General features: G+C 42.2%; 1 protein-coding gene and 1 long non-coding RNA gene across 3 annotated transcripts; both read left to right on the top strand.

Moving 5' to 3' along the window:
- Positions 1 to 35592: 35592 nt before the first annotated feature.
- Positions 35593 to 96619, top strand: LOC117443940 (C-Jun-amino-terminal kinase-interacting protein 1-like). 2 transcript variants are annotated; one of them, XM_071206332.1, is made up of 13 exons: positions 35593 to 35725; positions 42392 to 42448; positions 51488 to 51599; positions 71933 to 72190; positions 78797 to 78878; positions 80397 to 81518; positions 84406 to 84481; positions 88807 to 88979; positions 89217 to 89326; positions 89804 to 89920; positions 93431 to 93501; positions 93759 to 93857; positions 94063 to 96619. In XM_071206332.1, exons 1-13 carry the CDS (start codon positions 35646 to 35648, stop codon positions 94133 to 94135), a joined length of 2430 nt encoding a protein of 809 aa, XP_071062433.1. In that variant the 5' UTR covers positions 35593 to 35645; the 3' UTR covers positions 94136 to 96619. The 2 variants fall into 2 exon arrangements, with proteins under 2 accessions (XP_071062433.1, XP_033935618.1); XM_034079727.2 differs by lacking the exon at positions 42392 to 42448.
- A 9178-nt stretch (positions 96620 to 105797) lies between these two features.
- LOC117461749 (uncharacterized) lies at positions 105798 to 106407 on the top strand. Its single transcript, XR_004553748.2, has 2 exons — positions 105798 to 106071; positions 106219 to 106407. It is a non-coding gene; the product is annotated as an uncharacterized lncRNA (long non-coding RNA).
- Positions 106408 to 144179: the final 37772 nt, after the last annotated feature.

Below are 144179 nucleotides of genomic sequence, written 5' to 3'. Positions count from 1 at the left end.
GTCCAGATTGATTCCCCAAATCAGACTGTCCGATGGCAACCTTACTTCTAACCCAGCTGATATTAACAGGTCTTTCTCTGAATTTGACACCAATCTCTACACTTCGGATTGTCCCCCAATCCCTGCCACGACCCCCAATCCTCTTGACTCCTTAATTTACCCCAAAATTAACGAGAACATCACTAGCGAATTGGGTGGCCCCATCTCCACCCTTGAGATACATGAAGCAATACAATCTATGCAAAGTGGGAAGTCTCCTGGACCCGACGGCTATACAGTTGAATTCTATAAGGCATATTCTTCCAAGTTAGCCCCGATTTTGGCTAGGATGTACAATGACTCTCTCCAGACAGGCCGATTGCCAGAAACGTTGTCCATTGCGTCTATCTCCTTGCTTCTCAAGAAAGACAAAGATCCTACTTCGTGTGGCAGTTACAGACCAATCTCACTGTTAAATGTGGACTGTAAGATACTGGCCAAAATACTGGCTATCCACCTCCAACGTGTATTGCCAGATATCATTTCGCTCGACCAAACAGGCTTTATGGTGGGGAGACACTCTTTTCTTAACACAAGGAGGTTGCTCAATATAATTTTCTCTCCTTCCTCTAACACCCCCGAAGTCATAGTGACACTTGACGCAGAGAAGGCCTTCGATAGGGTTGAGTGGGGTTTCCTATTTTCTAGTCTTGATACATTTGGTTTCGATTCCCAATGTATTTCCTGGATTAAACTCCTATATGCCTCTCCTTCTGCCTCTGTACACACTAATGGCATTCGATCTCCCCCTTTCTCTCTCCAACGTGGTACTCGCCAGGGGTGTCCTCTTTCGCCGCTGTTGTTCAATATAGCCATTGAACCTCTCGCTATCTGGCTCAGAAGCCATGATAGGTTTGAGGGCATTACGCGTCATGGCATGGTTCATAAACTATCTCTATATGCTGATGACCTTCTTCTTATGATCTCAAACCCCTTATCCTCTCTCCCCCCATACTGTCGATTTTAGATCAATTTGGCCGTGTATCAGGTTACAAACTAAACATTCAAAAGAGCGAAGTATGTTTTGTAAAGAAAATGGCAGAGGCACTTCCCCAATCCCTATTCCCCTTTAAAAGGGCTGTGGAGGGGTTCAAATACTTGGGGGTGTTTGTTGCAAACTCTTTTAAAGACCTGTTCCCTAAAAACTTTCAGCCTCTACTAGATAAATGCAAAGCCGATATGTCTAGGTGGGCCTCCCTTCCCCTGTCTCTTGCGGGTCGCGTCAACCTTATAAAGATGGTCATCCTGCCAAACTTTCTTTACCTTTTCCAACACATCCCAGTGCGCATCAATACATATTTGTTCACTGATCTTGATAAGTAGTTGAATGCGTTCATCTGGAACAACAAGCCTGCGCGTATTAGAAGGTTGTGTCTGCAACTCCCTAAATCAGAAGGGGGCCTGGCGCTCCCCAACCTTCGCCACTATTACTGGGCCTCTAATATTAACAAACTCCTCTATTGGGCTAAATATAAACTTTCAGACCCCTGCCCACCTTGGGTACATATCGAGCTGTCATCTTCTGCTCCTTTGCACTCTATAATCTGCTCTCAGCTCCCTGTAGCGACCCATAAACATTTGAGTAACCCAATTGTTACTAGCACCTTAAGCATTTTGCTCCAATTCAGGAAACAGCACGGGTTACAGAGCTTCGGTTCACGCCCCAATTTCAAACAATCACCTATTCTCCCCATCGTGTACTGACCCGGCCTTCCGCGTTTGGTCGAACAATGGTCTCGCAACGCTTAATGACCTTTACGAGGATGGAGTCTTTTCATCCTTTGAGTCCCTTTCAGTCAAATTCAACCTGCCCAACAGTCATCTCTTCCGTTTTTTCCAAATCAGGCACTTCTTCCAAAAGCAATTTCCCCATTTCCCTAACCGCCCCCCCCGAATCGCCAATTGATACATTTCTCATACTCGACCCTGATCAAAAGCGCTTGGTTTCAGTTCTCTATGGTTAGATTGGTTCCCTGAGTCCGGACCCTATGGTGCCTCTTAAGGAGCTCTGGTAGCGTGATCTAGGTAGCAACATGTCCGATGATCAATGGAGTGACATTCTCAACCTAGTCCATACATCATCTATCTGTGCTAGAAATTGCCTACTTGGTGCAAGGTGCTCCACAGAGCTCACTTTACTAATGCTTAGCGGGCTAAAATATTCCCAGATTGGAGTGATGCCTGCAACAGATCCAATCAATCCCCAGCTGACCATCTGCACATGCTCTGGACTTGCCCGAGGTTGGACACATTTTGGTCTGACATATTTGGAACCATTGAACGGGCCTTTAACACAGAGATAGACCCTAATCCTATGACTGCACTATTCGGCCTTCCTCCATCTGAGAATATCCCCATTACTATACGCCGTGTCATTGTCTTCACCACTCTATTAGCTAGACGCTCTATTCTCTTAAAATGGATACATGCTTCCCCACCAACACATGATCAGTGGATACGTGATGTCTTAAAATGCCTTCAGATGGAGAAGTTAAGATTCTCACTAAAAGGATCTCTGAAATCCTTCCATACTACCGGGACCCACTATTAGGCCTTATCAAAGAACTCCCTATCACTTCTGACGCTGAGTCGCAGGTAGCTCTCTGAAAGGAAATAAATTAAATAAAAGTGACCATTCATATTACTGCTCTTCCGCCATGACCCTTTGTCTTTTGCCCAAGACTACTCTTCTATATTTCCTTTTCCCTCTTAATGAAACCCTTTTTCCTCACCAAGACGACAATGTTTACTATTATTTTCTTCCCTTATACCGGATTCTTACAGACTGTTTTCGCTCTTGACTTTCTTTTTATTTATTTGTATTAGTATGATTATTATTATTATTATTTATGTTTTACTTATGATTTTATCTGACTTATTCAGTTATTTTACTATTTGGGGCCAACCAGCCAGGAGAGCAGAGACAGTTGCACAGTTAGCTGCAAAGAGAGCTGAAATTGATATGGAAGCTGCTATTGAAGCTCAACGGCAACAACTGAAGTACATTGAAAATCAAAGAGACCTTGATGTCATTCAGGCAAATTTAAATGTGTATACCGAAGAAGAGAGAAAGGAAAGGAGTGAGAGGTGTAGTCCTGTACACAGCCAATTGAATGATGCTAACCCATCTTCTCCTCACTCTGGAAGTCAAGAAATGACAAAAAATGAGGCACATTTAGTACAGGCGTTGCAAGAAGCAATGGCTCTCACCCGACTTCCAGTCCCAGAACCCACTGTATTCTTTGGTGATCTATTGAAGTTCACTGAGTGAGTGGAGCGCAAGCTTTAAAGCTCTAATAGAGAGGCGATGCGCTAACCCTGCAGATGTAGCAGGGGGGGCGAAATCTGCCCTTGAAGGTAGCTTCTACAGAAAAGATGAGGAGGCCTATGAACCATAGCCGCGGGAAATCATTTTGCTCAGGGGGTGCTGCCAAAAGTGGGGAGGAGGCCGCTTAAAAAAGAAAGAAAAAAGGCGGTGCCGGGCCGGGCCCGGCTATCAGCGGTACGAGCCGCATAAATTGTTTGTTAAAGGTGAGACACCGCAGGCAAAAACATCGTTTTTCATGCACTGGTCAATTTTGAGATGTTGTGCTATTTTGATTCCATAACATGTTTTCTTTCAGGCTTTTGGAAGGAAAACGTACAAAATACACATTTAAGTGTTTATTTTACTATAGTTTGTCTATTTGCGTCTGTAGATTTCTCCTAAATTCACCAAAAGTTAGCATTATAACGTAACATAAAGTACCGCGACCGCTGTGTGCACCATGTCATCAGAGATATCGTTGGAAAGCTCCGTCTCTCCTGCACAATCTCATCAGATCCAAATATGGTCATATCCTTTGTATCAGCAACCAATTGTGAAAGTACAAAAGGGTCTTAAACCAATAAACGAAATCTCATTGGCTGGTGTCAATTTCTGACAACGTGATTCGTTCAGAAGCGTCACGTGGTGTGACACTTCCTGGTTAGCTTTCCGCTAGAAATTGAAATCTCAAAATGGCAAAAGAACGGTGAAAAAAACGTTCACAGAGAAGACGACAACAATTGTCACTTGCACGAAGCAAGATTATACAAAAAACAAATGACCCCGAACATGAAATACCTTCACGGAGTGTGTCGAGGCGCAAGCTGTCATCCAAAGAACAGGAGGGTTTAGCTAGCGCCTCACTGCAATCTTTAAAGGTCGTTTTCTCAAAATGAGTTTTTTCTCCTACTTTGAGTTCGAAATGTCAACTTCAGTAGCACGTAGATACACCAAACCTTCCAGTTATATTCTTATCAATATTATGAAGGCTTTTACAGAAGGGTTTGTTCATATGTCATTCATAGCCTGAATTACCCTGGTAAAAAAATAATATACTTTAGTGTAGCCTATTAGAAATATAATGTAAGTATACAAAAGTGTATACAAGTATACTTCTACTTTTTGTGCTTAATTTAAAGTATGTTTAAAATGTACTTTTAAAAAGTATAATTCAAAATAGATGTAATTTAGTTCAATATTAATGTACTAAATATAAATATACTATTTCTGAAATACTTAAAGTGGTATTTCAGTGTGCTTATTAAAAGTGTACTTGAAACTAAGTGTATTGAGAATTGCAAGTAAGTACACTTTCGCTATACGTACTACATCGCAAATACTTAGTAGTCATTAAGTATACTTATCGAAAGTACAATTATTTTTTTACTATTTTGTAATACACTATTAGCATGCTTTAATAAGTACTTAAATACACTTCATTAGAAATGTATTTAAGTACTCTTATAAAAAGTGCACTTTAATATACGTTTTTCTTAATTTGTACTTCATTGTACTTTTAAAAAGTATATTAACTTGCAAATACTTACGGTGGTACGTTAGTTTACTTTTGAAAAGTTCAATATTTGCATGTCATTTGTAATACACTATTAGTATGCTTTATTTAAGTAGACTTGAATTTCACTCCATTAGAAGTGTACATAAGTATACTTACAAACAGTGCACTTTAATGTTAGTTCATTTTAAACTGCACTTCAATGTACTTTGTTTGTAAGTGTTTAGGTTATAACATATAGGTCTGGACTATTACCATCATGTAATAATGCATAATGACTGTACTGGTGGCATATTTATAATATATAATTGTTAGTCATTAGCTCCAACAACTCGCTAGCGTTAAACCAGACCAAGGGCTATAAAGTAACGGCTGAAACCGAATAGAGAGGCGAAGTCCCTCCCTTTCCGGGAGCCTCCATGGGACCCCGGAAGCGTACAATTATACATTGAAGTCAATGGAGAAAGAAAGGTTATCTTTTGATCCCGTTTGAATTGTGCCACGAATGACACATATGATGTTTGTCAATTTAAAAGAATATTTTGCAAGTCAAAAAAATAAAAATGTGTCGTAAAACTGTGAAGTTACAATTTTTTTTGTGTGAAACCGCTGAGTGAACTACAGGTCTCTAGTCTTGCACAATACGCGTCACCATCACAAAGACGGCCGTCACGTTAGCAAATTTCACCTGTTTCTTTCAGAATGAGAATAAAAGTATAAAACGAGGTGAACATCACTACAAGTCTGGACACGTTGAGAGCTGTACATACACGAAAGGGGAGTTAGTCGGTTCTGTAAGAGCAGCGGGACCGGCTTTACAAGGTTTCGGTGAGTAATATGAGTGCAATGTGTAACGTTAATGTCAGCTAGGCTAGCTAACATTAGCTAACAACTTAGGTACACTAACGTGTTTTGTGTCAGTAACTAGTTTTATCCTTAAGAACTTCGTGGTCTCTGTGTATGCTGTGGATAACATTAGTGTTCACAAGAACAAGGTAAACTCCCGTGTTTTGTTTTAGTTGCTCTTCAGATTGAAGCGGACAGTTTTATATCGACTATACAGTATGTGTGATCTCCTTTTACATCTCTTTGTGTCATTTGAGTTTATTTGCTGTGTGTAGATTCAAGGGTTTTGGTTATCTTGTCAATTTGTTTGGTTATCTAGGCACAGCTGTGTGTGACTCCCTCTGGTACACTGGTATGTGTTTTCCTAATGTAGAGAGCATTGATTAATTAATAAACTACACACTGAGTCTAGATCCTGACCAAATCCTTTTTTATTGTTGATCAAATGTTTTTCAAAAATGTATTCATACACATTTAGAAAAATACAATGTACAATCACAACCAATACAGAAAAAACAAACAACAACAACAATCAGACAAGAGGACAAAACTATGGAAAAATAACCCCTCCCACCCCCAGATCCGGACCATCCTTGTATTATTGCTCATTCAATCTATTATAGCATGCTAACAAACATGGTACTTACTTTATTTGTACAGATCTGCATGGGAGACGATGGCGCGATGCAGAGCGCTGTCTGTGATTGTGCACGGGGGATGTACAAATGCAGCCACGCTGCAGCATTGGCAATATGTGCCATGTGGCAGATCAGCTCCACAGATGTTGAGTGCCAGTGGAGGAAGCCTGGCACTTCCAAAGTAGTCCAGCCGGTGTCTCAACTTTACCAACAGTGAGAGGAGACATACAACCCACTGGCCAGAGACATCGCCACTCAGGATGTAGACTGGTTCAGGTCTGCACTGAGGGGCGCACAGTGTGGCATGGCATGGCTTTTGTCACCTGAGCCAGAGCCGCGGCCTCAACATCAGGCCATTGTCACCGTGCCGGAGCTGGTGAAGGGGCATGGGGGTCGGGGGCTTGAGGCAATGCTTGCCTCAATGCGACTGAGCAGAGACCAGCAAGCTGCCATCCAGACAGTGAAGTGTCCACCATCATTATACATGATGGTGTATATAGGATATATATATATATATATATTAGGGCTGTCAGTCGATTAAAATATTTAATCGCGATTAATCGCATGATTGTCCATAGTTAATCGCGATTAATCGCAAATTAATCGCACATTTTTTATCTGTTCTAAATGTACCTTAGAGGAATATTTTTCAAGTTTTTAATACTCTTATCAACATATGAGTGGACAAATATCCTTTATGCTAATGTTTATTATCATTTGAACAATGACAAATATTCTCATGCATATTAAACACAACAACCTCTGAACATTACAAATATTCGCCTCAATTCAACCTGGAACCTCTCTCATACAATACAAATGGTGTGTGTGTGTGTGTGTGTGTGTGTGTGTGTGTGTGTGTGTGTGTGTGTGTGTGTGTGTGTGTGTGTGTGTGTGTGTGTGTGTGTGTGTGTGTGTGTGTGTGTGTGTGTGTGTGTGTGTGTGTGTGTGTGTGTGTGTGTGTGTGTGTGTGTGTGTGTGTGTGTGTGTGTGTGTGTGTGTGATCGTTGGAGCTATGTGCAACTCAAGGCATATGCTCGAACGGGAGCTGCCTGGACGCTGCAATCATGTTGCTGCAATCATGAGTGTGCTGACTTCTCGTACAACGTCCCGCTGTCTGGCTGCCTGCTTAAAGTCAAGTACTCGGCGCAGTTGTGTGGATAGGGCGCTCCTCTGTTTTCATTTAAACAGCTCCTTATATCCGTTAGCGCAGCTAGCTAGCACCAGATGCTAACAACAACAATAGCCGTGTTCACACTGCGGTACGGTAATGCACGTAAGGTCTCTCTCTCGCTCGCTCGGGCCACACACACCCTCCCGGTCCTCCCGATGGCCAGTCGGTGCCTGCCGGTGAGCGTGGAAGTGTGGTCTGCCACAAGCGGGCGGCAGGAGCGGGGCTGTCAGCAGCATCAGCTTGTAGATGGTATTTTAAACTCGATGCGCTCTGAAACTACGGGGCGGCCGAGGAAAAAAATACACATGCGTTAATCGCGTTAAAATAATTAGTGGCGTTAATTTGTTTTTGCGTTAACGCGTTATTAACGCGTTAACTTGACAGCCCTAATATATATATATTTGTATACATATCTGTAAATTGTATAATTTTATTTGATTTAAAAGTATTTTTGATCTCTCTGTCTATAAACACAAACTGAGTAAGATTGACAATAAAGTTGACTTTGAAAAATATATATATTCTTTATGAAAATAGTTGACTGTTGGAGAAATTAATTGATTTGATTTTCTGAAGTTAATTTAACTTTGGCGACCATGTAAGGTCATTATTAAAAAGGTACAATCAATTTGTTTAGGGTTGACTAAAATAATGATAAACATTTCATTTGGATAATTTACTGACAGAATAAGAAACTCAATAATGCTCTACTCACCTGTTCCTTTTTATAAAGTGAAACAGTTGAAACGATAGATTTTAGTAAACTTAAAAACAACCTTCTCCAAAAGCTATCAAGGAATATACCGAATACTTATTTTAGAACGTTATTACATATTATTTGTATATAGTTTGAATGATCCATAATTGACAGAAGCTTGTGTTTACACTGACCTGTTACTCATATATTAATGTCTTTGTAACTTCTGTAAACCACTACCTCACTAATTTCTTTCATTCATCACGGTTCAGTAAACTAAGTGATACATGAACCAGTTTAATCATTATAATAACGTAGGATTGCAACTCTTTGAAACTGTAGGTGGCTCTTAAAAGAGCCGTTGTATTTGGGTGTGCTGGTCTCGGGTCAGTCTAAGCCCTCTTTCCGCGGATGCAGCGGGCCAGCTGGATGTCCTTAGGCATGATGGTGACCCTCTTTGCTTGGTTCATCTTACTGGGGGGGCAGCTACATGGATGTCGGTGCAGTCCACAGTCATTGTGCAGTTGAAGGCAGAATGGATTTATTATTGACTCCGAATGAAGCACAACTTCATGTCATACAATACATTGACTTTATTTGTAATTGTGTAAAAAAATAAAGCATTGATTAGCAAGCAGGACCTGCAGGAACAGAGAATGGTGATGGATGGAGCTGGGAAGAGAGAAGAATAAAGAAAACAGAACAACTTTATTATCGGATATTAAAAATTCAATTTCAAAACAAGTTGCCGCTCCTACAGTTTTCTAGTGTGTAAAGATGATTTCACTTGACCTATGCACAATATCACACTCAATACATGTGTGTCTCGGGGGGGTGCATTGTGCCTTTAATGTATATAAATAATATACCATAACCAAATACTATTACGTACAGTGGAAATCAGGTTGCCAGGGCAGGTCAGTGTGCATGTTCCTCAGGGTCTCAGCAGTTACAGGTGAGGGAAAGGAAATAAAAGAGAAAAAGGTCAGTAACAACACTTTAAAGTAACAACACTTTGAATAATTATCTCTTCTAATAATTTTCTCTCAGTAATCACTCAACTACTGTCTTTCCAACAAACAGATTGACTCACCCTTACTGTCATCACAATGAAACACGTCCAGAAGAATGTCATGCAAAGCTATCAGTACTTGAGATTATATTGGCCCCAAAAAGAACCTTGAAAAGGACATGTGTGTGTGTTTGGTAAGATGAAGTGTGTGTGTGTGTGTGTGTGTGTGTGTGTGTGTGTGTGTGTGTGTGTGTGTGTGTGTGTGTGTGTGTGTGTGTGTGTGTGTGTGTGTGTGTGTGTGTGTGTGTGTGTGTGTGTGTGGTGTGTGTGTGTGTGTGTGTGTGTGTGTGTGTGTGTGTGTGTGTGTGTGTGTGTGTGTGTGTGTGTGTGTGTGTGTGTGTGTGTGTGTGTTGGTCAGGGAGTGTATTGTGTGTGTCAGGGTGTCTGGGAAAGTGTATGTGTGTTGATATCTTGGTCAGGGAGTGTAGTGTGTGTGTGTGTGTGTGTGTGTGTGTGTGTGTGTGTGTGTGTGTGTGTGTGTGTGTGTGTGTGTGTGTGTGTGTGTGTGTGTGTGTGTGTGTGTGTGTGTGTGTGTGTGTGTGTGTGTGTGTGTGTGTGTGTGTGTGTGTGTGTCAGGGTGTCTGGGAAAGTATATGTAAGAAGGTTTATATATATAGGATTACTTTAAAACAGTCCCAAATAATACATGTTCACTTCAATACAGTTCAAGATAATACCTGTTTACTTTAATACAGTTTAGAACAATATCTGTTTGCTTTAGTTTACTTCATGTAATAAAATAATAATTTCATGGTAAGGCTACCATTACTAAAGTAATGTAATGCTAACTAACGTGCTCGCTACTCGTCGCTACTAGCTAGGTAGCTAACTTGACTGTGTTCCATGCACAACATGTGTATTACCTGATATGTCTGATCCGGCGACTCCTGGTCCTTTCATTTCAGGAATCGATAGAACGAGCAAGTGGTATGATCACTTATGTGATTACAACCTGGTACAAAGCACACAGGCATCTTGTAAAAGTGAATTTATTTTTAGCAATCTCTTATTTATTGGAGGGAATAAATCAGTTATGAGATCTTCTTCTTCTTCTTCGCTTTAATTACGAGTCACAACCACTTGGAGTATTATCGCCTGTGACATCACTTATGCGAGCCAGAATGGGATTTGGGATTTGTAGTCTTTGTAGTCGCGTATTTTTCATAGTCTTATATTTCAACAGTTTTACAACAAAATGTGACTTTTTTGACATGGAACTTCACAAATGGCACAATTCAAACGGCATCAAAAGATACGTTTTATCTCTCCATTGAATTCAATGTAAATTTTTCGCTTCCGGGGTCCCATGGGCCGGAAGTAGATGGGCGTGACTTCGCCTCTCTATAATACTGGACCTGCATCACGTGATGCAGGTCACTCATGACGCCCAATCACAATGTAGCAGTTTGCGCGCCAACTGTGGTGGATCCAAGTGCATCGGTGGACTGACGGTTATTGTTTGAAATTGAGCAGCCAGACTACAACAATTCAACATGTCTCTGCTGGACCTACTAACATTTGGACTGTTCTATTTCCCAGACGGGTCGGTTAGAGTAGAACATACATCTATCATAAAGGATGTAAACAGGGCTGCAAAAGTTACAGTTACCTGCAGGGAAGACCTCGATTTGGAGCAAGGCTGGATAGAGGTGATTTGGCCTGCCAAACGTCGACCGCAAAAGGGGTCGAAGCCAGTTGCAGCCAAATTGCTGTTCGTAGGAGGTAAGTTAAAAATACAAATTAAATGATTCTGAAAAAATCTTTATAACGTTAGCTAACTTTGGTTATAGTCTCTCTAGAAATGTAACTGATAACTTAATGCTAGTAGAAAGAGTTGATTTATTGTCTAGCTAACTAGCTTGCTAGCTAACGTTAGCTTGAGTCCAATTATGAAGCTCTATTCAGTAAAAATGTGTATAAGGTGGTGGTAAATTATAACGTTAACATATGTTCAAATTAGGGGTGTGGGATATTTATCTCTTAGATAATATCTTAATTGTTATTTTCACATATGCAAATAAGGACTTGTGAGCTCCTGCAGGCACTGAATGTGCTCACCTTGCACTGAAGCTAATAACGCGGCAGTAACCATAATCTGGGTCCTGCGGGGTGTTTTTTCACTCTCAAGGCTTCTTAATATTTAAAAACCTATTAATGTGCCATATTCAGTTAACGGTTATAAACTCAGCTAACTGAATATATGAACTATTTTTTCCGAATCAAAGCACAAGTCTCACAAGAAGCATCTAAATTAGCCCTGAGCGAAAAGATGCTAACAAACTTAGCCCAGAACTCACTGTAAAAAATAGCTTTATTCTTATAAAACGAAAAAAAAAGCGGCTGAAGGTTAGTCCTATGTGTCTGTGTCACTTAGAAAGTATTACTGATAATACTTCATTTCATTTTTATGTAAAAACCGGATATTTCATATTAGCTGCTAATGATAGCACCCAGAGTGTATAGCCAACACACTCTCACTCCCTAAGCGTCCAATAGCGACATTTGGTCAGTGTCCGTGGCGTCCAATTGTGACGCTCCTAGGCTCCTTCAGCGTCATAAAGGGACGCAAATAGCTTTCAACTGATTGCAATGTATTCCCATCTGCGTCGGGATTTGACGCTCATGGAAGCACGGCATTCGTTTATGCCGGCTGCCCTTAAAGGTAATGTGAGCGTCCATTCCCAGGAGTAAAGGATGGCAGAAGACACTACACTACCCAGAATCCCCAGCTATCGTTTGGACTACACCATGTGCTCTTGACAAACCCCGTGATAGTCCTCAAGCTCTGTGATTGGAGAGTGTGCTCCGAGGGTTAAGCCGATTCTCGAACAGCACTTAAAATGGGATGGAACCACGGCAGACTGTCCAAAACTGGATTTGAACGGGTCCACCGCGTCCCCCCTCCCCCACCCCGTCCCCAGAACTACACATGCTGGCTATTCTGTTTCGCAACATGTTCTCTATGGCACGTCTCTACTGGGAGTTGTAGTTTTAAAAGACGTTTTCGTATTTCCCATAATAAGAAGTTGCCAGTATTAAACTGTGTACATCCCTGGAGGTTTAGGGGATAGGAAACACTCACATTTAAAACATATAATTAATAAATGGGTGAAAATTGCTTGTGCCCATTATGGGCAGTATTAATATATATACCCACATGCCAGCTAAGGTCAGAAGAGCTTTATTTAACAGCTGGTCTTATGTGTGTGACCCCTGTGATAACATTACATTACATTAATTGATAAGCCTGAAACATGCACTTGTCAAGGTTCAGAGGCACATTTTGCAAATATGGCAGTAGCCATCGATCAGCTTAAGATAAGATATACTTTATTGATCCCAAGTTGGAACATTTGCGTTACATCAGCATGTGTAACAGTTAAATATGCAGTTGTGTTTATTTGAAAATCATTTAGTATAATCACATAAATTCTGTGTTTTATATTCAACAATTCTGTGTTCTTTATTTATTGATTGTTCAATACCTGACAAGGCCGGAGATGAAATATCTACATAGATCTTATAGAGTATAATACATTATGTATAATATCAGTTAAAATAAGTTCTTCAACATAGTTAACATTGCTGGAGGTATGCACAAATATTGATAGATGTCTTGTAATGCACTATTGAGGAACCTGCAACCCAAGTTTTTCATTCAGTGCAGAACTACACCACAGTTGTGTAGGCCTATGATATGTCAATAAACCTTAGAAAATCTTGAAATCTTGAACGGGATGTGCAAAATAGTCATTACATACAGTCTTTAATTAACAATTAGTAGAGAATAACGAGTAATGAATATACTTTATAGGGATCGTATTAATATCTAATAATAAAAATATTGAAATTCAATAACATGCTTTAACCACCAGGTGTCCCTTTATATCAGCTGTGCACCTTTATGGTGTAAATACAGCCTATCTACCAATTGGATCAAATATAAAAGTGAGCCGAATTAGTGTTGATACTGCAAGGAGACGTATTGTGTGAAAATAAATGTAAGATGTTGTTTAATGGCTGATATATTTATGATCCACGTCACGTTTTCAGTTCCTCATGTTTGTCTTCTCATCAGGGCTCTATAAATACAGAACTACAGCAGATATGTAATATGTAATGCAGCCGAACCGTGTATTACAATGCCGTTATGTGATGACTTTCAAAGAGAAAAGCAAGCACACTCGGAATAAGGTATTATTATTATTTTGGTCTGTTTCCGGTATTTGTTAATGACGATGTGCTCTGAGATGTGAGACTGGAATTGCACAGGGGGGAAATAACGTAGGCTATCTTTAGATGCGGATTTTGTTAAACTAATATGTTTAGGCTGTGGACCAACACTATACATTGACGGGGAAGGGGGTAGCAATAAAGATAACACCATTAAACAGTTACACAACATAACAGAAATAATATCGATAGCAGCGTCCCTAGCAACCACCTTGGTAACAATGAAAACGTCGCGATTTCCTGAAGTAATCTTCGTAATAACTAGCAAACTAAAGATCATGTACATCCACTGCACACATAATCTGAAATAACAACTCATATTTCTCGCATCAAATGACATCAAAACGCATTTTAATGGCCAAACTAACTTTAAAATAGGCATTTTCTACCGAGAATAAAACGAATTTCGGCCATGTTTTCTTTTTCTGCAGGGAGAAATTTGAAGATCACGTGACATAGACGCCAGCCATCGGAATGAATGGTGAAAAAAACGGGGTTTGTCAAACAGAGCACATGGTGTAGGCCAAACGATAGCTGGGGATTCTGGGTAGTGTAGTGTCTTCTGCCATCCTTTACTCAGAAAACATATTTGTTTCTCCGAATCGAAGGGGAAAAATACAAAAGCATTGCACACAATTTAAACCAATCAATGTTGTGTAATTAACAAGGATAATCTGGTGTTTTTTAGTCGATGAGTAGTGCAGATATCACTGTAAAATCAATCGACAGTAAGAGGAGTATTTACTTCCGGGTGTAAAATTCTCCGTTATCCAATGGGAATGGATGCTCACATTGCCTTTAAGGGCAGCCCGCATAAACGAATGCCGTGCTTCCATGAGCGTCAAATCCCGACGCAGATGGGAATACATTGCAATCAGTTGAAAGCTATTTGCGTCCCTTTATGACGCTGAAGGAGCCTAGGAGCGTAACAATTGGACGCCGCGGACACTGACCAAACGTCGCTATTGGACGCTTTGGGAGTGAGAGTGTGTTGGTATAGCAGCTTCCGGTTCAGGGGTGCAGCTCTCATTAACCAATGGGTAATGTTTAGATGGATTTTAGGAACGTCCCCTCGATTCTATTAGCTCTAACTGTTAAAAAGAGATGTCAATCATCAAAATTGAACAAGGGGGGCCAGAGATAGGTCAAATCCACCCAAATGACCCCAGAACTTCCAGAAGTGGGTTATTTTTCTTCTAAACCTCTCTAAAAAGGTAAAATTGAACTTGTTTTGCATCAATCTTGATACAGGGTACATATTACATGTTATAGTTTGGATTCCTAAAGCTTTTAGTCTACTATCCCATCATTCATGTACAGTAAAAAATGTGAAGGAGGCTGTACAAAAAACAAACCAAGGAAAGGCAGTAAGTTTTATTGGTGTGTTTTGATGATTGATAGTTTGTGATTGTATAGAATGACATTGACTGATTTTGTTTATTGCTATAACATTCACTGACAAATAATTTTCCGTTTCACCTTGAATGATATTGACAGCTATGGCTTTTTGTTATAACGCATGTTTTTTTGTATTTTGAGGCCACTACATTTTCATCCTACAATTACCAAATGCTCTTTTTAAATACATGCAACGTCTGTGGATTAATGAAAAAGTGTAATCTTAATATGACGAAATGTAATGTGGGTGAAATGTTGTTTTAAGTTACAAGCGTTAAGCCTGGTGTTTGGGTGGTAATTTTCCAAGGCACACTCAAACATGATGTATGTTGTCAGTCTGGTTCACAGATGGTAACTGCCATGGGCGAACAGCTCAAGACATCCCTACAGGCTGAGAGAACCTCCAAGCCCTCAGAAGAGGTGACATCTGAAACACCTCAACACTCTTCAGATTCTGATGTCACCTCGATTGACCTGTTTGAGCCGATCAAAAAGCAACCATTTGTAGGTCTAAATATTTAATAGTTTTTTTCAAATTGATGTCCAGTGTTTCCCATATAAGTTTTACAATTTGTGGTATGAAATTTGCACTAAAATTATTTTTCTCATTTTAGATTCACAAATGTTATTTTGTGACGGAGGAGGAGGAGGAGGAGGAGGAGGAGGAGGAGGAGGAGGAGGAGGAGGAGGAGGAGGAGAGGAGGAGGAGGAAGAGGAAGAGGAGGAGGAGGAGGAGGAGGAGGAGGAGGAGGAGGAGGAGGAGGAGGAGGAGGAGGAGGAGGACAACGACACTTGCATCCTTCCACAGAAGGAGCCAGCGTGCCAGCAGCAACCACAGAAGGTCTGGGTGGAATTGGATCAGGAAACGTTGGAGGCTCTGAAAGGTGGGTTGGTGCATGTGCATGCTAGTGATGCCTGGGTTAGCTCTGCAGCCACCTGAATTAGGGATCGACCGATATGGCCATTTCAAGGCCGATACCGATTATTAGTAATCAAGGAGACCGATAACTGATATTTGGAACCGATATACATTTGCAGTAAAATCAGAAAATCTTGGTGTCAAAATATAGAATAACACAAACTCCAACACAACTTCTTTGAAATGCCTTTAAGCATATGTTTAATGAACTTTTCAACATCTTAAAACTGTTTTCCTCTCTGTGACCCTGAGTAAAATTAAGTAAAAAATAAAATAAAAACTAATAAAACTAGTTTGTTCTGATATTTGAGACCGATAATCGGTCAAATGCGGGATATCGGCCTCGATAATTGGCCAGGCCGATAATCGGTCGACCCCTAACCTGAATGCTCCCACACGGATGTTAAGATTCGCATCGGTGCACCGGCATAAATGTTCAAGATGCGAGTGCACCGGTTGAAAGTGCACATCGGCTACAGTTTGGGTTGAACTCGCGATGCATCGATTGTGGCGTCATTTGCATCGGTAAAAACTGATTAATTGATATCATATTATTCACTCATCCACTTGTCAGCACTCTGCAGAGACGATCTTTGATCTTTGCTTCGCTACTACGAGACGCGTCACAGTTATCAATAAACATGGAAGTCGAGGAGAGCGAAATACACAGTGCTCACGGCCGGCACCGCCCTGAATGTGTTCTTAAAACGGCATCGTTGAAGTTGTGCTGACAGGCGACAGATGTCCACCTTGTCCCCGCAGCGAGGCTACCCCCCCTCCCCGTTGACAATTCACCGCACCCCCTAAGTCCAATGACTTCCCGCGGCTATGCAGTGACAGCTAAGCGCAGGTTGCTTCATCCTGATCATGTTGATCAACTAATATTCCTGAAGAAATACCTGCAAGCTAGACATATGAGTTAAATCACTCAGTGAGGTGTTATGTCAGTGAGAGTGGTTTTTATTTTACAGCAGCCTGTGACTGCCAATAATAGTTTAATTGTCTTGCTTACAATTGTAAGCAGTTAATAAGACGTATTTGTGAAAGGTTATTTGTATTATTTATAATATGTTCATAATAGAAACCGCTGCTTTCTGCTTACTGGTGAGTTAGCCTACTGACTGAGTGTTATGTACGTCAGTCTGGCAGTTATATGGTCATTGCTATATGGTAATTGTTTTTGCACATTGTTAATGCTGGTCAATAAGGGATTTTACCTGGATAAATAAAGGTTTTGAATTTGAATTTGAATTGAAGGAATAAAACAAAATCCTCTGTTGTACCATATTGAATTATAACATAATGTTTTGCATTGTGTTGAATCGCATATTATTGAATCAAATCGTATCGAACTGTATGGGAATAGGGTGAATCGTATTGCATCGCCCGGTGCTTCAAAGGTATCGTATCGAGATGCGCATCGCATCGGCCTCAGTGATGGAGATGCACATTCCTATCCCACACAGTTTATTGACCCACCTGCAATAATTTGAATGAAGTTGTGAAGTAAAATTCATGAATTCCCACATTTATTTTGAGACCCGACCCGACTTCCCACATGTTACAAATTTGAAAATAAACTAACTATTGCATTTATACAACAGTAAACAAATGTAAAAGAAAGAGCGTAATTTCAGAAAATCAGGACTGTTGGAATGCACCATGGTCAATCATAGTATTTAGTATTTTGCGGTTGACACTATTTTATGTCTGAATTTGTTATTTACACCTAAATACTTTTTATACCCACTTTTTAGAGATGCCAAGATTGGTGGCTTCCATGAAGACAGCACTGGACAATATTTCAAGGTCGTCCTCATCAGGATCTTGTTCCAGTAGTGGCCACGGTGACTCCCAGCAAATTGGCCGCAATACTGGCAGTAATGACTTGGTATGACCTACATAGTAATGATACTCTATTGCTATTGTTCTATACAAAATTAATCACTGCGGATCAATGGAATTGTATTTTCACACCCTTGAAGCCAAGACGAGAGCTGCCCCACATATACATATACAGAAGTGTACTCGAGTACTGTTTGAGCACACCTTGACTTGATTACGGGGGAAGGCTGTGGTAGAGCAGGTCAGCTACCAATCGGAAGGTCGGTGGTTCGATCCCCACCCCGCCACCGGCAGCCATGTGCTGTTGTGTCCCTGAGCAAGACACCTAACCCCAAATTGCTCAGAATGCTGTGCATTGGTGTGTGGATGTGAGTGAATGTGTTACCTCTGATGGTTTATCTTCCGCCATCAGTGTATGAATGTGTGTGAATGTGATATGTGGTGTAAAAGCGCTTTGAGTAGTCTGCTGACCAGATAAAGCGCTCTACAAGTACAGTCCATTTACCATTACAAATATGTGTTGTTGCCATTAGAAATACACTTGCATGACTATTATATTATATCTCCAGTGTGTTTAAAATATAGCAAAGCATTCAAGTTCATTTGATGGTACAGGTAAAATATTTGTAATTTATCTTGTTTTAATCCGCCTCTTTGTTTTTACAGATGTTCCTAGGCAACTCCTCCGTCCAGGTCTCCACACGCCTCTTCCACAGATTAGGCAACAGAAGGATGTCTCTCTTTGTCCAGGAACTAGCAACGCTAATCTTTGGGAAAGAGACCCTGGCGAAGTCTACCCTTACTGGGAAGGGGAAAACCGCAGAGACCCTTGACCCGGAGAAAGTCAATGCCATTATAGGTACAGATATTACATTACATTGCATTTAGCTGACGCTTTTATCCAAAGCGACTTACAATAAGTACATTCGACCAGGAAGACACAACCTTGAAGAAAACAGAATCATATAAGAACATCAGGTTTCAAAGAGCCAATCGTTCCAAGTGCTACTCAACTGGCTTTAGATAAGCCAGTCCTTTATTAGTATATAAGTGCTCTGTTAGCAGTTCTTTGTTAGTCATTCCATCGCTCGAAGTGGAGTCGAAAGAGATGAGTTTTCAGTCTGCGCCGGAAGGTGTGTAAGCTTTCTGCGGTGCTGATTTCAATGGGGAGCTCATTCCACCATTTTGGAGCCAGGATAGCAAACCCACGTGTTTTTGCTGATGGGAACTTGGGTCCCCCTCGCAGCGAGGGTGCAGCGAGTCGTTTGGCTGATGTAGAGCGAAGTGCACGTGCTGGGGTGTACGGTTTAACCATGTCCTGGATGTAGGAAGGGCCAGATCCATTCGCAGCATGGTACGCAAGTACCAGTGTCTTGAAGTGAATTCTAGCAGTTACCGGAAGCCAGTGAAGGGAGCGGAGGAGCGGAGTGGTGTGGGAAAATATAGGAAGGTTGAAGACCAGACGAGCCGCTGCATTCTGAATGAGCTGCAGAGGTCGGATGGCACATGCAGGTAGACCAGCCAGGAGGGAGTTGCAGTAGTCTAGGCGTGAGGTGACGAGAGCCTGGACCAGAACCTGCGTCGATTTCTGGGTCAGCTGGGGGCGTATCTTCCTGATGTTGAAAAGCGTGTATCTGCAGCAGCGGGTTGTAGCAGCGATGTTTGCAGTGAAGGACAGGTTGTTATCCAGGGTCACACCCAGATTCCTTGCAGTCTGGGTCGGGGAAACAACAGAGGTGCCGATGTTGATAGTCAGGTCAAGAGAGGGACAATCTTTTCCCGGAAGGAAAAGCACTTCAGTTTTGTCAAAGTTGAGCCTGAGATGATGAGCGGACATCCACTGAGAGATGTCAGCTAAACAAGCAGAGATGCGTATTAATGTTATCATTGTGAATGGATTTCAATCTAATATATTGGCTATATTATCAAGTATTAAATCCCATGCTTCCTTCCTGTTTTGTAAGACACTGTGAGAGAAAAGTTTCCGGGCACCGAGGTGAGTGCGATCCGGAACCTGCTGCGGAGGAAATGCAACAACGAGAGATATACAAGCAACGTTACTCCTCACTGATGGTCACCATTTAGTTTATATAGACTTTGCAAGTTAGTTAGTCAGTTTAGCCATCATGTTTTGTTAATTGTTACATTTAGTATAAACACGTATTTTGGTTTGTTGTTGTTTTTTTGTCATTAAAATTATGTTTTTCTCATAATTGAAGTGCAATTTGTCATGAAACAGAATAGCACACTTGGTGTGTACTTAAGTGGTATCCGGAAGTAGCTTAAAGTGTATGAAGTATAATAGTGATGTATTGTAACTATGCTTCTGTAACACATAACCCAGTACTTGCAGTGGTAACATTATTGTAAAATACACTTCTATTCTGTAGTATAAGCATGGATACCATACACTTCTACTCTACATTATAGTATAATAACTAGAGCCGGGACTCGATTAAAAAAATTAATCGAATTAATTAGAGGCTTTGTAATTAATTAATCGAAATTAATCGCATTTTTAATCAAATGTACATATTTGACCTGAGAACAGTGAGAAGCAATTTTCACATGGATTTTACTCCAAGTGGTCTACAGTCCAAGTGCATGACATTAAGGATTTGTGGGCCATCTAAGCTAATTTACAGATGGCCCTGAGCCCAATAGAGATTGCCCTGAAAAATGCACGCCGACGAAATGGCACGAAGGGTTTGGGGGGCCTCCGTCCCCCTAGAAATGTTTGATTTTTGCAGGTCTTAGATGCTGTCTGGTGCATTCTCTAGACTGAATTATAAGATGAACCACCACAATATTATATTGTACAATTTCAATGTTATTCTTCATTTCACTTGTTTGTTCGTTCTTGTTTGTGTTTGCTCGCTTGCATGCCCTGCATAGCTATAAGAAATACTTAAGTTGTTGGTCAAAACACTTTCCATCTGATGAAGGCAAATGCCTTCCCAGATGGAAAAAAGTAGAAAACATTACATTCAGTTATAACTGCCAACACAAACATTATTTACACTATTATGGCCCTTGTTAAAAATGTTTGTAATGTTAACTACTGTAAGTTGGTCGAACGAATGCCTCCTCATCCGGAAGCTGACCGAGCAGACCCAAGCAGCAGTCGAGAGGAGCCGAGCGCATCCGCGAAGCACACGTCAGAGTTCCCGTTAGCCGGCAAATCTAAATATCTTTGGTCAAAATAATTTCCCTTTAGAGCAATACCGCTTCAGTTGCGCCACTTATGTGACAGACAAGAAGAGTATGTGACAGACAAGAATAGTCAACTCTAATGTCTAACACTTAATGTGGAGAAAGAGATGTCCTGTATGGGTTGATTGTGCGTTGATCTGTTGGTAATGCCTCAGGGTTCCGGTGGGCATGTAAACAAATGCATAATGCTGCGCTATACTTTGTGGCCTCATCCAGTTGCATAGCGACACTTATTGTGTAGTTGTCTTTTAATAAGCAGGTAGTCATATCATTCGCTAGAACTAGCTGGATCTGATCGATATGGACATAAACGCGAGTGAAGTCTAATCTGACGGGAGAGAGAGATCAGCTGCTGCTGACGAGTCGAGACTCGACACGCAGCTCTGCATAACCACATGCAGCGGTGAGCGGAACAAAACACACACTTCAGGTTAGAATATCACACGTAGCTATTTTAATTACCTCTCAAACTACCTAAACTAGTTATAGATATGTTTAGTTTTACTGTCGGGTCACTCATTACTGGATCCGCGAGCTGCATGATACTGGCATAATAGATTGCCCGATCGGGCAACCAGCAGGTGAGGCTTCATTGCCCGAGCTAAATACTAGATGGCCCCGGGCCATCGGGCAGTCCTTAATGTCGCGCCCTGAGTCGAGTGCAATCCAGTGAGCTGGTTATTTTCTCAGGCGTGGACTTACTTATCCTGGCCCTGAAACCAGTCATCTGGTTGAGTGTGGGTTGGGTCAGGGTGTGGTTCCTTGCACTCGGAGTCGGGCTAACGTCCACGCTAGCTGCTACATGCTTTGCATTTAGGTCATACTTTAGGCTTGATGTGCTGCGGTGATATGCAAATTCTTTTTTGCATAATTTGCACACAACCGTGCTCTTGTCGACGCTTCCATCCGTCCGTTTTTTTAAAACAAAATTTCCCATCCACGGGGCCGACCAAAGCGGTCTCATCAGCTTGTTCGTTCATGTTTGACTATTGTTCACCGGTTTGTTGTTGTTTGAAGTCCCATGCTGAAGTCATGAACGTTAGTTGGTGCTCCAGTATAATCGGTACGCCTGAAACTCATCCAGTGAGAAACGTAAGTGCGAAATAAGTGCGATTAAAATGCGTAAATTTTTTTAACGCGTTAATTTTTTTAACGCGTTAATTTTTGTGTAATTAATTAATCTTAATTAACGCGTTAAAGTCCCGGCCCTAATAATAACATTATACTTAAAATACATGGATTTATGGTGCTTACATTGTGATAGAACCTTACTATAAATACATTTTAATTAACATGATAGCACAATTTAAAAGTATTAAATACAGTCAGAAAGTGCATTTGAAGTTAATTGGAAATATAACAGGTGTGCTTGAATAAGTATGATAATAGTATGTTGAAAACACACTTATGAATTACTATGAATTTAGCTGAATGCCCTTTTAAGTATATTTCCAACACACTGGTGATACAATACAATTATACTTAAAGCATGTTTCGAATGCCCTTTTAAGTATATTTCCAACACACTGATGATATAATACAATTGTGCTTAAAGTGTGTTTCGAATGCACATAAATCATGATTTTAACTGGTGTACTTTAGTACACTTCAAGTTTACAAAAAGTTGTGCCAATTTAGCACACTATTTACACTTCAAGTATACTCAACTAATGATTAAGTAGTACTCCAGTACTACTTGAGTACACTTTAGTATACTTGAATGTGACCAAAATAGCACATTTATCTAAAAGTGTACTTAGTACATTCTTCTAAAAGTATAATTTAAGCATACTATTTTTTTACCTGGGTATATAAGATTTTATACCTAGAAACATGGCGAAAATTGATATTTTAGGGCTGTTGACAGTATTTTCTGATTTATGGAGTGATAAAGAGAGATATCCAAAATCCCTTCAGTAAAAGCCTTAGATGCTAATATGACTACAAAATGAAACGAGAATTTTGAACCTGGCGTTATCCAAAGTTCAGATTTCGGTTCCTGAAATTTGTTAAAATATGCGCAAATGTAATGAGATAATGGCTCATTTGCATATTCAGAAAACATGTAATACAAGAAACAATTGCCTTATTGTAGGTAATTAACTGGAGAAATGTCTAGCTGTTATCTTTAAGTTTAAAAAAATTACCCTATTCACCTGGGGTGTCTCGTCTTAACTGTTAGGCTTAATAAACCATTATAGACCTACATCACTTAGCAACAGCTGCACATGCCCACATGCTAACTATGGGTCTTACAAACCTACATAACATTACAAATAGTCCGAAAATATTATTTACAATATTAATAAAACTATGAATTCAATTTGAACTGATTGACAAGGCAAAACACTCCACAGCGGCAGCAGCATTAAAGGAAAAATATCGTTTTACCTCCAAATGTAGCCTGGGGTGGCACTAATGAAGACCCTCCAAAATGTTACTGTGGACATGCATCAAAGTCAGATGTGTCAGTCTCTTCTGTGTCATATTACTCTAGTTGTAGAGGTGGTGGGCTGAGGAGTAGCTGGTGGTCCACTCTTTTTATTGGGTTGTTTGTTGGAGAAAAAAATCCAAAATCCTTTTTTGCGCCATTCAAGAAAGTTGTCACTCTGCAGTGTGTGTGTCGCGTCAATTACGTCACTCTCCCACGACCTACGACCTAGATGACTCGGATTTTATTTATTTGGAAAATAAATTCAAGCCACCTGACTGATACAAATATATACTATGACTATTACTGTATACAGCTAATTTTATTTTAAGTAAAATCATAACTATTTTATGTAGTTTAATCATATTTATTTAGGTGGTCACTCAGTTTTTCAAATGTACACCACTCGCCAACAGGGGGTGCTGTAGCACCCCCAGCACCCCTACTTCCCGCGGCTATGCTATGAACAAGCATGGGATAGGCTGAATGCCAGATACGGTCATTCCTTTGTTGTGCAGTGAGCCTTCAGAGAGAAACTCAACGGATGGCCAAAGATTGGGGGAAAGGAGTATGTCAAGTTGAGAGAATTTAGTGATTTCCTCCAAACATGCATCAACGCTATGCCTCACGTTAAGGGCCTACAAGTTCTTAACGACTGTGAAGAGAATCAAAAGATTCTAACCAAACGTCCTGATTGGTTCACATCAAGGTGGAACCCTTATGTCACATAACAACTGGATTTAGGCAATGATTATCCAAGCTTCGCAGAGTTTGCCAGGTTCATATCAAAGGAGGCCCGTATAGCATGCAACCCAGTGTCATCACTATATGCTCTGAAACCCTCATTAGAAATGCCTGTAAGAGAAGCAAAAGGGCCAAAAGCAAACACATTTGTCACCGACGTGGGGGATTTAGACACACCTTTTATTGTAGCTAAAACCAACATAGAAGAAACCAAGTCAGAAGATGCAGAGGAAGTGAAGAAAGGGAGCATGCTAACACAAAACACAACTGAGTGTTTTTGCTGTGGAGAAAATCATTCCATATTCAAATGCCAAAAGCTACTGGAATTGACTGTGGAGGAGAAAATGCATACAAGAAAATAGGCTGTGTTTTGCATGCCTGAGAAAGGGACATGTCTCCAGAGACTGCAAGATCAGAGCCATGTGTGGCATATGCAAAAGGGGTCATCCGACTCCTTTGCATGAAGAGCGTTCCTCAGCGGACAAACCCTACACACACAGCAGGTTTGAAGGAAATACATCCTCACTATCATGTTGTGTGAATGGAGGTGTAGGTGGGAGCACATCAATGATCGTGCCAGTGTGGATTTCATCATCTAACACTCCTAAATCTGAACCTCTGGTGTATGCTCTATTAGACACCCAAAGCAGTCAGACCTTTGTAGAACAGGAGGTTTGTGAGAAGCTGCAAACATGGAGCCGGTAAACAATCAACTATGATGGGAAAAGACTCAATTGTAAAGAGTCAGAGAGTTTGTGGACTCAAAGTCAGAGGGTTCACCTCAAATACATCCATTGATCTGCCTCCAGCTTATACAAGGGATTTCATTCCGCTTGAACGTGCGTACATTCCAACCTGCAAGACAGCCATCAAATGGAAACACCTTGCAGATATAGCTCAAGAGATGCCTCCACTTATAGATTGCGGTGTTGGATTACTGATTGGCTATGACTGCTCCAGAGCACTGGCCCCAAGGAAAATCATCACTGGTGGCGATTACGAGCCATTTGGTATTAAGACCGACCTTGGATGGAGCATCGTAGGAAGTGAGTCACAGCCTGTGAATTCTTAAGATGTGACTGGACTTTGTCATCGGGTATCTGTCAGGGAGGTGCCACCTGTAACGCCATCAGCCGTTATCAAGGTGCAGGAGTCCGATTTCGCGGACACCAGGCCAGGTGACAAAAGCATATCTCAAGGTGATATTTGCTTTCTGCAGATCTTAGAGGAAGGAATCCAGTAAAACGAGCTGGGTCATCTAGAAATGCCTCTTACATTCAAAGCATGACCTCTTCTCCCAGACAACAAAAGGCTGGCTTTGATTCGACCAAAGCACCTTAAAAGGGAACTGGAAAAATATCTTAAATTCAAGGCTGACTATGTGAAGTTTATGGATGGCTTCTTCAAAGATGGCTACGCAGGGAAAGCAGAAACAAAACCAGAACCGGATCTCGCAAATGGCCTTCTAGCTCCATTCATCCTTGAAGGAAAGAGGGGTCTGCGAGAGATGTGTAAGAAGGGAGTCGGATAGGATGATCCACTGCCAAGCGCGGTGAAGCTAAGGTGGGAGAGTTGGATGAATGATCTGGAAAATCTTGAGAAGATTCAGATCCCAAGATGCTTCACACCTACAAACTTTGGTGAGCTACTGAGTGTCGACTTCATCACTTCTCTGATGCAGCAGTTTGGGGGAAAGGGTGAACGCCTCAACAAGCCATCCATTGTTGAAAGACCTATTCAGAAGTTAGTTGTTCTAATGGAGAGCAGTTAGGAAGCAAGCAGTTGCTAGAAACTTATATATTTCCTCGTTAGACTAAGGGGCTAATAAAGTTGATGTAGCCTTAGTTATGTAAATTAAATTGATTGCTCAAATATGTAAATTATATTGTGAACTTGCACTGTTCAAATATATGTGAGTTAAGGGAAAGACAAACAAGCAAAAATAGTTGAAAATTACCATTGAATTATTTGATGAAGATCATATATGTATTGACATCTGCATATGTGTTTGAAGGTAATTTTGGTGGGAGTGTAACTGACGCTCAAAGGTCCCTTATTTATTGTTTTGTCTTTTTTGAAGAGTGTTTAATGTATGCCTGAACTTTGTTTTATTTTGTAAAAATGATAAGAGTTGTCTCTTTAAAATGACTGCTTAGAGGAGAGGATTTCTCATTTCTCAAAACGCCTGCTGCTTCCCCTGCTCTCTCCTCGGTTCCCCTCCTCGACTCCTCTGCCCGCATCTCCTGTGGGCGGGACTAAGACACGAGGATAGGAGTCGAGGAGGGGAATTAGAGAAATGAGAAAGGGCCCAAGACAAATTCCTCGTATGGGTTAACCTACTTGGCAATAAACTTGTTTCTGATTTTGATGTGTCTCTTTATCCTCAAGAGCAAACTGTAACCTATGGGAAGGAGTAGGAGTTTGAACTTTTCACTTTTCTGTCTCTGTGGTGGGAACTAGTTGTTGAACAGGCAGCCTTATGTGTTGCCTTATCACACTTACGGCCCGTCTACACTACAGGCATCGAAAAATGCTTTCAAAGCTTCGCCCATTCACTTGAATGGGGTGACGTAGAAGATTTTGAATCTTTGCCGAACTGCATTGTGGGGAGCGGAGCATGGCTTTGCAAACATCACGAGCATCTATCGGCATCAAAAGTTGAACAATGTTCAACTTTTGAGGCTCGATGCTTGGCATCAGCCAATCAAATCCCGCGTATGCAAATCTGACAGTACAAGCGCTAGCCAATCAAACCGCGTGTATGCTGGGAGAGACTACGCAGGTACTTTCCTCATATTAAAAAAAATGCAGCGGTAGTGAATCACCCGGTGCTGTATGATCAGTCTCTGTTCATCTACCGGGATACAAACCGGAGGAGCGAGGCATGGAGGGAGGTGGCAGAGACAGTGGATGAAACTGGTAGGTTTTCGCCTGTTTGGGGATTTTATATCCAGTTTATTTCGTTTTAACATTGCTATTGCTTTGTATGCCGGGGGCGGGCGGGAGATTCCTGATTGGTTGTTGGTCGCCTTGGGCGCGAGAAATCGCCAAGCCTCAGACACGCCCAGCTTCAAGATTTGTTGATGCCTATAGTGTAGACGGGCCGTTACAGAGGAAATCAATCAATCAATAACAAAACTGTGGCAGGCAACCTAACATGTTCTTCACATATTTTGGGCATGTAACAATACAGAGATGTCCTTAAGCAATGTATACATGTATTAGGCGAAATAAAAACATGTGCAAACTAATTATATCTAAATACCTGGCAACCTGCCTGCAAGACTATACTCAGGTGAAAAAAACACAAACACCTGCGGTACGGCGACTGCCCACCTAGCAGCATCTAAACAAACAACAAAGCAGTGCCGGAATATAAGTTTCTAAAGATCGACAGCAATGTTCGAAATAAATAACGAAATATATTTAAGATACTCATCGAAATGAAGCTCATTTTACAAGTGTCAATATTGATAATTTTTACCAACTACTCACCTATAAAAACACAGATGAGTACTTTATGGGCATAGATATGTCTCATAATTATTTGTGTGAACATAAAAATTATTTGTGTGTAAATATGTGATTTGGAAATGTAAAACACCATCCACAAATGCATTTAAAAGATTTGAAAACTCACAAATAAATTTGCAAATGTAAAACGGATCTGCAAATACACTAAATATTTTCACAAATAAAAAAAAGATCTGTGAATATCTCTTTAACATTTACAACTTTCGATCAGGCATTTTTGAATCCATTTTGTATTTGTCGACCAAAAATGCGCTTGCGGATCTCAAATCTCTGCTCGTGGATCTCACATTTCTGCTTGTGGATCGTCTTTTTACACACACGGAATTTTGAGACATATATTCCGCCGGTCTCGGCTAAAATCTACTCGTGTCACTCGGTTATTTTCGGAAACCACGTGATGGCCTGCTGATGACGACATTTCCGTATGATTTCAAAGTAAGAGCATGATAGTTTGTTTAATGCCCTGTTTTTTTTTTTTAATGAACAGCGGAACGTTAGATGCATTCTTTATCATCATCATCATCATCATCATCATCATCATCATCATCATCATCATCATCATCATCATCATCATCATCATCATCATCATCATCATCATCATCATCATCATCATCATCATCATCATCATCATCATCATCATCATCATCATCATCATCATCATGTTATAGTGATACAGTTAGTTTGTGTTAGTTTGGTTCAATACAGCATATATCGAGCACTTTCGTTGATGTTGAAGTACAGGCTATACGCCACTTTCGGATCCCGGGGGGAGCAGCTGGCAGCGAAACAACCCAGATAAAACTCTTTCTTCATTGTTTGTTGTGTATTCAGTCAAGCGGGCCAAAGTTACTGTAGCGACAGCAGGAAACAAACTAAGTCGCTGAGAGGCTGAGGCCGGGCCTGTTTGCTGTTGTATGACACGCTAAAAAAGTACTCGCTGAGATCTGAAGTTCTGTTTCATAGTATGGTAGTTTAATGCAAAAACTCGGTTCTCAGACATATACACTGTTATAATTGTAAGGGAAACTTCTGCAACAATGGAGAGTCAGGACTCAGGACTCAGAGAGACACGAGGAGCATTGGAGCTTTGATGTCAAACAATGATAGTTTATTACAAGTCAACGGCCGGAGAATTCATATCACAAGTCACAGCAGCAAAAGGTTCTGACTGCACGGGTGGGTTGTCATGTCAATTCTGACCAGCATATCTCTCGATAGACCTTTTAACTAGTTTACAGAGAGTTAATCAGCATATTGGGGGAGGCGTAAACATCTGTGGAGCTACAGGAGATATCCCCCAACTGGAATACTCAATCACTTGTCAGTGGTGTTTAGAAGGCAGCATTCTCACAGTCGTAAACCCCCCTATCAGGCCATACAACTGACACTTAAGTGCTGGAGCACATTCCTTAAAGCCCCTGTCACACTGTCCCGAAATTGACACCCGATGGACACACGAATATGGAATTGTGAATTTCGCACGAAGATGGCCCCGAACCACACACGAAGGCAATATTTACATTACATTTAAGACATACAACTGCAATGAAAGTACCAAAAACAATTATGTTACAGTACTATGATACTGTACTGATATCTTCAGACATTGTTCTTTACTTTATCCGTCTTTATATGTAGAAAATATTACGTTTTCTCCGTAATGTTGTTTCCATAACAACAACAATTTCCTGTCAACTGTCCTTCAAAATAATATATTATATCATTTTTTTGTTCACAGAACACAAATTGGGTTATTTACATAATATATTTACATGATTTTGTTGTGCAATAAAACAACCCGATGGACACACGATAAAGGAAATGTTCAAATTCGGCTGTGATCGTAGCAACATCGGGCCATTCGTGAGGGTATCTTAAGCCATCGTATGACCACTGGTGGAGTTTCTCAGGCTCCGGCAGCAACTTCGTGAGCGGATGCAAAATCTTTGGCATTCCAACAAATTGCCGAAGGACCTTGCGAAGGTTCATTTTCGTGTTGAATTCGTGTGTCAATTTTGCCCTTCATAAGGCCATCGTGAGGGCATCTTGTTATCATCGGTGCCATCGGGCATTCGCCCCGATCAGAGTGAGTGTGAATGCACCGATGATAACACGAAGATGACACGATTTGACAAGATGCCCTCACGAGTGCCTTACGAAGTTGCCGCTCACGAAGTTGCTGCCGGAGCCTGAGAAACTCCACCGGCGGTCATACGATGGCTTAGATGCCCTCACGAATGGCCCGATGTTGCTACGATCACAGCCTAATTTGAACATTTCCTTTATCTTGTGTTCATCGGGTGTCAATTTCGGGACAGTGGGACAGGGCCTTAAAGGAGATAACAGAATATTGATTGGTTATTAACGTCAACAGGCATTAAGGTTAAATATCTAGGAGTAAAGACAAAATTATTCCCTCACAGTTCCTCTCTTTTTATCATCTTTGATAACCTGAAAACATTAGTCTAATAATAATTTGGTCAATACTTAAATCCATAGGCGTCTTCAGATTTGAGTGTGGTTTTACACAACATCAATTACATCACAGAGTAGAATAAGATTGAAACATTCAACCACAATGATTGATACAGACAATCACAATAGAAAATCATCTCTCATCAAAGTTTGGATCATCTGTTGTCAAAAGCACAATAATGAACACACATAAAACAAAGATGCATAATAGCAAAAACATATTTTTAAACTCAGGACCATAAGAGATCCAGCTAAGGTATACACTTCATAGTTGTGATTTGATCAATCTGTAATCTGCAGTGTAAATTGCAGTGTCTTCAAATTAGGATTACTTTACGTTTACTTCATTACATATTAAATCAAAAGACTATGGCATGATAACATAATTACATTACTTCAACTATCAATCATTATGTCATTTCAAAATCTGAAAAATTAAACAATTCTCAAAATGTTTAACAATCTGAAAAGGAAAAGTTAGGCAAATATTCAAAGACTTTTGAAAAAACCTGGAAAGGAATGTTTAAACGTTTAAAACTTGAAACATCATTTTAGGTCTGTCTGTGCATGGGTAATACGTTGAAGAGTAGTGTTGTTAAGCCTGATTGCTGGACAATTAAGGATAGTAACATTATCTGTTATAATATTAGAAATAACTTATTGTTCAATACCTTATAATCTGAAAATATCAATTAATTTATTTTGTTTAGTGTGAAAGTGTAATCTGATCTGACAAAATATATTTATCACCACTATTTAACACATGTCTGTTCATCGGAAATATAAAAACAATCATTAATTGTACATCTGTAAACATCTGGTCATTCAATTCAAATGTTATCTTTGTACGAGGGCTGGAAAAACATGTCCTCCTGACTCGTTCTCCTCCTCTCTTTATGACACAGAATGTCTGGTGTGTAAAGGCATCCTGGTACTGTAGATTAGCACTGAGGTGCTGATTGGCTCAAAACTCTTCTTCATCAGAGCACCATATTTCAACCCCCCTCAATTGCTCTGCTTTTGTGTGGCTCATTCAGTGAGCACTGTAGTTGATCCCCCAGTGAAACGGAGGCTCATCTGCCTGCATTCCTTCTGCTATCTGCTTGAGAGCAGTGCAACTGCCTATTCCAAGTGGCACATCCAGATGCCCGGGGCATGTAAAACACACACACACACACACACACACACACACACACACACACACACACACACACACACACACACACACACACACACACACACACACACACACACACACACACACACACACACACACACACACACACATAGTGGGTGTCTAACTGTGTCCATGCATGTTTGACTGTGCATGCAGGTGAAAACGTATCGATACCAATCTCAAGTGAACCTGCTGCTACACAATCTGCAGGGGAAACATTGATCCTGAGTACCACAACACAGTCTGCAGCATGTGACGCCACAAAGGCAGCAGCTGTTGACCCTGCCGACTGGCCATCGATGTCTGATAAGGTAAGAACAGAGTTTGTGAGCAGAGGACCCTATCAGGCAAAACCACACTTCATTTTTCCAAAAAGACAGGATGGGAGAAGCTGCCACCACCAATACTTTTATAGAAAACTGGTAAATGGGGAAAGAATCAAGAGAAGCTGGCTATTGTACTCACAGAAAAACGACAGCCTTTACTGTTTTTGCTGCAAGCTGTTCTCCCAGAAGGAATACAAATTAATCAGTGCAGGACTAAATGACTGGAAAAATTGCCACCAATTACTGAAAACACACGAGAACACTCCAGAACATACTAAACACATGGAATCATGGAAAGAGTTAGAGTTTCGATTACAAAAGGGGCAAACTATTGATAGGACTGAGATGGCGCTTACAGACATAGAAAGGAAGAGATGGCATGAGGTGGTAACAAGGTTGGTCGCCATCATTCAATCATTAGCTGAGAGAAACTTGGGCCTCAGGGGAACATGTGACACACTCAACAAACCCAACAATGGCAACTTCCTTAAAGAAGTGGAGCTGATGGCAATGTTTGACCCTGTAATGAAAGAACACGTTCCTAAAGTCAAAAGGGGTGCAAGCCATACCACATTTCTCGGAAAAAATATTCAAAATGAACACATTGAATGTATCGGTGAGAGAATCAGTGCCCACATGATTGAAGAAATTAAGAAGGCTAAATATTATTCCATCATTCTGGACTGCACACCTGACATTAGCCACACAGAGCAGTTATCAGTCATCTTAAGGATTGTTACAATGGAGGAGATGCCACAAGTTAAGGAACACTTCATGGGGTTCCTTGTTGCTGAGGAATCAACTGGCGAGAGTTTGTCATCCCTCATCCTGGACAGGCTCCAAGAACTGAACATCCCCTTTGAGGACTGTAGGGGACAGCCTTATGACAATGGTGCCAATATGCGAGGGAAAAACAAAGGAGTTCAGGCCAGGTTACTTGAACTAAACCCGAGGGCACTATTCGTGCCATGTGGCGCACACACTCTCAATCTGGTGTTAGCTGATGCAGCGAAAAGCTCCCTAGATGCCACTGGATACTTTGGCTACCACCAAAAGCTTTTTACATTGTTTTCAGCATCCACAAAGCGCTGGGACATTTTGAAGAGCCATGTCACCACTACCTTGAAATCATGGTCTGAAGTGGGAGAGCCGGGTCAACAGTGTGGAAGCTGTGCGATATCAGGCTCAACATATTCGAGATGCACTTTTGGAGGTGAGGGACAAGGCCACTGACATGATGATCAAAATAGAGGCACAGTCTTTGGCTGAGGAAGTGGGGTCCTACCGCTTCTCCATTTGCACTGTGGTGTGGTACGACATCCTCAGTAAAGTCAAACAGGTCAGTAAGGTCATGCAGTCTGTGTCAATGCAACTTGACATCGCAGTTGACCTCCTGAGAAAGACAAAGGCCACACTGGAAGACTACAGAGCCACTGGATTTGCTTCTGCTCAGATCAGTGCTAAAGACATGTGTGAGAACATGGATGTGGATGCTCAAGGAGAAGAGGCTGAGGTCAACCAAGAGGCAGTTCTCTTATGAAGCACCTGATGAGCCAATGGCCAATGCCCTAAAAAATATGGAAGTTACATTTTTCAACAGGGTGGTTGATGTTTGCATCACTTCCCTCAATGAGCTTTTTGAACACCTGGAAGAAGTTCAGGCAAAGTTTGGGGTGCTTGTCAACTTCCCCGAACTGCCCAGAAACGAGCTGACAAAGCAGTGTCAAACACTGAGCAACACCCTGAGCTCTGGCGGACAGTCAGACATAGATGGAAAAGAGTTGGCACTGGAGCTGATGAACTTTCCAACTTTCCCCTCACCCACAATGACCACCCTGGAACTGTTGGTGTTCTTGGAAAGGAAGAACCTGAGGGAGGTTTATCCTAATATGTTAATTAAAACTAGGGATGCTCCGATCGCCAATTTCGGGGCCGATCACCGATCGCTGGAATCAGTATCGGCCGATACCGATCGCCGATCCGATCGAGTGGGCGGGGCCTAAATGGAAGATTTAAACATCACGTTAAATCTTCCATTTAAAGTGATGTTTAAACTCAGTTAATGGGGCTCATTCACTGGAGCTTCCACAAACAACAATCAACTTAATTATTACATTCAAATGATGTACATTATTCAAGTTTACATTCACTTTGGATAATAACACGGGAGAAATGAGCGGAAGCGCTCTCTTTTCCTCTCTCCCTCTCTCTCTCCCCCCTCTCTCCCCCTCTCTCTCTCTCTCTCTCTCTCTCTTGACAGCCTGTCAGTATCTCATGCAGCTCACTGATCCAGTAATGAGTGACCCGACAGTGAAGAATAAATATATTTATAATAACTAGTTTAGCTTGTTCCAGAAGTAGATAAAATAGCTAAGTGTGTTAGGTCTAACTCTTGTGTGTTTCGCTCCCCTTACCGGTCCGGCGGGCGGAGCTGCAGGATTTCTGCTTCACACACACGTTGCATACCGCTATTTTACTGTCTTTTCCCGACACCTCAAAATAATGCCAGACCGGTGAAGCCATTTTGGCGAGCTTGTTTTGCCGCACACAGAGAAAAGTGTCATGTATTTTACGTCTTGCGATCGGCTCTCGCGATCGGCATGTTTAGAGAGCACCGATCGATCGGTAGAGAGTTAGTATCGGCCGATCTCGATCGGTGACCGATCGATCGGAGCATCCCTAATTAAAACCTACATGAGGTCTACAATGGTCCAATAATGCCTCAGTGGACTTGCAATCATCAGCATTAACAGTGATGTTTCTAGTCAGCTGTCATATGAGGATGTTATCGATGACTTTGCAGCAAAGAAGTCAAGACGAGTGCAATTCTGAGTCAAAACAAGTCAGTAAGGTATTTATTTATTATTACAATATGTGTGTTCAAAAACAGAAATGTAATTGTTCTTTTTTTGTATAAATCGTTTTTATGTATTTGTTAATATTTTTTCATTTATTTTATTTTATTTATTTATTATTACAATACGTGTGTTCTTAAGTGTTCTTTAAAATAGTTATATAACTCCTTCTGTTGAAGCTACTTGTTTATTAAAAGATGTTTGTTGAATTATAACTAACGCAAGTGTGGTTTTTGTATTTGTGTGTAGGGTGGGGGGGTTCAATGTATACTATAGGACAGTAAACCAAAAATATCGTTTAAAAACTGGAGAGATACAAATATGAATACATACATGAATGTTAACTTGGTCAAATAAGATATGAATGAACAACAAAAATAAAATAAGTTACATTTATTGGCTATGGTAGGTTATTGGTTATGTTCACATACTCATTTGAGTTTTGTTAACTGATCTTTTTCATATGGGTGTTTTAGAGTTGTACCCCCTAGATCTAGTAGTAATTGTGTGCTCAAAGTGCACCATATTGAAGCATTTTACTTTAAAATGTTCAAACATTTCTTCCCGGGGGTGCCCCCGGACCCCCTTAGAGGATGTGACGTCCATCCCCCAATTCAAACATGTTCATACAATACTGAATACATTTGAAGCCTTTTTGCCTATGTCAATAAGTTTCTGTTTTTGTAGCGTATTCGTCTTTTGTAGAGATGTTTAATTTATTCTTTATATATTCTATGGGGGGGGGGGGGGTCGCCAGCTAAAATCTCGCCTAGGGCTGCAAATTGTCTAGAGCCGGCCCTGGTTGAAAGCAGATATAGGCCTGAAAACAATGTGTGAGGTCGCGTTAACCGAATATTTTCCATGTATTACGGATTTTGATTGATTTTGAAAGCAGTCCGTCATTTTGACAGATTAGAACGAACTCGGAACAGCGCGGGATTTTTATTGATTGTATTATTATCAACAAACGTGTAATCTATTATGTATGATTGACCGGAAAATTACTTGCATAGGCACTAAAACATGTCAAACAAAACACAAATGTTCCAAATCCTCCACTAGAATGTAGTTATTTTTGCGAAGTTCTGCTGAGTTGCTATGTTTCCCATAGTCCTTGAAGGCAGCACCGTATCGCAGCATCGCGGGACCGCAGGTGTCTGCTGGGCGGCTGCACATTCGGAGCCAATGGAGGAATGGTAACAAGGCAGCATGGCGGACCGAGAGAAGCGGAAACTCAGCACACCCTTTGGCCGCAACAACATCCAGGTGAAGTCCCCGGCCAGCTTCAGGTAAGCGCCCCGGCGGAGGGAGCCCGGGGGGGCTGGAGGCTGTGAGGGATGGGACGGTGACCGTGCGGCTCTGCGGGCTGATGTACTGCTGCTGGCGGCTACAGTCCCTGCATCTGCCGTTGGCAATGCTCAGTTCTGCGGTTTGAAGTCGCAGTGTGTTGTTGAGCCGCATGTTTAGGGGTTGGGCGTGTCTCTTCCCGGAGGACCGAAACGAGCTGTGTGTTTAGACTACAACCATATGTCCGTCAATGTGTCGCAGACTTTTTGGGGATCTTTTCCAAACAGTAATCCTTTTCACTGTATTTTTTTATATTGGTCTTATGCTCTGCTTTGTATTGCTATGTTTTCAGCCCAGTGAAAGTAGTTGTCCTCTACGATGGCATCATTTTGAACCTGATTTGTGACAACTTGTTTTGTTTTTGTGATATTCCTATAGTTACTCGTAAAACTAAACTTCCGAGCCTTTTTCCTTCATATTTAATAGCAGTTCTCAAACTGAATTAAACTTATCATGTTGCTTTTAGATTAATTAATTGCATATGTTTAAGTATAATACTGTTATTGTTTATTCTAATGTTTGCTGATGTGTTTGGATTTGGCCTATGCAGTACACTGTAAAGTTAAGCGACACATTTCAATATGTGTTGTATAGTGGCCTATAACCAATCTTGGCAAAACAAACAAGAAAAAACTATTTGGTACTGTTTTATAGCTGCACCTTTGTTTGTAGAATAGAAACAAGAGTGATTCTGGAGATCAAAGTTAGCAGCTGTAAATGTGCTAATGTCACTTTTGAAAATCAACTACTGTGAAGTAATATATTCACTTAATTATCAAATATTGTGTGATAATACTTTAGCATTGACTCTATTATCTTATCTTATTATCTCTTCTAGTTGTTGGCCGGTTGTCCATAATGAAAACGCTACCTAAATAATGTATATGATGAGGAACTTGTGATGGGCATTTTATTGTACTAATTATTCATGAGTTGCATAACAGCTTGATAGGTTAGTCAATAGTAAAAAACAGTTTGTAAAGCCACAGTACACATTACCAAGAGTAAGTATCAGGTAGGTGATCAGAGCTAATTCAAAGGTCAAATGAACAACATGTTGGAGGGCTGAGCACAGGGATTAGCTGCATGCTGTTCACATACTTTCACACTCTGTGCCACACACACACACACACACACACACACACACACACACACACACACACACACACACACACACACACACACACACACACACACACACACACACACACACAGAGGCCCATGTTGCCTGAGGAGAAGCTGTGATTCCGCAGTGGTATGACTTAGTGGATGGAGGTCTGTGATCAAAACCCCAGTGAGACAGCACCCCCCCCCCCCCCCCTCCTCATCCTCAGGCTCAGTCAGTCCCTGTCTCATTAGCAGAGCTGCAAACAGGCTGATCCACAATCTTTCATCACATGGCTTCAGAGTCGCTCCTGCAGTTTTTGATATGTCTGACAAAAGAATATATAAATATGTTTTTTGTGTGTCTCAAAGCTACTCAATAAAAACATCAAACAAAACAAAGCAAAAGAAGAAACAATTTTAGTTGCACAATGCTTAATGACACAAATGTTCTAAATGTAAGTTAAGTGTTGTATAAGCACGCAAATAAAAAAAACACACAATGCTAAACATTACAGGAGCTAGGTCTTCTTATATCAGTCATACATGTTTTAGAGAATCAGCTGTTGGTCAAACTCTTAATGTATCTTTTGTATTAGTTGTTGGTAGAACTTATTTTAATGAACAGTTTAACATAAAACACATTGCTAGGCAGCAAATTAAAATGTTAATGATAAAGACATCAAGGCAATAGATTACAAAAGTAATTAAACAAGTATTATAAAGGATGTAAACTGTGTGTTTAACAGCTAAAAGACACTTCAGGAACACATAATGTCCTTGTTTGAATTGATGTAGAAGACCACACAGTGTTGATATTTCTGAGTATAATCTGCTAGAGAAACAAGGCCAGATAATCCACAACCCCAGCGTTGGCTCGGTCCCAGAGCAGCCATATGTTGGCATGTTTTCCTCCGTCACCCTCTCTGCCTCCACCCACTGTGGTCCAATCCTCCGTCCCTCCCCAACCTGCTGCCGTCAGTTCAGCTCTGTGCGTGGAGATATTCCGTGACTGAGACACTGTGTGATTCCTCAGCTTTTCAACATGTTTCAACAAACCCAGTTTTGAGGCTCCTACATTTTTCATGTCATGTCGATAGAGAGTTACAAGTTGGCATGTGAGTTTTTGAGTTCAGCACATTTCAGTATTGTTTTCTACAGTCTGTACGACAAGGTTTTTACAAAAAGGTTGGTAAATGAGACAAATACATCTTTTATATTTGATCAGGTTTAAAAGATAACCTAAGTTGTTTTTAACGTGAAGCACTGAGGAGTCTCAAAATAAATAAAAAGAGCAAAACATGGCTGCTCATTTACCATCTTCATATTGAGCCTACATTTGACTTCTTGTTGATCCTTAGGTTGACCAGTGAATAAACACTTTGTTGCTTCAATATCAGTATCAAACTAGTTTTGATGTCACAAAATCATCCTTCTACATACAGTTTTTAAACATTATATTATTTTTGAGTAGACCAGTACTTAAATATTAACATTGCTTAGTCATACAGTATATAATAATTTGGTAACTGAACTATTGTTCTCGTAAAAATGTTGATTCCTGATTTCCTGTTACAAAGCAATGTAAGAAGAACATGATGAGCAGCAGCTGGTGTGTTCAGTTAATGATCTTCACACTGACTGTGAGCGACGACAGCAGAGTTAAAAATAGTGTTTTTCTGAGACAGTTCTCAGGGTTCACGTCTGTAAAGTGCTGCAGTTTGCTGAAAACTGCATTTGAACATCAGTTTTGCGTTCATGCCGGAGATCAAGAAAGACTTTTCAACAGCATATCTACACTGACATGCATTCCCCACTGATTAAAAACACAATAGTATTTCACACAATGTACAAAATCATGATAGAAAAGCTGTGATGCAGACTACGTTCTCAAAAACAGACCTCTCAGCTTAACCAAAGAAGTGGTTAAAAGATGATGCATCTAATTACAATTGAATATGACATCAGGACATGGGGAAGCAGGATTTAGTGACACCTGCTGTCTGCTTTCCTGCGCAAGTGGTATTGTAAATGTGTCTGCTAATTTCATTTAATCAGAGCTAGACAAATAAAAACGGATTATTTGTATTTCATATCATATGGTATGTTTAGGTGAACTGTATCTTTAAATTCTCCTGCACTGCATTGATCATCTGTGGCACAAGAGGGCGTAGCAGAGGACTCTTTAACATTAGCAGGGTTTAACTTTAACTGTGTGTGTGCGCCTGCTATACAGCCAACCAACAGTGTAGGATTGCATTTCATCTTTGAGTGCATTATGAGGAACATATGTTGGACATCTCGTGAAACCAGAGATCCCTGTTGAGGCTAAGCTTACTCTTCAAATATGCGGTTCAGTATTGATCCAAATGAAAAACATGGTTTATTATAATTATTCCAATGGTTTGAGAGGAGTGTCCTTACACTGCAGTTGTTTTATACTCAGAAAAAGGATACTCTGACATCTGACTTATTAAGCTTATGTTTTAAAGCGTGAGAACACTATAATCAACATGAAAGTGCAGCAGTGTCCATGGTCTCTCCCTCTTGCTCACCCTCACTCACTCATTCACACAGCCTCTCTCTTCTCTCTCATCTTTTCACTGCTTCCGATCCGACTCTTCTGACAAGATGTGCTCGGGCAGATGGATTCACAGGGTGTGGGATGTGAGAAAGATTGAGTGATAAGGGGGAGACGGGAGAGGGCGGGCGGTTAAGCAGATTTTGAATTGTCGGTTTCCCTGATTCACTGCATCCGTGAACTTTGATGTTTTCTGTGGGCAGAAAAGCTAGATTTCAGGGTTTTTCAATAGATTTGACTTGTGTTTTCTTTTAGTTGTATTTTATCTTCAGAGAAAGAGAGCATTTTAATTGAGCTGATTCTAAATTCACTGGCAGTACAAGCTGACGGAGTGGACAGATACTGCTCTGGTTGCAGTTCCCCCCCGTGCTCATTATTTACAGCTGCCGCTCGGTTCTGCTGACATGGCACGTTCCACCTGAAGGCACCCCCCCTCTGCTTGCAGTACCTTCTCTCTATAAAGCGACACGCCTGTTTTCCTATTTTTCTTGATTTCACAAAAATATTTAATAAAAAAAACGGAATTTAGTGAGACATTTTTCATGTATTCTGATCTGCTTTTAAAGCTTGGGATGCCATAACATATTTTGAAATGTAAAATCTCCTCACATTTTGTGTAGGGATAGTGCATACATTTTAAATAATATATGAAATTAGCTTAATATTTAATAATACAAAAAAAAGAGCGAGACAACCTTTTGACATATTTATGAAAAAAAGGATTTATAGTGAATGTGGACACTCGTCTAGCTTGCAAATAGCTCAACATTAAAGCCTACAAGAAAGTGAGGGATTTATTTAGCTTGAATGCTTTTAATGTGAAACATCTTAGCAGGTTGTGTAAGTTTCAGTTATCAACAAATCGAATTAGTGCTGTGGAAATCAGGTAAAAGGAGACTTTATAATTTGTTTATTACAAATTGTAATAAAAAACACATCACCACATACATTGATACAAGATTCAGCTGTGCTTTCTTTATACTACCACCGTTTTCTATTAACTAGATTGTATCTATTATAATATATCTCAGAATATTACATTGTAATTCATATATAATGATTTAATGTTGCATTGCATTGCCAGATTTTTGCCAATATGCAGCTATGTTATCGGTTGAGTTTTATTCGATAAATCATTACACAATGTGAAGAAAATCTTTCTCTGACTAATTGATACATGATCTCTTTCTTTCTGTCTCTTGAGACCATCATGCATCATTTGAACAGCACTCAGTGTGCATTATTTGTGTTTTATTGTTCTTCTTTCTTCAGCATGTTTTATCACATCTTTCATTTGTAGGGGGAAGTGTTAAAGATTTTCTGTCGTGTGTGTGTGTGAAAGCTCCATATAGGCTCTGGCCATGGTCGTGCTGTATGGCCATATGGCTGTGTTTGCATCTCAGAGTGTACAAAAAGCCCAATACATTGGTATTTTAGAACTATACAAGCTCTGATTTAAACTGCAACTGGGGGGTAGAAAATCAGCATCATTGCTTAGTAGCAAATACTTCTCATCTATTATATTCTTGTAAAATGATAGTGGAGGAATGCATTGAATTCCTTCAGTTTTGGACCAAAATCCACTTGGGCAAAATAATGTACTGATTCAAATATAAAAAAGAGCTTTTATCAAAATCTGTTGCTCACTTTAAGCAATCTTTAATACCCTTTTTTTCTCTCTTTTACTCTTGAAGCCTTTGGTGGCTAAAATGAGCAAGATGCTTCTTTATAAAGGTTCTAACCTGCATACAGGGCACATGCTCTGGCCTGCTGGTGGAAGGCTTTAAGTTCAGCAGGGTGGACTGTACAGTTCACTGCGTGCGGCATGCACACAATTCGACACTCATTGATTTTGAGATGAAGATGCTCCACCTGCCTAGAGAAGCAAAGACCAGGGCAGCCTAAAGGGTGGTTCCAGTATGTGACAAGATATTCCTTATTATTGTAGGATCACCCAATGTTCTGCCACTCGTTCAGTTAAGGGTTTGGAACACAGTTGGACTTACAAAAGGAACATAAACACAAAGTGTCTGTTGTAAACATCCATCACAGTTTATAAGACTACCTCCTAGTTGAAGTATGAGCCATGGCTTTAAGTTGTGAATTCAATTTCCCTGCATATTGAGGTATTAGAACATATTGGATTGGCTTTTAACTCCAAATTAGTGATTTAGATAATCTGGATAGAATGCTTGCTTGTTTACCACACGTCAAGTTTTGACTCCTTGTGTTTTATACCCTGTCAGGGATCTTTTTTATCAATGATGCCATGTTGCCAGACCTGAGACATTTCTCTGTGACACACCAGCATTTTCCTTTAGGAAGATGAATGGAAAGAAAGAAAGAGAAGAGGAAATTAAGAGTCTTATGATCAATGGGACCTCATGAATAATTTAGCACGCCTGTGTTTTGCAGAGAGACAGTGACGGAGGAGTGTCCTCTTGTGCCGGTGTTACTCCTATTTGCCGTGGTGTAGGATGTTCTGCTAATAGCAGTTTTTTGAGGTGGCTTTGTAAATCTGATGTCCACAGGACGGAGTAAACACCAGAGAGAGGGAGAGAGAGGAGTGGATTATATAACACTGCTCCTTTGTGGCAGATTCAGCTCGTCTGCTTTAAATAATTCCCCCCTTTCTTCCTTTCTCTCTCCTGTGGATGAGCGGCAGCAGCAGCTCTGAGTCGGACGCCTCTCGCATCGACCCTGAGGAGCTGCACCCCTCCTCCCTCTCCTCCGACTCTCTTCCTGCTCGCTCCTCCCTCCCTCCCTCTCTCGTCTTCCCTCATTCTTCACTTTCTAACATCCTTGCTCCTCCTCCTCCTCCTCCTCCTCCTCCTCCTCCTCCTCCTCCTCCTCCTCCTCCTCCTCCTCCTCCTCCTCCTCCTCCTCCTCTCCTCTCAGCTGTGGATGCCCTTCTCACTTACAGTATGGACTCGGGAGGGGAAGGAGAAGAGGGTTGGATGGAGGACCAGTGGGAGAAATGGTAGGGTGCCTCTCTCGTTATTCCCTGTTTTATTTTTACCGGCTTGCAGCAACATGGCTGTGTGTGACCTTGTGAGTGTAGTACTGCTAACATGCCTTCTTCTTGCAGTATGTCGTCTCCTTGCATTATGAAGCTCAGGATAGGCATGCCCTTGAAGGATGGTGGGTATTGTGTGTGTCTTTGTAAAGAAAAGAGGTGGAGCATGGTGTATGTTGGCCAAAAATAGGACTACAAAAGTGACACAGGGGAGGAAACATCACACTTTCTGCTGGGTTGTGTGTGTTGTGACAGCACTGGCAACGTATATATAGTATTTGAAGTATTTGTTTTTCTGAGTTTGTTTTCATACAGTGCAATTATGAAGATTATGGGGGGGGGGGGTGCTTGTCCTGGTCCTGTCCATGCAGCAGGACAAATCGGATGAATGAGCGACAACATTCAGCCTTGTTATCTCTCAGTGGGAGCAGTAAGGGTGTACATTATTGGGTAGAAATGGGGGGGAAAGGGGTATACAGTACATGCGTCCACTGTGGCGACTCAACTGTGAGCTAATGTGTGTGGTGTGGGAGGGGATTGATTCAAAACTGCACGGCACAGATGCTAGTCATGTGATGCTATAATATGGCAACAGAAAGGCAAATGCTAAATGAGTTGTGTTACTAACTTTTACTAGAAAAGATTGCAATACATAAATAAAAGAAATATATGGCTGAAATAATCTGATGTTGTTATTACTATAGGGGGATTTTGGTGTCTAATTAGCAGCTAAGTTGCATTTTTCGCTTAAATTTCTTACACAAGAAGTATTTTTCCTGCCTTCACCACAGCACGTATTTTTTTCCATTATGAACTGTCTTTTTTTTTGTTTGCAGTAGGAAGTGTTGCAACTTGTCGGCCCCAGTTTTTTGGGATACAATCTGTTGATACATATGACCCTTCTCTTTACTTGACCTTGCATGCTACATGTGAACACAAAACTGCAGGTCAACATTTGCAAGCAAGCAGTAGATGAATACGCCACTAATGTATCATTGGTGGATTCAAATAAAGGCTAATGAGCTGGCCGGGGCCCTCATGGCTAGAGCGTGAGGTCATGCTGTCCTTCATTAACACACGCAGAGAGACAGGCCGGGGAGACAGAAACAAGCAAGTAGGATGCCTGTCACCCCCCACTGTCAGAACAACGCAGGAGTTTATCCCAAATCCTCAGCCAAACCAACTGAAACGTCCATCCTGCAGTGTTGTTGCCCTCATACTGTCCTTTCACCACACATATATCATGTCTGCGTCATGTTTTTGCAGGGAATTTTTGAAAAGTGCTCTCACAGTCCAATTGATAATCATAGCTACTGTTAATTAGAAGTGGGAAAATGATCATGTATGCTTACAATCACTATAGTACGTGATTAAACAAACCTTAAGGCTTAGGACACATTAGAAGGGAAATTATTGAAAGAGACATTGATGTCTTATGGAAAAATGTTTTACATGTTAGGATATATTCAGGTTCTTCTCAGCTGACTATGATTGCCTGGTACTGAGTGGTAATTGGAGAAGTAATCTCAAGTTCATCTGCAGTGGCTTTGGCATTGGTCTATGGTGTTTAGTGTTGTATTAGGATGTGGACACACATGCCATCTGCATTGCAATACACTTTGAACTTTTCCTAAAACAACTGTGAAACTAGAAGCTGTCATTTACTGAATGTGTCGTTTTATCACATGAAAAAATGGAAAATGATAGCTTTTTAGTTTCCACATCGGGACTATGTACTGAAACCAAAAGCTGAGCACAGAGCGCGTTTAATCTCAAGTCCTTTACTCATAAATCGATGGTAAGCACCCAGCTGATGGATGTTATTCATTACTGGCAACTTAAGCATGAATACCAGTTGTATGGTTATGCTTCGGCTGCTTTAAATACTTTGTTAAGAATCCAAGTCAGCATTGAGGTTTTTTATATTTACCTGAAACCCTTCCAATCGTGTTTATGTGCCCAAAAATCCATGCGGAATTGGAATGAAAGTTGTTAACCCTAACCCATAATAAAGTTTTCAAGAGGGAATTCATAGTATAATAATGTACTCTGAAAAATGTCTGCATCTTTTAAACAAGCTATAACCCTTTACTGTAAGTCTAAGTTAGATGTGCCTGGATTGTAGTGAGGAAACAGTTTCCAAGTGATGATATTGGTGTCAGTCTGGTTTTACTACAGTCCAAAGGATTTGCTGCGTCTCACTTTCAGTGATGATGACATAGTAGATGTGGGACAGGGATCTCTGACCTGGATAGCCCAGCCAGTCTGCTGAGTCAGCCTGCATTGCTCTGTGAGTGAGATAAAGGAACTACATCGTACAGAAAACAATCCCAAAGGAGACTAACACCATATTTAGGGTTCTGGATGTTCTAAATGATTGGTTTGTAATTGGGATATGCAAAAGAGTGACGAGTGGAAGCCAGTCCCCTTTCATATTCCCAGGCAACATCTTTACTGTCTATCAAAACTCAATGCAAAAATACCCAACATCCATTATAAAAGTGGAACGTAAAAGTTTTAAGAGGACACCATTGTAGTGGTCAAGTCTCAACAGAAGTTTAGGATGTCTTCACACTTCGGTAGAGAGCTTTGAAACTTTTGGAGTGGTACTGTACAAATGCTTCTTGAGTGATTCATCAAAGTATATTTCGTCCATCCCATTTTGATCAGTGAGGACAGGTTAAATCAAATAAAAGCTCTCTGTAGTGCAATACAGTTCAACAGCAACACAGATTACATCCTCCAAAATGACCATTCAGTTGCATCGACACCGCTCTAAAACTTAACAATTATAACCTTCATAGAGTTAGATTTTCTGACTGTAAATTGTTTTAGTCTTAGATATAGGTGTAGCAGAGCAACTGAGTGTATTTATGGAGGATATACTGGTGGGATTTATCATATAATGAGACTGCCCACACAGTTTTGAAACCGTCCACAGCTGCAGTGCTTCTGTCGGCTGGATTCTCTTTAAACTCAATAACATTGTTGTAAGTGGCAGGCAGGTGATGGATCATGTCCTTGTGGCTGCACTTTGGGCTATGCAAGGTAACAACTGTATGAATAAAGGAGAGATCTGCAGAATGAATACATATAAAGTTGAACCTGACTTTTTTTGGCCAGGTGTCTTTCTCTATTTCTTTCCTTTTTATGTAAATCAAATAGAAATGAATAGAAAACAGGTGTTTTGCTGTGATATGGACATAAACTTACAAATGAATCATGTTATCTTTATAAATATGCAAGTGGTTTCAGGAATTACATTTATTCCACTATTGTGGGAACTAAAAAAAAAACTCAAATGTGTTAAAAAGGTGAGAGATCAAACGCTCAGAGAATCTATGTTATACTTTAAGACAAAACTACCAAAGTGTTTCCCCGGTGATGCGCCCTTACAGCTTGTTTAATGAGAGTGTGCTCTGCATTGTACACACTACCTACCCTGTAACACCTGCTCCTTGATGTGTGTTTTTTTCCGGTGTCTGCATCCCTCCTTACCCACAATTCAGTGCAGCAAAGGGGTCACCCTGTCCTGCCCAGGTGGTTTATCTCCCGGCACTTGATTTCCTCCTCCCTCCGTGTCCCCATGACTCTCTCCTTCCTCTCACTGTCCTCTGCCTCTATTTGTACTTTCCTCTGGGTTTGATCTGAAGTCAGGACATCTTCCTCCCACCTCTTGTTCACCACTCTTTAGACTCTTCCTTTTGTCCTTGTGAAGCGACAATTATAGGTCAAAGCCTCCATAAAAAGGGTCAACATAAATGACATGCTTATGGCTGGTTTGCACTCTGATTGGCATTCAATCTCTCCTGTCCTTTCATTTCCTTTCTCTCCTCTTTTCTCCTCCACCTTTCCCTCCTCCTTCCTGTAAGTGATGCTGATAAGGGGCATGCTCAGGAGCATATTGATTTTGTTCCTCTACCAAGCATTTGTCTGTGTTGTTGTAATACATTACATTGTAGTAAACTGATAAGCCAATGTTTTTTTCTTTATTTAAAAGTGGTGCAGTGTCCCCAGACCAAAGCCTATACAATGCACTCTTTTCACAGCAGACATTTTGGCCTGTCAAAACAGAAGCACCGGTGAAAATAATAACATTAACGATGGCTCCCTTCCATTGGGTGCAAGTAAGCGATGCAAGTGAGTGAGCATCCACAGGAGCACTGCTAAATGTAAAGCCACATGTTGTTACTCAGAGCTGATCATGTTAGGTGGCCTAAAACAATATAAGCTAGAGACATTTTCGGGGTGCTTGTATAAGATAAGATAAGAATCCAAAGTACTTTATTGATCCCAATTTGGGAAATGTTTGTGTTGCAGAAGAGAGAAATTAAAAGACTACAAATAAACAATCCAAAATGTAAACATCTCAAATAGAAAGAAAATAGCATTAAAAAAGTAGAAAATAAACATGCTGAAATACAAATTAGAGTCTCTTGACATATATTTTTACAACACAATAAGTACAATTATTTGCAAAGGATTAAACTTTCAATTGAAAAAATGGAAAATAGAAGATATAGAACCACTATGACTCTCTCTGTAAATGCTTAATTCATCATGATACAGTACCTTTGCCTATAAAGGTAGAAACCAAAAATGCACTAGTCCCAAATACAATATTCTAAAAATAAGATTAACTATACTTTCTCAATCAGGAGAGAAACATGTATTTGTTGGCACTTATTTCAGTCGCTGATTAACACACATCACCATATTCTTATTGGGTTAATGGTCTCAAAGTTTAAAGGCTTCTTCAATTTCGGCATGATGTTTAATTTGTAAATTTGTTTCAATCAGGGTAAAACAGACCGAACTTTAACCCTTTATTTTGTTTTCAGTTATTTTGGTTTGCTAAAAATGTGTTGTTCAGCATTTGGTGGTGCCTTGCTCCACATTTTTTGTTGTCACTTAAAACCTAAATGGTCAGTGATGCTGCCGGTTTTTCACATGCAGAATTGAAGGTGCATGATCCACCGGCTGATTTCTTCATATCTTTCTTTCTATGTTTCTTCTCTTTCTATCATGTGTATTCCCATTTGAGATCATTTATTCCATACCGATGGACTTCTCTACTTTCTCTTGCTCCAACCTTCAGCCCTTCTTTCCTGCCTCCTTTAGGGCCTCATTATAGACATAAACAGATGCTTCACCCCCATATTCCAAAATGTGAGTGCTAAAGAAGGCCACAGCTGTGCGTCATTTTGCAACATGAGACATCTGCAGTGTTGATGTAGCCAGAAATGAAATTACATTAGCTTCATGCAACAATATGAGGATCACAGCTTCCCAAGTTCACCAGGTTTCCCTGACAGCTTGATTTTAAGCTCCTTGTGATCACTGCCATCTTCTCTTCATCCCTCTAATAACATCTTCCTGCTCCTCTGTCTGTAACGCCCAGGAGGCTGCAGGCTAAAGAGATAACAGGCGGACATAATTACAGATGGGGAAAAGCGAGGCATTGTTTACTGAAAGCTAATTGAATCCTACCACGGACATCAGGACCGTACATTTCCCGGGTTGACACTGGAATGATGTTCAGGGTTGCTGCAAGAGCAAACACTCATGTTCTTCCCTGCAAAACAGATTTCAATGTGCACAATGACATACATTTGGATGCGGTACATGAAGTTACCAGAACTGTTGATATGCTGGTAGAAACCTGATGTAGAGTTTGAACTGAGAGGATTGTTCTGCTTTGACAGGGGTGTGCTCATTATTGAGGTCCTTGGTGTTATAGCTGTCTTTTGTTCTGGTAGGTTGCATCAGTTTGTCACGAGTTTCAACAACAGGCTGGTTGGATGACATTTACACTGGATATTCCTTGTTCCAAGGGTTCCCAGTCTCCATTGTAACCCACAAACGTTTTTGGTTACACTGCCAATTATCAAGCATCAATGAAATGCTAAAATGTTCACAAATAACAAACCTAATTAAAACTCTGGTCGCACTTGTGCGCGCAGTGATGAGCGGGCCCTCGCGTCCGTGCGCCTGTCGGGGAGGGCGGCCGGTCGTCCCGGCGTCAAGCAGACGCGCGCGAGTCCTGGGAAATGAGCCGTTTCTCCTTTCTATAATTTTCGCGTCCCAGACTCCCAGGTCCTCCGGCAGCAACCTGGAAACGGATGTCAGTGCGCCGTCTCGAAGGAAAACAAATGTCTCGATTATCGAGGAGGCTGTCTGGAGGAGCCGTAACCGAGGATACACTGATTTGGAGGAGAGAGGTGTGTCTCTAGAGGAGCTATAACCGAGGGTACACTGAAGTATTCTCCTGAGACGATTTCAGCCAACAGTGATGTTTAAAAGAGGTGTGACGCATGGCTGGACTTCTGTCAACGAAGCACAGCTCTGCAAACTGTTCCCGTTGTGATTATAAGTTATTTGAGATGATCAAATGTGCATCAGACTTTCTGCCCTTTACCGTTTGTTTACTCACTAATCACATGTCCCCTGGATGTTAGGTGATGTTACAGTGAGAACAGCTGCTGAGGTCAGTGCAGAAAGCAGAACAGTGTGTATAATATATATTGCTCAATAATAAATGTAACAGGCCTACATTTCACACTTTATTTGTAGGCTTTAGGAGATATCTACAAATAAACGTTAGGGTTAGGGAGTGTATAGGGGTCTGTTGTAATGAATATGTCGCCAGCAAAGGGTGTTGTTGGACTAACAGTGTGTGTGTGTGTTTGTGTGTCTGTTTGTTTGTTTTTGTGTGTGTGTGTGTGAGAGTTGATGTGCCAGGCAGACAGGCAGGCCTCAGTGGCTTATCTGACATATAATTGGTCAAAAATTGTACATTCTCCGTTAGCCTACGAGCTTCCCGTTTGAGCGAAGGACTATTCCTTCTCAATGTAGCATGACATTTGATATGCGCTGAAGTTGTCCTGGATTGGAATTGTTCCGATCATTCCCCTATGAGGAGTTTGCAGAAATGTGCTTAAAATGCATGAAAAACGCATATTTTTCAAAATGGCCGACTTTCTGGGGGGCGGGGCTAATGGAAGGCAATTTGAAATATGTGTGCAATTATAATAGCAATATGTATACAGCGTTTCGTGAATATTGGAAAAACTATACGTGAGTAGTTTGGAGTAATTTGGAGTAATTTGTGACATGTAAATCGTCAAAAATGGAAAGTTCTCCATTTGCTTACGAAGCCCTCGTTTGAGCGATCGACTATTCCTTCACAATTTAGCATCACATTGGATATGGGCTGAACTTGTCCTGGATTGGAATTTTTCCGATCATTCCCCTAGGAGGAGTCCGCAGAAATGTGCTTAAAATGGCTGAAAAACGCACATATTTCAAAATGGCCGACTTCCTGGGGGGCGGGGCTTATGGAAGGCAATTTGAAATATGTGTGCAATCATAATAAACAAAACAAAAATTGAAATTTAAGTGAATATTTCACTGTTTTGAACATTATGCTAATTTAGAAGAAGACAAATGTAGGCGGAGCTTAGGGTTCCAAGAGGATTATTTGTAGAGCAGGTCCACCCGGATATGTGTGCAACATTTCAGGTCATTCGGAGTTACGGTGCGACTTTGTAAATTTATTCCGAAATGGGTTTTTCATAGGTGGCGCTAGCGAGCACGTTGGACAATTTGAACTCATTGACTCCAGAATAATGTATTTTTCACCAGTCCTGGCGTCCATGCAAAATTATACAACTTTGTCAGCGTCCTAAAGGTCTCAAAAACAAGAAACGCTGGCAGAAAAATAATAATCCCACCAATAACAATAGGTGCCTCGCACTTCGTGCTAGGACGCCGTCGGGTCCTAGCACTCCGTACTCGGGCCCTAATTAAGCCCCTCATGCTCCCCAGAGGGTGATACTCTTTGATTTAGGCTAATATGAGTTAACTCCTGGAGCCACCTTCATCACAACAATGACCCAAAAATATACTTTATTTCAAAATATAGCCGGAGCTATGAAGACTGCTGAAAGCGCAGTTTCTTTAGAGAATGGACAACTTTAGTTGTTTTAGAAAATGTAGTAAAATCAACAATATGTTTATTGATGTATTCCGTGTACTGCATTCTAAATGAACACTGTGGCTGCTACCTTTACTTGCTACATGATGTTGTATTATACATTTCTAATTTTGCTGTGCTGTTGTTTCTGTCAACACACACATTTTAAATGTAAAAAATTACATGTGTAAATGTTAACTCTGTATCTTGGGAAAGCCACTCAAAAATGTTTGGATTCTGTCATCAAGTTTGCCCTCGATCCTGTTATCATGTTGTGTTACAGTAAGCTTATGGATTGATCTGTTAATGTGAAGATGCATTTCCCAGTAGTCCTCTGATTCAGCTTCTCACCACTGCAGGGTGTTTAGCTTTATCCAGGCTGCTAATGCTGAAGCAACGGCTCCCCCCCTCCAGTCAGATATCTGTCGTTGTCACTGACCAGGGAAATACCACTGCTTGTGACGCAGAAATGCTGCCAGTGGCTTTGAATAATACCATCCTTTATTTACTTGCTTTTATACACTAACAGATGGTAATATTATGATAGCATCTATAATAACTTATACACATTTAATAAATGGTTTACCACTATAAATAAGTGTAAACAAACGTGTGCATATTTACTAACATGACTATAGTTGCCAATGTTTAAACTTAATAACAGGTTCGGTGTTACTAAAATGTGTTGAATAGACTACATTACACTTTGTATTTAGTTATTTTAGATTTCATTTAAATTATGACATATATGATAAACAATGACTGTATCATACAGTTTATTTGGTGAATATTTATCTTTATCATTTCTTAGCTACAGTACTATTTTGAACGTTGTGTCCAGAGCTTTTGACCCGTATACAGTATGTGACATTTGGCCTGGAGTAGCCACCCTGTCAGAAAGATAATTCGATCAATTTAAGATTTTAAATTATTCTGTGGCTTTAAACGAGTGCTAAGGGATTAACACTGATTCATTTCCCTCATCTCTCTCCCTTCCCCTTCTCCCCCTAATCCTCCCCTTCATCCAGGTTGACCCATGACATCAGCCTGGATGAATTTGAAGATGACGACCTGTCGGAGATTACAGAGATCACGGACGAGTGCGGGGTGAGCCTAAACTTCAATGGCCCGGATATAAAGGTGAGCTGCCTCCATAACGAGATATTTCTCACAAGGTTTTATTACATAGGCTACACTTTTCAAGCAATCATGTAACTATCACCTTTATTTGTAATGGTTTTTTAGACTTCCAGCTTCATCTATCCTAGTCTCAAGGGAGGAAGCTGTTTCAAATCAGCGCTGAGGGTTGAGTAAAGTGTTTTTCAGCCAGTGTTTCTGGATTGATCTTGGCTTTCAGTGTCCATACACAGATATTAGCATAGATCACAAAGAGCACTAGGTGGGGGAAAGTGCCAGTGTTGCAGTATTAATAAATCTAGTAAGCCCATTTGACTATGATTCAAACATGCTGTAGTGGCCGTGCCATGATTTTTGCTATAATGTTGAAGTGGTTGCACTATGAAAAATGGCTTACAAACATTGATTGTTAAAATTGAGTGCAGCAGCAAGATGTGCAAACGTTGGCAAGGTTTGGCGTCATTGCTCTTTATCATTGCAGCACAAAGTTTCTGCTTGTCTTGACTCATGTCACGTGAAGCTGAGATTAATATAGTGTCTGTGAAATATAAAACTAAATCCTATCACTGGTTTTTGCACCTACTGGACACAGTCAAAGGAACTCCTGTCCACAAAAAAAACGTTTTACTGATTTTTGTTTAAAGATAAGGAGCACTAGCTGACTCTGTACATAAGCCCCTATAAGTAAAAAAGGAAATACATAGTTGCTCTAGAGCAGGGATGGGCAACTTGGATGGTGGTGGGGGCCACATATTGTATTTACTGGCCACCAGGGGGCCGCAGATTCACTTGGAACTCACACACAAATTCCATGTATTGTATGTAATTATTAACAAATATACTAAGTCTGACATCTTCATTTACTTTTTACAATCTTTCAGGGAACATCCTCTAATAAGCTCACTAACAATATCAGTTCACATAAATGTTATTTAATTTGTACAAGTGGCATGTTTGTATTGAACAGGTTATTAAACAGTGGAATAAAACTATTTTAAACTATTGGACAGCACGGAAAATGTGTGCATTGAGATTAACCATTAAGATGACATAAACATGAAGTCATGAACACTAACACAGACATTAGTTGTCTAACTTGAACCTAAACACTTGTAGCCTGTCTCTGCTGACGCACAATAAGGGGAATGTCAATACAGGCACCTGTCAGCCCGCACTCTGCTGTTTCTCAGCGCCGCTCCCCCTCCCTCCTGCTGAAATTATGAATGAAAAGCATATAGTAATCATAGATAACACGGCAGGGTCCGTGACAGTTTGTTTTCATCTGATTTCATATAAACAAAGTCTTGGTTTTTAGAATATTAAACTTGTTTTGCCAAATTCAGATGATAAATGCAACTTTTGAAGGCATAATTACAAGAGGCAACTTAACGTCACAGCAGGCATAACAACAGCCAGTGTTTCTTGTGAGTGTTTCCCCGGGAAACAAACACAATACACACAAATGCGTCACAGATTATTTTGCGGTATTTGGCTGCCGAACGAAATCATGTACGCAGCTCGCGACATAACTAGGACTAGTGGACGGTATCAGTACTACAAGTAAAAAAAGAAAAGCCCGGGGGGGCCGCTGCCATTTGCCCATTTGCCCATCCCTGCTCTAGAGCATATTTTGTATAACAATTTTAACAGATTTGTTAATAGTTAAAAGACACTACTGAACAATACATTCCCAGAGTATCCACCTTATATGCTTATGCTCATTTTATAAAATTGTATGTGTCAGTCTGTGCTGAACAGCTGCTACATTCAGCTTCCTGCCAGCAGAGGAAAAAGCCCAGAGGCAGAGAGGCCTGATGATGGTGACAGAACCGCTCAGTAAAAATCTTGAGTCTGATCACATGTGATTGCCCCATTACATCCTAGTCATCTGAATAATTCACTTTGAGCCGTTAACTGTTTTCTCAGGTCCTCTGAAATGGGGCTGAAGTGGAGACTTTCCTTGTTCGGTGAATATAGTTTTAGGCCCACGAGCACCTACTAGTTTATCGGGATGGAAATAAGTGTGCCATTAATAAAAACTGGAGTGCTGAAGTGCCAATATACGAGAGGGGGGATGTGGAGAGGTAGAGAGGGAGAAAATAAGCAGAGGTACATGTATTATTCTGTCAGATCTCTCTGGCTCTGTTCCCAGTGAAACCTTCACCACCTCCTCCGCCTCCATTCAGCTCTGCTACAGTAACCAAGGCAACAGGAGGGTGGAGGGGCTTTTTTTCAGTGTCATTTTTACGAGTAGATGAGAGATTTTGTTGACTGGTATTTGATTGTTTTAGTGATGTAGTGACGTGACAGATGAGGAAGAGATATTACTGAGTGCTGGAAATATCTCGAGGTTTAAAATCCATGTATTTCTTCTTTCTCTGCTTTGCTTTGTCTTCCTATCCAGGGGGCTAATTATAGCCTAGATTACTGAATGTGGGAGCTCTCTGCAGGGGGTAAACACTGTACTGTATATTTATTTAGATTACTCATCCACCTGCAGCGGAATCAAAGAGATCAGAATCCAGAATTACTCCTTGACTTGCAAACACGAGACACTGCTCAGCGACATCAACAACAATAAACCACACGTGTCATTGAGTGTCTCAGAACATAACACTAACTGATTGGCTTCGGGGTATAAGAAGGGTGTATAAGGACATTTCAGCTTAAGGTATTTTGTAGGGAAAGAGCAGGCTCTGCTGGTTGATCTCAATAACGTACCCCCCCCTACTATCATATGTCAGTATTATTGTATTCTTTTGTCTGTTCATCAAATGCAGATTGCGTTCTGTGTTTGTTTTGTTACCCATCACAAAGAGAATATCTTTGTATTATGCCAATACTATGCCATTGCTATCCATCAAGCTTTAAACAAACACTTTTGCAAACAGCAGTTGGTGTTTTACTGGAGGCAATTGTGAATCAGAGACATTGAACCAGAAATCAGAATGAACAGTTTTATCACCAAGTAGGTTTACAAAGCAAGGAATTAGATTTGTTGTGTATGTTGCATACATTAGGCGCGTTCTCACCGGAGTACTTTTCCCCGTACTTTTCCCCGTACTTTTCCCGTTTAGTTCCGTTAGTACCCCTTATGTTCACACCAAAAAGAGTACTTACTGTAGTGCCGGGAACTTTTACCCCCAATTTGTAGTGCCTGCTAGAGAGGTGGTACAAACAAATTACTAATTTCTATTGGCTGGGCGAATTGCAAACCACGCCCCGCAAAACTCTGAAAAGTTTTGTGAAGCCGCCATTGTATTTGTGGCATTAGCATTATTAGCATTAGCATTAGCCCAGCGCACCAATGGAGAGAGAATAACTTATGGCAACACAAAACAAAACATGGGAGCAGTGGAGTGATGAGGAGGTGTCGGCGTTCTGGCGATTTACTCGGAAGGCTTCACTGAAGCCAGTCCCCAACTCCGGGGACTTTGGGCGGCAGTATACGCCGTGAAGTTGTTTGCGGCCTGCCAGTAAACCCAAAGCAGAAGAAGACGAAGTGATGTCAGCGGCTCATTTGTACTTGGTGTGAAAGCGGCTATTAACACAGTAGGAGAAAAAACATTTGAAGAAAAGGACAAACAAATCTAACAATTATACTATACTATACTACTACTATACTATACTAACTATTTAAAACACTGATATAAAATTAAAAGTGTAGAAACATATGTACAGATAATCTAAATATACAGTTAAATAAAACTCAATACTTGGTAAATACTATGACACATTTGCAGTATTGGGATGTTAAGTGGAAAGCTGTGCATATATTGTGTTACCTTGGTTGGTGATTGGCCAATGGTTACACAAGCCAAAATATCGTTATGACATCATAAAGTGGCCAAAATCTGATCAGCTCATTTTCAGACAGGTTTTATAGAAATGGATCAGGACAAAAAGTGAGCGAATCTTTTTTCCTGAAACTTTCAGAATCTCTTTAAACAGAGGGGACACATGTTTATGTGTCCCCTCTAAGACATGAAAAAGTGGATTTTGCATAATAGGTGACCTTTAATGTAAAGAATAGTGTTTATGAAGAGGGTAAGAGCCAGTGTCAGTGGGGGTCACGGGCCTTGTTAATGAGGATATTAGCAGATGGGAAGAACCTGTTCTTGTGGCTGGAGGTTCTGATGGAGTGCAGCCTCCTGCCAGCGGGGAGCAGCTCAAAGATCTTAGGCTTGTTTGAGATGAGCTGCGGCTCGCCTCGAAAGTAGACGAGAATAGCCGATTGCAGCCGGGGGAGTTCTCAAAAAGCTCGCCTGAAGTTGGACAGCTCGGAGTCGGCTTGAATCAATTTGCAATGGCGGGAATTGCGTTGGCGTTCTTCGTTGCAGATGAAGTGGATGCAATAGAAATCCCACAATTATTATATCACTACAAATGAATAACTCAAGTGGCTGTTCATTTTACAACAAATCAATACAAGGGGGGTTGAATCCTACATGTAAAAGACAGAACCACTACTTTTCAAAACTACTTCCGTCAGTGGTCTTGACCAGTTTGCATTTATAAAGAATGCACAAATGTGTATAATCGTTAATGTCAGATATGTACTAAGTAAATACATTTGTTCCTGCTCTAGATTAGATACAACTGTATTGTTATTGCACAGATTACAGGTACTGTCGTACTGAGACAACGAAATGCAGTTTAGCTTCTAACCAGGTGCAACAAGCAGTGAAGTGAAAAGTAATGTACACAATAGACAGAATAAAATATAGAATTAATTGAATGATGAATAAACAGTGAGGGGTATGAATACACTAGATATCAGCCTGTGAGCAGTATGAACAGTGTGTATGAATATGCTAAGATATATATAAAGTATGAAAACGGTAAGCAGTGCAAGCATAGTATAAAATATATAGATATTAATTTCATGATGATAAACATTGTGGAACAATGATGAAAAATGTGAATGGAAGTGGCGAGGTAAAACTGACAGAAAACAACAACACACTTTTGCCGAGCCAATTGGAGAGTTTCATCAGCAGCAGGTGGTGAAAACCACCAATGAGCGCTCAGCTCGAGATACCGGCGAGTCGTTTCCCATCAAGCATTTCGCTTCCGCAGCCTGTGGAGAGAAACTGCGCCACCTCGCTCTCAAGGCTGCCGGCGTCTTTGTCCCGCGAGATTTCAACGTCTCATGTAGGCGAGCCTCCAGAGCAAGTCGGACAACATGACTAACCATCATGCAACGCACTAGCAAGACGGCGATCGCAATTGCCCAGGTCTGCGTCGGTCTCGCTCATCTCAAACAAGCCTCTTGTGTCCAGTATGGGAGGGGTCGCACACAATCTTTCCTCCCCTCCTCTGGGTCCTTGAGGGATGGCAGATTGCAGCTGATCATCTTATCGGCAGAGCACTCACCTTCATCATTGAATATGCATATCAAAAAAGAAAGCATATCAAAAACTGATAATGAAATGTACTTGAGGGAAATTGTTTTAACTGGAAGAAAACCACATGAATTTGATTAATCGATTTTGATGTATGTTCGCCCACAGTAGCAGGGGAAAATGCCTCCAGGGATACCACTGGAAGTCTTGATGAGTCATTTTCAACATTTAAATGTGCATCAGACACATCTTGGAAATAGCATCTTTATGCTCATACAGACACCTCAGTGTTGAAGATAACGAGACGGGTGGCGCAGTGGTCTGTGCATCTGATCGATCAAGGGCGGTGCTGGGGAACTCCAGTTCGAAACCCGCTCCTGCTGCCACTGTGTCAGGCACTTCACCCGGATTTGCTCCTGTGGGTATTGTCATGTATGTACATGTATGATACTAATGTGTACTTGTAAAAAGCGCCTCGATGACTTTGAGGCGTGAAGATGGACGGTGTGGCGCAGTGCGCTGTGCAATGATCATCAGATCAAGGGGTGAAACCAGCCGCTGCTGCATCTGTAAAGCCGTTGTGTCCTTGGGCAAGACACTTCACCTGAACTTGCTCCTGTGGGTATTGTCCACAGTACATGACCATTGCATGTATGTGTAATGTGTATTTGTGAAGCGCTTTGAGCATCTGGAAAAGCGCTATAATAAATATAAGGAATTATTATTATAAGCCAGCAGGAGGAAGATGGAAACTCTGAAGGTCATGGTCACAATGACAGAGGTGTTTGGTGACACAATAGTCTGAAAGATACAATGACGCGAGGATTAAAGACCCGCATTGAGTCTCCAATTAGCTCAAGAAATGCTGGCTGAGAAAACTGTTGAACATAATGCTTAAAGCCAATTGCAGAATAATCTCAATGACTGTTTCATAAGCATTTAATCCCACCAGATGGAGGTTCTTGTTGCTGAAAACAAAATGAAAAGCAACAACAAATTACATCAGTGTTTATTTCCTTAATTGCTGCTATTTTCATTTAGTTTTTTTCTTCTGCTTAACCCTAACATAAGAATCCCTTCAACGTAAAGGTCTCATTTTCATATCTGCAACTACAAATAAACTGTACGCATATTCTAGTCCTACAGGTAATGTTGGACCGGGCGGCCACATTAAACTGTAGGGATCAGTTTTCAGCTAACAAGCTCACAGATAGCAAAAGTGTAACATCTGCATCTAAAGATTAACACATCTTGAGTTGGTCAAAAGCTAGAAGAAAAGTTGACATTGGACTAAAATTCACAGGTCGGCTGTATTTCTGAGTGTTTCTTTCTGTTAATGTCTTTTCACTTTTTCTTGCAAGACATGCATTACCCTCAGAGTGTTTAGAAATTGAAAATAATAGAATACTGAAGCTCTTTCTACTTCTGTTATATTTCAGATGGAATAGAGACCCAGCTTTATCCTTGCTTTCCATTCAAAGTTGCACAGTGTTTGTTAGCGGACCAACCACTTTATGAATGCATGAGCAGGTGGTTCTGCTGCAGGACATGTATAGGGGGTAGGGGGTTGTGAGCACTTTATGCAGAGCCCTCTCTATATGTATACAAACGCACAGAGTGGTGACTTCATCAGTGAGCTCATTACCCCAGGGGAATTTCAGGATACATTAATAATGGACGCTCACATTTTAGGAGCTTCACTCACTCCAGACAGGCGTGGTGTGTGTGTGTGTGTGTGTGTGTGTGTGTGTGTGTGTGTGTGTGTGTGTGTGTGTGTGTGTGTGTGTGTGTGTGTGTGTGTGTGTGTGTGTGTGTGTGTGTGTGTGTGTGTGTGTGTGTGTGTGTGTGTGTGTGTGTGTGTGTGTGTGTGTGTGTGTGTGTGTGTGTGTGTGTGTGTGTGTGTGTGTGTGTGTGTGTGTGTGTGTGTGTGTGTGTGTGTGTGTGTCCAGGGGTTTATATGGAGTTGTCATAGGGCATTTCCTAATTGACACAGACATAGTGTTTATTGTAAGGCTGAAGGTCGAACTGGGGTCTGATCACATTAGCAATTTCCTTTTGATGGAGTGTTTTATATGTATGTACAACAACATAGACTACGAAATAAACGACTGTATCATCACTTTCAAATGTGTTACTTACAGCTTTAGTGGCCTTTTTCAACAATGAAAATATATCTAAGAAAATACTATGAACCCCCACTTTATCCACAGGATTAATCCTTGAAAAATAAGGAATGATTTCAAAGATACCACATTCATAAAAAGACAACATTTAGCTCCAAAGACGATCACCCTCTGTAGTTTTTGTTTGTATCACTATTATCCCTGCCCCTGTTCTTCTGATGAAGCTTTTCCACAATCACGCAAAGAACCTCTTCCCAAAGAACAGGAACTTTCAAATCTGGATTCGGTAGAACGTAAAAATGTTGACTAACATCCATTATTAGTGGATAGTACTTATTTCCTACAGTCAAGGAACTACTTGGGCAGATATAGCAGTGCTAAACTCCATTGTCAGACACACACCATTGATGATGCAAACAGTTAAACTATAGGATTCATTCACAAAGTAAGCAAGCACTAGTTGCCTGTAGTGTCAATATAAGGCTATAGAGCATTTTTCCTAAAAAAAATCATAAAGATCTTTTAAGCATATCCTTATCCTCCTTATCCGTATGCTTATATCTATTAAAATAAAAGTCATGCTGTAGATTTTTCGGGCATTTTTCAATTACATTATTTTTCTTTTAAAACTCTAATATTTAACAATTATTAAAACATTGAAGTATTACAACAATTAATGACTAAGAAAAAGAAGAAAGAGAGGAAGAAAAGCACCAGGATTCCGTTTCACTTCTCAGACAAAGCAGTTGTATTTTGTTTAGTCTAATTGAATCATTGCAGCTCCTCAGATCTGGTGGGAACACATAGATGAATGCACTAAAGGGGCTTTCACTCCCTAGTTCAAATCCTCGTTGAACAGGCTCAATGTGTTGTTCATAGACTCTCAAAACAGAGAGAAAAATATGGATTTCCCTAATGTATCTGCACATGGCCATACTTACGAAGGGCTAATGTGGAGCAGCTGAAGTCCAGAACGAAACATTAAAGAGATGTGATGTTCCTCAGAGACATGACATGACAACATGCATTATCCAAACCGCTGTGGAGGAGAGTGCTTCCATGTATGTGTGCAGGGGGGAAACGATTTGATTAGCAGCCATTTGTCATGTGCACATGGCTGAATAAGTCATATGTCAGGGTGGGGTCGGAAAGAATGGGCAATAACATTAAGTGAGTGTAGAAACCCAGACATTACCACTATGCTGTATTTACTAAACAGATACTTATACTGGACTGCCTTATATTATCATATTGAAAACAGACACACTGACTACATTATTCCTTATTCATTTCTAAATGATAAAATGAATAGTTGACTGTAGTTTGAGAAATCAAACACATTCATTAATTACAATGCTTTTTACCCCAATGTTTACAGTTGTTTTTGCATTGATTACCGTGGTTCCTGGCCTGATTTATAGGTATTTTATTATTTACTCAGGTGACAGGAAAATGTAAACATAGAATAATTTGGATATTTATAGCACACAATATAAAGACATATACAACATAAATAAAAGATTGAAGTGTCTTAAAAAACCCGGTTTAGAAGCATGTAGAACATATGGTGGGTAGATGTTATAATGATTTTAAATTGTTAACAGGAATGCCATTACTCAAATATGAGGAAGAGGGGTCTTTTTGTGCATGGTAATCGTTTTTTCTTATATCAGCATATACATATTATATGGTTATATACTGTATAAGATTTTCACTTAATAACTTTGGGTATATTGTTTTCTAAATCCTTTTTGCAAATGTAGATGATTGATTGTATTTCAGTGTTATAAGTATTTAAGGAACTAGAAACAGTGCCACATCAACATTCATCGGTAGGCGCAGATCTCATTAACCCAGATAAGGAGAGGAAGGGAGCTAAACGAGCAGAGTGAGTTAGGAAGAGAGAGGCCAGCAAAACACTAACAAGAGGAGAAGGAGACCTATTTCCATGGCAACAGTGTTTCTCTCACCTACCCCATGTGTCAGAGCTGAAAATACATGCAATACAGTTGGCGCATGCACACCCGCTGCCCCATGGATACTGCCCACGTCATGATATCCACACATGGTAACAGCAGAGAGTAAGATCCATCATCAACACACACAGAAAGCAGAGGAGCCTGTGTGTCTCTGCGCCTGGGTATAGTTCACTGACATTCATGCATTTCAACGGACACCAACACCTTGTTTACTGGGAGCAATCAGTGTGATAAGCAGCAATATAATCCATTATTGTTTACATGGTTTGTAGTGCAGGGATTTTTATCTTTGTATAGGTTAGTAAGGGTTCATTTAAAGCTGTGCTGAATATTTGTTTTCATTGAATAAATGTGTGCCTTAAAAGGCAGTGGAACAATTTAAAAGCCCTTTTGATAGAATTGTAATGATTATAGATAAGCAAGCACTTAAAACAATGACATAAGCATTCATTTGGACTAATATTTGTGTCCACCTGATTTATTAAAGTCATGTTTTGACTTACTCGGTCTCCACAAACTCATATGGATCCAGCTGGCTCCACCATCTAGAGCCTAACACTTTCTGATTGTCTGTCTGTTGTTTAATACATAGGGCTTATCAAAAAAGAATTTCAATGCTTGCTACCGCTAGAGACTATGTTGAAGGGACAGGCGTTGAAATGTAATATTAGAATATCTACAGTTAACTTTCCCATAAAGTGATTTTTTTGAAAGAACAAAATGATAAGATTTATTTTTAATTTAAATATACTAAATAGATTATAATCCTTTAAAAGTTTATGTTGTTTATGATTCAGATATTTGATACTCAAACTGTCAAAATAATGCATATCACAGTATTTATTTATTGTTGTTTATTCAGATTTTCTCTACTTTTTTTTGCATCTGCTGCCCTTTTCAGTGTTATTATTGCATTACATTGCATTATCTTGTTATGTTTGGCCTGTTGGTGAGTGTTTCCCCCTTAATAGTGCTCTGATTGCACCAGAGCCCAGCATCACAGCAGCTTCAGGGCAGCTGCAGATCCTCAGCTCCTAAACGCCACTGAGCCCCTTGTCTCCTAGCAACAGGGGCTGGGGCTCTCTTAAAGGGGCCAGCCATATTTTGAGGTCATGGAACATTAGACGAAGAGTAGATCCCCCTGCATTAGCAGGTATCGATCTTCAGCAGGTGAAGAGATGGTGATAGAAGTGAACAAAAAACAATAAATAATGGCAAGGGAGTGGCTGCACTGTGAATACAGGCAATGAGACAGACAGGCAGTGGTGTGAAATACAAGGAGTAGAATGGATTTGCCTTGGTTATCTGACACATTTAAAGAATAAATGGTGTTCAGCACTTTGCATTGGCCATATAAATAGAACGAGTAAGCTAGTAAACGGTCACAGCTGTTCTCAATGGTAACAGCACACATGAAACTATAGGTTACTTACGTAACCCCAGTCTCAGAGTAACATTAAGTGAGATGTCTCACTATGGGATGCGCCTCATCGCGGAGCAAACAGAAGCATCAATCTCATTACGCCAATCCTGATTGGCTGGTGATCTTGACGTCAGCGTCAGGGGAAATCACCCCCTATAAGTAGCTTGCGCCACAACGCATGCGTCATTCAAAATAAGCACCTCTTCTCGCTTCACCATAGCAAGGAGGGCTGTCTGGTGAGACATCTCACTTCATGTTACTCTGAGAACTGGGGTTACGTAAGTTACCTATATTTCTCATTCATAACACTCCGTTCGATGTCTCACTATGGGATATTGTAGCTCCCGTATTGCCAGACGAGCTTATCTCGAAAATCACCGACTCAACAAGGTGCCCAGCACTGCTCGGGCCACGCTTGGAGCGGAGACGTCTAGCCTGTAAAAGCGGACAAAAGTGAGCGACGAGGAGCAACTCGCCGCTGCACAGATGTCTTGGATGGAAACACCCTTGAACAAAGCCCAGGATGTAGCCAGGCCCCGAGTCGAGTGAGTCCGCAGACCCGAAGGTGCTTGCAAATTCTGACTCGTATCGGCCAAAGCAATTGCCTCCACAATCCAGTGTGAGAGCCGTTGCTTAGTAACATGCTTGCCCTTGTGAGGGTTAGCCCAGGACACGAAGAGTTGGTCATTAAGACGAAGCTCCTTTGATCTGTCCATATATGTGTGTAAAGCCCGGACTGGACACAACAGATCCTGCTGCTGCTCCCCGGAGGAAACCAGCGGCGGAGGAAATGCCTCAATGTCAATTGGGGTACACGAACCAACCACCTTTGGTGTAAAGGCAGGGTTGGGCTTCAACAACACTCTCGTTTGCCCTGGGTCACACTGAGTGCATGAGGGATGTCCAGACAGTGCATGAATATCGCTGACCCGCTTTGCAGATGCCAGGGCCAGTAACAGCACTGTCTTGAGTGACAGATGTTTCATGTCAGCTCCCTCCAGGGGTTCAAATGGGGTCATTCTGAGCCCATTCAAAACCACTGCCAGGTCCCATAAGGGCACCAGCGACACCTGGTCACCTGGAGACAGGGAGGTGCCTGCGAGCTCCCTTCATAAAACGGCAAACCAAAGGGTGTTGGCTAGTCGTCTTACCCTCAAAGCCCATGTGGCATGCAGCAATAGCAGCCAGGTACACCTTGATCGTGGAGAAAGCTCTGTGTTTATCGATCAAGTCCTGTAGAAATGATAAAATCACCCCGACAGGACATTGAAAAGAGATGTGTCCTTCTGCAAAGGCCCATCTTACTTGTGGGGTTCGCCAAGGCTCTATCCTGGGCCCCATCCTCTTTTTATTGTATATACTGCCCCTAGGTTCAATCCTCAGAAAACGTAACATTCCCTTCCACTGCTACGCTGACGATGTTCAGATTTATCTGCCTCTCAAAGGAAATGACAAACACTCACTACAGCAGTTGATGGATTGCCTGACAGAAATGAAGTCCTGGCTGAGCAGACATTTTCTTAACCTCAACGAGAGCAAGACTGAGGTCATCTTTTTTGGACCCCAACCTCCAGCCTCTTCTGTTGACATTCTGGGTCCTCTTAAAACAAACATCCTCCCCTCGGTCATGAATCTTGGAGTGACTTTTACTAACACTTTTAAATTCGACAAGCAGGTCAGCAGCGTAGTGAAATCCTGCTTTTTTAAATTAAGAGTATTGGCCAAAACCAAGTCTTTTTTATCTTTCAAAGACCTGGAGAGAGTTATCAACGCCTTTGTGACCTCGAGACTCGATTATTGCAACGCTCTATACGTGGGTATGGACCAGGCCTCAATTAAACGCCTGCAGCTAGTGCAGAACGCAGCGGCACGTCTCCTCACTGGCCACAAAAAGCGTGACCACATCACCCCAATTCTGGCCTCATTGCACTGGCTTCCAATTCGGTTCCGAATTGATTTTAAAATCCTTTTATTTGTTTTTAAAGCACTAAATGGGCTGGCTCCGGCCTATATAGCTGAACTCCTCCAGCGCTACACCCCAGCCAGAGCGTTAAGGTCTGCTGACCAGCTGCTACTGGTAGTGCCTAAAACCAGGCTAAAAACCAGAGGGCACCGAGCCTTCGCGGCGGCTGACCCTAGGCTCTGGAACACTCTGCCCCTCCATGTGAGGTCGGCCCAGACCCTAGGGGTATTTAAATCAAAACTAAAAACTCACTTATTCACCCTGGCCTTCTAATCATAGCAGAGCACGACTCATGACACTTCCCTGTGTTTGATTTTTATATTTGCTATTGTAATTTATTGTCTTCTGTTTACATCGGTAGTAATGTATTATTTATTATCTGCTTGTGCAGCACTTTGGCTCGACCGAAAATCGTTTTTAAATGTGCTATAGAAATAAAATTTGATTTCTTGAAGGCACCACTCCTCAAACACCCTCCACTTACAGTCGTAAAGAGACCTGGTGGAGGAAGCTCTCGCACTCTGAATAGTGTTTATCACCTTCTGAGGGAGTCCCACTGTATTCAGATTGTACCACTCACGGGTCAGGCCCATAGTGCCCCACGCTCTGGGCGTGGGTGAAGGATCGCCCCCCGAGTCTGAGACAATCTGTCCCTGCGTAGTGGGGGCTGCCACGGCTGCCCGCACAACAGCTGATATATCTCCGCCAGCCCGTACGTTGCGGGCTAGGGCGGAAACATCAGACTAAGTGTGTGGCGTTGCTCCTTCACTCTGGCCAGAGTTGGGGGTAACAGAGCCAGGGGTGGGAACGCGTACAGAGGACCCGGAGGTCGATCGTGTACGAGTGCGTCCCCGCCTAACAGTGCGTTTAAATCGTGCATTAAAGAGAACAGCTGTCATTGAGCATTTTTTCTTTATGCGAACAGATTTAACGCGGCTCCGCCGTAACGCACCCACAGCGGACTCACAATCCTTGGATGTGGAGTCCAGTCTGCATAGAGTGGTGCACCCCTGGACAGTAGTTCTGTCCCGAGGTGCATCACTCCCGGTACCTGTGTCGCTCTCAGAGAGAGGAGACGTCTGCCGCTCCAAGGGATCAGTTTGTGTGCCAGTGTGTGTAACTGGAGACAACGCAACCTCCCTTGGCGGTTCATACACGATATCGTGTTGTCTGTCCTCACGAGGACATGGTGTCCTCTGAGAGAAGGCAGGAAGCATTTTAGGGTGGGGAACACCACTAAGAGCTCCGGGTGATTTACGTGCACCCGCTGGAGGTCTCTGCTCTAGAGACCTCTCACCGGGTGACCTTCGTAAATACCCTATCAGCCTGTCTGACGTGCGTCCATGGTGACCACCTTCCGTGAAAGGACAGCATCCGTAGGCGCGTCCCGCACTAGAAAAGTCGGGTGTAGTGCCACTACGCATTATATAATAACCAATACTCTCCGCACTTCGTGGCGCGTGGGGTATAGTTTTATTATGAGACCCATGTTGAGCGGGTGCTTTACGAGGACATTTGTCTGCGTAATCTGACTCTGCTCGGCGGGCATTATAGATAAAACCCTTCTTTCTAGGAGAGAGAGAACCTCTCTCTCCAGAATGTGGGTTGACTCTCTCTGGGCTTGTGAAAACAGAAAAAGTGTAACTGTGTTGAGAAGCCCAGGCAGATGTCGTGAGTATCTCCTGCTGTATGCTCCTTACGGCCCGTCTACACTACAGCGTCGACAGCATCAAAAGCTCCAATCTGCCCATTCACTTTCAATGGGGTGACGTCACGTAGCCGCGCTTTTTCGCCGAACTGAATTGTGGGTAGCAGAGCGGTCCGTCTCAGGCGTCTCAGGCGACAGAAGTTGAACAATGTTCAACTTCTGTCGCCTGAGACACCGGAGTAGCCAGCGCCAGCCAATCAAATCCCGTTTCCCAAAATCTGACAGCTGAAGCCGTAGCCAATCAAACCGCGTCTAAGCTGGGAGAGATATCCCGCCGTTCATTTCTATATTTCAAAAAAAGTCGGAGGAGAAACTAACTATCGCCGTAGAAAATCACCCGGTTTTGTATGACCAGACCCTCTTCACCTACCGGGATACAAACCGGAGGAACCAGGCATGGAGGGAGGTGGCAGAGACAGTGGGGGAAACTGGTAGGTTTTCGCCTGTTTGGGGAGTTTATATATATATTGCTCCCATACAATCCCCGGGGTCTCCACATTCTGGAGAGAGAACCTCTCTCTCCAGAATGTGGGTTGACTCTCTCTGTGCTTGTGAAAACAGAAAAAGTGTAACTGTGTTGAGAAGCCCAGGCAGATGTCGTGAGTATCTCCTGCTGTATGCTCCTTACGGCCCGTCTACACTACAGCGTCGAAAGCTTTAAACCGGGCAGAGTTCGCTTGGGTGAAGGACTGCTGCTGTGAAGGCAGCGGCTGGACCCTTCGAGGGAGGCAGAGGTGGAGTGCCTCGTCCTCCTTCTTCTTCGTCTCACATCTCCTCTGCATGGAGGCGAGCGCGGAGCCGAAAATTCCCTCGGGAACGATGGGCATATCCAGCACATCCTCCTTTTCTCGGTCAGGGAGGTTGGTGAGGTTGAGCCATCTCGCTCTTTCCTGCACCACCATGATCCCCATTACTTTGCCCGTGGCCTGGACGGCGCAGCGCTGGACACGGAGGCAAATGTCCGTGACCGCTGCCATCTCGTCCAGAGTGGCTGCTCCCGGGCTACCCGACAGGTCCTCGCAGAGCTCCGCTTGGTAGGCGGTTAGCAGCGAGGACACGTTCAGGGCACTGGCGGACAGCGCTGCAGCTTTATAGGACTTTTCAGTCATTGTGGACTGAAAGCGGTCCGACTTTGCTGGCAGCGTGGGGTTCCTGCTCGGTGAGGGGCCCACCTTTGGTAGAAGGTGGGCCGCCACTAGCGGTTCCATGGGCGGTATGCGGAGCAGGCCGAGCCTCTCCATTCCATCGCAGTGCAGGGAGGAGGCACCCTGGATTGGGACCTTGTTGCTGAAGGGCCGGTCTCTCCACGAGACCGACACTTCATCCAACATTTCTGGAAAAACCGGGAGGAGTTGCCTCCCTTTGCCCGCTGTTTGGGGAAGGTGTTTCCCCTCGTAGCGGGACCTGGAGGTCTCCTTGGCCATTTCAGGCCACGGAACATTGAGTCTGACCGCAGCGCGTTTGCACACGGCCTGCAGGTCCATGCTCAGACCGGGCGGAGCTGGTGTGCTGTCGCCCGGGAGAGCAGCCCTCGCTCCAGGCTTTGCAGCCTGGGCCGATGACATGAAGGTGTCCTCTTCTTGTTCATCTGACTCGGACAGGAGGAACGCCAGGGCGTCCTCCTCATCGTCCTCCTCATAATCCAACTCGAGGACATCCTCCGCGGGTGAGACCATGGTGAGGTCTAACCGGGAGCTTGGTAAAGGATTCCCGCGTGTCTTCACCGGGTCCCGGCCTGCCAGGGCGCGGGATTCCGGTTCTGACGCCATCGCTGATAATAAGCCCCAGACCGACACGGAGAGGGGTTCGCTCTCTGTGGCGGACGCCCCCGTGTCTTGACTGCCGGCCGGCGGGTCCATGGACATGGGGGGGTCCTGTTCCGACAGGCTAGCTTGTCTCGCTAGCCGTCGGCGGAGGCTCTTGACTGTGAAGCGGACACAATGTCCGCATGAGCCGGGGTTGTCGATAGCGCCTCGGGCGTGTTCCAGCCCGAGGCAAGACGAACAGACCTGGTGTGTGTCTGTGCCCGAGATCTTCAACCCGCAGCCGCAGAGTCGAGCCACCGAGTCGAGCCACCGAGTCCCTGACTCCTCTGGTGTGAGGGAGAGGGGCGTCCATCTTTGTCGCCTCGTGGCGTGGAGAGGGCCCGCTCTCGACAGGTGGGACGGGAAAAAAGGTATTACCACCTTGTCCTTAATCCGGAGAAAAAGGACGGTGTGGGTCCTTAATACCCGGAGAATACTAACTGGTGTGGCAGTATGCTCCTTTTTTAATCCTTTTCCCCTCCATGGGGAAGAGAAAAGAAAAACTTCCTCGCTACCGTGGTGTCGGTAGAGAGGGAGCGAGCTAGCAACAGGTGTGCTGCTAGCTTGAAAAAATCGGACCTACCTTACTTTCTCGTAGAGAAGGGCGAGGTCCATTTTTAAGTACTAACGGCGTTAGTACTACCGTCTTCCTGCGAAGCAGAAGGAGTAGCCGGCTAGGGCCCGTCGACCAAAATGGTATTTTGGGTTCAGTCTGTGGACAGTGAAGCTTGCCCGGCTACTGTGAGATGTGCTCTGAAGCGAGAAGAGGTGTTTGAATGACGCATGCGTCGTGGCGCAAGCTACTTATAGGGGGTGATTTCCCCTGACGCTGACGTCAAGATCACCAGCCAATCAGGATTGGCGTAATGAGATTGATGCTTCTGTTTGCTCCGCGATGAGGCACATCCCATAGTGAGACATCGAACGGAGTGTTATGAATGAGAACACCCGTTGTTCTGAATGCCTGTTCTTCTCTCATACCATTTCTATAGATGTGATTGAGATTAGTGCATCTGTGGAAGGATCGATGAAAAGGATGGATGGCTGATAGATTGATAGACAGATCACAATTGGAAGGATGGGAGACAGCTCTATAGATTATATATGATATAAATAATGTTTGACATTTTAATTATTCACTTTTGCTTCAGACTGATTATCTATCTATAGTATATTTCATTTCAAATAAGCATTTGGGTTCTTGCCCAACTACCATTATTTACACCCTGCTCTGGGGTTTTAAATGTATTTACCTCTGATCAAATTTGAAATACAACGTGCTTGTCAAGACTGTCTGTTAATAGAAAGCAACATCTGCGTGCCACATTTGGACAAACATTTGGAAACAGACATGCATTGTATTGGTATTGAGGCTAAAAGACTCACAAGGAGACGGAAAATGAATAGAAATGCAACCGCAAAAACATTTCCCAGTTTAGTCCCAATTGAAAAGCCTCTTTCTTTTAAGAGAGACCTCTGAATGATTGGCTTCAGTTTTTCTCTGCATATAAATGTGATTGAAGTCAACACTAATACCTCTTCTGCTTCATTTTGAAAGGAAAAGCAATATAGCATCCTTCATAATACACTCATTCACCAAGGTATCTACAGATTTAGTATTTTTCTCAAAAAAATTATTACTATTCACGAAATTATTTCTGTTTATTGAATAAATGTAAACAATGGGTTATGTCGAAGGAGTTCAGTTTACCTCACAGCTTTACTATCACTGATCTTCTTTCCTGAAACAGTCCATAGTGTGGTTAATGTTGTTACCATGGCGGCTGAGTATTAACACAACCGTTACATTGTTGTCCTTCTGTCTCTGGATCAGCTCTGGTACAGAAGTGGTGTTGGTTTTCTTTTACCATAGTGCTTTGATCTTAGATCATCACATGCCAATTCGTATTTTACTGATAAACCAGAATATACTAACTATTCTCATAGTTCAATTACAACAACAACAACAACAACAATGAATCAGAATTTGACTCCTGTCTAAAGGACTCAATTACATACTGTATATGTAATGAAACATTTGTATATATAAAGAAACATGTGAAAATAAATTAGAAGGAAAAAATATATAAATTCGTTTTTGGCGTGTTTTTGGCAAATTAATTACACTCAAAATACAAGTCTAGGGTGGTTTAGAAATAGTCATACAAAAACATTAAAAAATTGAAAATACTTTTAACGGATGGTGAATTGGAGTGCGCCAATTGTATTAAAGTTAACTTTCTGCTTGTGTATTACCTTTCATTAAGTTGACAGCTTAAGCCTTTGGTTTTGTGCACTGTGTGTGAGCATTACTGGACCCCTGTGTTTACGCCAGGAGCAGAGAGGTAGATAAGGACTGTAATAGACTTAAGAGTGACTTTGGTGTCCATGTGAAAGCATCTACATCACTATAACACGCATCTACCACCAACAGGAGGTGCTACCATGTGCTTTCTCTCTCTCTCTGTGTGTGTGTGTGTGTGTGTGTGTGTGTGTGTGTGTGTGTGTGTGTGTGTGTGTGTGTGTGTGTGTGTGTGTGTGTGTGTGTGTGTGTGTGTGTGTGTGTGTGTGTGTGTGTGTGTGTGTGTGTGTGTGTGTGTGTGTGTGTGTGTGTGTGTGTGTGTGTGTGTGTGTGTGTGTGTGTGTGTGTGTGTGTGTGTGTGTGTGTGTGTGTGTGTGTGTGTGTGTGTGTGTGTGTGTGTGTGTGTGTGTGTGTGTGTGTGTGTGTGTGTGTGTGTGTGTGTGTGCAGATAGTGATGGTAAGTGAAGCAGACTGTGCTGTCCCAGTGCCCTCGGACTAACTGTCTACCAGATGACGCTTGTGCTTGTCACTTGTTTTGATTTCAGCAGCAATGTAGAAGACAGTCAAAGTGAATCTCATCATAAAAGGAAACAACTGTTCTGATTTATTTGGGATTTGGCCAATGCCTTGTCGAATCATTTGAATACAATAGAGCGTAGCAGAACTTTTTAGGCTGGATTTAGAATGGGCGGTTTTATCTTTCTAGGTTAGAGCGAAATAGACAGCAGAAAAAGACTGAGTCTAAAGCTATGCTAGCAGCTGTGGTAGGCTGTACTGACAGAGGGCACAGCTGCCCTTTAGCTAAATGCTGGTGGTATTAGAAGAAATCTCAAAGGATCACCAATATCACTTAAGAAGTATCCTCTAGGGACCATGAATATACAGTATGTTCCAAATGTCATGCTAATCTATTCAATAGTTATCAAAATATATTCCTACTGAACCCCACATATTAATCTTGAGGTCGTGTGGGATAACACAGGGTCGAGCGGTCACCAAAGTCAGTAGGATTCATCTTCTTTAGACCATGAATGTTAAAATGGCATATCTATTAACTATTGTTGAGATATTTGAGTCTGGATCAAAATGACAGGTTTGATTGCTGTCCAAAATATAAGGACCAGAATAATCGACACTGTTTTATAGATTGTTGTGAGTCATTTTACAGAAATATCTGCTTAAATATTTTCACACTTTTCAACTGGCATTTTTTTGTTGCTGCTCTTGCTCTCATATACAGTACACTCCCAGAACGCTTCTAGTTTTTTCTGAGGGCTACTGACAAAAGCCACTTCTGAGACAGTGATAACTTATTTTCATAAGAATACGTATGTATGCAACAGCAGTCTTCTTCAAAAGACATAATACAATTAAAAAATCAGAACACATTTGAAAGTGAATATTAATTAGCAAAGCAGAAGGAGTTTTTATTGACACTTATTGTATTAGTTAATGTAGGTAAATGCTGTGATGTGGAGAAGCTGATGCTGGGAAAAGTCATACTTCTCTTTCTGCTCTAAGGAGTGCCGTGTTGGCAGCGAGAGCGTTACAGACGGAAGACAGAGCAGCCTGTAATTGGCCGGCTCAATCTCCTCATCCCATCCACACTCTCTCTCTCCCTCTGTCTCCCTCTCTCTCTCTCTCTTCCTCTGCCTCGACTGACGGCGTGTTTCCTCCAATCCCTGCAGGGCCGTGTGAGGCGAGGAACCAATAGCCTGTCAGGGAGGGCCGAGCTTGGTGCTGTTGGCCAGCTCCAGGCAGAGATGCTGCATTTGGAACTTATCGACGGTGCTGACGGTTACCACGGTGACACAGAGTCCACTAAGGCGTCTGCCATCGCACCCCCACTTCTCATCAAGGACCCTGCAGCACCTGTTACCATGGATACGTACCGCCCCAAGAGACCCACGACCCTTAACCTCTTCCCGATTGTACCGCGCACACAGGTAGATTCTGACTGAGCCACACACACACACACACACACACACACACACACACACACACACACACACACACACACACACACACACACACACACACACACACACACACACAATATTTCAGTGATTTTTCTTTTCTCCTCCCATTCTTTCTATCTGTGTGTCTTACCTGTCTGTGTTTCCTTCCTCTCCACAAATTTGACATGACATTTAGAAATGTAAATATGAATAAAGAGCCTTTGTGACATCACTATTGGATTCACTACAGTTGTTTTTCTGACAGGATGTATTCACTGGCCTAAACAATAGCCTCAATTGTCTTGACACAGAGATGTTTTTTCCTCGGTGCCCGTCTCTGTTAGTGTTTGAATGCTGCTCGAGCTCGTGACTGTGTGTCTGCACTTGTACTTTCATCTTCGTGAGGACCAATCTCAGCTTTAAACTTCTAAGGGGAAGACATTGTGTTGTTAAAGGGCTGTTTTGAGTATTACTTTAGGTTTATGGTTAGAATTAGGTTTAATTTAAGATTAGGAGCTTCAGAATGCACATTATTAATAAGGGTCCTCGGAAATCTATAGATGTACAAACATGAGTATATATATGATTTTCAAGATGAGTATGTGTGACACAGTAGGTATGTGGCTATTCAATATTCACCAGTGGTATAAACAGTGACACACTACTTGTTTGTGTGTGATTGTGTGTGTGTGTATTAAAAACAGATCACTATTCTTTCCTCCAAACTTGACAACAGAATATATCATATCTACTGCCCTCAAGAACGACACACAAGAGTTTTCTTATACGACAACTTGATCTGCGGGTTATAAGAAATCAATCAAATGCTCATAAGATGAAACTGAATCGTTTTGAAATATGTAAAAGAAAATTAGGATTTTGGAATCACAAAAGTTTTGCTGAGATTGCAACAGTAATATGAGCTGTCAGTAGCTAGCAAGCATAAAGGAAAGTTTAAAGAGAAAAAGCAACATTAGGATTTATATTTCCAACAGATGAATGCAAGAGCAATGGAGAGAAGTGAGAGTAAATACAGTAGTAAAACTATACTCTGAAAGAGGCTTACAAGCTCTGTGAGGTTATCACTATGACCCCTTTCACATCACATGTACCTACTGTAACCAGGCTCTGTAGATGGGTCTGCATGTAAGCTGATTGTATTATGCAATGCATAGAGTAATATCAAGCGAGTTTGCCTATGATTCTTACACACAGACACACACACCCCCACAGTGCATGCTGTCAACATGATCAACCAAGCGGCTCTATATTTGTCTACTCTTTGCTCCGTGTGTGTGTGTGTGTGTGTGTGTGTGTGTGTGTGTGTGTGTGTGTGTGTGTGTGTGTGTGTGTGTGTGTGTGTGTGTGTGTGTGTGTGTGTGTGTGTGTGTGTGTGTGTGTGTGTGTGTGTGTGTGTGTGTGTGGTGTGTGTGTGTGTGTGTGTGTGTGTGTGTGTGTGTGTGTGTGTGTGTGTTTGTGTTTGTGTTTGAGCTGTCAGAACTGGAAAGTATACAGGAAATAATTGCTCTGCAGCATTTCTTTCTTCTTGGGAGGTCTTCCTGTCTCTTGAGACATTATTAACCCTCTTCATGCAGCAGCTAGGAAACAAAACCTGATGTGAAATATTGAAATGTTAAATTTCTGAAGTGCCCTGTGCATGAACCACAAAGACATCAAGCAAACTTCTGCACAATTTGGGCTCGTTTTGATTTCTGGACTTTAATATATATTTAGCAGATGATGTTGTCTGCTACTCTCAGGATCTAGCTGTTTGTTTAGATTGTTATGTGTTGCAAGCCAAACCTTGATTAGCATTACCGTGTTGATTTTGTACGAAATAAGGACTGTTGTGATAAGAGAAAGGTGTTTTGTTCAGGGAGTTCAATGGATAACACACTTTTGTATATTTATAGTGGTACTATTTGTACCACTGCAGCATTGGAATAATGATCAGAATAATCAGAGAACGACTTCAGAGTGTCCTTAAAAATAGTCTTTTTCAACCTATTTATTGTCATTAGCATTTTGTTAACTTAACCACTCCACCTACATTGATACACTGAACACAAATATAAATGCAACACTTTTGTTTTTGCTCCCATTTTTCATGAGATGAACTCAAAGATCTAAAACATTTTCTATATACACAAAATAAACATTTCTCTCAAATATTGTTAACAAATCTGAAAAAATCTGTGATAGTGAGCACTTCTCCTTTGCCGAGATAATCCATCCCACCTCACAGGTGTGGCATATCAAGATGCTGATTAGACAGCATGATTATTGCACAGGTGTGCCTTAGGCTGGCCACAATAAAAGGCCCCCCTACATTTTCAGTTTGATCACACAGCACAATGCCACAGATGTCGCAAGTTTTGAGGGAGCGTGCAATTGGCATGCTGACATCAGGAATGTCCACCAGAGCTGTTGCCCGTGAATTGAATGTTCATTTCTCTACCATAAGCCATCTCCAAAGGCGTTTCAGCGAATTTGACAGTACATCCAACCGGCCTCACAACCGCAGACCACGTGTAACCACACCAGCCCAGGACCTCCACATCCAGCATGTTCACCTCCAAGATCGTCTGAAACCAGCCACTCGGACAGCTGCTGCAACAATCGGTTTGCATAACCAAAGAATTTCTGCACAAACTGTCAGAAACCGTCTCAGGGAAGCTCATCTGCATGCTCGTCGTCCTCATCGGGGTCTCAACCTGACTCCGGTTCGTCGTCGTATCCAACTTGAGTGGGCAAATGCTCACATTCGATGGCGTCTGGCACGTTGGAGAGGTGTTCTCTTCACGGATGAATCCCGGTTTTCACTGTTCAGGGCAGATGGCAGACAGCGTGTGTGGCGTCGTGTGGGTGAGCGGTTTTCTGATGTCAATGTTGTGAATCGAGTGGCCCATGGTGGTGGTGGGGTTATGGTATGGGCAGGCGTATGTTATGGACGACGAACACAGGTGCATTTTATTGATGGCATTGTGAATGCACAGAGATACCGTGACGAGATCCTGAGGCCCATTGTTGTGCCATTCATCCACAACCATCCAAGACCACCATTGAGCATGTTTAGGATGCTCTGGATCGGCGTATATGACAGCGTGTTCCAGTTCCTGCCAATATCCAGCAACTTCGCACAGCCATTGAAGAGGAGTGGACCAACATTCCACAGGCCACAATCAACAACCTGATCAACTCTATGCGAAGGAGATGTGTTGCACTGCGTGAGGCAAATGGTGGTCACACCAGATACTGACTGGTTTTCGGATCCCCCCAGACCCCCCCAATAAAGCAAAACTGCACGTTTCAGAGTGGCCTTTTATTGTGGCCAGCCTAAGGCACACATGTGCAATAATCATGCTGTCTAATCAGCATCTTGATATGCCACACCTGTGAGGTGGGATGGATTATCTCGGCAAAGGAGAAGTGCTCACGATCACAGATTTTTTCAGATTTGTGAACAATATTTGAGAGAAATGGTTATTTTGTGTATATAGAAAATGTTTTAGATCTTTGAGTTCATCTCAAGAAAAATGGGAGCAAAAACAAAAGTGTTGCATTTATATTTTTGTTCAGTGTATAGCAATCTTCATCAGTAATGTTGGAAGAAAAATAATGAATGATACCAACCAAATGGCAAGGGGCATACAGTGGCTCTGATTCAGATGACACGCTACACATGTAGCATGTTCTTTATGTAAAAAAAAGATGAAAATAGATAGATTATTTATTTTTCTCCAGCACACCGATAGTTGAGACATAACAGCTCTAGCAGCTCCGGCTGACAGTGAAAGCTTTAGTCAAACTGTGCAGACACAATTCACATGAGATTTGATCATGTCTAGGCAGTTGTTCACATACAGAGTACTGTAAGAAGAGACAGAGAGAGACACACTGGGTGACTGTTTCCAGGTCAGTGGATCTGTACAAATGCAAAAATATACAATTAGCTCTGCATCACTTGGCAGAAAGTGACAAACCCCTGTGGTCAAGGAGAAGCAGCTTTCAGAAAAGCAACATTTTTAGAAACAATAATTTTACAAGATGAATAGCCGAAACTATCATGAAACTAGAACACTTCTTTTATGTAGACACGTTTCTTTTGGTAGTTATTTGCATCCAGGCATTAAAAGAAGATTAGCAAAAGTATATACAATACAATTACAATACACAATGTCTTAAGATTGAAGAAGACATATGTGCAGTATAAATAGCTCTTTGCAGAAACAAGGCCAGGTTTTATTTCACAGATGGACTCCTCTGAAGCTGCTTGAGTAAAATGATTCAGACAGAAGAAAAGATCAGACACCCATTTCAGGAGGGATTCCTCCGCCCTAATCCAAGTCCAACTCTAATCTTTCACCTGTCTATGGCACACGCCTTATGTTAACGTGCTGTGATTTGGATTGTTAACCTACCTACAGGACACCTCAGTTCAGTAGCATCGAGGGCAAAGACAGCATAAAGAAAATGGTGGAAAACTGGCATGGTAGGCATCTATTACATTAAATCTATTTATATATATATATATGTGTGTAAAGCTCTATCTGCTTTTCAAAACAAAATAATTAAGACAGCTAAGGAAAGGGAGTGTTAGTCAAGCTTCCTCGTTAACTCTCTCCTTTCAGTTACTGCAAATTGCAAATCTAAATGTGGCCAATAGCTTTCGATAATGTATAGAGGTTCAGGAAACAACCATCCTAACTGAGTGTGATAGGCTGAGACTTCTCTCAATTAACACAAACACTCCAAAATAAACACCTGGTTGTACTTTATCAGAAGTTTACTCTGATTTTTAGTTAATTTCTTAGTTCTGGGAACATGTTTTGGTCTTTATATGGAAGCCACATTTAATCTCTTAGATATCAAACTTAGTTCACAGAATCATGTGTTAGCAGAGTCACTCCCATGGAGTAATACACACACACACACACACACACACACACACACACACACACACACACACACACACACACACACACACACACACACACACACACACACACACACACACACACACATTATATCTGAGTCACTGCCCTGAGTCACTTTTTATCGTTCTTGTCAACCAAACCTTTGCTTCTCATATCAGTGCTGCTGTCTCCCACATCTTGCTGATTCACTTGTTACCAAGGCAACAGCTCTGTCTCCGCCCGGTGCACGTACATGGGAAGTGAGTCATGCGTGTTGGTGGGCGGACAGAGAAGGAGGATGAAATCTTATTTTGGGCTACTGTCATCGTCACAGGAGTTTCCACTTCTGTTTTCTCTCTTAACCTCAATTCCAATATGTATTCCTGTTTTGTTTTTTTATAAACTCTGGGCAGGTGTGTACCGTGAATTTGAACAGATTTAAGTGATTTAAATTAAAATAGCTGCCTGCTGTGGTTAAAAGCTATGCTAAAAGATCAGTAAGAGCGCTGCTGATTTGGTACATTCATATGAGTAACCCCTTTTAGATTGTTAGGGTTGGGCGCTGTCTACTAAACTGACTAATGACAATGTCAACAGTCATTCACCTTATCGAATATGACGTTCTGTGGCAAGAAATAAGTGTATTTAATAGGCTCTAAAGACAGATGTGTTTATAATTGCTATACTGCTCTTAATCTCTCTCACACACACAAATACTCTCACTCTCTTGTTACTTTTCTAAGATTGAGGCTCTTCATCCACTGTTGCGTGTTTGAACATATTCCCACTTTGAGAATCTGTAAAAAGAATGTATTAACTGGAAACACTTTAAATCAGTTGTATACCTGTGTATCTTGGAGACAGGGTTGGCATTGCTAATATTGTTTTGGTCTTATAAAGTAAGATATGTGACAATTCTAACTCATTCCCTCAATTCATTAATCATAAATGATAATGATAAATAATGCAAAAATTACTCTCCCCACTTCAAAAAAACTGGACATGCTTGATTGCTTGTGTTATCACACTAAACTGTGAAGTTACTGCATACTGACCACACCCTGTTATTCTCTGCTACATCACAGCAAAAAGCTAAACCAGTAAAGGTCATCAAAAAATAGGGTTTCCAACTGGTGCTAAAATGCTCCTTAACAACATTCAGTTATTCTGAATGCTTGTCAGCCATTGTCGATTTCTGTGTTTATAAAAGTCACAACGTTTTTGTGACTTAAGGGATCAGACTATTTAAACTAAAATGTGTAAGAAGGCATTTACAAGTAAGAGGGTTTCTAGAAAATACTCTCACCCCCCCACCCCAATCAGTCTAAAAGAGTTTCCCAGTAGCCTATATGTGTGTGTTGTGTGTTCCCAGTAGCTTTGGAAAAAGGTCTAGTTCCCTTTAAATGCACCTCACGGAGCACAGACAAAAGACTCCCTGCTCATTCAACAGAATAAAAGCTTTGTGTGCGGTTGTATGTGCGGTTGTGTGTGTGTATGCGCGCGTTTGGTAGAGGAGGAAGAGAGAGCGTCAGACAAAAAGTTGTGTACATTGAGTGTCTGGATCCAGAACTCCGTGAACAAATGTCTCTCTTCCTCTCTCTTTTCCACTGTGTACTATCTTTAATTCTTTCTCACGACTTCCCTTTTATTCTCTTCTTCTTTTTCTGCATTTCCACAGGATACATTAAACAACAACTCATTTGGGAAGAAATACAGTTGGCAAGAGAAGGTTTCAGGCTCGTCCTCGCCTCTTAAAACAGGTGAGATTGTTTGATTCCACAAGGTTTTGCACCAATAATCGTATTACTTGGACTTACTGGTAACTGATATGTGCAGACCGGAATGTTGGTAGTATTCATTCTTGAGCTTCTAACACAGGAACTAAATGTGAGTAGGACTTTCATTCAGCCTGGCTGGTTGTTCTATGATAAAGGCTTGGATTAGCTATGCTGAGCTAACTGTTGCTAACTGAAGCAATTGTGTGTTATCCAGCACTGGCTTAAATAGCTGGAAGCTGTCCTAGCTCATTGCTACAGCTCTTTTTAGAGCACCATGTGAGGCAAGACTGGCAACAGTCAACGCCACTGATGAAAAAAGTACATTACTTGTTATCTCAATCATTAGCACTTGCCTTTTTATGTCTGCTGCACCAAAATGAATAGATTTTTAGACCCTAACCCTAACTGCCAACAACGGTGGCATTGCGGCCACTTTTGCTGACTCAGACATTCAACTAAGAGGCTGATGATTGCTGCTCATGATAACAGTCTAGTCAATAAGGTGGCTGCACTAGAAATATCTGTCCAATGTTGCTTAATAAAAAAAGCTTTTCCAGCAAGAAAGTAATTGGCCTTCTTTTAGAATAACAGTTTATTGTTTGGTATAAAACTAAAACATGAATACAACTATTTGAATATTCAAGAACGTCAACAATGCAACGACAAAGCGATTACATAACTCGATCAAGATAATCATTGTCTGATATTTTCAACGAAGATGAGATGAGATGCTATTTTTTAATCAAAAAACAAAAGATAACTACGAGCTGCTTATTTATTCCAATTCAGGGATGCTTCAAGTGCGTGTTTTCCACCATACTTTATTTATATGTATCTTTATTTTCAAAGTTGTTTTGTCTCACACAAGAAAACTCAGACTTGCTGTGATAAAACCTGAATGAACACAACCGCCTCCATTCATATGCAAAGTTGAAATTGAATGCCATTGATTCACAAGTACAACAGACTCAGTTGGTTTTAAGAATGTTTTGAAGGAGTCACCGGAAAATATATATATACTACATTTTAATTGATATAAGTATTTATCCATAGATAATGATTTTAACACAAAATAAATCTTAAAAGGAGAGACAAGGCAAAAATGTTTTAAATTGGCCTTTATGGGCCGTTACTGAAGTTTGTTGAAACAGAACTCACTTGTCTTTTGCTCTCCTTTAGCTTTAGATGTCACTGTTGCATTACCCACAATGAAAACATAAAGCCTGGATTTGCTGCTGATGGATTATGACATAAGACACCAATCGCCTTCTCCTGGCCGCACTTAAAATGTGATGAGCAATGGGAATTTAACTGCGTAATCCCAACAACTGTTACCTAACCATTTCTCTCTTCCTTTTTGTGCTTCCCTCTCTCTATATGTGCATTTGTTGTCATGCCTGCCTGTCTGTATCATGTTTATTTACTGTCTGTGTGTCTGGTCTTTATGTGTGCTTGTGTGTCTGCGTGCGTATTTGTGCGTTTTGCTTGCTCTTTCTGCAGGTGAACACACCCCTCCACGTGAGCACAGTTGTCTGAGCGACGAGGACAAGTGTCAGGGTGGGGGAGCGCAGACCAAAGACCGCGGGACGTCCACTGATGCCCCCTGTAGACACAACCACACCTCTGGACACACGAAAGGCTCATCTACAACAGCTGCCACTCGCTCCAAGCTTCAGGAGAAGCCCCCTGCACCACCCCCACCGCAGAACTACACTCCAGCTCCTCTATACCCAGCGGGGAAGGTGGATGGAGGTGCTCCCCACAAGGAGAGGATCCGCTACCAAACGGATGTTCATCTAGAGCCCACAGAAGAGATCTATCTAACTCCTGTGCAGCGCTCCGCCGACCCCCTCGACCCCCCTAACTCGCAAGACCGGCCTTTCCTCTCGCAGCAGACTGAGCAGGGCCGCATGTCTATCAGCTCGGACACAGAGGGCCCGCCTCCTTACCAGCCCCTCCCAGACCGGACAAACACCTCCATCTATGAGGAGGACGAGGTCTATGTCCCCCCGCCTTCATATGCTTCTTGTATAGAGGCCCTGATCACGCCTCCCTCAGCTCGCTCCACCCTCACGCTGGACCTAAGCCGGAAAGGGTCAGGAACGGGGGCCGGGGTCATGCTGAGACCCGGATCATCGGTGGAGTATGTGGATGCCACCGATGATAGCTACTGTGGGGAGGATGAGGATGTGGACAGGATAATGATGGACGGACAGACGAGGAAGGGGGAAGGGAAAGGGGATGGCGGTGGCAGCAAAGTCCCACTAAGGACTTCCATGAACTCAGAGGCAAGCGGCCTTTCATATGACTCGGTCAAATATACATTGGTGGTGGATGAGCACGCTAAGCTAGAACTGGTTAGTCTGCGGCAGTGTTACCAAGGTTACAGTGATGACAGCGACTCGGCCACCATCTATGACAACTGCGTCTCTTCTCCCTTCGAGTCGGCCATCGGGGAGGAATATGAGGAGGAAGATGAGGACGATGAGGACGGCATTCAGATAGGAGGAGTGAGGAGAGAGGCAACAGCTTGTCTGTCGGAAGATTCCACTCCGGAAGTCGATCTACACTTTTCCAAAAAGTTTCTAAACGTCTTCATGAACGGACACTCTCGCTCCTCCAGTAAGTCACTCATGAGTTTTTTTATTTCAAATTTGAATATTTTACTTACTTGTTTTGTGCATGTAAAGGGTCTGCAAAGGTTCCCTCCAGAGGGAGTTTCTCCCCTTTGTTTTCTTCCGTAACATAGTAACATCACCACGTAACACTCGCGCTTCTATTGGCGAGCGCTCCAACACATTGTACTTGATAGGCTAAGGGGCGGGACATCTTTAAGCAGTTGACCAATCGCAGCAGAGTTGGCCAACTACCCAAACAGAGGGTGAAAAGAGGTGCTGCAGCAGAAGCACAGGCAGTATGAGAAAAATAGAGACCTTTTTGAACATTACAGTCACAGTAGAGGCATAAAATACAATAACCCAGAATATGAGCATAATATGTCTTGAATCTTTTTGGGAGGCTCAAGAGCATACTGTGATGAGAATGGGAATGTTTGGTTTTACTCTCCAACTAAAAGGACATATATTATGCAAAGACAATCAAGCTAAGATACTTGTTTGTATATAGAGTAGCCTCACAATGCCAATGTGATGTCACAGCTTCTTAAATCAACAGTATTTTTATTATCTTTTATCAACAATATGTCCTTCTTTCGTACACTTGCCAGATAGCTCCACCTCATCTTTACATTTTGCCAATATGCATACTTTTTAATATCCGCCCCCAAAGAGAGTTATGTGTGAAACGAACAACCACAGAGAACATAGATACAGCCGGCTGTTATCCTGTGTCGTTTCCATTTAACACGGAGTAATGTGAATGAATGCTGTCTCGCTGAATTTGCAGTTTCGTGGGAAAGGCTTAAAGGGATGTTGCTGATAAAGCAAATCCACAGAGATATTCAAGAGCTAGAATATTCTCATAGAGCGCAGATCATCATGTACAGTAACTAGATGATGTGACTGTCTGTCTGCACTGAGTTAGATTGAACGTTATCTTGTGAATACACATGTGAATCATGGTTGAAGATGTGAATCTGGAAGATGTGAATCTGGAAGATGTGAAGATGAAAATGATGAAGATGAAGATGTGAATCTGAAGATGTGAATACACATGTGAATCTGGTTGAGGAGTAGTATTCAAACATTTTTATTTTGTTTACCTTAGCACAATTCCCAGCACAGCTTGTAATTGTTGTAAATGAAAGCTGCAGTTTGTTGCTACTTTGTTGATATTGTTATCAGCATTCTGACAGCAGCACATTCAGGGCAAAAACCCAGTGGGACATTTAGATGGCCTGCTGGGTGGAGGCACACCGAGCAAAAAGCTGTTTGCAGTTTCATGGATTTTCCTCTCTCTAACCCTCTGTGGCCCAAACCAATCACACATTTGAATAACAACACATTAGGTGAGTCTTCTTCTAGACATTTAAACAATGGCAGTACTAGAGAGGGTGTTGGGAAGGACTGAGGAAGAAAGAAAGCAATGACACAGGCAGTGAGTGGCAGTATGAAAATAATTGTATGTATTTGAGTTGGTTCTGCTTAATATGTACCACCAACTGTAGTTTGACCACTCCAAATAAAATAAATGATAACCTATTACAGTATGTTAAGTCTCAAGAATTACATCTCATATTTATTTTAAATCTTATCTTTGTTAATTACGACATTTTGCTTTTACAGAACCATAGATGCCGTCTTAAATTCATAATTACTGCCCATGCATGCCAGCAGCACTGTTGTTAGGTCTCTAATGCAAATACAATGAAGATGGGGAACTACACCAACACCAAATGTAATTTTCGAAAGCCTACTCAAAATGTATGATGGTGTTTTAATTCCCAATACTTTTTTATTGTTGGGTTTTTTATTGACTAAAGAACATTTTACTTTAATATTGATTAACTTACTTCATCCGGCTATGGAGAGGCCCACAAGGAGGCACATAGTTCTGCCATTGGTGGTGCAGATCACAAATACACTATTTTTTAATTCCAGGACATTGTTGATTGTCTTTAGTGTTCTGAGGTTAAATAACACAACCCGGTGAATCTTTAAAAGCAGTGTTATTTTTGTAACACCATCTGTTGCATTTTTTTCAGAGTAGTAGATCAGGGTGTGTTTGCTGCCCCCAGAGTTTTATACATACGTTTTTTGACACAGGAATATGTTATAATATTACAACTTTACTCATCCAAGTTAGCGTTTTGTTCCTTTCAAATTGATGCAGGAGAAAAATGAGATATTATGTGTGCAACCATATTTCTTAAACCTTGCACTGATATTCCCCACAATGCAAAGCTACCTCAAAGGTTTGGTCAGAGATGTTGGGTATGCTATGCTAGTAGATTAGCTGCCTGTGTCTTTTTGGTCTCCCAGTGGCAAACAACAACAATTCTGAGGAGGAAGAGGATGATGGATTATTGTTGGATTTACCTTATCATACTGATTCTCACCCTGGGCATTCAATGTGACTTCTGTATAAAGGATATGTGTTAGCAGCCAGCAGTAGTAGGCAAGAGAGAAGACTCCTATTAAAGAAGCAGACAGAGATTAGTCTACATTATATGTGTGTGGCCATTTCCTCTAATAGTCCTTACTGGCCTCTTGGAAGCTGGCCATATGTATCACAGTCTCATTAGAAAAGCCAGCTCAGTGTATCTGAGCAGTGCAGAAAGGGATAAGGGATGTCTCAGGAGAGGTGAAAAATACACAATGCTTATCTGTTTCATGGCTAATTACAGTGTGATTCGTCGGGTCCTAAAGAATGCATGTTTGCTTTAAATTAAACACAATGTGAGTAATTGTGTTTACTATTTGTATGGACTTGAGTTGCGTTTAAAGTCAATCATCTCTACCAGCCAAATACAAAGGCTGGCCCTCCACACTGTATTTGTGCCATGAGTAATTTCCCCCTTTTGATGTTGTCTTCTTCTCCGGTTTTCAAGGTGCAGAGTCCTTTGGCTTATACTCTTGTCTAATTAATGGAGAGGAGAAGGATCAGAGCCACAGAGCTGTCTACAGGTGAGGAATAGCGGCATCTCCATCATTCATTAAACTGTACTTCTCGTGTTTTGAATATACAGAGAGGTGGGGTTCTAGCAGATTTCAAAGTTGTAGTAACCTTCAAACAGGCTCATCTCCATCATTCATGTTTTATTTTGTATGGAGTTGGTAGAGTAGCAAACGCTCAATTTATTCATGTTTCCCCCTAAACTCTCACACTCCAGTTGGCAGCATGGAGCTACAGCTGCTGTTTAAGACCTCCGGCTGATAAATGCATAAGGGAGGGGGGAACAACACAGTAATGCAGTCATGTGAATCGTACAGATCAGATGATGGTGCAGGAAATTAGCTATGCATAGCTGAAAGCAGGGGGTTTTCACAGCCTTCTTTCTATTCAATAGGTTTCTAGTGTGTTTGTCTATACTATTTACTATGCTATTAGCTACTCATATGACAGCAACAGGCTAGTTATCTATCATTTTGACTTCAGCTGATGTATTAGAAGTTTAATTTCGGTAAGACTTCTGAAACTATTTAAAAATGTGTTCGATTGACTAATGGATCCATAACAAGAAAACAGTAGTAGTATATAGTAAGTATATTTTTTATGAGAAGATGACACTAGTATTTGTTGTTTGACAGCAGGATAGAGTTTCGTAAGACTTTTAGTACATTCTATCTTATTAAACCTATAGATCAAAGTAGAAAGCAGATGAAGTGAGCGGATTCACAAATGTAATTTATCATTTTTGACTAATCAAAAGGACGGTAATAATAATAATAATAATAATAATAATAATACATGGTCTTTATATTTAGCTTTTTCTGGTGCTCAAAGTAAAGACAAATATCAACAAAGATAATAAAGTAAAAAGTTTGCTAAGATAAAGAGCCAATTGAGGTTTTTAAGTCTTCACTGTGGTTATAATTTAATATGAAAACATGAAACAGGTTTTCCATTGACAATTATTGTAACATTGTGAATCAAAGCTTACTATAGTTGTTCTATATTATACTATATTATTCTTCATGAATAGGCAAGGAAAGGCAATTTTATTTATATAGCACCTTTCAGCACGCGACAATTCAAAGTGCTTTACAAAATAAAAACAAAAGACATTTAAGAATAAATACAGCATAAACACATTATTAAATGGCATTTAAAAATAGGCGTGAAAAAGCAAAGATAATTAAATAAACACAGCAGGTACAGAATACATGAATAAAAGGCATACTGCAGTGTGAGTATGAACAGCTCAATTAAAAGCAGCGGCAAATAGATACGTTTTTAGTCTGGATTTGAAAATAGGAAGTGTTTCAGCGGACGTGCACGATTCGGGCAGTTTGTTCCAGATTGTCGGGGCATTTTAGCTAAACGCTGCTTTTTCATGTTTAGTTCTTATTCTTGGAACAGAGAGCAGTCCCGACCCAGAAGACCTGAGACTCCTGGACGGTTCATAGTTATGCAGGAGATCGTCTATATACCTCGGTCCTAAGCCATTTAGTGATTTAAAAACTAGCAATAGTATTTTAAAATCAATTATTTGGCAGACTGGAAGCCAGTGTAAAGACTTCAGACCCGGACTGCTGTGATCCACTCTTTTAGTGTTTGTGAGGAATCGAGCAGCAGCGTTCTGAATCAGCTGCAGCTTCCTGATGGATTGTTTGTGAGCCCTGTGAATACACTATTGCAGTAGTCGAGTCTACTGAAAATAAAAGCATGGACAAGTTTGTCTAAATCCTGTTGCAACATTAGTTTTTTAATCCTAGATATGTTCTTCAGGTGATGGTATGCAGACCTAATAACTGTTGTAATGTGACTGTTAAAATGCAGGTCTGAGCCCATCACTACACCTAGATTTCTATCTTTATACGTTACTTTGTTGTCTACCGACTGAAGCTCTGTGATTACTTTTAATCGGTCCTTCTTTGCTCCAAAAACAATGATCTCAGTTTTTTGTTTGTTCAATTGGAGAAAGTTCTGAGTCATCCAGTCAGTGATGTGCTCAATGCACTTGCTCAGTGTTCTAATCGGAGACTAGTCTCCCGGTGTGATTTTAAAATAAATCTGGGTGTCGTCTGCATAGATGTGATAGCTTAGATCGCTGTTTTTAATAATTTGAGCCAGTGGTAGCATATAGATATTAAAAAGCAAAGGTCCTAAGATGGAGCCTTGAGGAATCCCGCATGACATATTTGTCAGGGTTGATTTGTAATTGCCTATAGAGACAACGTTTGTTCTGTCCTTTAAGTAGGAACTAAGCCAGTTTAGAGCTGTTGCTGAAACTCCCACCCAGTTTTCTAGACGGTCTAGCAATATGTTGTGGTCAACAGTATCAAAGGCAGCGCTGAGATCTAATAATACTAACACTGATATTCTGCCACTGTCTGTGTTTAAATGGATGTAATTAAAGACCTTAACAAGTGAAGTCTCAGTGCTGTGGTTAGATCGAAAGCCCGACTGAAACAAATCAAAACCCTCAGTTAAAAACATCAAATTACTCAATTCTTGAAAAACAACTTTTTCAATCAATTTTCTTATAAAGGGAAGGTTTGATATTGGCCTGTAATTATTCATTATGGTTTCGTCTAGGTTATGCTTTTTTAGGAGCAGTTTGATTACTGCAGTTTTCAGGGCCTGTGGAAATACACCCGAGTGGAGAGATTTGTTTACTATGTGTAGTATATCTGAGGCCAAGCAATGAAAAACAGTTTTGAAAAATCCTGTCGGGATAATATCGAGGCTACAGGAGGAGGATTTCAGATGTTGAATAATGTCTTCCAGGTCTTTAGCATTTATCAGACGGAATTGTGACATGGTGTCTGAATTGGCTTTAGGTCAGTGCTTCTCAAAGTGTGGTCCGCGGACCACTGGTGGTCCGTGAGCGCCCCCTAGTGGTCCGTGAGTATATTGGTAACATTTCACATTTGAAATACATTTACGTTTTCAGCACTCTCGCGGGAATATCTCCACAATGGAGCGAGCTTAAGTTTCACTTTCGATTGCATGATATAGCCCAGGGCAACACCTTTGTTACACATGTTGCCACTTGTTTGTACCATTTTTAGGCGATTTGTAATCTGTTCTAGAAAAATGATGTGTTTTGGGATATTTGTGGAGTTAGGTGGTCAGGGAGTGTTTTTTTTATTGGTTAAGTGGTCCTTGGTATGAAAAAGTTTGAGAAACACTGCTTTAGGTGGACACAGGGACAACACATTTGCTGTACCTGATACCGGGGAACTGACTGCTTGTCTAATTTTCATGATTTTGTCAGTGAAGAAGGAGGCAAAATCATTGCAGGCCCTGGTGGATAGAAATTCAGAAGCTACCGACACTGGGGGGTTTGTTAGTCTGTCGACGGTAGCAAACAAGGCACGTGAGTTGTTTTTATTTTTGGTAATGATGTCAGAGAAGAACGATTGTCGTGCCCTTTTTATTTCCTGATTATAGACGCAGAGTCTCTCTTTATATATTTCCAAGTGAACTTGGAGATTTGTTTTTCTCCACCTGCGTTCAGCTTTTCTGCACTCAGTTTTTGCTGTTCTCACGGTCATGGTTTTTCTCTACGGAGATATTTTCTTGCTAGATACTTCATTTGTTATCTTATAATTAAAATTATCTACTAGCTCATTTACTGAGTAGTTAGCAAGACAAAATCTGAGCAAACATTTCCTGTGCATTTTCAGATAAGTGACGTCTCGCGGTTACCTCTTTCTTAGCAGTTGTTTGGACGGAAATAGAGCTCTCAAAGAAAACACAGGAATGGTCGGAGAGCGCAACATCAGTCACCACAAGCTTAGAGATGTTCAGACCCTTTGATAGAATTAAGTCCAGAGTGTGCCCCTTATTGAGTGTAGCCCCTCTGTCCTGGGGGTTGTCAACATGGATATTAAAATCGCCAACAATGACTAGACGGTCAAAGTCAATACACACTATAGACAACAACTCAGTAAAATCATCAAAAAAGCTTGCACAGTATTTGGGAGAGGAGCATTTCAACTGAAGGGCTACATATTCAAAAGAAGCAAAGTTCCCATACATAGTCTGCTTTTTCTCATACTGATATTCTGAGCAATCTGTGCTGTTGTATTTGCTGTAAAGTGTCTCTACTGTAGGCTATTTTTATTACATGTACAGCACTTTGGCTCGACCAAAAATCGTTTATAAATGTGCTATATAAATAAAACTTGATTTGATTTGCTTGCATTGAAATAAATCATTAATTTCAATGCAAGCAGACTATGTGTAGGCAAGATACACATTTTTCTAAACCACCATTCAAGTTCACTTTTGAAACACTTAAAACGTATACTTTAAGATATGACTGCATCTGTCTGGACAGGTTTGTCCCTCGACATGATGATGAGTTGGAGCTGGAGGTGGAGGATCCGTTGCTGGTGGAGGTCCAGTCAGAGGACTTCTGGTACGAGGGCTACAACATGCGAACTGGTGCCCATGGGATCTTCCCAGCTTATTACGCTATAGAGGTGACGAAGGACGCTGAGAGCTACAAAGGTACTGACATTGCCATGACGATGAATTAAAGAAGGCTATAAATATGTTTGTAAAACTGAAAACATATTTAATTGGTGCACTACAACAGTGCATGAGTCAATATTTCCAACTTTGTGTAAACTTTTTCTTTAAATTAAATGTTAAATATTTTCAATGTATCATCAAGTTGTAGAAATATATTATAGCTAGTATTTATTTAGATACAAAAGCTCAAAAATGATAAATTATGTCTCACAGATGCAGAAAAGAGCAGTGAATGGATGGACAGATACCGGCTGAAGTTCCTGGGCTCAGTTCAAGTGCCCTTCCACAAAGGAAATGATGTTCTGTGTGCAGCTATGCAGAAGGTATGAAGCCTGTGGTGTGGGTGTGTGTTTGTAAATCATTTGACTCATAATGATATGTAATAAAAAGCCACAATTACACAATTTTTTTGTCCCATGGCATGTCCCACACCTTACAAATACTACAAGTTGTATTTGATCAATAATTTCAAAGTCTTTAAAGTTTAGAGTGTCATGTGTCCATTATGGAAAAAACTGTGTGTAATCGTCCAGCAATCTGACACAGAACAAAAATAAAGGACCCACTTGCAATTGGCAACACCCCAAAGGAGGAAAAATAAATCCACACAAGATAACTGCTTACTTCTAATCACAATTGTACTGTTTTATAAAATATAGAACACTGTCAACATAGTTAAAATGTTAGTATTACGCTTGTCTTATCTTCTAGTATATATGTGGTTTACAGTTTGATCGTATAGTTGAGCATTTTAAAGTTGTTTACATTTAATAAGTCATCTTTTACATTGTTTTTTTCAGATTGCCACCAACAGACGGGTGACCGTCAAGTACAACCCTCCTTCCTCCTGCATCCTGGAGATCAGTGTGAAAGGCATCAAGCTTGCAGTTCAAGAGGATTATTATGCATGTGACAGAGTAAGTACTAACTTTTTTGTGGTTAATGCATAAGAAGTTAAGTGCTGCTTTATTGCACTTCGTGATATAAAACCAAATCCTTACACGAGAATCTCATTGAACAATTGAAGCATGTCACCCCCTTGTGTTGGCCAATAGAGGCTACAGGCAAACATGTAAGGGGGAGTGTTTTCTTTAATGTTACTCCATCTTAGGTAGCTTAAAACTGCAGTTTCAACTCAAATGGGAGAACAATAGTAATATCTTCTCTAATTTTCTACAGTTATTTGACAGCTGTAGTCACTTTTCAAATGAATGTTGCACATACTAAACATATTATAAACTATAAGAAGTTATGTATGCACATTTAAGTTGCCATCCACTAAGACTTATAGGACTTAGGGGGGACAGAGCCTTCTCCAACGCTGCCCCCACCCTCTGGAACTCCCTTCCACAACACATCCGAGACTGCACCAACCCCCCCACCTTCAAAACACTGACCAAAACACACCTCCTCAGACTGGCTTTTAATATGTGAATTATGTTGTGTTGCCGTTTTAATATTTTTATTCTATTATTTCTCGTTTTATCACCACTGTAAAGCGTCTTTGAGCACCTGAAAAAGCGCATGGAAATGAAATGAATTATTAAATGGTATTGTTGCAGTGAAACAACATGTTGTCGCAGTGAAACAAAATGTTGTCAGAACATTTTGAAAATAACTCTACAAATATAATCTGATTTTAAAAAGTTCTCCCATCCTAAAACACATAATCCTCTAACTAGATGTGGCCTGCCCCAACGGGGAGGGGGGGCTGCGTTAATAAAAGGGGGTTAGGATAATTAACGCTAACCTGGGTTACCCAATACGAGCCCTTAGGACAAGTCACGCAGATAAGAATAAAAGGATGGACAGGGACGCGGCCTCAAGTTCAAATGTTTATTATATAAATAATCAAGTAAAAGTTCAGTAATATAAAATGCAGATTACAATTTATTCAGCTTTCCCAGTCGACACACCTAAGTCCCACGATTGAAGGCTGGCTCTGACAAGGAGAGAAGAACTAGAATAATTACAATATCACACATATAGTGATAGTTAAATAGTTAAAAAGTGAGTCTTCTGGCCAACTGCTGAGGGTTTCCCCAAAACCACAATATCACCACGTGTAGCTGTATTCAATCAACACTCACTGCAAATCACCCATATCTGCATGCAAAAAGTGCCCAGCAAACCACATGCTCCACTCCACAGTATGGCCAGGATCGTCACTGAAGAAGTATAAGCACAGAGACAGTATTAGACCTTGTGGGACAGTGTGGGTCGTTACAAGGAGGGTGCTGTAGCTTTAAAGATTTAAATCACTAGTTTGTACACAATACAACAAACTAGTCAATAAGCAAAACATATAAGGTAGGCAAAACAATACTTAGGCAACAAATAGCCTGTAGGCATGGTAAAATACAGCTAGAACCTAAGATCAAGAAAAGGAAAGGCAAAACGGTATCAAACTAATCCTAAAATAAATGGAGAAAGGAGATTAGAAATTGTATAAAGACTTATATGATTGTCCTTCAATGTACATACAATTAATCTCCTACCTCTGATGCAAACGCATTCACTCAATCATCACCTCACTGGACACCTCCGCAACGGTGATTCTCTACACAGTCTCTGCTGGGGCTGTCAAGAAGCCTGGCGTTTACAGGCCACATGTTAACAATTTAGTGGTACACTGAATGTTACAAATCCTAACAGCAGCTTCACATACCTCGTATAGGGGGAATACTAGTGATGGCAGTTTGTCACTGAAGCTTCGAACGGAGCTTCAACCCTGGACTTCCTATTCCATAGAAGCACTGCTTCGAAGCTTGCTTCAAATCACGTGACATGTGACGTCCGAAGCAGCAACTGCTTCATTTCCTGAATGAATCACTTGACTGGTTCGCGGTCCATTCACGCGATTCAATGCACTGCCTCGTCTCGATTCTGACAGGTGACAGGTTGAAACAGTTTCAAATTTGAGTGCTTCAACACTTTATGACCGCTCTAAACAATGCGCAATGTGTGGGTTGTTGTCGTAGTTTGCGTTGTTGCTGTTGAGTTGTTGTTGGTATTGCATTTGAATTGTAGTATCATTATAGAGCAAGCCAGGAAGAAATATAGGTCATTCTGGCTCGGGAACAAAAAGACAATTATTAGTAATATAAAAACAGTTCAATATTTTAAGGAAGAGATAGCCCAGTGGGTAGAGCCGGCGGCCCGAATGCGGCGTGTCCTCCGCGCAGCTGGTTCAAAGCCCGGAATGGATGTATTTTAATCATTGCTTTTCAACTTTAATACTTTAATAACTGATAAAAGGCCCTCTCCGCCCAAAAAAAGGTCCAGCACTATCTAGACTCTTCTCAATAACCCAATACACACAATTATCAATCTTTAATTGCAAATAGAACATGATATTCAGTCTTAGTGTGTGTGTGCATCGAATATTTTTCAAGGCAAAGATACGTTAAACCCACTGCAGCCTTGCACTTCGCCAGGAGAGGTCGCTGTAACTGAAGCTTCGAGAAATGAACCTATTTCCGACACAATTGTCCAAGTGGTTCGAAGCTTCATTTTGCCATCACTAGGGAATACACGCCTATCAGCCAGACAACGATAACTGGAACAAGAACACTCGTAATAGTCACAGCTGATTTGGGTGAGGAGTGAGTGGGCATTTAAAGTGTGGCGGGAGATGCTGAACTACGTACAGCTGCGCGTTTTCCTTATATGGAAGGGCCAGCTGACTAAAGAAGGGGGGGTGTGTCTTAAAGGGCCAGTGGCGGCCCAGCCACGTGAAGAAATGATCTGACAGCTAATCCAGAAAACAGTAACGCCGGCTACATAGAGTTAGCAGAGATGAGGTAATTTGTCAAATAATTGTTTGCTTGAGTTAGAACCGTAGTCTGCTCACAGTGTTCATTAAATCAAACTAACTAAATAACAGACGTTAGTTAGATTGTTGTAATAGACCAATTCAAAATAAGTGTTCAACAAAGACATTTAATTAATACATTTGAAGCCTGCCCACTTTAATAATCTTATAAAGATCAGTGAAACCAAAATCAAATAGCAAACAAAGTGTACAATCTACTTATTGGTTGTTGGTTTGGTTAACAATGGTACCTAATGAAACTGTGGATAGAGATATTTAACTTTTGGTCAAATTGTCTTTCACATAAATGCCTTCCTGTAGCTGTCTCATATGAGATATGTCGAGATATTGCGTCTGTAATATTTGTATCAAAGTTAATCATGGGTATACTATATTACTTTCTAGTCTTATAGTTGCTTCATGTAGCACTTCTGCATATGGATGCAGGACTTTCACCTGTATCATAAATACAAATGAGTTGATCATTCATTCAATACAGACAAAACATGGGGCAAATACAGCAGTATTATGTAATAGTTACAGTAGACATCAAGCAGCCTTTTTTATGGTAATCTAAATCATTATTTGCCTCTTTGCTGTGTTCTGTTTACAGAGTAACGAGTGCAGCCACTTTTTCCAGCTGAAAAACGTCTCTTTCTGTGGGTATCACCCCAAAAACAGCAAGTAAGTAAAGATATGAAGCCTGAATGAGGGACTACAACACCAAGTCCAAATGTTATGTACCGTCAACCTAGAATAAAAAAAGATCAGGAAGAAGCTGTAATGTGTTGTGTTCACCTACACCAAATATTAACTTACCACAAGGTGCTGCTATAACTCAACAATGTACAAAAGACTGGGCCAACTACTGATCTAGTGTGAAACAGCAGTTTTGTATTGAAATGACAGTGTGCCTTATCTCTTTTCTGTTTCTTTTGCAGGTATTTTGGTTTCATTACTAAGCACCCAGCAGACCAGAGATTTGCCTGCCATGTATTTGTGTCTGAAAACTCCACCAAACCTCTAGCAGAGTCAATAGGGTGAGTTGAACTGTGCATTAGCATATCCATCATATCCATTACTTTATTACTACTTGGCTGACACATGCGCTGATCTGGCTATGCTGGGCATCAATTTAGTGAAATCAAAAGGAGCTGACTGTGTAACAGTTGAATGATTTATTCTTAAACTAAAGTACAGTTTGAAGATTCTGACTGAAGTATTTTCCTTTTTTCTTTTTTTCAGCAAAGCCTTCCAGTTGTACTATAAAGAGTTTGTGGATTTCTCGTGCCCTACAGAAGACATCTACCTGGAATAGCCCTGCCTTTAACCTCATCCCTGTACACTACACTGTATCATAACATAATGTTGCATGAAGGACAGACATATCTAACATTAAGAACAAAGAAGAACAAATACAAAATTAACACATCTGACAAACAATCGGGACAAGAAGGATCACATATTGGAGCTGTGGGGAAACCTTTGTGCCGCAAGAAGAGATGGAAAAATTAGCCAAAGTGTCTTTGGAAAAGAAAGATATGCAAAATGGTGTCAGTGATGAGATGGTGAATTGGAAAGCACAACTATGATATCAAAGCAGCCTTGGCAACACAAAATAGCCTGCAATGTCATCTAACCAGGTGTAACACTGAAAGCCCAGGAGCCGTACTGACCTGGACCAGCTTGAATTTGCACTTAACAAAAAAAGGGTTTAGATTTGAATACACAAGAAGAGTTTGCTTTGACTATAAATATTAAGAGTCTGAGCACTGTGGAAGTGTATATTTTCTAAATAACATCTGCACACTGAAAATATACACTAAGTAAAACAAATCCATGTTGCAAGAGTGACCTTTATTCTTCCGGAACTCCTGATAAGAAGGTGATATCTGGAATAGTTCAGTTGCAACAAGAACACCCTAAAACACTGTTGTAAAACCATATAAATACTCATAAACACCGTTAGAAAACCAGCTATAGATGATAAGCTCTTTACATTTGTGGGTCTCTTTTAGAGAGTGATTCTGGTGTATGAAACCCTGTTTTTCCTTCATGGGTAGCTTTTAAACAAAGTCAACATTGTAGCTGAATGAATTATAAGTGCAGTGACAAGGTGTGATCTATCAGTGGTGTAAAATGCCAAAGGTTGCATAGCTAGGGTGTCCTGTGTGTCAAGTTCTTTAGAGTCACACCCTTTCATCAATGTTCTGCAACGGACAGGGAGAGCAGAGAATATAATCCACAGGATAAAAGCAGATGGTAAAATGCTTTAGTTTCCATGCTAGCAGATCTGGTCTGTGGTAGGTTGAAAGGCATTGCAGGTCAAATTAAGGTAACAAAACATTGAAACAAGAGTAGGCTAGGCAGAGACGATGAAACATATTTAACACTGAACCACAAATAAACACTGAAATGCACACACAAACAGTGTGAGGGTGTACAAGAGTGGATTTGTATGACAAACATTTTAGCAGCTTCCATGGTACTGTAGTCCTAACATATAAAGCCCCCACAATTTGCCCAGTAAAGCCATACACCTTTATTCCTAGCAACACTGCGCTTTTTTACTGTGTGTTCTTACTAGGTATAAAATCAGTGATGGATATGTTGAAACAAAGGACATCTGGCTTAGGCACTTTGGTGGTTTAAGAAGAGTTCTCTGTGGGTTTTTTCGACTCTCGCTCCTCATAGTTTACACATCAGAAACAGGCTGATTCTCAGTACAGAAGTTGCTGACAAGGGAGGAAAAGCAAGACTCTGGTGTCTTCATATCTTTACTAGTAGTGCCTCTTTTTTTCATCAGATCATAGTGACCTTCCTCAGTGAACATTATCACATTTTAACAGATTGTCATCGAGTGTGTGTTGAGTTCAAGTCTGAATGCAAATTGTAATGAAGGAATGTTGTTGATGTGACTTGGCACTTTTTTTCCACTGAATGTGCTGTGCTGTACCTCTGCTGTCACCGGGCACATCTTACTACAGTAAAATGGTTGCAACACTGAGCCTGTGTGCACATTCTCCAGGTGTGTACATAGATAATATACATAGGAATGTATTCAAAACGCAAATGAGGCACCTTTAATATGTTATGGAATATAATTTCCAAAACTGCAGCCAGCCGACCAATGGCCACAGGTCAGGAATGACAACATGTAGAAAGCCACTTGTTGCTGGAATTAGGTTTTTACATCAACGCTATAGCTGTTGGCTGATGCTAGCAATTACAGTAGAGTAAATCATTGAAAAATAAACGAATGCCACTGTTTTAAGTCTATCTGGGTCCAGCATGGGTACAGCACAGTTGTTTCTGCTGCGAAAAACAACAGAGGATGTGCTTCCTACATCATATATCACTAAAAAGACACCTAACACGACAACAGATTTTTCTATGTGATCTATATTTAACAGAATATATAATGTCTGTGATAGAAAGATTATCTAATGAAGAATGTGGAAATTGTACAATTCAGCCATCTCACCAGTCTCAATGGTTTGTTCTTTTGAAAAGAAAAACATGAACAAAATAAACAGCCGTCTGTTGTTGCTGATCAAAGCCTCATGTTAGCATAAGGAGATCAGCACTGACTTTTAAATTCCCTTCTCAAGAGCCAATCAGACAAGTAATTACAACAGAAAAAGTACTGGAATGGAGGCTATACTGAGGGTGGATAGATATGCCATATATAAATAAATAATTTAATATCTGTAATTACAAATATTACATTGTATTGATTCAGTATGTGAAATTGCTCTTTTTTTTTAGGTGTGAATTATTTATTTAAACATTTTAATGCAGATCTCATGGTGTCCTGTCATTATTATGTTTGTCTGAGATACACTAACAAATGATACCACTATGAATGTGAGGTCCTGGTATTGATTCTCATCGGGTGATCCAGCTGTCACAATCTTAAGGAGAACCCAAATGCAGCACTCGAGAAACCAAGGAGAATTGGTAATATACTTTATTGGAGATTCCACTGGATCGGAGGAATACCAACCGGGCAGTTTAACGCACCGGAGGACAGCGGGCAGAAGGTGAGTCAGGGACAGGCAGAGAGTCAGGGAGTAAGCGAGGCGGTCAGCGTGGATACAGGCAGGGTCGGATAACAGGCCAGACAGGATAGTCGAGGGACAGGCAGGATCAGGAAACAGGCAGAGCAGGCAGGTCGGGGACAGGCAGGGTCGGAACCGGTTAGGCAATCTAGTTTTGAACGCGGGAGAGACAAGCATGAGGCAAAGTACAATCTGGAAAAGAGTGTGTGTAAGGTGCGGGTTTAAATACTGGCAGAAGCTAATGGGTGCAGAAGAGAAAGAGAGTGAGTTAACGAGTGGGTGTGGAAAACAGGTGAGACAGGTGAATGGAAAACTACTGGTGAATGATGGAGCAGACTATGACACCGGCAATTCCACAATGTACTTTCACAGCATCCCTGTATCTCAGTAATGGAGTTAGTGAGACAATTATCCAGTCAAAATAAAAGAGGGCAGTCCTGATTAATATTTCCTCAAAGGTAGCATGTGACAATGGCTAATATTAAACTAATGTGTTCTCATTCATAACACTCCGTTCGATGTCTCACTATGGGATGCGCCTCATCACGGAGCAAACAGAAGCATCAATCTCATTACGCCAATCCTGATTGGCTGGTGATCTTGACGTCAGCGTCAGGGAAATCACCCCCTATAAGTAGCTTGCGCCACAACGCATGCGTCATTCAAACACCTCTTCTCGCTTCAGAGCACATCTCTACAGTAGCCGGGCAAGCTTCACTGTCCACAGACTGAACCCGAATACCCATTTCGGTCGACGGGCGCTCGCCGGCTACTCCTTCTGCTTCGCAGGAAGACGGTAGTACTAACGCTGTTAGTATTTTAAAAATCGACCTCGCCCTTCTCTTACCCGAGAAAGTAAGGTAGGTCCGATTTTTCAAGCTAGCAGCACACCTGTTGCTAGCTCGCTCCCTCTCTACCGACACCACGGTAGCGAGGACGTTTTTTCTTTTCTCTTCTCCACGGAGGGGAAAAGGATTATAACGGGAGCATACTGCCACACCAGTCAGTATTCTCCGGGAATAAAAGACCCACACCGTCCTTTTTCTCCGGATTAAGGACAAGGTGGTAATACCTTTTTCTCCCATCACACCTGTCGAGAGCGGGCCCTCTCCACGCCACGAGGCGACCAAGATGGACGCCCCTCACACCAGAGGAGTCAGGGACTCGGTGGCTCGACTCGGTGGCTCGACTCTGCGGCTCGACTCTGCGGCTCGACTCTGCGGCTGCTGGTTGAAGATCTCGGGCACAGACACACACCAGGTCTGTTCGTCCTGCCTCGGGCTGGAACACGGCCGAGGCGCTATCGACAACCCCGGCTCATGCGGACATTGTGTCCGCTTCACCGTTAAGAGCCGCCGCCGATGGGTAGCAAGACAAGCTAGCCTGTCGGAACAGGACCCCCCCATGTCCATGGATCTGCCGGCCGGCAGTCAAGACACGGGGGCGTCCACCACAGAGAGTGAACCCCTCTCCGTGTTGGTCTGGGGCTCATTATCCGCGATGGCCACAGAACCGGAATCCCGCGCCCTGGCAGGCCGGGACCCGGTGACGACAAGACACGCGGGAACGGATTCCCGCGCTTTACCAAGCTGGGGCTCCCGGTTAGACCTCACCATGGTCTCACCCGGCTGCAAAGCCTGGAGCGAGGGCTGCTCTCCCGGGCAAGAGCACACCAGCTTCGCCCGGGCTGAGCATGGACCTGCAGGCCGTGTGCAAACGCGCTGCGGTCAGACTCAACGTCCCGTGGCCTGAAATGGCCAAGGAGACCTCCAGGTCCCGATACGAGGGGAAACATCTTCCCCAAGCAGTGGGCAAAAAGAGGCAACTCCTTCCGGTCTTCCCGGAAATGTTGGATGAAGTGTCGGTCTCGTGGAGAGACCGGCCCTTCAGCAACAAGGTCCCAATCCAGGGTGCCTCCTCCCTAGACTGTGACGGAATGGAGAGGCTCTGTCTGCTCCGCATACCGCCCATGGAACCGCTGGTAGCGGCCCACCTTCTACCAAAGGTGGGCCCGTCACCGAGCAGGAACCCCACGCTGCCAGCAAAGTCGGACCGTTTTCAGTCAGCAATGACTGAAAAGTCCTACAAAGCGGCAGCGCTGTCCGCCAGGGCCCTGAACGTGTCGTCACTGCTAACCGCCTACCACTATCTGCAAGGACCTGTCGGCTAGCCCGGGAGCAGCCACTCTGGACGAGATGGCAGCGGTCACGGACATTTGCCTACGTGTCCAGCGCTGCGCCGTCCAGGCCACGGGCAAGGTAATGGGGATCATGGTGGTGCAGGAAAGAGCGAGATGGCTCAACCTCACCAACCTCCCTGACCGAGAAAAGGAAGATGTGCTGGATATGCCCAACGTTCCCGAGGGAATTTTCGGCTCCGCTCTCTTCTCCATGCAAAGGAGGTGCGAGACGAAGAAGAAGGAGGACGAGGCACTCCACCTCTTCCTCCCTCGAAGGGTCCAGCCGCTGCCTTCGCAGCAGCAGTCCTTCACCCAAGCTGTCTCGAACTCTGCTCCGTTTAAAGCACCGGACAAGCAGAGGTCGCAGCCCAACCCGAGTCCCCAGCCCAGGCTGGAGACAAGGGCAAGTTGGCCGAGAACATCTCCGGTTCCGGCTGCAGCCCAGGCGCAGCCAACCCAGAATTTCGGCCAGCAGTCGAGGAAGAAGAAGCGAGCAGCGTGACAGCCCCTCCTTCTCCCCTCCGTGACAGAGCTGGAAGTTCATTCCCCAGCTCTGAATGTGTTCCCGCCGCCTCGAGAGATGCCTAAACACCATCCTCAAGTCCGCACAAACACATGTCACACATTGATTGATTCCTCTGTCAAAAAACATTTGCCGCTGACGCATCCAGGCTTCAGGCCGAGGCCGCAGCTCAAAAAAATGAAAAGAAAATCAATGAAGCCAATAAACAGCCCGTCAATTGTTCCCCTTCTGAGAGCAGCTACGGCATCTCTCAAAAGGCGGATTACTGACGAGTCTGTGAAGGCACCACCGCCACGCGCACGCGCAGTGCCGGCTGGGGCTTTAAGGGCACCACCGTCACACGCATGCGCAGTGCCGGCTGGAGCCGTAAGCGTGACATCTCAGCTGGCACTAAGGAGCATACAGCAGGAGATACTCACGACATCTGCCTGGGTTTCTCAAAACAGTTACACATTATCTGTTTTCACAAGCCCAGAGAGAGTCAACCCATATTCTGGAAAGAGAGGTTCTCTCTCTCCTAGAAAGAAGGGTTTTATCTATAATGGCCGCCGAGCAGAGTCAGATTACGCAGACAAATGTCCTCGTAAAGCACCCGCTCAACATGGGTCTCATAATAAAACTGGGATCTCATAATAAAACTAGAGAGTATTGGTTATTATGTAATGCGTAGTGGCACTACACCCGACTTTTCTAGTACGGGACGCGCCTATGGGTGCTGTCCTTTCACGGAAGGTGGTCACCACGGACGCATGTCAGACAGGCTGATAGGGTATTTACGAAGGTCGCCCGGTGAGAGGTCTCTAGAGCAGAGACCTCGAGCGGGCGCACGTAAATCACCCGGAGCTTTTAGCGGTGGTCTCCACCCTAAAACTCTTCCTGCCTTCTCTCAGAGGACACCATGTCCTCGTGAGGACAGACAACACGATATCGTGTATGAACCGCCAAGAGAGGTTGCGTTGTCTCCAGTCACACACACTGGCACACAAACTGATCCCTTGGAGCGGCAGACGTCTCCTCTCTCTGAGAGCGACACAGGTACCGGGAGTGATGCACCTTGGGACAGAACTACTGTCCAGAGGTGCACCATTCTATGCAGACTGGACTCCACATCCAATGATTGTGAGTCCGCTGTGGGTGCGTTACGGCGGAGCCGCGTTAAGTCTGTTCGCATAAAGAAAAAATGCTCAATGACAGCTGTTCTCTTTAATGCACGATTTAAACGCACTGTTAGGCGGGGACGCACTCGTACACGATTGACCTCCGGGTCCTCTGTACGCGTTCCCACCCCTGGCTCTGTTACCCCCAACTCTGGCCAGAGTGAAGGAGCAACGCCACACACTTATCCTGATGGTTCCGCCCTAGCCCGCAACATACGGGCTGGCGGAGATATATCAGCTGTTGGCAGCCCCCACCATGCAGGGACAGATTGTCTCAGGCGGGGGGGGGCGATCCTTCACCCACGCCCAGAGCGCGGGGCACTATGGGCCTGACCCGTGAGTGGTACAATCTGAATACAGTGGGACTCCCTCAGAAGGTGATAAACACTATTCAGAGTGCGCGGGCTTCCTCCACCAGGTCTCTCTATGACTGTAAGTGGAGGGTGTTTGAGGAGTGGTGCCTTCAAGAAGGACACATCTCTTTTCAATGTCCTGTCGGGGTGATTTTATCATTTCTACAGGACTTGATCGATAAACACAGAGCTTTCTCCACGATCAAGGTGTACCTGGCTGCTATTGCTGCATGCCATGTGGGCTTTGAGGGTAAGACGGCTAGCCAACATCCTTTGGTCTGCCGTTTTATGAAGGGAGCTCGCAGGCTCCTCCCTGTCTCCAGGTCGCTGGTGCCCTTATGGGACCTGGCAGTGGTTTTGAATGGGCTCAGAATGACCCCATTTGAACCCCTGGAGGGAGCTGACATGAAACATCTGTCACTCAAGACAGTGCTGTTACTGGCCCTGGCATCCGCCAAGCGGGTCAGTGATATTCATGCACTGTCTGTACATCCCTCATGCACTCAGTTCGCCCCAGGGCAAACGAGAGTGTTGTTGAAGCCCAACCCTGCCTTTACACCAAAGGTGGTTGGTTCGTGTACCCCAATTGACATTGAGGCATTTCCTCCGCCGCTGGTTTCCTCCGGGGAGCAGCAGCAGGATCTGTTGTGTCCAGTCCGGGCTTTACACACATATATGGACAGATCAAAGGAGCTTCGTCTTAATGACCAACTCTTCGTGTCCTGGGCTAACCCTCACAAGGGCAAGCCTGTTACTAAGCAACGGCTCTCCCACTGGATTGTGGAGGCAATTGCTTTGGCCTATACGAGTCAGAATTTGCAAGCACCTTCGGGTCTGCGGGCTCACTCGATTCGGGGCCTGGCTACATCCTGGGCTTTGTTCAAGGGTGTTTCCATCCAAGACATCTGTGCAGCTGCGAGCTGGTCCTCGCCGCTCACTTTTGTCCGCTTTTACAGGCTAGACGTCTCCGCCCCAAGCGTGGCCCGAGCAGTGCTGGGCACCTTGTTGAGTCGGGACTCTACCTGTTAAATTCTGGTTGATCGGTGATTTTCGAGATAAGCTCGTCTGGCAATACGGGAGCTACAATTTCCCATAGTGAGACATCGAACGGAATGTTATGAATGAGAACTATAGGTAACTTACGTAACCCCAGTTCTCAGAGTAACATGAAGTGAGATGTCTCACCAGACGGCCCTCCTTGCTATGGTGAAGCGAGAAGAGGTGCTTATTTTGAATGACGCATGCGTTGTGGCGCAAGCTACTTATAGGGGATGATTTCCCTGACGCTGACGTCAAGATCACCAGCCAATCAGGATTGGCGTAATGAGATTGATGCTTCTGTTTGCTCCGCAATGAGGCGCATCCCATAGTGATACATCTCACTTCATGTTACTCTGAGAACTGGGGTTACGTAAGTAACCTATAGTTCATGTGGTAAAAGTCTGGTAAGAATTCCGGGTAAATTACAACAATTTTAAGCGTAGAAAAAAGGGGTTACCTACAGTATAGTCAGCCCGCCACGCTCCTCCTTTTTTCATTTGTGCACTTGGTCGGTAGGTGACACTGACATTTACTGTGGAAACATGGTACCTGGTTCTGAGTGTGTTGGTTTTCTGACTATTTTGGCTTAAGTCCATCCAATTTGCATTCGACTAACATATGAGCAATGTTGAGAGCAACACTACAGATCACTCTGAAATAACGTTGGGAAACCAGCCTCTCTTCACAACGGTAGTTTATTGTAGTCATATCTGTGGTCAGGGTTGGGAGAGTTACTTTGTAAATGTAATCAGTTACTGAATACTGAAACACTCTCATACACATACTCTGAAAGTAATCAGAATACAAACAGAATAAAAAAGTAACGTATTCAGATTACTTTTAGAATACTTTTGGAATACTTTATTTTTCCATAACAGATGGGTATGTTTTGGTGAACAGGAGACATTTATTTTACTGTTTTAATGGCTTATCAAGAACTCAAACACGACATCTTGGTGTCATTCTGGACAGCTCCTTCTCATCTGCACCCCACATAAAAAACATCACCCGGACTGCATTCTTTGTACTGTCATAAAACCTTTCCTTATAATATGTTATGAATTGTAAGGTATCCTTTGGTGCTTTGAAAGGCGCCCCTAAATAGAATGAATTATCATTATTATTTATTATTATTATCTGAAACGATGTAATAGCCTAACTTTTAAAACGTTTTCCAGTCACTTGCCCCATGCATTCAGCAGCAGCAGGCCATTCACTTTGATTTGTTCCCGTTATGAAATGTCATCATTTCGACAATAAAGAAATGCTACATAAACGTTATCTTGCACATTTTATCGAACCATCTCCGTTTCTAACTTTCAATATATTTAAATCAACTAACTACCTGAACAACAAACTGCAGGAAACCCTTATGGTACCATCATGCATTGACAGAAATCTTCATACTACAATGACAGACGGTTGTGTACAGTATGTGTGTATGCATGTCTGAGTAACAATTATAAAAACAACTCTTAGACCGATCTACTTTACGCTTGCGGTTTGTGTTGCTGTGGAGTGTTACGTCTATAGTTATTTGCAACAACAATTTTGAAAGGATAAGTAAAGATGTGCAAGAGAGTTTAAGTTTAAAAAAATAACATCTGATACACTATTGACTTAACAGGGACTTATGTTGGTAACATAATACAGTTATTTCTAATTTGCTTTACTTCACACTGCAGCACCCACATTACAGAATACAAAAGCCAGAAATCATCCGACAATTAATTATGGAGTTTTGCCTTTTACACTTACCCTATTTATTAATTTGAGCTTTCTGTCACCAGTTCCTTAACAGTGAACTGCCTACCTCAGCAACTGACATAACTCTCACATAGCATATTGTAATGTCCATCAAACAAACTCTTAATGTGATTATGGCAAAGTCTGTTGCAGGCATATATAAGTATTTGTCATGTCTCGCAAATTATCTTAAGTTTAGTTAAGTGTTTCTGTCACTTTGTCTAGTGATTTTCCCCTTTATTTTGTAATAGTAACCTTATTCCCTCTCGTTTCAGATACTCTGACCTCCCTTCCTTGTGTGTCTCCCCCTCCTGTGATTGTCGACCCCCCCTGATTGTTTCCACCTGTTCCCCATTACATGGTGTATTTATTGTCTTAGTTTCCCTTTGTCCTGTGCCCTTTGTGACTTTTACATTTGATCTAATTCATAGATAGGTTATATTTACACCATAACGGTGCACAGCTGATAGAAAAGGACTGTAGTTTTTAAAGATATTACTGATTTTCTTTGAATGTAAGAATGTAAATACTGAGTCTGAAATAGTATAGCAATATGCTGTAAAATGATGTGAACGCATGCATAAAACTATACATCTTCAGATGTTGTACATACACACTAATAATACAAAGTTATTATGGCTGTGTGTACCTTGTGTGCACCTCCTAGTGGTTAAAGCACGTTATTGAATTATTGTTTTTATGTGTTATATTTGATTAAAAAAATATTAAGAGTACATACTTTCATAGGGGGAAAGTATAAATATAGAAATATAGAATATAAAAATCAAGAAAATACTATAAGTGATCTCTACAATAAAACAGTTTAGTGCAGGATGTACAAAGATATTAATAGGAGGAGGTGCAAAACAGAAAAACGGATTAACCTTTATTTAAACATTAAATAACAGATTAAGGTCTTTGGGGGTATCTATCTACAGATAAATATTAAGCCTGACAAAGTACTTAACGTCTAATATATTGCTTTCCTGCAATGTTAACTATGTTGAAGCACTTATTTTAACTGATATTATACACATTAATTATACTCTTATGTATGTAGATAGAATAAGAAATGTGCAGAATATGACAGTTTAATGGTGGAGGTACACACATATTGATAGATGTCTTGTAATGCACTGTTGAGGAACCTGTGACCCAAGTTTTTCATTCATTGCATAACTACACCGTAGTTGTGTATGATATGTCAATAAACCTAAATATACAGTCTTTAATTAACTATTAGTAGAGAATAACGAGTAATGAATATACTTTATTACTCGTTTCCATTCATGTCAATTGCAGATACATGTTTAGTCTTCTCAAGCACCAACTATCAAATATCTCTCCTGATTGTTGGCACTTGACAATCACCTTACCTGAATTCTACTCAGGTGTAACTAAAGTTTGATTTAAGGGTCGTTTATATGTCACATAATTAATCAGAATCTGCAAAGTAACTCAAATAAATGCAGTGGAGTAAAAATACCAGGTTAACCTCTGAATTGTAGTGGAGTAGAATTACAAAGTAACAACGAGCTGTCATGTGGGTATATATTAATGCTGCACATTATGGACACAAGCGATTTTCACCCATGTATTAATTATATGTTTTACATTTGATAACACCAATGTGTTTAATAGTGGCAACTTCTAATTGTGGGAAAAACGAACACGTTCAGTAGAGACGTCCCATAGAACATTTTGCGAACATTTGGTCTCCCACGACCCGACCGGAGAAAAAGACGTGCTGCAGGCAGTAGAAATACATTGCTTTTAAAATCGTGCTGTGCAACACGAAAACAAGGGGCAAATCGTGTTGGTGAACACGAATCAATAGATTAAAAATCGTGTTGGTGAACACGAAATGCCGTGAGACTGGGTTGGAGGGCAGGGTAGCATTGTCTTTAAAAGGTTGCTTACTGTACATTGCGTTGTGCGGTGTGGAAAAAACTACATTTCACATTGCAATTATAGTAGTTTCTTTCTCAGAATATTGTCCATACAGGTTGTTATGCATGTACACAAAGACAGTTTAATGGTTTCTGATACCAGCGACCCCCGCAGTGTGATGATGTTACCTTCACTGTTTTTATCTGATGTTGTTTGTCTTCCAGCAGAGCTGATGAAGGTACAGCAGAGTTAAAGTTGCTCTTTGACCCCGGCCTTCACAAACAGCACATTAGCCTTAAAGATGGTAAGATAGCCACATTTGAATAACCAAATGATCAAGCTACCAAGGCAGACACTGAATAGAGGAACATTGATAAAACAGAGAGAACACTATCAAACTGTATTTTAGTAGATTATACATTAATCTGTTTGTGTTAATATGTTGCTGCAGATTACGGTGAGAGGCCCCTCCCTCTTCCCCTGCCACCAGACTCTGAAGATCCTTATCGACCTAACCTGGAAGATGAATACTACTGACAGAAGCACAGCAGATCCTGATATGGATAAATGAAGCTCACCTGTCCTGCAGGGAGGATTAACTCCAATAAAAAAACAACCTCAGGGTGAAATAAGTACAGAATTGGGTTGTGTTTGTGCACGTTTACTTATATGTTGATCCTTTTAGGGACAACATAATGAAAGTACATTGTGACGAAGACGTCATATATGCATAAGACACATGGTAAAAGGCACACTCAGGACAACGCATTCATTGTTGAAGTATACTAAAATAGATTTATATTGTGCAATTTTCCAAACTCACATTGGTTTCTCATACAGCATCTCTGTATAGTATTCACTCTATGTCCTAAACGGATTGTTGGAGCTCTTGCACCCCCCCATGAGCCCACTGTGCTCTGATTGGTCAGCTCGCCCACTCTGTTCTGATGAGATCACCACCGTTACAGCGGAACATCAGTGATTATGTGTTACAATGGCGTTAGCAACCAGAAAATGACACCAGTAAGAACAAACGGATGAGAATGCTGCGTGGGGTCTGGGTGCCGTGTTGGCGGGACGTTGCGAGGCTCGCTGCTGTGAGGAGCGGACAGTGTGAGCTGGGTTCATTTCCCGCTTGCTGCGTGGGGTCTGCGAGACAGTGAGACATTGCAAATGGACGCGGGGCGCATCTGCGAGGCTCCACTAGCACCCGCACCCCCAAACTATTTTTCACAATTAAAGCCCTGATTATGTTCTCTATGAGTCCAAAAGACTCCCAGACAATGGATTTCGCTCTTGATGAAGAGTTTTCGGCAATACTGTATTCCCCGCTAGAGAGCTTCGCCTTCACTGGCTCAGTCATTTTGAATGTGGCGCGCTCAGCAGCAGATTGGCGGTGCAGATGTTATGATTATGCGCGGGCCCGCGGGGGAGAGTGGTCAAAGGTTATGCGCCGGCCCCCGGGGGAGAGGTCATAGGATTTAAACATTACATTCAATTATTATCATTTTTATATATTTATTATGCAACACCCGCGATCTGACCCGCATCTTCTTCTTTGTTTTACCATACATAACATATTGGAGTTATGCATAGAAACCTATCATGGCTTCCGGTTGAGAAACGTCTGCAATCTCGTGTTATCACTTTTCTAAGACATTTCCAATTTAGCAAAAGACCACTGTATTTTTATGATCAAATAGTTTACACAAGAGATGAGCATGACCATAAGACTAGACAAGTGACATCAGGCCATCTACTGGCACCTAAACCGAGGACACATCTTCTGAAATCTTCAGTGACTTATAGAGCTATAATGGAATGGAACTCATTGCCAAACTACCTTGCTGAAATAAAGTCCAGAGCCTCTTTCAAGAAGAGATTGAGGGCCATCTACCAATGACCATGTACACTTGTGAGCTGTGAACCCTAATTTAATTTGGTCTCATGCTTTGTACTGGTGGGTGTCTTGTGCACTCATCCTTGGCTGAGATTGATATTGAAAGTGAATGAGATTGTTGATGATGTTGGAAATTGTTGATGATATTGGTGATGTTGTTATGTTAATGATGTCAGGAATTATGTCTTGAATGTTGTTGTATTATTGTTGTATTAGTGTTGTATAGTTTTAAGTGTCGGACCCAAGGAAGAGTATAGCTTTTGTCAAGAGCAAAAGCTAATGGGGATCCTTAATAAACATAAACATTACCCGAACCCGAACCCACCTTTTTTATTTTTTTTAAATACCACCCGCTATCCACGAAGAAGTAATGGCAAAAATCTTTTTTTCCCTCATCAAATTTAGCAGAAGTGGCTTGATTTTGTTCTCAGGAGGGGACATTGACAGAGGATTTTTTTTTAAACAACACACTAGAAGTAGGCCTACTTCATTGTATTGTGGTAGTAAGTTTAAGACTACTGAGTCCAGTAGTATCAATATCATTAAAGGAATGGTCCACTCATTAGATAATTAATCAAAACTTCAGTATTTAGTGAAACATTATGTTTAAACCATACCCTGAAGAAATCAGCGATATTCCCCGGTAAATAATGATTTTATAGCTCTTTTTTATCAAAACCTGTATATTCCGTCTGGCCGCCACCATTTTTGCCCTTTTCAGTAGTCACGTGATGGTCGTGACGTCATCCATGCGTTCACTTTGTCAACACACGGAAACATGGCGGAGTATTTCAGTTCGGACTCGTCAGCAGAGGAAGAAGTTTTGACCAATGTGAAGAGATTGGATGGGGGAATTCAGCCATACATATCAGTATGACAATACGACACCCTCTGTCCTTAGACCCTCACATCGTACAAGGAAAAACTTCCGAAGAAAACCCACAGTTTAAAGGGAACATGGGAGAAACCTCAGGGAGAGCAACAGAGGAGGGATCCCTCTCCCAGGACGGACAGACGTGCAATAGATGCCGTGTGTAAATTGAAAAGATAATACATTTGCAACATAGGTAGTCCAAATGTTTGGAAATGCATGTGTGTATAATAGGAAGATGATATAAGATACTATATGTATGCATGTAGTACCACCCTTGCTAGCGATTCTCTCTCTAGTTTAGCATACTCAGCTTCGTTGTCCCTGGCCATAGAATCACGATTTTATGGGGCCGGAAAAAACTGTGGGAAAATACACACTAGCCGGTACTACGCTATATGGAAAGGCCACCAAAAACTGGCCTGGCCTGGACGCTAAAGGACGTTAAAACGGGGCTAGCCGCTGCAATGGAAATGCGCTATAACATACCTTATTCTTACTCCGAGCACTACTTCTGCTCCTCCGTCGCTTCACACTTGCAGAGGGCGATTTCTCAACTGGCCGAACTGGTGTCCTGGTCGGTGATAACTCCAGAAAGACCGATGGTACTGCATCTCCATTAAGTAATGGTTGTTCCATAAATCCCATGTTATGTTTTATCATACTCTCAGAGTAGTCGTCCGGAAATTTGAAATGTTCGCTGCATACATGAGCCTGTGAATCTTTCGGTTCGGGCCGGCCACATTTCGCTAGCCACTGCCTCCGAATGTACTTCTTACGCTTACCTTTTGGCAACAGATGGAACCGAGCATTCCGTGGATTGTTCCTATCAGAATTGTGGCAATATTTCGCGATACAGTGAGGCATATTTGAAGAGAGAAACTACAGTAAATAACATGGAGATCAACGTGTCTTCGAAAACCAAACGCATGGTTTACGTCACGTCCGGAAAATGGCGGCGCCCACAGTGTTGATGTTATTTCGGTATATAATCAGTTTAAAATCACTGATAATGTCATCGGATTAAAAAAAAAAAAAAAAGACTGGCAGAGACTGGTCTGTTTTATCGGATGATAATTATTTAAAAATGAGTGTCATGAGCATACCATTCCTTTAAGAACTAATTGAAAAATTGTTTTCAAAAGCTTTTTTTGTCTGATGCTTCAATTAATTTTAAACAGACAGTTCAACAGAAGGATACCCAAAACATGTAATTTTATCATTTAAATATTGAATTGTTCTCTCTTAGTAAGATCCCATTTTCAATAAAATTGCAGTCTTAACTTGACTTGAAGATTAAGTCCATTTGCCTATCCTTCTGGACAAAAATCTCTATTACTTTTTTGTAAAAGTCCTCCTTATGTTCTTGTAGTTCCAAAAGTCTATCATAAATCTAATCAATAGATTTATGATTCGAAAATGATAAAAGTAGGGTAGACATGTGGATATTATCCGGCTGAACAAAACGTGCATTTATCTAACAGGTTTGTTTCCCACAGATCTTATTTGGAGCTATTTTCTAAAATCCTATGGATAAATCTATAGGTTACTTACGTAACCCCAGTCCTCAGAGTGACATGAAGTGAGATGTCTCACTATGGGATGCGCCTCAACGCGTATGCAAACAGAAGCATCAATCTCATTACGCCAATCCTGATTGGCTGGTGATCTTGATGTCAACGTCGGGGAATCCACCCACCCTTTAAGTAGCTTGCGCTATGACGCAGTGTCATTCAAAATAAGCACCTCTTATCGCTTCGCCTTAGCAAGAAGGGCAGTCTGGTGAGACATCTCACTTCATGTTACTCTGAGGACTGGGGTTACGTAAGTAACCTATAGTTCTCATTCATAACACTCCGTTCGATGTCTCACTATGGGATATTGAAACTCCTGTATTGCTAGAGATGCTTATCTCGAAAATCACCAAAAACAACCATAACTTAACAGGTAGAACTCTGTCTCAACACAGGACCCAGCACTGTGCGGGCTACACTTGGAGCAGAGACATCTAGCCTGTAAAAGCGGACAAAAGTGAGCGGCGAGGAACAGCTTGCTGCAGCACAAATGTCTTGGATGGAAACACCCTTTAAAAAAGCCCAGGATGTAGCCAGTCCACGAATAGAATGAGCATGCAGGCCCGTTGGTGCCTGCAAACCCTGACTCGTATAAGCCAGAGCAATCGATTCCACAATCCAGTGGGAGAGCCGTTGCCTGATAACGGGCTTGCCCTTCTGAGGGTTAGCCCAGGATACAAAGAGTTGGTCATTTCAACGAAACTCTTTTGACCTGTCCATATAGATGCGTAAAGCACGAACTGGACACAGCAAATTCGGCCGCTGTTCCTCAGAGGAACACAGAGGCGGAGGAAATGCCACGATGTCAATGGGGGTACATGAGCCAACCACCTTAGGTATAAAGGCGGGGTTGGGCTTCAGCAACACTCTCGTCTGCCCCGGGGCAAACTGAGTGCATGAAGGATGTACAGAGAGCGCATGAATGTCACTGACTCGCTTGGCAGATGCCAGAGCCAGTAACAGCACTGTCTTCAGTGACAGGTGTTTCATGTCAGCTTCTTCCTGGGGGTTCAAATGGAGGTCGAGTGAGCTCATCTAAAACCACTGCCAAGTCCCATAAGGGCACCAGTGACCTGGAAACAGGGAGGAGCCTGCGAGCCCCTTTCATAAAACGGCAGAACAAAGGATGTTGGCTTGCCGTCTTTCCCTCAAAGCCCACATGGCATGCAGCAATAGCAGCCAGGTACACTTTGATCGTAGAGAAAGCTCTGTGTTTATCAATTAAGTCCTGTAGAAATGATAAAATCACCCCGACAGGACATTGAAAAGAGATGTGTCCTTTTTGAAGGCACCACTCCTCAAACACCCTCCACTTACAGTCAACCACCCGTGCAGTCTCACCGTGACTGCTGTGACTTGTGATGTGAATCCTCCAGCCGAAACTCCAAATAAATCATCAGTGTTTGACATCAAAGTTCCTGCTCTACCGTGTCTCCTTCCTGAGTCAGTGACTCCCACTGCATTGCTACACAGAAGTTTCCCTTACACAAACAGCATAATAACCAGACTGTATCATTAAAACTAGAAGTACCAGTTCTAGATCCTTGACTTTAGACAAACAATTCAAAAGACAAAATGTATTTAAAGACCAATCTTTATTTGAATGTGCCTCTTAACCTGAGATATTAGTTATACAGTAATAGTATTGACAATCTAAAAAAACGGAGCAACTCAACAGTTAACTTTATATTTCTTATTGTCCAAAGCATTTATTATTTTCATTTTTCCCCTCTCATATTCAGTGTGGACGGATTGAGACAGCGTGGTGTCCAGAGAGCTGCAGAGACTTCAGGGAGAAACTTCCGTGTGATGGACGTCCTGTCTGTTGGTTTGGAGAGGACTGAGGGTCTTTTCTCTGCGAGGAGGACCAGGCCTGATGGAGGAGCCCATGCTGGGCATAGCTGATACCAACTGCACAGGCCTAGTCTGTCACTTTGTTTGACTAAATGTGTTTACTTATACATTTAATAGGTTTACACCTTCTGTCCATATGTGCTTTTTATTTAAAACATGTTAGATTAACTATTGGATCACATTTCAATAAATTGTATTTGTATTTGCATTCCTTTCGTCCATTATTCTTACTGAAAGTGTTAGATTACACATTCACATCTGACTGAAGATTGGCCCCATTTATTTGTGACATTGCAAACTCTGCGGTACAAGGCACAGGTGATGTGAAACTCATAAAGTGAGGCACATAGAAATAATCAGCTGATGGAGTGTAGATGTGGAAATAGGTGCATTCGATCAGCTGACTGTGTTTTCACAATAAAAGTAGTTTCTTAGTGAATTTCCTGTACTGGTCTTAAAATCTCATAACATCAGGCATTATTTTATGATCAGTATGACAGATCGCCACTGGGCTTTCAACTAAAGACACAGCCACGCAAAAACTGCGGCATGTGTACAGCTCCTTATGGGTACTGCAATTTGTGAAATGCCGGCGTGGCGTTCCGGTGCGCTCCGGCAGCACTACACCCCTGATCGTTTCACCACGTACAGATGTAGCACTCCAGATAGGACTCCACCCAGCGGATTCCAACCAAAAACCCAGCGGATTCCAGTGGCTGGGGACGATGTTTTCAAATCTGTAATCAAAAAGGTCCGCAAAAACGCTATTGAATCAGTTCCTGCCGTTGCTACGTAGTTCAAACAGTAACAACGGACTATTTTGTATCTGCCTGTCGAGTGTTATTTTACCCATAATGACCGCCTCGCTGCACATTATCCCTTACTTAACTTCGCAACACGTTCTCACTCTCAACCCGTCACATGTTGACGGTCGGTCACGGCCCCTCCCCGTCACCCTATTACAGGGTACCCCTTGAGAGTCAGTTTTCAACGGGCAGGGCGTCCCATAGACCTTCATAGACCTCCCATAGCGTTGTTAATATATGCCATGAGAACGCTCCCTGGTAAATGCTCTACCCCGACGGTCGGTTGTTATTGTCAATATTAATATAATTATTTTTTAATAGTCACACTCGATTTTACCAATTTTCTTGTCGCCCCAGCTGGTTGACACAACCTGATCTCACCAGAATGCGTGACTCCACCACGACTCCTTAACACCACAATGCGTGGTGGAGTCACGAACTTTGTTACATTTACGTGTCGGCACCACGCAAACAACCCCAATGTAAAGTGAATGAGGCTCCTTTGTCGTGGTGCACACACGCATTTCTACAACGTCCAACGTGAGCTTTTATTCTATACAACGTTTTTTTTAAATCTACTTTATAGCTTGTAGTAACTCACGGGAGGCTTCTTTTATTTTATTTGTATTCATAATTATTTTATTTTTCGTCAGAATGTAAAAATAGAATATGTTGGTTGGGTATAGAGGAGGTGTTTTTGGGGTTTTCTATCCGGTTTTTTTCGTCGGGGAGAGAGGGGGAAACCCCTGGTATACTCTCTCCTGGTAAGCTCTGTCCTTCAGAGCTGGGTTAATAGCTCTCGGTAAGGTTCTCTCAAACTTGGTAAATATCTCTTGATTTTCTTCATTGAAAGCTGAGTGAATTTCTTGGATGGAATGCTGAGTGAATTTCGTTGAATGCTGAGTGAATTTCTTTGTTTGCTGAGTGGAATGATTTGATGGGAGATGTGTTTGTGAGTATTAGTACCCGCCACCTGTGAGGACCTTCCTCCGAATTCATGCGGATAAGAATGGGTTTTTGAATCTTAGTACCTGCCATCTGTGACGTAAAAAAGCGTTTGTAAGTATTACAAGTATTATTAGTTACGAATTTGTGTTCTCAAAAAACAGTGCATTGTGTGTAATGCAACTGTGATTTTTATTAAATTAGTTAGTTTTTAAGGAAGGCCAGAGCTTCAGCTGTGTCAAATAGATTGTTCCCTTTAGTTAACGTTATTTAAAAGATAATGATCATGTCCCCTGTATTGTATTACGAGCGTCCATTCCCATTGGATAACGGAGAATTTTACACCCGGAAGTAAGTAGCCTATTCTCCTTACTGTCGATTGATTTTACAGTGATATCTGCACTACTCATCGACTAAAAAACACCAAATTGTCCTTGTTAATTACACAACATTGATAGGTTTGAATTGTGTACAATGCTTTTGTATTTTCCCCCTTCGATTCGGAGAAACAAATATTTTTTCGGAGTTTTTGGACGGCTGAAGACACTACACTACCCAGAATCCTCAGCTATCGTTTAGGACTACACCATGTGCTTAGCGTGACAAACCCCGTGATCAGTCCTCAAGCTCTTTGATTGGTTGACCTCCAACTGCATTCCATATGAAAAAAAAAACGTTTCGTAAAAGAGAAAATCATACTTTATTCAGCAGTGCTTGCTTTACTCTTTGAAAGTCATCACATGAATGCATTGTAATAAATGGTTTGGCTGCATTAAATATTACACATCTGTCGTAGTTCTTTATTTATCTACAGAGATCGGGCATCAGAATAGACCAGAAACTATTCTTTTACCGTTCTGTTTTAATTTCACAATAAAGTTAGTAGTAATATTTTGTTTTGATATTATTGTTTTTTATTAACTACTAGACGACTGGGTCATGTTAAGACCATCTTTTTGTTGTTGCTCTGGGTTTTTTCCATCGCTTTTGTGTTACAAATATCAAAACAATAACAAAATAATATTCGTCGTAAACTAAACCGGAAACAGCAGTATATTTTATTGTGTTAACACTGTAAACTTGACAGCCTTTTAACCTATGCTTTTAACCCAAACCACCTACTGGTTAAAGCACGTTATTACACGTTTAGAGTAATTGCAATGCAGGAAGATTGTGTTGCTTTTTAATGACTGTTTAAAATGCCTTTTTCTTAATGTCTTTCATTTTTGTAAAGCACTTTTGAATGTGTTATATTTTATGAAAACATTTAAATACTAAGAGTACATACAAAATAGTGGGAAAGTGGAAGGTCAATTATATAAATATAGAATAGAAAATATCAAGAAGATACTCAAATGATATCTAGAGTAAAACAGTTTAGTGCCTGATAGGAGGATGTGCTAACTAATAAGGCTTTATTTAAAGAAATGTGCAGAATACGACAGTGTAATGGTGGAAGTATACACACATTGATAGATGTCTTGTAATGCACTGTTGAGGAACCCACGTTTTTCATTCATTGCATAACTACACTGTTGTGTATATGATATGTCAATAAACCTTAGAAAATCTTGAAAGGGATGTGCAAAATAGCAATTATATACAGTCTTTAATTAACTATTAGAGAATAACGAGTAATGAATATGCTTTAAACAGATCTGCAGATAAATATTTAGTCTTCTCAAGCACCAACAATCAAATATCTCTCCTGATTGTTGGCACTTGACAATCACCTTCACTGAATTTCAGGTGTAACTAAAGTCTGATTTAAGGGTTGTTTATATTTCACATCATTAATCCAAATCTGTAAAGTAACTAAAATAAATGTAGTGGAGTAAAAATACCAGGTTAACCTTAAAGAAAGCCCTCAGGATTATAAAAGACCCCATCACCCCAGCCACAAACTGTTCTGTCTGCTGCAGTCTGGCAGGCGGTACCGCAGCATCCGGACTAAAACCACCAGACACAGAGACAGCTTCATCCCACAGGCTATACGATTATTAAACACCTGAATTTAGAAATAACATTCATCTGGCTGCTACTTAGAAATTATTTATCTAATATATCATATTCCAATCACTTGTATATAGACTCTTATTGCACTATTTCACTATTTTTTCTGTGTATCTGTTTTATTGCGTAGCACTGTTGGAGGAGCCTGTGACCTAAGGGGGGGGAGGGGGTAGGACACGTTCGATTCCTGTTTTGAATAGTGTGCCGTCGATGGGTTTCATTCCATTTCAAAGTCCTTTTGGACGCTCTGTGTAAACTTCGCGCATCCAATCACAGAGGTTGAGGACTGATCACGGGGTTTGTCAAGCTAAGCACATGGTGTAGTCACAAACGATAGCTGAGGATTCTGGGTAGTGTAGTGTCTTCTGCCGTCCTAAAACTCCGAAAAAATATTTGTTTCTCCGAATCGAAGGGGGAAAATACAAAAGCATTGTACACAATTCAAACCAATCAATGTTGTGTAATTAACAAGGACAATTTGGTGTTTTTTAGTCGATGAGTAGTGTAGATATCACTGTAAAATCAATCGACAGTAAGGAGAATAGGCTACTTACTTCCGGGTGTAAAATTCTCCGTTATCCAATGGGAATGGACGCTCGTAATACAATACAGGGGACATGATCATTATCTTTTAAATAACGTTAACTAAAGGGAACAATCTATTTGACACAGCTGAAGCTCTGGCCTTCCTTAAAAACTAACTAATTTAATAAAAATCACAGTTGCATTACACACAATGCACTGTTTTTTGAGAACACAAATTCGTAACTAATGTAATTTTTACATTCTGACGAAAAATAATTATGAATACAAATAAAATAAAAGAAGCCTCCCGTGAGTTACTACAAGCTATAAAGTAGATTTAAAAAACGTTGTATAGAATAAAAGCTCACTGCGGGACGTTGTAGAAATGCGTGTGTGCACCACGACAAAGGAGCCTCATTCACTTTACATTGGGGTTGTTTGCGTGGTGCCGACACGTAAATGTAACAAAGTTCGTGACTCCACCACGCATTGTGGTGTTAAGGAGTCGTGGTGGAGTCACGCATTCTGGTGAGATCAGGTTGGGTTGACACCTCTTTTAGCAGAAACAAAGGCTACATTAATCTATTAAATCGATGTTAATCCATGTCTGTGGTTGTGGAATTAATGGACGTGCCGTTGTGCGTTGCCAGGCAATACAATAATTTACAAACTCTTCAACTACAACCCTAATTATATTTTAAAACATTTTAGAAGGCCTCACAAAATACTTTAATATAAATTTAAATTTAAATGTGAAGGGATGTGCCTAATGTGGTGATTGATATTATCCACCCACGGATTTATGGGTTGGGGTATTGTTCCGCACGGACATTTTAGTTAACCGGACTTCCTGTTGATGTAAAAAACATTTTTTAAATAAAATAATACTTTATTCCGAGTTTGCTTGCTTTTCTCTTTGGAAGTCATCACATAACGGCATTGTAATACACGGTTCGGCTGCATTAAATATTACATATCTGCCGTAGTTCTTGTTATGGAAATCTAGGACCCAAACACGGCTGGAGAGTACAAGTCAAAAGTGATCAAAACAAATAAATGGTGAATCAAGCAAAGCTGTCTTTTGGTTATTTATTTGAAGCTTCAAATACACGATACAATAATATAATGTCACAGGTCGGACAGAGTCTGCCCGAGAGTGCGCAGAACAATGAATAAGCAGAGGTTATATAGGAAAATGAGTGGGAAAGTGAGAAATCTGGATTCACACAGTCACATATTGTTATTAGGCACCTGGCCTTGAGCGGGAGATAGCTCGGAGCAGGGATGTTCGTGTGTGACTGTGTGAGTCTCCCAGTAGCCAAAGCAGCTCTTTGGCCTTGAAGAAGAGGAAGAAGAGAATATAATAGGATGATAATGGTGAAAGCACAACAAGAGGAAATAACATTCATTTGGTTTAAGCATATGAAGGATATGATATGATAGCACATGAAAAATGTCCACTACATTCTCCCCTTTTGATCATACTTGATCAATAAAAAAAACAAATGATAGGCTAGACTGATATAACACATCAATGAATACACTCCATCGCTGGTTTAAGTAAACACATCACAAATATATCATAGAAAACTGGCTGTTTTTGTGGAGGACAGACTCCAATATAATGTAAGCATAAGAGAGGAGATACACACATGATTATATTGATAAATCGGAATCAGACTCTTCTGATTCTAGCTGATCTATCTCACTGTTGCGCAAAGGATTGTCGTGTAATGGAATAGTAGTATACTGAACAAAAGCTGAGGATACCATACTGGAAACGCATTTCTTCAGTATTGGGATAATCAAACAGGTACAACTGATTAATAGGCCAAAAATGATCGCCAGGGGTGTAACTATACTAGCCAGCCATGCTTTCCACCCGCCTGATGTAAGCCAGGCCCACCAGTCCCAGCCCCCTGCGTTGGATATGTCATCAGCTTTCATGTCAGCTAACAGGTTGTTAAGATGCAGCACGGTGTCAGTGATGTTCTTGGTGGCGTCGGGAATGTAAGTGCAACAGGAGTCACCGATCACATGACACAGGCCACCCTTTGAGGCGAACAAAAGGTCAAGAGCGAATTGGTGCTGCATGAGCATGTTCCTAGAGGCTATTATGAATGGGGTCAATGCCTGGAAGCCTTGCGTCGTCTCGTAAGTGAGGTTCTCTAGCCGGACGTGTAAGGTATCTATTTTATGGGCATTGTTTACTGTACCCCACCATGGGAACAGGCCACCCATGAATTTAGCTCCAGCGGACGTCATATCTCTTTTTACCTTGTGGTGGTCGGGGTGTTGGAACTCTGGGTAATGATGTGTCGTGTGCATTAAGGACGTGAGTACAGTGACTGCTGGATTCAAATCCACTAGAGTGCATGTACCTATCCAGAGGGGAGCCAGAACTTGATAGAGCTTGTTGCCGCACAACCAAACGTAATCTTCTGGCGCGCTAAACCCAGCATCACTGGGCCAGGCCAGTTGGAGGGAAATATGTTTAACATCAGGGAATGCTACGTTAGAAAGGATTCTCTCAGGGGCACCAGATATGTGACAATACGAGATTTTGTCAGCACCGTCACCGCATGTGTTCCGTAGGATGCGGGTACAACCAGTAGTAGTGCCTAGGAAAAAATAAGGTGGTGTAAGAGACGTTTTGTGGTAAACTCTCTGGATGCATAGGCTGTGTTTCATCCCTCTCAAATGACTGGGGTGCACATGGCTGACGGGTTGGTACTTTGCGTATGTGGTGTCAAGCGTGGATGCACGCAAAGAGGAGTTAGACCGATTGCTGCATGGTGGGGGAAGCTGCCTAGCATAACGCCACTCGGTTACGCTGTCTTCACCCTTGATGGGCCTTGTCAGAGCCATAAACGCGCAGAGGTGTTCAACCTGGGTCAGAGAGCGCGGACGAACTGGCACGGACATTGATGAGTCCTGGGGGAAAAGGGTGCATGCATAACATGACCCATTTTGTCCTGCGGCCTGCAAGAATGATCTCAGAGTGTGCCACCAGACGTTTCCGGTGATCCCATTACTGGTCTGACCCACATCAATGTTGCTATGGTCGCCTATGTATAGATTAAATGTAGATGTACCTATGGATGTCAACAGTGGCGTCAAAGGTTGCTTACGCTTTTCCGGGGTCTGAGTTTTGGGCGCGATGTCTATGTAAAATGTGCCACACGGGTCGGCGCCGGATACATACATACAGACAACATAATAACCCCTGTCTGATATCTGGGCAGCCTGTAGTTGCAACAGGATAACGGGGCTCGATGAATTGACCTTGGAGATAGACAATCTCCCTTTGATGTTTGTTTTGTCGTCCCATAAGGTATAACCCCAATCGGTGTGCGCGGTGGTCCATAAAACAAAAGTCCAGCCCCCCGAGCAGTGATTGGCGGTGTGACTGTCACTCTCTACATAGCAAATGTAGGCGTCTGCCCCCCCCAGTTTCTTAGGGTCGGGGCAATGCATGTAGTTGCACGGGTCTAACTGCACTGCGCTATCTTCCCCATCCCTTAGAGTAATGTTACCAATCCCTGTCTTGACCAGCCCCTCGACCCATGTGGTTCGCCCCGCTTTCCCCCGCCCCTCGACCCATATGGTTCGCCCTCCTTTCCCCATGAACCTCTTAGATACCTCAATTTTGGCTGACATGCTGTATGCTGACCCTGGATACATAAAATATAGGACTAGTCCTAACACAACTATCATGGCAAGTATGCAGAGGAACCATTCTATGATTGTCCAGGCTCTCCAGTAGCATTCACATTGCTCACGGTTGCGTTGTCGTCTCTCCAGGCGAGCCCTCATCACGAGTGGGAAATGTTCCATGGGGTGTGTGAGTGTATTCTCTCGGTCGATTTCGTGACACGGACCGTCAGACTTCGCACACTGATAACACAAACGAGGAACCAGAGAGCATATGGAACCGCTCAGCTGGCACTCGCTCATGACACCTTGTGTGTAGTGTGTTTTGGTGTATGTAGTGCAAGTGTGGTGCTGGTGGTGACTAGGACACGTCACTTGCTGTCATCTCTGTTGGTGACTCGGACACGTCACTTGTTGTCATCTGTTGGTGACTTGGACACGTCACTTGTTGTCATCTGTTGGTGACTTGGACATGTCACTTGTTGTCATCTGTTGGTGACTTGGACATGTCACTTGTTGTCATCTGTTGCTGTTGGTGACTTGGACATGTCACTTGTTGTCATCTGTTTCTATCGTTTCTCCTTTCCTGTGACTACGACCTTGCAGTGGCTGGCGTGGACCCACGTAGCTCTCTCGGCGACCTTGACCGCTGTCTGGGTGACGAGAAGTACCTGGTAGGGACCTTGCCAACGATTGGATTTCCAGCTCTTTCTCCGGAAATCCTTGACCAGCACGAAGTCGCCCGGTTGAAGGCGGTAAAGCGGACCAGTGGCAGGAGTAGGCAAGGCTGCGGCTACCTGACGTCGGATGTCTGCTAAAGTGGATGATAGGTTAACACAATATGACAACATAGCATCCTCACACAAAGTTGTGGAGGGAAGAGGACATCCTGGAGCCTTGAGTCCAATCTGTGGAGGAGCCCCAAAAAGGATTTCAAATGGGCTGAGTTGACTCCGTGTTCTTTTCCGCATCCTCATGTACATCAGCACAATGGGCAGAGCTTGTGTCCATGACAGACCTGTGTCTGCACAGCATTTTGCTAGTTTGTTTTTGATTGTGCCGTTCTCTCTTTCCACCCCACCCCCACTCTGCGGGTGATAAGCACAATGCTTTCTGATGTCCATGTCCCATGTATTCTCCTATCTGCGTAATGGCCTCATTAGCAAAATGTGAACCGTTGTCACTAGAAATTTTGTCTGGTAGTCCCCATCTAGGAATGATTTCCCTCAGTAGTGCCTTTGCCACAGCATTTGCTGTCTGTGCTTTTACTGGGAAAGCTTCAACCCATTTGGACCACATGTCGACCACCACTAAACAGTGTTTCTTACCCTCTGATGGGCTAAGCTCAATGAAGTCCAGCATTAGGTGCTCAAATGGCCTGGTGGGAGGTGGATGTGCTCCGGGTCCTGTAACCTTTACTGGTCTACCAGAATTTTGCATAATGCAGATTAGGCATGCTTCACAGTGCTTTTGAGCTGTTACTGTGAATCCCCTTGTGAACCACTCCTGATTAATAGACTCTAACATCCCCCCTTTTGACACATGATCCCACCCATGTGTCAATTTAGCGAAATGAGGGAAAACATTTCTGGGAAGACATGGATTGGAATTTGGGCCAACCCAGGTGCTGGATTTTGGGTCAAAAACAGCCCCAGCAGCCTTCCATTGAGCCTTCTCAACTGGCGTAGCTAGCTGCTGCATGGAAGTCAGTGATGACATTTTGTCAGTGAAGGAGGGGACAGGGATTTTAACAAATGAGTGTGCGTGAGGTGCGAGAGGAATCAGGGCAGCTGCCTTTGCGGCTGAGTCAGCAGACGCATTTCCTAGGGAAACTGGGTCTGTACTGCTTGCGTGTGCGGCACATTTACAGACTGCAACCTCAGATGGGAGCAGAATGGCGTCTAGTAAGCCTGCAACCAGTACATGGTTAAGTACTGGTTTGCCATCAGATTTCAGGAATTGTCTACACTTCCAAATAGCCCCAAAATCGTGTACTACCCCGAAAGCATATCGTGAGTCAGTGTAAATAGTCACGGTTTTGCCTTCTGCAAACGTGCAGGCTTCAGTTAGTGCGATGAGCTCTGCTGCCTGTGCTGAGAGGTGACATGGAAGCGGTCCAGAACGGAGTACAGCAGAATATGAAACAACAGAAAAACCCACCCGATTAGTGCCCCCTTGGTCGCGAGAGGCAGACCCATCAACATACAAAATGAGGTCAGCGTTGGTCAGAGGAACGTCTTTTAAGTCCGGTCTAGGTGTGCACACAATGGAAAGTACGGCAACACAGTCGTGTTCCTCACCGTCTTCAGGCAAAGGCATAAGAGACGCTGGATTCAGAGTGTTACATCGCTTGACATAAACATTAGGCATGTCTAACAGGCAGGTGTAATACCTGAGGTAACGTGCAGCAGAGAGGTGTGATGTTCTCTGTTCAAGGAGAATGAGTGAAACAGCATGTGGAACTAACAGGGTCAAAGGTGCATATCCCACAATGTCACGTGAGGAGTTGAGCGCTTTCTCAGCAGCAGCCACTGCACGTAGACATTTAGGCAGGCCAGCAGCTACAGGATCTATCTTGGAGGAGAAATAGGCCACAGGCCTCTGTTTTCCTCCATGATCTTGCAGTAGAACTGAGGTCATACACCCATGTCGTTCATCCACTGCCTGAGTGAAAGGTTTAGTGTGATCAGGTAGACTTAGAGTCGGTGGCGATTGTAGAGCCAGCTTCATATTAATGAAGGCTTCGTCGGCTTCCGGTGTCCATATAAGATGATCTGTAGGTTTCAAACCAGTGACGTATGTGATAGTACGCAGTGGTAACTCGTGTTTGATTGTTGTTGGAAATGGATGGTTATCATCACCACCGTTATCTTTACACTGAAGTGGTATCGAAAACTTCTCCTTCACCGTTAACCCCCCTGCTCCTATCGAGTGAATGAATCTTCCACTAAATTTGCAATCTGGCAGATCTGCCCTTTTTAGCACAGAGTGCGTAGCACCGGAATCAACCAGAAATGTAATATCAACCCCCATTATAGCTAAGGTCAGTGTGGGAAATTTCTCAAATGCTTTTTCCGTGTCATATTTCAAATATGTACCCTCTTTAATCACAGACATTTTCTCTAATTCTTCCAATTTCTCAATCGCGTGTATGATGTGTGTGTGTGTGTGTCACTTCCCTGGTTTGATGTGGTTGGCATGGGGTCCGTCTCCTCGAACCGAACTCCCTCCTCCTCCACTCTCTCCCTCCGATGTCAGTTTGAAGAATTTTGTCTGTTATGATCCGATTTATCCGAGCGAAAGTTCTTTTTCTGCTTCTCGTGTGGGCAGTCAGCGATTCGATGACCCGTCTCTCCGCAGTTAAAACAGCGATTGTGGTTATTGCGGTCTCTTCCCCGTCCTCTGCCTTTTCCTCCCTGGCCACGAAAACCCCCCCGGTTCCCTCTGCCCTGGCCCTCACCTTGGGTCCAGGCGGTTGTGACAGCCTGGACCATGGTCAGCTGGGCCTTGTCTTTGCGGTCCCGGCGTTTCTTTTCTTCACTGGCCTTTTCTTCTGAGAGCCGTTTCTCGGCATGCACGGCATGCACGGCATGTCGGCGAATTTCTTCCAGCCGGGCACCGTCCAGTACGCCAATGCAGGAGTTTCGCACCGATGCAGAGATAGCCGGGGATAGGCCGTTGAGGAAAGCGTTGCTGAGGTGTGTCTCCCACACTCCCACCTCTGTTGGTAGCCCCGGTTCTTGTTTGATAATGCCGCTATTCTCGATGAACACTTGTTCTAAGCGGTGGTAATAGTAATTTACTGTTTCCTCCGGGTTCTGCTTACATGCATAGATTCTTGACATGTCGACTTTGACGGGGAACTTTTTAGTTATTTCAGTCTCTAGGCGGCCCAAAGCATCACGGTAGGTAACGTTCAGGGCATCATCCCACTCGGGTTTTGTCATGTGCTGTTGACCTCCCAGTATTTCGGTGAAGTGGCTGACGTGTGTCGGACCCATTTTCAGAGTCAACAATATCTTTATCTCCGGCATGGTAGGGGTGAATTGTCTACAGAACATGAGAAGTGCTGCAGCGAATTTAGCACCTCCTAACTCAACATCTGGCAGGTGATCTCTTGATATCTCCTTCATCTCTGCTATGGTCCATGGGCGATAGACTAATGCAGGACCATCAGGTCCGGCCACCTGTATCATAGGACAGGCGATAGTAATATGCTCTTCGTCCTCCTGTTCGCTCTGGTGGCGGAGGCGTCCTTTTTTGTAGATTGCAGCTTCCTTCGCGTCTCTTTCCTTTTTTTCTCTCTTGTCCAGGATCTTTTTCAGTCTTACGTCTTCTTCTTCATTTTCTTTTCTCTGTCTCTCTTCGTCTCTTTCCTTTTTCTGTATGTCCTGCTGTGCAGCTGCTCCCGCGGCGTCTGGTATGTTGTCCAGCAGCAGCAGCCCCTCCAAGAGCCTCCTCAGCAGGTAGCAGATGGGGAGGTGGAGGAGGGAATGGAAACCCCGAGTCGAGGAGAGGGTCCCGCACGCCTGCAAACAGAGGATAGAGGGAAGCCTGTGGTTTATTTTGTGGAGGAAACACCAAACACTTTTTCTCTTCCTTTTCACTTTTATCCTCAGCCTGTATCTTTTTTATTTCCGCGGCCAATTGCCTTCTTTCACGGCACTCTGCTTCATCCTCCCAGTATTTTAAACACTTTCTATGAGTGTCCAGTTTCTCTAAGTCTTTTACTTTAATTTTACTCTTCTTCTTCATTCCATCTTCACACTCTTGTAATTTATCCCTTAGGTTTTTGATTTTTAATTTACTCAAAGAACCTCCCTTAGGAAATCCGAACATTTCCGTCCATGTATTTAATTTAGACAGACTTCCTTCACCATATTTTGCTCGCATGACATCCACAATCGGACTCTCAGGAGGCTGTACACACCCCCTCCCCTGCTTTGCTCCCATAACAAAGTATTTTTAAAATGTTACAAAAACACTCCGTGTTACCAAAACACTATTTTTTCATCCGTCGATGCCAGATATTTCCAAATATCTCTGCTTTCGAGCAGTCCCTCTCATAAATGTCATGGAGTTTAATTACGTTTAACTTTAAACAATTCAGACTTTGTACATCTCACCCAGTATTGGAAGCCCCTTTTAGTTCGCTGGATCTCGTGAAGTCAATCGGTTCCACCCCTCGCGCTGGTCCCCTCGTCCCGTACGGTTTTTTTCGTCGAGGAAGACCAAAAGATCCCGGAGCGCGCACCCACCAGCGTCCAGAGGTTTTCCCGATCAAACATACAGAGATCCTGCCGACAACGCCATTTGTTATGGAAATCTAGGACCCAAACACGGCTGGAGAGTACAAGTCAAAAGTGATCAAAACAAATAAATGGTGAATCAAGCAAAGCTGTCTTTTGGTTATTTATTTGAAGCTTCAAATACACGATACAATAATATAATGTCACAGGTCGGACAGAGTATGAAAAGTCTGCCCGAGAGTGCGCAGAACAATGAATAAGCAGAGGTTATATAGGAAAATGAGTGGGAAAGTGAGAAATCTGGATTCACACAGTCACATATTGTTATTAGACACCTGGCCTTGAGCGGGAGATAGCTCGGAGCAGGGATGTTCGTGTGTGACTGTGTGAGTCTCCCAGTAGCCAAAGCAGCTCTTTGGCCTTGAAGAAGAGGAAGAAGAGAATATAATAGGATGATAATGGTGAAAGCACAACAAGAGGAAATAACATTCATTTGGTTTAAGCATATGAAGGATATGATATGATAGCACATGAAAAATGTCCACTACATTCTCTATTTATAAAGCCCTGATGAGAAGACTTCTAGACAAACAGGAAGAACTGCAGCCGAAACTGAATATGTGACGTGGATCATAAATATATCAATTAAACAAAATCTTCAATTTCGTGTATGTCTTTGTCCTGAATTGACGGTTCCCAGCAGTACTCAGGGGAAAGTAACCTGCATGGTTTGTTGATCCAAAAGTACTTGTTAAGATGACTCTCATCGTGCCACAAAGCCTCCACATTGTTCAGTTTGTCCTCCATGATATTTAAAAAGCAGTAATCTGACAAATTCTTCACATTTTCCAACAACCCTCCAAAGACAGCAGCATGGTAATAGTAATCTCCGGTTTCCATGAAGGCTTTGGATCTGGGGTTTCTGTCATAGGTATATGCCTTATTTGGCGCTTTGTAATACCCTGCGTGTAACAAAGCCACAGAATCCCCCAGAGCCTCTGAGCCAAATCTTCCTTTAAACTCCTGATCCACATCAAAGCAGAAGACATAGTTGCAGTGGTGATGAATCTCTGATTCTATGGCGTCTGATATAGTTTTCATGTGCATCATAGAAATGTCCTGCCACCTGGAGTGCTTTTCCACTGGGATAACCTTCAATGTCCGGTTAGGAGCAAGCTCAATGCTTGGTACTTTCTCTGGTAGATCCGTAAACACATAATATTTCACCTTTAATCCCAACATAAAATGTTGTTCTGCAGAGGTAAGGAAGGTCTTCAGGTAGGCATCCAGGTACCTTGAGTAGGGACAGAGGAACACAAAAACTATAGGTTACTTACGTAACCCCAGTCTCAGAGTAACATGAAGTGAGATGTCTCACTATGGGATGCACCTCATCGCGGAGCAAACAGAAGCATCAATCTCATTACGCCAATCCTGATTGGCCGGTGATTCTTGACGTCAACGTCAGGGGAAATCACCCCCTATAAGTAGCCTGCGCCACGACGCATGCGTCATTCAAAATAAGCACCTCTTCTCGCTTCACCATAGCAAGGAGGGCCGTCTGGTGAGACATCTCACTTCATGTTACTCTGACACTGGGGTTACGTAAGTAACCTATAGTTCTCATTCATAACACTCCGTTCGATGTCTCACTATGGGATATTGTAGCTCCCGTATTGCCAGACGAGCTTATCTCGAAGATCACCGATCAACCAGAATTTAACAGGTGGAGTCCCGACTCAACAAGGTGCCCAGCACTGCTCGGGCCACGCTTGGAGCGGAGACGTCCAGTCTGTAAAAGCGGACAAAAGTGAGTGGCGAAGACCAGCTTGCCGCCGCACAGATATCCTGGATGGAAACACCCTTGAACAAAGCCCAGGATGTAGCCAGGCCCCGAGTCGAGTGAGCCCGCAGACCCAAAGGTGCTTGCAGATTCTGACTCGTATAGGCCAAAGCAATCGCCTCCACGATCCAGTGGGATAGTCGTTGCTTAGTAACAGGCTTACCCTTGTGAGGTTTAGCCCAGGACACGAAGAGTTGGTCATTAAGACGAAGCTCTTTTGATCTGTCCATATATGTGTGCAAAGCCCGGACTGGACACAATAAATCCTGCTGCTGCTCCCCGGAGGAAACCAGCTGCGGAGGAAATGCCTCAATGTCAATCGGGGTACACGAACCAACCACCTTTGGTGTAAAGGCAGAGTTGGGTTTCAACAACACTCTCGTTTGCCCTGGGGCGAACTGAGTGCATGAGGGATGAACAGACAGTGCATGGATATCACTGACCCGTTTAGCGGATGCCAGGGCCAGTAACAGCACTGTCTTGAGTGACAGATGTTTCATGTCAGCTCCCTCCAGGGGTTAAAATGGGGTCATTTTGAGCCCATTTAAAACCACTGCCAGGTCCCATAAGGGCACCAGCGACCTGGAGACAGGGAGGAGCCTGCGCGCTCCCTTCATAAAACGGCAAACCAAAGGATGTTGGCTAGCCGTCTTACCCTCAAAGCCCACATGGCATGCAGCAATAGCAGCCAGGTACACCTTGATCGTGGAAAAAGCTCTGTGTTTATCGATCAAGTCCTGTAGGAATGATAAAATCACCCCGACAGGACATTGAAAAGAGATGTGCCCTTCTTGAAGGCACCACTCCTCAAACACCCTCCACTTACAGTCGTAAAGAGACCTGGTGGAGGAAGCTCTCGCACTCTGAATAGTGTTTATCACCTTCTGAGGGAGTCCCACTGTATTCAGATTGTACCACTCACGGGTCAGGCCCATAGTGCCCCGTCCTCTGGGCGTGGGTGAAGGATCGCCCTCCCCGCCTGAGACAATCTGTCCCTGCGTGGTGGGGGCTGCCACGGCTGCCCGCACAACAGCTGATATATCCCCGCCAGCCCGTATATTGCGGGCTAGGGGCGGAAACATCAGAGTACGTGTGTGGCGTTGCTCTTTCACTCTGGCCGGAGTTAAGGGGAACAGAACCAGGGGTGGGAACGCGTACAGAGGACCCGGAGGTTAATCGTGTACGAGTGTGTCCCCGCCTAACGGTGCGTTTAAATCGTGAATTAAAGAGAACAGCTGTCATTGAGCATTTTCTCCCCTTGCGAACAGATTTAACGCGGCTCCGCCGTAACGCACCCACAGCGGACTCTCGATCCTTGGATGAGGAGTCCAGTCTGCATAGAGTGGTGCACCTTTTGACAGTAATTCTGTCCCTAGGTGCGTAACCCCCGGTACTTGTGTCGTTCTCAGAGAGAGGAGACGTCTGCCGCTCCACGGGATCAGTTTGTGTGCCAGTGTGTGTGACTAGAGACAACGCAAACTCCCCTGGCGGTTCATCCACGATATCGTGTTATCTATCCTCACGGGGACATGAAGTCCTCTGAGAGAAGGCAGGAAGCATTTTTGGGTGGGGAACACCGCTAAAAGCTCCGGGTAATTTACGCATGCCCGCTGGAAGTCCAGGATATGGTAAATGAGGCTTTTTCACTGGCAGAGAGGGAAGATATTGTTCAGATTGAGCTCCAGGGCGATCAGCTACAGGCTAATGTGTCTGCTATATTAAATGTAAACGGGGATGATAATTTGAGCGATTTTGAAGAGGCGTTATTCAATGCAGTGCAGTCAAATATGGAGGTAATGGCAGACAGCAACCTTGAGTTAATGGTGCAGATTGTAAAGTCCCCCCGTGGCGGTACTAAAAGATTGGCTGATAAAATGTTGGACAATGAGATTGTTAAAAAGAAGAGGCGTTTTCTTTACGTTGTACAGAACCCCTCCAACCAGCTGTGTTTCGCTATTAATTTGGCACTGTTGTTGCATGACAACCTCACTGATAACGAAGGGTTAGAACGTGGCAAAGAGATTCAAAGGAGGGTGGGTTTGACAGAACAGACAGCTGTGACATTCAACGACATTGCTAAATTCGAAGAGAGTTTAAAATGCAAAATTGTGGTATTTTACAGAGGCAATGAAGAACGTACTCATTGTAAATTCCAGACAGACGGACCAAAACGAGACAAAACTGTGTTTTTGTTTCTCCTCAATAACCATTACTATGGGATTAAAAACTTGAAGGGGTTTTTAGGCTCTCCATTTGTATGTGAACATTGTTACAAGGGCTACAGCTCTCAATGGAGTCATTCCTGTACCGGTCATTGTTATGTCTGCCTTGACCCCTCATGTACTCTGGATGAGTTTGAACCCATCTTTTGCAAAGACTGTAACAAAACGTGCCGTACACTCGGCTGTCACTCTCGCCATAAAAAACAGACACAGAGATCTTTAAATGTTGCTAGCAATTGTGATTTACACAAAAAGTGTGTAGATTGTAAATTGTCATACTACACTCCCAAGAATAGTGTGGATATAACACACAAGTGTGCGGTGAAAAAATATAAGACATGCGGGGAAAAAACTACCCTCTGCTTCTACAACGATGCTGAAAAACATCTGTGTTACATCGGAGTCCTGCCCAAAGAGACAAAACACAATGACAACATAGTGTTTTTATGATTTTGAAACAATGGCAGAAGGGGGAGGGGGTGTACATGTCCCCTTTATGGTGTGCACAAAAACCCTCGCAGATTAAATTTGGGTCGCGGAGGGCACCGACTGTGCACTGCAGTTTCTGGCACACTTTAGACGTCCAAAGTTCAAAAATGCAACCTTCATCGCTCACACTCTTTTACTGACCAGGATTTTGGGCAAAGTACATAGACTCATTGTCTTATCTCTCGATGCGCTTAGCAGCAATGCCTAAAGCTTTGGGATTTGAAGATAAAATCAAGGGGTACTTCCCCACGGTTTCAGCTCTAAGGCCAATTTGAATTATATAGGCCCTTATCCTTCAGCCCACTACTATGGGATTGAACGAATGAGAACTTATGAAGAAGTGACTTTTTCACTTGCTATGAGACGGTTTGCACTGGCAGGCTTTGCTTTACTGTAAAAACGATGTGGACATTCTGGCCCAGGGCGCCACTTTATTTCGAAAAGGGTTCCTAACAGAGACTGGAGTAGATCCTTTTAGCCGCGCGACCATAGCTTCTGCGTGTATGAAGGTTTTTACCACCAACTTTCTACCTCCTAAAACCCTGGCAATACCCCCGCCCGACGACTATCGCCGTGAAAACAAGACGTACTCAGATGCAGGTGTACAATGGCTGGAGTGGCGAGCTCAAACAGAAGGTGTATTTATTCAACATGCGTTGAACGAAGGAGAAAAACGAGTGGGGCGTTTTGTCGTGGATGGTTTTGCCGAAGTAGCAGGGACCAAGATTGTTTGGGAATTTCTTGGCTGTTTCTATCACGGCTGTCCATCTTGTTACAAGGGACACGAGAAAAACCCCTTGACAGGTGGTACATTGAGCGGCTCAATGCTGCAAGTGAGGAAAAGCTGCATGAGCTACAGTCTGTTCACGGGGCCAAGTGATTGTCATGCGTGAACATACCTGGGTTGAGATGAAAAAAACCAACCAAGATTTACAGGCTTTCCTCAGGGAGTACAAAGCACCGGAACCATTGACCCCCCGCGATTCTCTTTACGGAGGAAGGACTTGTGCTGTAAATTTGAGGCACACGTCAGCTGCAGATGAATTGGTTCATTATTGTGATTTCACATCCTTGTATCCATATGTCAACTGCATAGGCTTATACCCACTTGGACACCCCCAGATCATATTCCGAGATTTCAAAGACCCTCGCAGTTATTTTGGGTTAATCAGAGCTACACTGGACCCGCCCCGAGGACTTTACTTTCCTGTCCTGCCCTACCGAACTGCAGGGGGTAAGCTAGTGTTCACCCTATGCCGTACATGCGCAGAGCTTAACAACCAACAGGGGCCCTGCATGCATAGCAAGGAGGAAAGAGCATTAACAGGCGTTTGGTGACCACAGAATTCACCAAAGCCCTGGACCTGGGGTACAAGATGACTCGGATCACAGAGGTGTGGCATTTTGAGAAGAAAAGTGACAGCATTTTTGTAGACTATATACACACATTTTTGAAGTGTAAACAAGAAGCATCAGGTTACCCCTCAGAGGCCACAGATGATGAGAGCAGACAAAAGTATGTAGCAGACTATCACGCTAAACAGGGTATCTTGCTGGATGCAGATCAAATCAAATCAAATCCAGCCAAAAGACAAGTGGCAAAACTATGTCTCAACAGTTTCTGGGGTAAATTTGCCCAGAGAAACAACCTGACTCAGACTAAGATTGTGACCAAAACAGAAGAATTTCTTCACCTCTTGTTTTCAGCTAAACATAAGGTTAAGTATTTATCATTCCTCAACGACAGAACGGCTCTTGTTCAGTGGTGCTACGGTGAAAAATGCTACTCTCCTCCCAACAAGGTAGATAACATATTCATTGCCGCATTTACCACTGCATATACCAGGCTGAAACTGTACAGTGAATTGGAGAAATTACAACACAGAGTCTTCTACTTTGACACAGATAGCATAATCTATATGACAAGAGAGGGTGAAACTCCACTCCCCATGGGGGTTTATCTAGGTGATCTGACAGATGAGTTGGGTGGCGACACGATTGAAGAATTTGTTTCGGCAGGCCCTAAAAGTTATGCTTATCAAACCAAAAATCAAAAAAAGGTTGTGATGCGTGTGAAAGGCATCACACAAACGCACGAATGTTGCGAACGAGTGAACTTTGACAGTCTGACAGATCTGGTAGAGGGTTACGTCCAAAACTCTGAGAGGGGGAGGGTAATTGTGACTCCGCAACACAATATTGTACGTAATAAGAAGGGTTTCGTTTTGAGAAATGTGTCATTCATCAAAAAGTTCCGAGTTGTGTTTGATAAGAGACGTCTGCTAGACGGAGGAAATACTTTACCTTTTGGGTATTGAGAAATAATAAGAAGAGACAAAATGTTTTCACCCCGTCAAATTGATTTTGAGCCCAGACTACGAGTTCCTTTTTCCTGTTTAGTAGTGGGCCCCAGCGGGTGTGGTAAAACTTTTTTTGTCAAGAATGTATTGCAAAATTGTATTCATGTAATGGATGTACAGCCTCAGAATATTGTATGGATTTATACTTCTTTCCAGCCCATGTATGCCGAACTGCAGGAAAAGAATAAAAATATAAAGTTCATAAAAGATCTGCCTGAATCATTTCAGGACGAAATCCTATTTCCTCCTACACAGAGTCATTTGATTATACTGGACGATGTTATATTTCAGGCCTCGGAGCATCCTGAAGTAGTCAGACTTTTCACCCAGTACCGTCATCATAGAAATATGAGCGTTATGATGCTTACTCAAAATGTTTTTCATCAAGGGAAAAACAGTCGTACCATTAGTTTGAATACTAATTACATGGTTTTGTTTAAAAACCCCAGAGACAGATTACAGATGAACATACTTGCTCATCAAATACACCCGTGTAATAAATCATTTTTCCTACAGAGTTTTGAGGACGCTACCAACGAACCTCACGGCTATTTAATCGTAGACATGACCCCCAGCTGTCCAGACATCTACAGACTTAGGTCGGGGGCACTACCTAATCAGTGGCCAGTTGTTTATGTACCAAAATCGAAAACTTGACAAACAGTATGTCAGCCCGTTTAAAAAGAAACATGCCTCTGCTGAAGGCCTTGTGTCACGCCAAGCCGTCGAAGCGCAAGGATATTCTCAATAACTGCTCCCCGGATTTTCTTCAATCACTCTGTGAGCTGTCTTTAAATCTTTTAAAAGGTAACATCCCCCTGTCTGGCGTTCAGTATAAGAAGCTCAAAAAGAACAAGAAATTGTTCAAACTCTTGGCCAATAAAAAGAACAACTTAAAAACTAAATTCAAGGCCTTAAGAAAGCAATCTGGAGGTTTTCTTTTGCCTCTGCTCGGGGCTATTATCCCCATTTTAGGGCAGCTTTTAGGAGGACTCGCTCGATCATGAGTCAAAAGATGTTTTTGTTATCACCTCATCAGTTTAATCAGCTCAATCAGACTGGTGTAACTAAACCCCATAGTATGGAATCAATGAGACGCACTGCCGAAGATGTTATGGATGAAAAAATGAGAGCAGTGCTAAACGAAACAGGATTCGTTCCACTAAACTTGAAGAATCTCGTTTGATTTGGCATATTACTCTCAATGAATATAAGAAAGCACTGCGTAAAGCGAGAGCAGCCTACTACTCTTCATTAATAGATGAGAATAAGAATAATGCAAGATTTCTTTTCAGCACTGTAGCCAGGCTGACAGAGTGCCACAGCTCCATTGAGCCTTCTATTCCCATAGCAATCAGTAGTAATGATTTTATGTGCTTTTTTAACGATAAAATAGTTACCCTTAGAAACAAAATTAATGACCTCTTACCTTTGACCAGTATAGTGTTATCAACAGCTCCCGGAAACGTAAGTTCTAATATTACACTAGATAGTAAACTAGAATGCTTTTCAGCCATTAACCTTGAACAATTACATTCAATGATTCTTTCTTCTAAACCATCAACGTGCATGTTAAACCCAATTCCAACTAAGCTATTGAAGGAAGTTTTTCCATTAATTAGCACTTCTTTATTAAATATTATGAATATGTCTTTATTATCAGGCTATGTTCCACAATCATTCAAAGTAGCAGTGATAAAACCGCTTCTTAAAAAGCACAACCTCGATCCAGAGGTTTTAGCCAACTATAGACCTATTTCTAATCTTCCGTTCCTCTCAAAAATTCTTGAGAAAGCGGTCGCAAAACAGTTGTGTGATTACTTAAAAAACAATGATTTATTTGAAGATTTTCAGTCTGGCTTTAGAACACATCATAGCACAGAGACAGCTCTGGTTAAAGTCACAAATGATATTCTAATAGCCTCAGACAAGGGACTTGTCTCTATTCTTGTTTTGCTCGATCTCAGTGCTGCATTTGATACTATCGACCATGATATCCTATTGCAAAGACTAGAGCACTTAGTTGGCATACAGGGAACTGCTTTAGGCTGGTTTAGGTCCTATCTATCTGAACGCTCTCAGTTTGTACGTGTGAACGATGAATCTTCCACGCAAACCAAAGTTAGCCATGGAGTGCCACAGGGCTCAGTGCTCGGACCTATTTTGTTCACATTATATATGCTTCCGTTAGGCAATATTATAAGGAATAATTCTGTAAACTTTCATTGTTATGCGGATGATATTCAACTATATTTATCAATCAAGCCTGATGAAATTAATCATCTAAATAAAATTCAAGACTGCCTTAAGGACTTAAAAACGTGGATGACCTTAAACTTTTTGATGTTAAACACGACCAAAACTGAAGTTATTGTACTTGGCCCGAAGAATCTACGAAACAAATTATCTAAAGATATACTAATTATTGATGGCATTAATTTGGCCTCCAGTGAGACTATAAGGAATCTTGGTGTTATATTTGATCAGGATTTATCCTTTAACGGCCACATAAAATCAATTTCAAGGACCGCCTACTTCCATCTACGTAACATTACAAAAATCAGGCATATCTTGCCTCAAAACGATGCAGAGAAACTAGTCCATGCATTTGTTACTTCTAGGCTGGATTATTGTAACTCTTTATTATCAGGCAGTACCAAGAAGTCAGTCAAGTCGCTTCAGCTGATTCAAAATGCTGCGGTTCGTGTACTAACCAGAGTTAGGAAAAGGGACCACATTACTCCTGTTCTGGCTGCCTTACACTGGCTCCCTATAGAACACAGGATAGAATTTAAAATTCTTCTTCTCGCCTACAAAGCCCTTAATGGGCAGGCGCCATCTTACCTTAAAGAACTCATTATACCCTACTGTCCTACTAGGGCATTGCGTTCCAAGAATGCAGGGTTGTTGGTTGTTCCTAGAATCTCTAAATGTACAATGGGAGGCAGAGCCTTTTCTTATCAAGCTCCACATTTGTGGAATCAGCTTCCAGTTTGTGTTCGGGCGGCAGACACCCTATCCGTTTTTAAGAATGCGCTTAAGACCTTCCTTTTTGATAAAGCTTATAGTTAGGGCTGATTAGATTCAGCCCCTAGTTTTGCTGATATAGGCTTAGTTTGTCGGGGGACATCTTACTTCTTCCTTCTCTCTGTCCATACCTGTGTACTCTCATGTTCCGATTAACCCAGCTTCCCCAAATGTCTTTCTTTTTGGTGTCTATATACGCTGGGATCCGGAGTCATGGATGATCCTGCGGTCCTGTGTCCTGGATCGCGAGCGCTGGATCTTGAGCCGTGGCTGTGGTCCTGGATGGATATCCTCGTGGATTCATCTTCCTATTATACACACATGCATTTCCAAACATTTGGACTACCTATGTTGCAAATGTATTATCTTTTCAATTTACACACGGCATCTATTGCACGTCTGTCCGTCCTGGGAGAGGGATCCCTCCTCTGTTGCTCTCCCTGAGATTTCTCCCATTTTTCCCTTTAAACTGGGTTTTCTTTGGAAGTTTTTCCTTGTATGACGTGAGGGTCTAAGGACAGAGGGTGTCGTATTGTCATACTGATATTCTGTACACACTGTGAAGACCACTGAGACAAATGTAACATTTGTGATATTGGGCTATATAAATAAACATTGATTGATTGATTGATTGATTGATTGATTGATTACCCCCTTATGAAAAAATAAAAAAATACAACACCTTGCTACAGAGATATCTCGCCTTACTCAAACAAGACGGGGAGGAGGAACGACATATTACTTTAACTCTACCTGAAGACACGGGTTTGGTAAAAGGAGGAAGAAAAGATGGCACATCCGATGATAAAATAAAGAACGAGGTACTTCATAATCTCCCTACGCGCAGCCGTAAGAATGCCGAGTACATTATGAGTAAATTAATAACGAGTACAGCAGGATGGACACCAGCGGGGGAATTTGTAGAAAAGGGGGATAGTTGTAAAAGGTTCACACATGTTAGATTTATTAAAACATTTATCCTGTTCGTATAAAACAAATGCCCGGGAGCCTAAAGGCTGGCGTTTTTTTTTAAATAGTCTGAATGAGCTCAACATTCCTCTAACAGCCTTTCAAAACCTGCACGCTCGTGAACAATATCGTATAATCAAAGAGGGTGAACCATATGGAGAAAATATGCTCAGAAAAAGAAGAGGAATTAATAAATCATCTCCTCCGATCCTCAGCTGGGAGGTGGCAGGAACCCTAGGCCCGTCAAAAGAACCTTTGAGTGCCCCTCTTAAGAAGAAAAGGATAAGGAAAGACAGAATATTAAGTCCTAGTTGGTTACAAATTACCTCCTAAGTTGTATTATATTTTAATCTTTTTTATTTTCTACATGTTATAACAATCTTTAAACATTTGTAGAGAGCAGACACTGTGATTAAAATGAATGAACGGCAGCATCGTTTTTTATCACATCATCTTGATACAGAGGACAGTACATTTTCGTAGTAAATGTAGTATGGTTTCTGGATAACAATCAAGGTATGGAGGAATCCCAAATGAATCAAAAAAGGTTCCGACCCCTCCCTCTTTCTCCAAAGTCAATGCTAGCCAGTGTTCTCCGGGCATGTGGGAGGGGTGGGTGTTTACAATCATGTATACAGGATATCTAAATATTTGTTTTACTCGGGGGAGCTGGTCTGAGGCCCATACCCCCCCACAAGAGTCCCCCACCATATGACTCAGGAGACTGTCCAATTGATGATTATTAATGTTGTAGTCTTCTTAGTAATAATCTACCAACACTTGACGTTTTGAATTAATCTCCAGAATCGAATCGAAACAAGAATATACGATTAAAGTGGTAGTCTGAGGCAGCGGTACTCTGAATCTCATTTCCAGTCTTAAACTACCGCTTGTAATGGGAGACAGGGCTTCAGCGTCTTCCGCCGCAGTTAAATTAAACACAAATAATGAGTATCCTTGTTCGAAATCATCTCTGTCAATACTCAGAGGTAAGTCTTCCATGTGTCTCCCTGTAGCAGTGAACATGTTGTAAAACTCTCTGACTGACGACCCCCGGTTAAATTGAGGCTGAAATGCTTTGGCCGGTACCTGCCTACCATCTTGACACAGAGCCATGTATTCCATGTCATTATGAAGAAAATTAAAAGGTGAAAGCGTTCTCCTTCCAGTGAAGGCTTCGTGATTTACCATACACAAAACTAGGTATTTTGGCATATTACCCAGAAATAGATTTTCTTGGTTGCATATTCTGGAATTCACGGGGATACTATAGGTTTTGATGTTCACCCGTGATAAGGGGTAGAGGGCGTTACCTCTCATCAGAGCCGCAGCGTGTCCCAACCGCACAGCAGGGGAAATGGTGGCTTTCTTGATAAAAAGTGAAGCCCCCAGTATTTTTAGACGGTATGTAGAATCATTAGCACACATGAGAGTAAAGGCATCGCTAGATCTGGTGAGCTTGATTCTCAAATCTACAGAGTTCAGGAGAAGCCTCTCGCTGAAAAAAATATCCGTGTGTAAGGCTCCCATCAGATGAAGCTCTCGAGATTCTGATGTGAATGTAGATCTCTTAACCAAACCCTTGTTTGGTCCATCGGCGACCACTACAGAGTCCATAGCCCCCGCGGTGTCTTTATAAAATAAGCCGGCAGTGAACTGAGTTTTTAAAGTAGAATCAGAGTAATTCAATAGCGTTTCAATCATAGCACGGTAAGGATGAGTCAAACTGGATTGAGAAATTAGCCTGTCCCCTAGAATAACGTCGCATTGACTAAAAATGGTATTCAGAGGATAATTAACCAAGGCCACGGGGGCATCAGCGGCCAGATTAGACCCATCGGCGTTGGTTATTTTGATCCTGGGATGTATCAATGTGTCATTCATATCTAGGTATTTATCCCCATCCCCGGGAATACAAAATTCAATCGGTCCGTCCTCCGTAATGGCAGACAACGGAAGGACCTCTGTATAGTGTTTTTCGTCGATAGAAAGTTGTGTCATGGGGGCAGAGAATAAATCCAACTCTGCCATGCTGCATTCAGCAGATTTGTGATGTAAAAGAGCCATATTTAACACTCTAAAATATATCTCCCCCAAATACGTTCCTTCTCCGAGGGTGTTTTTTCCCTAATGATTTTTTTTTCACTGAGTGCTTTCCTTTTTTAACACCCGCGGGATCCTTCTGCCTGGAGGTCTCTTCCGGGGCCTTCTGGCCAAAACCATCAGACCACCTGCTCCTTCTTGAGATCCGGGGTCTGACTGGCGGCCACATTTATGTACAGCCTTACTGATAACATCTGATGCAATATTTTTGGCCGCCGATTTCAGATGAGGTTTAGCTATGGCGAACCCTTTTCTCACCAGGGGTGCTACAAAACGAAATAATCTCGAAAATATAGAGCCAATGCCTCGCCCGTACATCACCGGGGCTCCATAAAATCCCGGCAGGGATCCCCCGCTTGATTTTCATAATAACTCACAAAACGATGGGGGTCGTGATCAATCATCGTTTTGTAAAAGATTGTCCTGCTTTTGACGGTCGGAAATGAAGTTTCACTACACTCTTTCCGTAGGTGAAATGTACTGGTTTGTTCTGATCGTTTTTTATTTCTATCTGTATATTCTCAATGTGCGTTCTGGTTACCGGTAAGTAATACGCAGGATTAAAATACTGAGTTACGGTATCGCCGAATGATCCTCTTATATCTACAGTTCTCAATAGAGGAGCAAAAGCGTCGCCAACCCTCTGATGACTGACCACATTGGTATAACAGTACAGATGTGTTGAGCCAGCATTTATATCCGCGGGGTAGGCTGCTGATTTATCATCAAATTTGAGCCACTGGTCTGGTTGTATTCCAAGCATGTAAGCGAGGGTTTTTGGAAAGCGGAAACGATATTGGGCCCCTCCTAGAAATTCGATTTTCCTGTGAATCGGACTATAGTATAAACTGACATCAGAGTCAATTTTTTTGAATCAGGACTCGAGTTCCTCCACGAGTTGAGTTATGCTACTATAGTAACGAGCTCTAAACATATGAAGCCTTAACTTGCTAGTCGGGGACATGTCGGGGGGTTTTGATTTCTTAAACCACTCAAACCATGCTGCTTCCGTAGGTAAGTTATACCAGGTGTGTGGGTATGACATTTCTGTCAGGGCAACCTGCCACGAACCATCCAAGTGTAAAGGTTGTGCCAGGTGCACCTGATAACTAGAGCTTGTATTGTTTTGAAATACATCAATGCTGGCATTAGACGGCAGCGTAATGTAGAACCCTTCATTTATCTCCATGGCTGTAATGAAGGACTGAGCGTTGATTCTGTTTGCTTTTATACGTCTTTTATCTCTCCTGCATCAACCCAGCTGTTGAATTTTTCGGGCCAATTATGCCATGATACAAACATTTGTTTTTTCCCTCTCACCACACGCCTTTCTAGAATTTTCTCGACTTGAAAAGCCTTGTCATTGGCTATCTTCACTTTTTGTAACTCTTTCTCATAAAAAGTCCCCTTGATCTCTTCTCCATCATAATCTTTGAGTTTGTAAACAGGTGGCTGCCGAGGTAAGCCTTCAGACACCGTAAATAGTTCGTCAGTATAACTCTGCTCATATTTTTTATCAAATACCCCTCTCAGTTTGGATATCCTTACAAGTTCGCCCTCCTTAAAGCTCATTTTGGCTGCAGCTTTTTTATGCTGGCTAGAGGGGGTATACAGGTTCCGAAACACTTGAGCAGCATTTTCCTTTGTCACCTGCATTGGCGTCATTTTAATACTTCGGTGATAACTATTATTGTAACTTTCAATTAGTTCAGGTAAGACGTCTATATATCTATGAGTGTTTTTAGCTGTAAAATACCTCCACATTTTAGTTTTCAGCGTACGGTTAAATCTCTCTACCACACAGGCCTTCATGTCACTGGCTGTTGCATAGTGTGCAATACCTCTTTTCTTCAGCAAGTTTTGAAAAACTTTATTAAAGAACTCTTTCCCCGCGTCTGTTTGTATCTTTTTAGGAATCTCGCTGTGTGTTAAAATTGTATCAAAAGCCTTGGTAACCTCAATTCCCGACTTCTTTTTTAATGCTTGAGCATAGGCTTTTTTCGAAAATACGTCAACGACTGTTAACAAATAATTAAACCCATCATTATATTCGGACAGCGACTGCATATCGCAGAGATCTGCTTGAAATTGTTGTAGCGGTCTGAGTACAAATACTCTGTTTCTTACAAAATGCACCCGTGCCGGTTTATGCAAAGTATATGCATCTTGCTCCGATAAATATTCTCTGACTTTCTCTATATTTACTTGTTTACCCATTTCATTCTGTACAGCTCTATGGAGTTTATCCACACCTCCTAAACTCCCTGGATTAGACGGAGTGTAATACACCTTATGCATAACACGTTTCTCAGACATGTTTCCTGTTACAGCCCAATGAGGTAATGAGTACAACAGTTTTTCTTACAATGCATTTTATTGATATGTATATACAACATTTCTCCAAGCAGAGAGTAATAAAAAAAAGGAAGGACATACTATATCAAGTAAAATAAAAAATAAAACATACTTTAACGAAAAAGTATAAAAAAAAAAAAATCTTCCTAATGCTGCCAGAAGGCCCAAGCTGCTCTTGTAATCTTCATTTGGGTCTCGTCGTTCTCTACAAGCTGTTCGTATAGCTTCTCGATTTTAGCCTCAAAGAGTCTGGTGTTTCTGAGGTTGTGCAGAATCGCCTCGGTAGCTCCAAAGACTCTCCTCTCCGACACATGAAGGTGGTTCTGGTGCAGAGCGTCCCGAATGGCTGGAATGAAACGAACGGTCCACAGTCTCTTTACCACTTCATCATAGTGTCGATCTAGATAGTATTCATCGGTAGGGAATAAACACTCGTGCTGCCTCTGACTGGGGTGATTGGTTTGACATCCATTACATGTTTCCTTTCTGTAAAGGTACACGACTCTATCCAACAGATGAACTACAACCGCTTTTACCGTGTTCAGGAATGCCGATGTCCTAATACGTTCTGTAGCACCACCCTTGGGAGCACAAGTAGAGCATGGCATATCAATGCCTACTGCTGTTGATTCCTCTGGAGACTCGGGTGGAGGTTGAGGCATATCCAGCCATCCTGTAATATCAATGTCAGCCATAGCGCTGTCCAGATCTGGTGTCCACATTGTAGGTGAGGATGGAGGTCCTCCGTACGTTTGCTCCAGGCTGCATATCGTGGGGAGAGACTTGGTTTTTCTCTGATCCATGGTTGCTGCTCTCTAAAATGTCCTTGAAGGGTTCTCGCTTTTAAATGATCTGATGAGGAAAGGTGGGGCTTATTATGTTGAGGGGTAGGCGGATCCCCTTGGAGAAAAGACAGAGTCTTTTACAGTCAGACCGGGGGAGAAATCCTGCTCGTTCCTTCAACCTTCCTTACAGAGCCCCTCCTCCAACACACGTGACCAGAAAGAGGCTGTACTCTGCCTTCCTTACAGAGCCCCTCCTCCAACACACGTGACCAGAAAGAGGCTGTACTCTGAACCCACCCACCCCTATGCCCGCATTCGCTTCTTGACTGGCGCTTCAGACGGTCGACTCGGTAAACTGAAATGTCTGTCTTTTTTTTTATTTATTTTGAGTATATCTCTATATGGTATATTTGTATCAAGCAAATACATTTTTACAACCAATATATCACTTAAATGCAACAATTATATATACACATATGGACAACTTTACCATTCAATCTCGTCCAACTGATTTTGCTGCCGTCTCTCCTCGGCTCTTGGTAGTTCAGGCATTTATCAAACCTGGCAACCCCGGGTTTCCTTGCAGCTGTCAATCAAAGTCCAGTGGCTCCGCCCCAAAGTGCCAGAAACTTTTCACGCGCGCGTAGACAGACTCCGCGAGGCTGACACTCCCGCGAGCGAGCAAGAAGGCTGTTTCTCTCGCGAGCGAGCGCAGAGCCACTCGCGGGCGCAGAGCCGCTCGCGGGGGTTTAATCTGTGCGCGAGGGTCATTTTATGCGCGTGGAAAAGCACATTTTCAGCTCGTGAGTAGCTTGTTTTACGCGCTAGAATATTGACCCAAATCTGACTCCATAGTTACCCCATTCATTTATACAGAGGCTTTCATCAGTGTGAAATTGCACATCAAGGGCAGGCATCAAAAGCTAATTAGATTAGACAACAAAAGGACTCTGAGGGGAGGGGTCAAAGAGACTATCTATACATCATAAATACCTATACAACAGAGGGGGTGTCTGGGGCTAATATAATTGCTGGCAATTACTCCACTCTCAGGGTCAGGGGTCAAATACCTTAGCTATCTTAATTGATGCAATAAATGGCCTGTACACAAAAGGGGGGTGCCTGGGGGTAATATAATAGCGGGGCAATTAGTCCACTCTCAGGGTCAGGGGTCAAATACCTTAGCTATCTTAATTGCTACAATAAAAAGCCTATACACAAAAGGGGGTGCCTGGGGGTAATATAATTGGGGCAATTACTCCACTCTGGGGTCAGGGGTCAAACACCTATAACTATCTTAATTGCTACAATAAAAGGCCTATACACAAAGGGGGTGCCAGGGGCTATTCTAATTGGGGCAATTACTCCACTCTGGGGTCACGGGTCAAATACCTATAACTATCTTAATTGCTACAATAAAAGGCCTGTACACAAAGGGGGTGCCTGGGGGCTATTCTAATTGGGGCAATTACTCCACTCTGGGGTCAGGGGTCAAATACCTATAACTATCTTAATTGCTGCAATAAAAGAATCACTCCGGGGGGTCTTTCACGCCAATCTGACATCAAAGGACTTAGCTCATTTGCATAAGTAGGGAGAGGTGTGACCTGTCACACCACCTGTCACTTTTTTGATGAGAGGAACATGTGTAATACTACTGGGGTCCCGTCCCGACAGGTTAACTTGTTGCGCTAACCTTCGGTGGAGGCTCTTCACGGTGAGGCGGGCACAATGCCCGCACGAGCCGGGGTTGTCGATGGCCTCCTGGGCGTGTTCCAGCCCGAGGCAGGACGAACAGATCTGGTGTGAGTCTGTGCCTGACACTTTCAACCCGCAACCGCAGCGCCGAGCCTCCGAGTTCCTGACTCCTCTGGTGTGAGGGGGAGAGGCATCCATCTTGTTCGCCGTGAGGCGTGGAGAGGGTCCGCTCATGACAGGTACGTTCGAGAAAAATGTTGTTACCGATCTGTCTTTAATCCGGGGGAAAAAAGGACAGCGTGGGTCTTTTTCTCTCAAGGATATTACCTGGTATGGTAATATTCCTGTAATCCTTTTCTCCTCCGTGGAAGAGAGAAGAAAAAAGTGTCCTTGCTACCGTGGTGTCGGTAGTGAGGGAAAAAAACACAAGTTAGCAACTGGTGTGTTGCTAACTTGAAGTCAAAACCTTACCTTACTCCAGAGGAAGAACGGCGAGGTTGAGGTTCTTCTGTGAGAGAATCGGGTAGCCGGTTAACGCCCGTCGACCGAAAATGAGTTGGATTCAGTCTGTGGACTGTTAAGCTAGCCCGGCTACCGTTCGAGATGTGCTCTGAAGCGAGAAGAGGTGTTTGAATGACGCATGCGTCGTGGCGCAGGCTACTTATAGGGGGTGATTTCCCCTGACGTTGACGTCAAGAATCACCGGCCAATCAGGATTGGCGTAATGAGATTGATGCTTCTGTTTGCTCCGCGATGAGGCGCATCCCATAGTGAGACATCGAACGGAGTGTTATGAATGAGAACTATTTCTTATGATTATAAGCACACACAAAACATGCATATGTTATTGATTTAGTTATTTGGGTGGGCTACTTTATGCATTCACTTTTTGAAGACCTTAGTTTTTACACTGCATTCTGAACCCAATCTCAGTTGTCCTCTATCCCACTACTTCTACAGATACAATCTTATATCTTTCAAGGGGATTCAGGGTGTATTCATGTGTTCAAAATACCAAAACGTTTGGAAAAGTGCTACCAACTTCAGACAGAACTGGTGTGAAATCACTTGTGTCCTCACAGTGTTTTTATGGACAAACAAACCTTCCCACAGCGAACACGGTGAGGGTCACAGACGTCTGATTTTGGATGTGCTTCTGGTCGTAAAGAT

Source organism: Pseudochaenichthys georgianus, chromosome 3 (assembly GCF_902827115.2).
Source record: "Pseudochaenichthys georgianus chromosome 3, fPseGeo1.2, whole genome shotgun sequence".
Classification (NCBI taxonomy): Eukaryota; Metazoa; Chordata; class Actinopteri; order Perciformes; family Channichthyidae; genus Pseudochaenichthys; species Pseudochaenichthys georgianus.
This window is presented reverse-complemented; position numbering and strand designations above follow the sequence as displayed.

What these genes read in the sequence shown, in the direction of transcription:
- LOC117443940 (XM_071206332.1), top strand. Translation starts at nt 35,646, where the DNA reads ATGGCGGACCGAGAGAAGCGGAAACTCAGCACACCCTTTGGCCGCAAC. An exon ending in AAGTCCCCGGCCAGCTTCAG is followed by an intron (nt 35,726 to 42,391) that starts GTAAGCGCCCCG and finishes TCTCACTTACAG; the next exon opens with TATGGACTCGGGAGGGGAAG. An exon ending in ATTATTATGCATGTGACAGA is followed by an intron (nt 89,921 to 93,430) that starts GTAAGTACTAAC and finishes TTCTGTTTACAG; the next exon opens with AGTAACGAGTGCAGCCACTT.